Below are 120,023 nucleotides of genomic sequence, written 5' to 3'. Positions count from 1 at the left end.
GGAGAGAGGAGAGAGGAGAGGGAGAGGGAGAGCAGAGAGGAGGAGAGAGCAGAGAGGAGGAGAGAGCAGAGAGTAGGAGATGAGGAGAGAGCAGAGATCAGAGAGAAGGAGAGAGGAGAGCAGACAGGAGAGACGGGAGAGGAGAGAGCAGAGAGGAGAGAGGAGAGAGGAGGAGAGAAGAGAAGAGAGAGGAGAGAGCAGATAGGAGAGAGGAGGAGAGAGGAGAGAAGAGAGAGGACGAGAGAGCAGAGAGTAGAGAGGAGAGAGCAGAGAGCAGAGAGGAGGAGAGAGCAGAGAGCACAGAAGAGAGAGGAGAGAGGAGAGAGAGCAGAGAGAAGAGAGCAGAGAGCAGAGAGGAGAGAGCAGAGAGCAGAGAAGAGAGAGGAGAGAGGACAGAGGGAGAAGGAGGAGGAGAGGAGTAGAGAGCAGAGAGGAGGAGATGAGGAGAGAGCAGAGATCAGAGAGGAGGAGAGAGGAGAGCAGAGAGGAGAGAGGAGAGAGGAGGAGAGAGCAGAGAGTAGAGAGGAGAGAGCAGAGAGCAGAGAGGAGAGAGGAGAGAGGAGAGGAGAGAGGAGAGAGCAGAGACGAAAGAGGAGAGAGGAGAGGAGAGAGGAGGAGAGAGGAGAGAGGAGAAGAGAGAGAGCAGAGCAGAGAGAGGAGGAGAGAGGAGAGAGCAGAGAGCAGAGAGGAGAGAGGAGAGAGGAGAGAGCAGAGAGGAGAGAGGAGAGAGGAGAGGGAGAGCAGAGAGGAGGAGAGAGCAGAGAGGAGGAGAGAGCAGAGAGTAGGAGATGAGGAGAGAGCAGAGAGCAGAGAGGAGGAGAAAGGAGAGAGCAGAGAGTAGGAGAGAGGAGAGAGGAGAGAGCAGAGAGGAGTGAGGAGAGAGGAGAGAGGAGAGACGAGAAAGGAGGAGAGAGGACAGAGGAGAGAGGAGGAGAGAGGAGAGAGGAGGAGAGAGGAGAGAGGAGAGAGCAGACAGCAGAGAGGAGAGAGGAGAGAGGAGAAAGGAGAGAGAAGAGAGTAGGAGAGAGAAGAGAGGAGAGAGAGAGCAGAAAGGAGGAGAGAGCAGAGAGGAAAAGAGAGGTGAGAGGAGGGAGGAGAGAGCAGAGAAGAGAGAGGAGAGAGGAGAGAGGGAGAGGGAGGAGGAGAGGAGGAGAGAGCAGAGAGAAAGGAGGAGGAGAAAGGAGTGAGGAGAGAGGAGGAGAGAGCAGAGAGCAGAGAGGAGAGAGGAGAGAGAGAGCAGAGAGGAGGAGAGAGCAGAGAGGAAGACAGAGCAGAGAGCAGAGAGGAGAGAGGAGAGAGCAGAGAGGAGAGAGCTGAGAGGAGAGAGATAGCAGAGAGGAGGAGACAGCAGAGAGGAGGAGAGAGGTGAGAGGAGGAGATGAGTCGAGAGCAGAGAGGAGAGAGGAGAGAGGAGAGGAGAGAGGAGAAAACAGAGACGAAAGAGGAGAGAGGAGAGAGGAGAGAGGAGGAGAGAGGAGAGAGGAGAGAGGAGAGGAGAGGAGAGAGAGCAGAGAGGAGAGAGGAGGAGAGAGGAGAGAGGAGAGAGCTGAGAGGAAACAGGAGAGAGCAGAGAGCAGAGAGGAAAGAGGAGATAGGAGAGCGGAGAGAGAGAGGACAGAGGAGAGAGGAGAGAGCAGAAAGGAGAGAGGAGAGAGGAGAGAGAGAGCAGAGAGGAGGAGAGAGCAGAGAGGAGGAGAGAGCAGAGAGGAGGAGATGAGGAGAGAGCAGAGATCAGAGAGGAGGAGAGAGGAGAGCAGACAGGAGAGACGGGAGAGGAGAGAGCAGAGAGGAGAGAGGAGAGAGGAGAGAGGAGGAGAGAGGAGAGAGGAGAGAGGAGGAGAGAGGAGAGAAGAGAGAGGAGGAGAGAGCATAGAGTAGAGAGGAGAGAGCAGAGAGCAGAGAGGAGGAGAGAGCAGGGAGCACAGAAGAGAGAGGAGAGAGGAGAGAGAGAGCAGAGAGGAGGAGAGAGCAGAGAGGAGGAGAGAACAGAGAGGAGGAGAGGAGGAGAGAGCAGACAGAAGAGATCAGAGAGCAGAGAGGAGAGAGCATAGAGCAGAGAAGAGAGAGGAGAGAGGAGACAGGGAGAGGGAGGAGGAGAGGAGGAGAGAGCAGAGAGGAGGAGATGAGGAGAGAGCAGAGATCAGAGAGGAGGAGAGAGGAGAGCAGAGAGGAGAGAGGAGAGAGGAGGAGAGAGCAGAGAGTAGAGAGGAGAGAGCAGAGAGCAGAGAGGAGAGAGGATAGAGGAGAGGAGAGAGGAGAGACAGGGACGAAAGAGGAGAGAGGAGAGAGGAGAGAGGAGAGAGCAGAGAGGAAAGAGGAGATAGGAGAGAGGAGGAGAGAGGAGAGAGGAGAGAGGAGAGAGGAGGAGAGAGGAGAGAGGAGAGAGGAGAGAGGAGAGGAGAGAGAGCAGAGCGGAGAGAGGAGGAGAGAGGAGAGAGGAGAGAACAGAGAGGAGAGAGGAGAGAGAGAGAGAGCAGAGAGGAAAGAGGAGAGAGGAGAGAGGAGGAGAGAGGAGAGAGGAGAGAGGAGAGAGCAGAGAGGAGAGAGGAGAGAGAGAGCAGAGAGGAGGAGAGAGCAGAGAGGAGGAGAGAGCAGAGAGTATGAGAGGAGGAGAGAGCAGAGAGCAGAGAGGAGGAGAAAGGAGAGAGCAGAGAGTTGGAGAGAGGAGAGAGGAGAGAGGAGAGAGCAGAGAGCAGAGTGGAGAGAGGAGAGAGGATAGAGAGAGCAGAGAGGAGGAGAGAGCAGAGAGGAGGAGAGGAGAGAGGAGAGAGGAGAGGAGAGAGGAGAGAGCAGAGACGAAAGAGGAGAGAGGAGAGAGGAGAGAGTAGGAGAGAGGAGAGAGGAGAGAGGAGGAGAGAGGAGAGAAGAGAAAGGAGGAGAGAGCATAGAGTAGAGAGGAGAGAGCAGAGAGCAGAGAGGAGGAGAGAGCAGGGAGCACAGAAGAGAGAGGAGAGAGGAGAGAGAGAGCAGAGAGGAGGAGAGAGCAGAGAGGAGGAGAGAACAGAGAGGAGGAGAGGAGGAGAGAGCAGACAGAAGAGATCAGAGAGCAGAGAGGAGAGAGCATAGAGCAGAGAAGAGAGAGGAGAGAGGAGGCAGGGAGAGGGAGGAGGAGAGGAGGAGAGAGCAGAGAGGAGGAGATGAGGAGAGAGCAGAGATCAGAGAGGAGGAGAGAGGAGAGCAGAGAGGAGAGAGGAGAGAGGAGGAGAGAGCAGAGAGTAGAGAGGAGAGAGCAGAGAGCAGAGAGGAGAGAGGATAGAGGAGAGGAGAGAGGAGAGACAGGGACGAAAGAGGAGAGAGGAGAGAGGAGAGAGGAGAGAGCAGAGAGGAAAGAGGAGATAGGAGAGAGGAGGAGAGAGGAGAGAGGAGAGAGCAGAGAGGAGAGAGGAGAGAGGGGAGAGAGAGCAAAGAGGAATAGAGAGCAGAGAGGAGGAGAGAGCAGAGAGTAGGAGATGAGGAGAGAGCAGAGAGCAGAGAGGAGGAGAAAGGAGAGAGCAGAGAGTAGGAGAGAGCAGAGAGGAGAGAGCAGAGAGCAGAGAGGAGAGAGGAGAGAGGAGAGAGGAGAGAGGAGAGAGGAGGAGAGAGGACAGAGGAGAGAGGAGGAGAGAGGAGAGAGGAGAAGAGAGGAGAGAGGAGAGAGGAGAGAAGAGAGAGCAGACAGCAGAGAGGAGAGAGGAGAGAGGAGAGAGAGAGAGCAGAGAGGAGGAGGGAGCAGAGAGGAAGACAGAGCAGAGAGGAGAAAGGAGAAAGGAGACAGCAGAGAGCAGAGAGGAGAGAGCAGATAGGAGAAGAGGAGAGAGGAGAGAGGAGAGAGGAGAGAGGAGACAGCGATCAGAGAGGAGGAGAGAGCAAAGAGGAGAAGATGAGGAGAGAGCAGAGAGCAGAGATGAGGAGAGAGGAGAGCAGAGAGGAGAGAAGAGAGAGGAGAGAGCAGAGGGAGAGAGAGAGAGAGAGAGAGAGGAGGAGAGGGGAGAGAGGAGAGAGGAGAGAGGAGAGAGCAGACATGAGAGAGGAGGAGAGAGGAGAGAGGAGAGAGGAGGAGAGAGCAGAGAGGAGAGAGTAGAGAGAGAGCAGAGAGGAGGAGAGAGCAGAGTGGAGGAGATGAGCAGAGAGCAGAGATCAGAGAGGAGGAAAGAGGAGAGCAGACAGGAGAGAGGAGGAGAGAGCAGAGAGTAGAGAGGAGAGAGCAGAGAGAAGAGAGGAGAGAGGAGAGGAGAGAGGAGAGAGCAGAGACGAAAGAGGAGAGAGGAGAGAGGAGGAGAGAGGAGAGAGGAGAGAGAGAGAGGAGAGGAGAGAGAGCAGAGCGGAGAGAGGAGGAGAGAGGAGAGAGGAGAGAACAGAGAGGAGAGAGGAGAGAGGAGAGAGCAGAGAGGAAAGAGGAGATAGGAGAGAGGAGGAGAGAGGAGAGAGGAGAGAGGAGAGAGCAGAGAGAGAGAGAGAGAGCAGAGAGGAGGAGAGAGCAGAGAGGAGGAGAGAGCAGAGAGTAGGAGAGGAGGAGAGAGCAGAGAGCAGAGAGGAGGAGAAAGGAGAGAGCAGAGAGTTGGAGAGAGGAGAGAGGAGAGAGGAGAGAGCAGAGAGCAGAGTGGAGAGAGGAGAGAGGACAGCGGAGAGAGGAGAAAGGAGGAGAGAGGACAGAGGAGAGAGGAGGAGAGAGGAGAGAGGAGGAGAGAGGAGAGAGGAGAGAGGAGAGAGCAGACAGCAGAGAGGAGAGAGGAGAGAGGAGAGAGGAGAGAGAAGAGAGGAGGAGATAGTAGAGAGGAGAGAGAGAGCAGAGAGGAGGAGAGAGTAGAGAGGAAAAGAGAGGTGAGAGGAGAGAGGAGAGAGCAGAGAAGATAGAGGAGAGAGGAGAATGGGAGAGGGAGGAGGAGAGGAGGAGAGAGCAGAGAGAAGGGAGGACGAGAAAGGAGTGAGGAGAGAGGACGAGAGAGCAGAGAGCAGAGAGGAGAGAGGAGAGAGAGAGCAGAGAGGAGGAGAGAGCAGAGAGAAAGACAGAGCAGAGAGGAGAAAGGAGAGAGGAGAGAGCAGAGAGCAGAGAGGAGAGAGCAGAGAGGAGTAGAGGAGAGACGAGAGACGAGAGAGGAGAGAGGAGAGAGAGATCAGAGAGGAGGAGAGAGCAGAGAGGAGGAGATGAGGAGAGAGCAGAGAGCAGAGATGAGGAGAGAGGAGAGCAGAGAGGAGAGAGGAGAGAGGAGAGAGCAGAGAGGAGAGAGGAGGGAGGAGAGGAGGAGAGGGGAGAGAGGAGAGAGGAGAGAGGAGAGAGCAGAGATGAGAGAGGAGGAGAGAGGAGAGAGGAGAGAGGAGAGAGGAGGAGAGAGCAGAGAGGAGAGCGGAGAGAGGAGAGAGAGAGCAGAGAGGAGGAGAGAGACAGAGAGGAGGAGATGAGGATAGAGCAGAGATCAGAGAGGAGGAGAGAGGAGAGCAGACAGGAGAGAGGAGAGGGAGGAGAGAGCAGAGAGTAGAGAGGAAAGAGCAGAAGCAGAGAGGAGAGAGGAGAGAGGAGAGGAGAGAGGAGAGAGCAGAGACGAAAGAGGAGAGAGGAGAGAGGAGGAGAGAGGAGAGAGGAGAGAGGAGAGGAGAGACAGCAGAGCGGAGAGAGGAGGAGAGAGGAGAGAGGAGATTGCAGAGAGGAGAGAGGAGAGAGAGAGCAGAGAGGAGGAGAGAACAGAGAGGAGGAGATGAGGATAGAGCAGAGATCAGAGAGGAGGAGAGAGGAGAGCAGACAGGAGAGAGGAGAGAGGAGGAGAGAGCAGAGAGTAGAGAGGAAAGAGCAGAAGCAGAGAGGAGAGAGGAGAGAGGAGAGGAGAGAGGAGAGAGCAGAGAGGAGAGAGGAGATAGGAGAGAGGAGGAGAGAGGAGAGAGGAGAGAGCAGAGAGGAGAGAGGAGAGAGAGAGCAGATAGGAGGAGAGAGCAGTGAGGAGGAGAGAGGAGAGAGGAGAGAGGAGACAGGAGACAGGAGAGAGGAGGAGAGAGGACAGAGGAGAGAGGAGGAGAGAGGAGAGAGGAGAGAGGAGAGAGCAGAGAGCAGAGAGGAGAGAGGAGAGAGGAGAGAGAAGAGAGGAGGAGAGAGGAGAGAGAGCAGAGAGGAGGAGAGAGCAGAGAGGAGGAGAGAGGTGAGAGAGAGAGAGAGAGAGAGAGAGCAGAGAGGAGGAGAGAGGAGAGAGCAGAGAGGAGAGAGGAGAGAGGAGAGAGGAGAGAGGAGGAGAGATGAGAGAGGAGAGAGGAGAGAGCAGAGAGGAGAGAGGAGAGAGGAGAGAGGAGAGAGGAGAGAGCAGAGAGGAGAGAGGAGATAGGAGAGAGGAGGAGAGAGGAGAGAGGAGAGAGGAGAGGGCAGAGAGTAGGAGATGAGGAGAGAGCAGAAAGCAGAGAGGAGGAGAAAGGAGAGAGCAGAGAGTAGGAGAGAGGAGAGAGGAGAGAGCAGAGAGCAGAGAGGAGAGAGGAGAGAGAAGAGAGGAGAGAGGAGAGAGGAGCAGAGAGGACAGAGTAGAGAGGAGGAGAGAGGAGAGAGGAGGGAGAGGAGAGAGGAGAGAGCAGACAGCAGAGAGGAGAGAGGAGAGAGGAGAGAGAGAGAGAGGAGGAGAGAGGAGAGAGGAGAGAGAGCAGAGAGGAGGAGAGAGCAGAGAGGAAGAGAGAGCAGAGAGGAGAGAGCAGAGAGCAGAGAAGAGAGAGGAGAGAGGAGAGAGGGAGAGGGAGGAGGAGAGGAGGAGAGAGCAAAGAGAAGGAAGGGGGAGAAAGGAGTGAGGAGAGAGGAGGAGAGAGCAGAGAGCAGAGAGGAGAGCGGAGAGAGGAGAGAGACGAGCAGAGAGGAGGAGAGAGCAGAGAGGAAGACAGAGCAGAGAGGAGAAAGGAGAGAGGAGAGAGCAGAGAGCAGAGATGAGGAGAGAGGCGAGCAGAGAGGAGAGAGGAGAGAGGAGTGAGCAGAGAGGAGAGAGGAGAGAGGAGAGGAGGAGAGGGGAGAGAGGAGAGAGGAGAGAGCAGACATGAGAGAGAAGGAGAGAGGAGAGAGGAGAGAGGAGGAGAGAGCAGAGAGGAGAGCGGACAGAGGAGAGAGAGAGCAGAGAGGAGGAGAGAGCAGAGAGGAGGAGAGAGCAGAGTGGAGGAGATGAGGAGAGAGCAGAGATCAGAGAGGAGGAGAGAGGAGAGCAGACAGGAGAGAGGAGGAGAGAGCAGAGAGTAGAGAGGAGAGAGCAGAGAGCAGAGAGGAGAGAGGAGAGGAGAGAGAAGAGAGCAGAGACGAAAGAGGAGAGAGGAGGAGAGAGGAGAGAGGAAGGAGGAGAGGAGAGAGAGCAGAGCGGAGAGAGGAGGAGGAGAAAGGAGAGAGCAGAGAGGAGAGAGGAGAGAGGAGAGAGCAGAGAGGAGAGAGGAGACAGGAGAGAGGAGGAGAGAGGAGAGAGGAGAGAGCAGACAGGAGAGAGGACAGAGAGAGCAGAGAGGAGGAGAGAGCAGAGAGGAGGAGAGAGCAGAGAGTAGGAGATGAGGAGAGCAGAGAGCAGAGAGGAGGAGAAAGGAGAGAGAAGAGAGTAGGAGAGAGGAGAGAGGAGAGAGCAGAGAGCAGAGTGGATATAGGAGAGAGGAGAGAGGAGAGAGCAGAGAGAGAGAGAGGAGAGAGGAGAGAGGGAGAGGGAGGAGGAGAGGAGGAGAGAGCAGAGAGAAGGGAGGACGAGAAAGGAGTGAGGAGAGAAGACGAGAGAGCAGAGAGCAGAGAGGAGAGAGGAGAGAGAGAGCAGAGAGGAGGAGAGAGCAGAGAGAAAGACAGAGCAGAGAGGAGAAAGGAGAGAGGAGAGAGCAGAGAGCAGAGAGGAGAGAGCAGAGAGGAGAAGAGGAGAGAGGAGAGAGGAGAGAGAAAGCAGATAGGAGGAGAGTGCAGTGAGGAGGAGAGAGCAGAGAGTAGGAGATGAGGAGAGAGCAGAGAGCAGAGAGGAGGAGAAAGGAGAGAGCAGAGAGTAGGAGAGAGGAGAGAGGAGAGAGCAGAGAGCAGAGAGGAGAGAGGAGAGAGGAGAGAGTAGAGAGGAGAGAGGAGGAGAGTGGACAGAGGAGAGAGGAGGAGAGAGGAGAGAGCAGAGAGCAGAGAGGAGAGAGGAGAGAGGAGAGAGCAGACAGCAGAGAGGAGAGAGGAGAGAGGAGAGAGGAGAGAGGAGAGAGAGAGAGAGAGGAGAGAGGAGAGAGGAGAGAGAGAGCAGAGAGGAGGAGAGAGCAGAGAGGAAGAGAAAGGTGAGAGGAGAGAGGAGAGAGGAGAGAGAGAGCAGAGAAGAGAGAGAGAGGAGAGAGCAGAGAGGAGGAGAGAAAAGAGAGGAGAGACGAGAGAGGAGGAGAGAGGAGAGAGCTGAGAGCAGAGAGGGAGAGGAGAGAGGACACAGGAGACAGGAGACAGGAGAGAGGAGAGAGGAGAGAGGAGGAGAGAGGAGAGAGGAGAGAGCTGAGAGGAGAGAGAGAGCAGAGAGGAGGAGACAGCAGAGAGCACAGAAGAGAGAGGAGAGAGGAGAGAGAGAGCAGAGAGGAGGAGAGAGCAGAGAGGAGAGAGGAGAGAGGAGGAGAGAGCAGATAGCAGAGAGGAGAGAAGAGAGAGAAGAGAGCAGAGAGGAGAGTCGAGAGAGGAGAGAGAGAGCAGAGAGGAGGAGAGAGCAGAGAGGAGGTGAGAGCAGAGACGAGAGAGGAGAGAGGAGAGAGCAGAGAGCAGAGCGCAGAGAGCAGAGAGGAGGAGAGAGGATAGAGGAGAGAGGAGGAGAGAGCAGAGAGGAGAGCGGAGAGAGGAGAGGGAGAGCAGAGAGGAGGAGAGAGCAGAGAGGAAGACAGAGCAGAGAGGAGAAAGGAGAGAGGAGAGAGCAGATAGCAGAGAGGAGAGAGCGGAGAGGAGAAGAGGAGAGAGGAGAGAGGAGAGATGAGAGAGGAGAGAGAAAGCAGATAGGAGGAGAGAGCAGAGAGGAGGAGAGAGCAGAGAGTAGGAGATGAGGAGAGAGCAGAGAGCAGAGAGGAGGAGAAAGGAGAGAGCAGAGAGTAGGAGAGAGGAGAGAGGAGAGAGCAGAGAGCAGAGAGGAGAGAGGAGAGAGGAGAGAGTAGAGAGGAGAGAGGAGGTGAGTGGACAGAGGAGAGAGGAGGGGATAGGAGAGAGCAGAGAGCAGAGAGGAGAGAGGAGAGAGGAGACAGGAGAGAGGAGGAGAGAGGACAGAGGAGAGAGGAGGAGAGAGGAGAGAGGAGAGAGGAGAGAGGAGAGAGCAGACAGCAGAGAGGAGAGAGGAGAGAGGAGAGAGGAGAGAGAAGAGAGGAGGAGAGAGGAGAGAGGAGAGAGAGAGCAGAGAGGAGGAGAGAGCAGAGAGGAAGAGAGAGGAGAGAGGAGAGAGGAGAGAGGAGAGAGAGAGCAGAGAGGAATAGAGAGGAGAGAGCAGAGAGGAGAGAGGAGAGAGGAGAGAGGAGAGAGAGAGAGATGAGAGAGGAGAGAGCAGAGAGGAGGAGAGAAAGAGAGGAGAGACGAGAGAGGAGGAGAGAGGAGAGAGCAGAGAGCAGAGAGGGGAGAGGAGAGAGGACACAGGAGACAGGAGACAGGAGAGAGGAGAGAGGAGAGAGGAGGAGAGAGGAGAGAGGAGAGAGCAGAGAGGAGAGAGAGAGCAGAGAGGAGGAGAGAGCAGAGAGCAGAGAAGAGAGAGGAGAGAGGAGAGAGAGAGCAGAGAGGAGGAGAGAGCAGAGAGGAAGACAGAGCAGAGAGGAGAAAGGAGAGAGGAGAGAGCAGAGAGCAGAGAGGAGAGAGCAGAGAGGAGAAGAGGAGAGAGGATAGAGGAGAGAGCAGAGAGCAGAGATGACGAGAGAGGAGAGCAGAGAGGAGAGAGGAGAGAGGAGAGAGCAGAGAGGAGAGAGGAGAGAGGAGAGGAGGAGAGAGGAGAGAGGAGAGAGCAGAGATGAGAGAGGAGGAGAGAGGAGAGAGGAGAGAGGAGGAGAGAGCAGAGAGGAGAGCGGAGAGAGGAGAGAGAGAGCAGAGAGGAGGAGAGAGCAGAGAGGTGAGAGGAGAGAGGAGAGAGCAGAGAGCAGAGAGGAGAGAGGAGAGAGGAGGAGAAAGGAGAGAGGAGGAGAGAGGAGAGACTAGAGAGGAGAGAGGAGAGAGAGAGCAGAGAAGAGGAGAGAGCAGAGAGGAGGAGAGAGGAGAGAGAGAGCAGAGAGGAGGAGAGAGGAGAGAGCAGAGACAAAGAGCAGGGAGGAGAGAGCAGAGAGGAGGAGAGAACAGAGAGGAGGAGAGAGCAGAAAGGAGGAGAGGAGGAGAGAGCAGATAGGAGGAGAGAGGAGACGGGACAGAGGAGAGAGGAGGAGAGAGGAGAGAGGAGAGATGAGAGAGGAGAGAGGGGGAGAGAGGAGGCGAGGAGGAGAGAGCAGAGAGAAGAGAGGAGGAGAGAGGAGAGAGGAGGAGAGAGCAGAGAGCAGAGAGGACAGAGGAGACAACAGAGAGCAGAGAGGAGAGCGGAGAGAGGAGAGAGCGAGCAGAGAGGAGGAGAGAGCAGAGAGGAGGAGAGAGCATAGAGAGGAGAGGAGAGAGGAGAGAGCAGAGAGCAGAGAGCATAGAGCAGAGAGGAGAGAGTAGACAGGAGACAGAGAGCAGAGAGGAGGAGAGAGCAGAGAGGAGGAGAGAGTAGAGAGGAGGAGAGAATGAGAGAGGAGAGAGGAGAGAGGAGAGTGGAGAGAGGAGAGAGAAGGAGAGAGCAGAGAGGAGAGAAGGGGAGAGAGCAGAGAGCAGAGAGCAGAGAGGAGAGAGGAGAGCAGAGAGAGGAGAGAGAGAGCAGAGAGGGGAGAGAGCAGAGAGGAGGAGAGAGCAGAGAGGAGAGAGGAGAGAGGAGGAGAGAGCAGAGAGCAGAGAGGAGAGAAGAGAGAGAAGAGAGCAGAGAGGGAGAGTGAGCAGAGAGGAGAGAGAGAGCAGAGAGGAGGAGAGAGCAGAGAGGAGGAGAGAGTAGAGAGGAGAGAGGAGAGAGGAGAGAGCAGAGAGAGAGCAGAGAGCAGAGAGGAGAGAGGAGAGAGAAGAGAGCAGAGAGGAGAGTGGAGAGGAGATAGGAGGAGAGAGCTGAGAGCAGAGAGCAGAGAGGTGAGGAAAGAGCAGAGAGCAGAGAGGAGAGAGGAGAGAGCAGAGAGCAGAGAGGAGAGAGGAGAGAGGAGAGAGAGAGCAGAGAGGAGGAGAGAGCAGAGAGGAGGAGAGGGGAGAGAGGAGGAGAAGAGGGGAGAGCAGAGAGCAGAGAGGCGGAGAGAGGAGAGAGGAGAGAGCAGAGAGGATAAAGGAGAGAGGACAGAGGAGGAGAGAGGAGAGAGCAGAGAGCAGAGAAGAGAGAGTAGAGAGGAGGAGAGAGGAGAGAGGAGAGATGAGGAGATACAGAGAATAGAGAGGAGAGAGGAGAGAGAGAGCAGAGAAGAGGAGAGAGCAGAGAGGAGGAGAGAGGAGAGAGAGAGCAGAGAGGAAGAGAGGAGAGAGCAGAGAGCAAAGAGCAGAGAGCAGAGAGCAGAGAGGAGAGAGAGAGCAGAGAGGAGGAGAGAACAGAGAGGAGAAGAGAGCAGAAAGGAGGAGAGGAGGAGAGAGCACAGAGGAGGAGAAAGGAGAGTGAGAGAGGAGAGAACAGAGAGGAGGAGAGAGGAGAGAGGAGAGAGGAGAGAGCAGAGAGGGGGAGAGAGGAGGCGAGGAGGAGAGAGCAGATAGAAGAGAGCAGGAAAGAGGAGAGAGGAGGAGAGAGCAGACAGCAGAGAGCAGAGAGCAGAGAGGAGAGAGGAGAGAGCAGAGAGGAGAGCGGAGAGAGAGGAGAGAGCGAGCAGAGAGGAGGAGAGCGCAGACAGGAGGAGAGAGCAGAGAGGAGAGAGGACAGAGGAGAGAGCAGAGAGCAGAGAGCATAGAGCAGAGAGGAGCGAGTAGAGAGGGGAGAGTGAGCAGACAGGAGGAGAGAGCAGAGAGGAGGAGAGAGTAGAGAGGAGGAGAGAATGAGAGAGGAGAGAGGAGAGAGGAGAGAGTAGGAGAGAGCAGAGAGCAGAGAGGAGAGAGGAGAGAGAAGAGAGCAGAGAGGAGAGTGGAGAGGAGAGAGGAGGAGAGAGCTGAGAGCAGAGAGCAGAGAGGTGAGGAAAGAGCAGAGAGCAGAGAGAGAGAGAGGAGAGAGCAGAGAGCAGAGAGGAGAGCGGAGAGAGGAGAGAGAGAGCAGAGAGGAGGAGAGAGCAGAGAGGAGGAGAGGAGGTGAGAGTACAGAGCAGAGAGGAGGAGAAAGGAGAGACCAGAGAGGAGGAGAGAGGAGAGTGGAGAGAGCAGAGAGGAGAGCGGAGAGAGGAGAGAGGAGGAGAGAGGAGAGAGGAGAGAGGAGACAGGAGAGAGGAGAGAGGAGGAGAGAGCAGAGAGTAGAGAGGAGAGAGCAGAGAGCAGAGAGGAGGAGATAGCATAGAGCACAGAAGAGAGAGGAGAGAGGAAAGAGAGAGCAGAGAGGAGGAGAGAGCAGAGAGGAGGAGAGAACAGAGAGGAGGAGAGGAGGAGAGAGCAGAGAGAAGAGAGCAGAGAGCAGAGAGGAGAGAGCAGAGAGCAGAGAAGAGAGAGGAGAGAGGAGAGAGAGAGCAGAGAGGAGGAGGGACCAGAGAAGAGGAGAGAACAGAGAGGTGGAGAGGAGGAGAGAGCAGAGAGCAGAGACCAGAGACCAGAGAACAAAGAGCAGAGGGCAGAGAGGAGAGAGGAGAGAGACAGCAGAGAGGAGGAAAGAGCAGGAAGGAGGAGAGAGAAGGAAGGAGGAGAGAGTACAGAGGAGAGAGAGGAGGAGAGAGCAGAGAGAAGAGAGCAGAGAGCAGAGAGGATAGAGGAGAGAGGAGAGCGGAGAGAGGAGAGAGACAGCAGAGAGGAGTAGAGAGCAGAGAGGAGGAGGGGAGGAGAGAGCAGAGAGGAGGAGGGGAGGAGAGAGCAGAGAGAAGAGAGGAGGAGAGAGGAGAGAGGAGAGAGGAGTGAGGAGGAGAGCAGAGAGCAGTGAGCAGAGAGGAGAGAGCAGTGAGCAGAGAGGAGAGAGGAGAGAGCAGAGAGCAGAGAGGAGAGAGGAGAGAGAGAGCAGAGAGGAGTAGAGAGCAGAGAGGAGGAGAGAGCAGAGAGGAGGAGGGGAGGAGAGAGCAGAGAGCAGAGAGGAAGAGAAAGGAGAGAGCAGAGAGGAGGAGAGAGAGAGAGAGCACAGAGGAGAGCAGAGAGATGACAGAGGAAAGAGGAGGAGAGAGGAGAGAAGAGAGAGGAGAGAGAGAGCAGAGAGGAGGAGAGAATAGAGAGGAGGAGAGAGGTGAGCGTAGGTAGGAGAGAGGAGAGAGAGAGCAGAGAGTAGGAGAGAGGAGATAGCAGAGAGGAGAGAGGAGAGGAGGAGAGATGAGAGAGGAGAGAGGAGAGAGCAGAGAGGAGGAGAGACAAGAGAGGAGAGAGGAGAGAGGAGGAGAGAGGAGACAGGAGAGAGGAGAGAGCAGACAGCAAAGAGGAGAGAAGAGAGAGGAGAGAGGAGGAGAGAGGAGAGATGAGAGAGGAGAGAGAGAGCAGAGAGGAGGAGAGAATAGAGAGGAGGAGAGAGGAGAGAGAGAGCAGAGAGGAGGAGAGAGGAGAGAGCAGAGAGCAAAGAGCAGAGAGCAGAGAGCAGAGAGGATAGAGGAGAGAGAGAGCAGAGAGGAGGAGAGAGCAGAGAGGAGGAGAGAGCAGAAAGAAGGAGAGGAGGAGAGAGCAGAGAGGAGGAGAGAGCAGAGAGGAGGAGAGAGCAGAGAGGAGAGAGGAGAAAAGAGAGAGCAGAGAGCAGAGCGCATAGAGCAGAGAGGAGGAGAGAGGAGAGAGGAGAGTGGAGAGAGGGGAGAGAGGAGGAGAGGAGGAAGAGCAGAGAGAAGATAGGAGGAGAGAGGAGAGAGGAGAGAGGAGAGAGGAGAGAGGAGGAGAGAGCAGAGAGGAGGAGAGAGCAGAGAGGAAGAGAGGAGAGGAGTGCAGAGAGCAGTGAGGAGGAGAGAGCAGAGAGGAGGAGAGGAGGAGAGAGCAGAGAGCAGAGAGCAGAGAGGAGAGAGCAGAGAGCAGAGAGGAGAGAGGAGAGAGCAGAAACGAGATAGGAGAGAGGAGAGAGGAGAGAGGAGAAAGGAGAGAGGAGCAGAGAGGAGAGAGGAGAGAGGAGAGACGAGGAGAGAGGAGAGGGAAGAGAGGAGGAGAGAGGAGAGAGCAGAGAGCAGAGAGGAGTGAGGAGGGAGGAGAGAGCAGAGAGCAGAGAGGAAGGAGCAGAGAGCAGAGAGGAGAGAGGAGAGAGGAGAGAGGAGGGGAGAGGATAGAGGAGAGAGGAGAGAGCAGAGAGGACAGTGGAGAGAGGAGGAGAGAGCAGAGAGCAGAGAGCAGAGAGGAGAGAGCAGAGAGCAGAGAGGAGAGAGGAGAGAGAGAGCAGAGAGCAGAGAGAAAAGAGAGCAGAGAGCAGTGAGGAGAGAGGAGAGAGAGAGCAGAGAGGAGGAGAAAGCAGAGAGGAGGAGAGGAGGAGAGATCAGAGAGCAGAGAGGAGGAGAGAGGAGAGAGGAGAGAGGAGAGAGGAGAGAGGAGGAGAGAGCAGAGAGCAGAGAGGAGAGATCAGAGAGCAGAGAGGAGAGAGCAGAGAGGAGAGACGAGAGAGGAGAGAGCAGGAGAGAGGAGAGAGGAGAGAGGAGAGCGCAGAGAGCAGAGAGGAGAGAGGAGAGAGGAGAGAGGAGAGAGAGAGCAGATAGGAGGAGAGAGGAGAGAGGAGGAGAGAGGAGAGAAGAGAGAGGAGAGAGGAGAAAGGAGAGAGACAGCAGAGAGGTGGGGAGAGGAGAGAGCAGAGAGGAGAGAGCAGAGAGCAGAGAGGAGACAGGAGACAGGAGACAGGAGACAGGAGAGAAGAGGAGAGAGGAGAGAGGAGAGAGAGAGCAGAGTGGAAGAGAGAGGAGAGAAAAGAGAGAGAGCAGAGAGGAGGAGAGAGGAGAGAGCAGATAGCAGAGATGAGAGAGGAGAGAGGAGAAAGCAGAGAGGAGAGAGGAGAGAGAGAGCATAGAGGAGGAGAGAGGAGAGAGCAGAAAGCAGAGAGAAGAGAGCAGAGAGGAGAGAGGAGAGAGGAGAGAGGAGAGAGAGAGCAGAGAGGAGGAGAGAGCAGAGAGGAGAGAGCAGAGAGGAGAGAGCAGAGAGGAGAGAGGAGGAGATAGGAGAGAGGAGAGAGCAGAGAGGAGAGGAGAGAGGAGAGAGGGGGAGAGAGGAGGAGAGGAGGAGAGTAGGAGAGAGCATAGAGTAGAGAGGCGGAGAGAGGAGAGAGGAGAGGGGAGGAGAGAGGAGAGATGAGAGACGAGAGACGAGAGATGAGAGATGAGAGAGGAAGAGAGAGGACAGGGGAGAGAGGAGAGAGGAGAGTGGAGAGAGCAGAGAGGAGGAGAGAGGAGAGAGGAGAGAGGAGGAGAGAGGGAGAGGAGAGAAAAGAGTGCAGAGAGCAGAGAGGAGAGAGGAGAGAGGAGAGAGAGAGCAGAGAGGAGGGTAGAGGAGAGAGGAGAGAGGAGAGAAGAGAGAGGAGAGAGGAGAGAGAGAGCAGAGAGGAGGAGAGAGGAGAGAGCAGAGAGCACAGAGGAGTGAGGAGAGAGGAGAGAGTAGAGTGGAGAGAGGAGAGAGGAGAGAAGAGAGAGGAGGAGAGAGGAGAGAGGAGGAAAGAGGAGTACTTTCAGCAGAAAAAAATAATGGAATCATGAGATTCGCAGGCAAATGGATGACACTAGAAGAAACCATCCTGAGTGAGGTAACCCCGTCACAAAAAGAGAAACATGGCATGTACTCTCTCATATATCGATTTTAGACATAGATCTGGGGAGTGCCAGCCTACAACCCTGTGGCCAGAGAGTCTGGGAAACAGAAACTTCATTTAATGGCTGTCGAAGAAGAGGCATACTCCCTTGGTTAAGTACTGAGCTGAACTCAAGAAAGCCAGTAACAGAGAGGGAAGACTGATGATCAAAGGGATTAAGACTGGGCTGGTTTAACCCCCAGAAACAGCTGACCTGACAAAGGTTAGCTCTTGAATCCCAGGCATCAGCCTGGGAAGCCAGCATGGGACTGATCAAGACCCCCGGAATCTGGGTGTCAGTGAGGAGGCCTAGGGAATCTATTGAGCCTTGGGCAGCAGATCAGTACCCATCCCAAGTATACACACGGACTTTGGACTCCCAAAGAACAATGTGAGGTGCACTCTCACCCTGAACTCTTGGGGAAGGGTCTAGGCCCTGCCCTATATGAAATGACAGACTATGGACACCCCCATGTAGGGCCTTACCCTCCCTGGGGGAATGAGAGTATAACGGGGGGGGGGAATGGGGGAAGGGCACGGGAGGAGGGGAGGGAATGGGAGAGGGACCTGGAACTGAGTTGTGAAGCAACCTAGTTTCTTATCTAAATTTAAACTGGAAAAAAAAACAAACCACTATGTTTCTACATAAAGAAATAAAGCCACACTACAATTCCTAACAGAGTAGTCTCAGATCTGAACTGCTGTGTTTCAGGCGGTGTTTGCTGGTGACGCACAGTGCAGCAATTAAGTGCAATTCAAGCTGTGCATGACCTTGTTCAGAACCAAGGCTGCAGTGAAGATACAAGACGTGCCATGAACAAGCACTTCCAGGAACATCTTAAGATTCATGATGCTGTGAGAGTTAATTCTTCCTCATGCACTCAGGCATGTCTCCGTGGATGGCTGCCACTGTTGGCCGAGGAGTGGAGGTGCAGGGTGGTAGCTTCTTGCCTCCTGGTGGAGCTGGTGAGATGAACTGAGTCAAGGCCAGGGGTGTGCATATGTTGTTCAAGGTGTAAAGCCACCGTAGACGCAGCAGAGAACCTGCTTCCTCGGCTCTTTCTTGGCTTTTGGCTGTGTGGTCCTTCAGCTTCACCGGTAGAAGATAAGAATCTTGTGGTACAAGCCTGTAATCCCAGCTGCTCTGGAGGCTAGGGTGTGTGGTCAAGGCCAGCCTAGGCAACTTAGACTTCATCTAAGAAAAAGTTGAAAGAGGGCTGGTGATGTACTACAGATGGTTGAGTGTTTGTCAAGCATGCAGGAGGTTCTAGATTCCATCCCTGATAACACAACAACACAACAACAACAAAGCTAACCCCCTTTATTTCAACCACAAGTGCTACCCTCCCATTCTGCCATTCTTCTGAGAAAGTCATCTCATAATATTGGCTAGACCAATGTCAATAAAGGTAATTTACAGTTGAAAAAAAAAGCTATTTCTCACAGTGATTTGCTATGAGTTTATTATTGATGGTGTATTACAAGAAAACAGAGTCAGATACATTTGGTTTCCTGATATCTTTTATCAAATGATTTTGTGTTTTGAATGATTTTGTTGCTCAAGAGTGTATAGAGCAATATATTTTTATTTCTCGATGATTTGGTCCTTATGATCAATTCCTGAATATGTGTCTATAGAGTACCATGTAATAGGCATAGCTAAATAGATAACAATGTGGATACAGAATGGAAACAGACTCCATCACAAAGTATCTATCCAGCTCTAAGTTCTGCTATCCACACTCAAGGCCAACAATACCTATGTGGTCGATGCTGGTTGGGAACTCACTATGTAACCCATACTGCATGGAACGTGCAGAGATCCACCTATACATGTGGGCTGTGGGGATATAGGAGTGTGACACCAGACCTGAAGAAAAACCTGCGGTTATCTGTGAACAGTTGCAAATTGCTTTATTATTCATAAAAACAATGTTTTCAAAACGGGCTTTAAAATGGTAGTCAATACCAACAGGGAATAGCCTTAACAAATTATGAAAAACAATAAGAACAAAAAAACACCAAAATAGCAAAACTATAACAAAACAACCAAAAGCAAAAATGTAAACCAAAAAGCAAAGGAAAACTGAGATAAACAGCATTCTCTTGCCACATTTTGAAAGGTACAGATATACAGCCTGGAGTTGGCTTTGCAAGGAAGACATCAATTTTAACAGGTTTTTCAGGATGAGTGTAGGATTCCTCTCTTGCATCTGAGGAGTTCAGTACTTGCGGGTGATTAGGCTCAGCAGGAGGCTCTTGCTGTAGTAGATCCTTCTGCAAGTGGCTCTCATCCTGGGCAGTGTCCTGTTCCAGCTGAGATTGCAGTTCAGTGGACCTGGGAAAGGAAAGCAGTTAAAACACAGGCGAGGTGGGAACCTGTTGCATTAAGCTCCTCGCTCCTCCACCTCAGCTGTGCTGGACAGTCAACATTGATATTTTGACTGATATCATTGGTGGTACCCACATAGAACAAAGATAACAGAGTAGCTGAGCATGCAACTTTTCCTGGTCCTAAACTCATGTCATGACTTAAGCTAAGCACTATGTGTTCTACTTTCTAGTAGAAAGAATAGGACCTAATCCTACTTTTCAGGCACAACATTTTGCAAACAGCAACAGCATAATAATACAACAGACAGCAGCGTAGGGGCAATACACACGTTCAACATGATGAGTTATTGGTTGACTACATCATTTTATACATACACATGATACAGCCTTGCTCCACGAAAGCTGATCTAGTTCATGAGGCTAGCTCAATTCTCACATCGAGGAGGTACCTTGAACATGAACAGCACATAAGATGGAGAAGCATTTCCTGAGATTGACCCTCTGAACACTTGCCCTGCCTGGAACCTAACAGACACTTTTCATGGTCTTAGGACAAGAGCTAGAAATCCACATGCTCACTCACTCTGGGAAGCTGTGACAGAACACTCCCCAAAAGGATCTAATCTTGACTGCAGCTGAGGCATCTCTTGGTTTCCACTTAGAAAGTCCTTAACCTACTCTATCAAGAGAACAATTTGCACAGGAAATGGGTAAATGTCGCAGAGAGAATTGCTCACATTAGGAATCTCTTCTCTACAGCGGAGGTTCCTAAATAAATTTGCGATTTTAATCAGACCAGGTGATGCACATTCTCAAATCCCATCACTTGGAAGGCTGACGAAGACAAATCTCTGTCAGTTCAAGAAACTCCTGCTCAGAACATAGAGAGGTCAGAAGGCAGGAAGGGAGAGAGTTCTACAGACACACTGATATCAAACGTATAGTTTTCTGGATGGAAGTTCTTGTTGAGTGAACCAGTACGTTTCTCTGAGGTGGTCTTTGCCTGGTGGTGGCTGAGAGCCATGCATGTGAGAGGAAGCCCACAAATGATACAGATCCCAGGTTCAGGGGAAACACTTGGCTCTGCCTCTTCCCCCAAGCCTGGGCTCCTACCTCATCCAGGAGACATCAAAATGATGTTGCATCTTTTCTGCCAAATCCTTATGCTGAAAGAACATCTCCTTCTGTTCCAGTAGGACCTCGAGTCTTTCTTCCAATCTCTTGAGTTCCTGTTCATTAGAAGATTGTATTCTTAAGGAGGGTGACCACTGTCATAGAGATGGACCCCAATAGCTCAATGAGCAGGATGGCCAGTAAAACACTAAGCAACCAGGGTAGTAAGAAACCCTGACTCAATGTAGAGACTGACATCAAAGCCTGTGGTCTCCTAGGCCAATGCACACATGAATGATGGACCACCATACCCACATGATTAAACTACACAAAGATATAATCTCTCCCACACTCTTTTTTCTGTCTCTGTCTATTTCTCTCTCTCTCTCTCTCTCTCTCTCTCTCTCTCTCACACACACACACACACAGAGCACATACACACACAACACATACACACACACATGCACACAGAAAACACATACAAGAAGAGAGAGGGGGGGAGAGAGGGAAGAGATAGGGAAAAGGGGGTCTGGCAGAAAGAAACAACATGATAGATGAGCAGGTGAATTCAGACTAAACATTCCAACTCTTTCAGGGGAGCCTCACAACTCAGCCAGCATTCCATGGGGCCGAATACTACTGTGGATGATGTGGTATTTTCTCATATCCATTATATTCAGCTCATTAGAGAATTTTTCGCCTGAAGGCTCACATCTCCCAACTTCCACCATCAGCTTGTCAAAATCTCCCAGCTGATCATCCAATCAACCCAGACTAAATTGTGATGGATGGGGAAAATGTCTGTCACCAAACAGAGATGACAATCTGCTACTGATGACAATTTGTCACTATGTAGTCACAGCTGGGCAAATGAAGACAACACATTTGGAAGCAGGAAAGAGAAGAAAGTCACATGTCACCCAAGCCATTGACTATGAAGCAAACATTTGTCACTTGCATGGGCTTCTCCTCCTTGCAAACTGATTCCCACTGTGATGTCACAATAGCTCTGCCAAGAAATGAATCTAAGGAACCAGAGCTCACTCACTCCAAGTTCTGTGCATAGAATCCTAACTATTATCATGACACATACCTGTGTGATATGTTATTGACCTATCCCTGTCACTGGACTGCAGCTTCAAGCAGAGCAGGAGGGATGATATGCCAATTATCCAGTTTCTTAAGAGGCTAACTCGGCAGAAGTCTTGTACAAGGACACTGAGCTGAATACTCTGATGTCATGAGTAGTTGACTGGATGGGAGCATAGAGGAGTAACTGGTGTGAGAGCACAGATGGGTGGGTGGACAGACAGCAGTCAAATGGCCAAATGGAGGAGACCTCCATCTGCACCACATCCCTGCCCCTACCTGTTGCTGGATTTTCAGGTCACTGCTCTCTTCATCTTGGTCTTTAACATTCAAGTCCTCCAAGTGGTGCTTAAGCAGGACCCAATCATCGTGCAGTTTCCTTTTCTCCTGCCTCAGCATGTCCACCTTCTTGTGCAGCTGACTCTCTTCCATCAGGAGCCGGCTGTGCAAACCTCTGGAGACACTCTGCATGGTAAGGCCCTGCAACCTCCCTCTGCCACGCCTGCCTCCAGGAACCACCACCCCAAATGGCCTCATGCTTCCAGGAAGACACAGCCAAGAGTCTCATACAGCGGTGACAGCTGTACTCAGGAGGTCAAAATGAGGGAAAAGCTACTACCAGACATAATCAATCTACTACGGATAACCCCAACACCAAAAGGGATCCATGTCCCTTGAATAGAAAGTGGACTCCCCTACCTGTCCAGGATAAGAGGAAACATCAGCAAGTAGTGGGCAAATACCCTCCAAGTGAGGACAGGAGACCCAAGGTGAATATCTACAGGTTCCACAGCCACCAGACCTCTAAGGCCTTGGCCTGAACTCCAGAGGCCCAGGGCTTCCTGACATGCTCCTCACAGTGCAAATTGCATTTCTATCTAGAGGGTCCTGAGGCCCTAGGACAATGGTGGCAGGGGCTTTCAGTCTCTTTCACACTTAGCAAAACTGAGTCCAAGAGACACATATCCAAGAGTTACTTGCTAAGGAGCAGAAAGGCTAGAACCATAGCTGTGGGCTCTCCAGTCCAGAGAAAACAGAAGGCAGAGGTGGCCATTCCACAACTCATGGGGTCCAGGCCAAGATGGGCTCTTACCGATAGAAGACTGTCTCCTTGTTCAGCTCACTGAACTTTTCTGAGACCTCAGTTTTCTCCTTCTCAAAAACCTTTAGTTCCCACAGGACCTGTTTGTGCTCCAACTTCAGTTTCTCATAGAATGGATTTGGCTTGTGGTAGGGTCTAGAAACAGAAGGAAAGAATCCATGACCACAGGCCTCAAGTGTCATGTGAACTCAAGTTATATCCTGGTCTGCCACAGCCCAGTGGATGCCACATTCTGACTGCTAAGTACTGGAACCTCCTGGTGCTTTTAAAACTTGCTATCCTGCCCCTGAGACAGCAGTGGCTGGGTGTCCAGATGGAGGTTGCCCTGGATGCAGGAGCTCACAAAGGGTTTGTGGATCTAGCAACTATGTTACCAGGAGTCTATGACTGAGGGCTTCACACTCCAGATACTGCAATGAGGTCTCTCGTGATTAAGAACAGTGATTCTATGACACAGGTGACCATTGCCGATAAGTTACAGCACGTAATTCTCGGGTTGAGACCAAACACTAGGACAGCTATATAAACTTCCCAAGGGTTTGCTAGGTGCCCCCATGGTGAGACGTTAGGACAAGAATGTTGATGCTTAAGTGGGGTTCCCACACCTCAGCAGTATCATAGCCTGGAAACTGATACAGGAAAATCCTCAGGCCCCAACATTGTCCTGTTTCCCAGATTCTTTCAGTATACACAATCCTGCAAATGCATGTGTGAACACATGAGGGAGAGAGAGAAGGGGAAGGAGAGTGACAGGGAGATGGGGAGGGGGATGAGGAAGAGAGAGGGGGAGGGTGCAGAGGGAACAGAGAGAGCAAGGGAGAGGGGAGAAGACAGCAGGAGGGAGGGAGGGAGAGAGAGAGGGGGAGAGAAAGAGAGAGAGTGAGAGAGAGAGAGAGAGAGAGAGAGAGAGAGAGAGAGAGAGAGAGAGAGGAGAGAGGATGTGAGGAGACACAGAGAGGAGGAGCAACCATAATCAGCTGCTAAAGTACTGTGTGGAGCACTATTGTATTGTCTAAGAGTGTAATGCACAAAACCAGAGAGAAACAGTGATGAGTCCTAGGACTCCTGGTACCACACTGAGAAGGACCAAGTGGAACCGTGCCTGCCAAGCTGCTACCACCAAAACTCACAAATGCATGCTGGGAACTCACACGTTACCGACTCAATCCCTGAGTTATGTGACTGAGACCACAGGCTATGGTTTTCATTTGGAGAAGGCAGTGAAGTTGGAGTCCCCATCTCACTCCCTCCAAACCAAGAAATTAGGTCATGAGATGACTACAGAGTAACTATGGAGGTGCAGCCTTCTAGAACCTAAGTACTTTTTTTTAATCAAAAGTTTGGTTTTATTTAAACAGCATATTTTTATTAATTTTCAATACGACCCCCAGTTTGCCCTCTGTCCTACTCTCCAGGTCTCCCCACATAACCCTGCTTCCTATCTCCTCCTTCTGGTCCTCCATCATCTCCACTCAGAAGGGTGCCAGCCTCCAATGGTCTTGAGCAAAGGATTGAGCTCCTTGCTTTGCATCAAGGCTACGTAAGATAATCCAGCATGGGGAAGAGGTCCCAAAAGCCAGCTGAGCTCCAGGGACAGGTCTTGATCTCACCTCCAGGATCCTACATTGACACCAAGTTACACCACAGTCACACACATGGAGAGGGGCTAGGTGAGTTCCATGTAGGCTCCCTAACTGTTGTCCAGAATCCGTGAGCTCCCATGAACTAGTCAGCTGTCTCTGTGGAACACAAGACCTCAAAAGAAAGGAGGGGAGGGTGAGTGTGGACAGTTCTGTGCAGTATGAAACAACGGATACCTATTATCCACAGTTCCTTCACTGATGAAGAGCAGGCGATCTCGCAGCTCATTCCTTTGGTTGGTCATCAGCTGCAGCTCTGTGGTCATCCTCTCTATTTCCTTCTTCACTTGTTTCTTGGTGAGGAGCGCTGGCTGGGATGAAGGCTCCGTAGGAGCCTCTGTGGGTAGGTGAATACAAGTGAAATTGCCTGGTGACAATGCACAGAGAATGGATAGACCACCCTGAGGTTCAAACAGAAAGATCATGTCTGGACTCCAGGGACAATCCAATAATTTTAGGTCAGGTTTGGATGCCCCCTGTGTGGATCACAGCTCTCCCAACACTCTGTAGAGATGTGGTTATATAAGCGGTCAGGGGTTTACTCTATCTCCCTACACATGCCTCATGTGAACACAGAGACCACCTTTCAGGATTAATTACAGTGACACCGCATGCAGCATGGTCCAGAGCCCTGAAGCCTGCCTGTCTTTTCAAAAGCCAGGAGACATGGCAAAGTGCACACGCACTGAGGAACTTTGAGGAGCCGAGAACTCCTGCCCGTTCATTCCAGGTCCATGGATGAGGACTGGAAAGTCACGCAGGGACACAACATGGTCAAAAGATTCGCCAAGTCACCCCACACCACTGATGGCCCAAACCATGGAAGCTGGCATGAAGGAGACCATTGCTGCCCTGGAGGCATACTCTGACAGTTGTCTGACTACTTTAGAGTACTGACTATCACCCTCAACTGATGATTCAGTAGCCTAAGGGGGCTGCTGTCAGGTAGATGTGAATAGAGGAGTTCTGCTGTCTGAGGACATGAAGTCTTAGCCAGAAGTACTCTTCTCTCCATGTGACTGGTGTCAGACAGCCACTGCACCCAAAGGAAACTGCTGAGCATGAAGTGTAGTGATGCCTGCCCAAATCTGGGGACACATCAGTGCCTACTGACTCCAGGTGGTATCCCGTTGTCCCCACATTACACTACCGAGTGTGCTAAAGGTAAACGCTAGGTGACCCCACACAACACCCTTGTCCTTGCCCGGTCCTGCCATAGGGAACAGACAAACTCATGTTCTGGAATCATGGACTATCCGGAACTATGATAAATCCGTTTACTTCCCAGAGGGCACAGCTTCTCTGTCCCATTACTGGAAGTCCCAGCTCAAGACCACCTCCCCCAGGAACCTCCCCATCCCCTGCCCAGGACTCACTGTGCCTAAGCCAGGACCATTTCCTTCTTCCTGCTTTATTATGAGACCTAACAGCAGCTTCTTTCTGCCTCTCTCTAGTCTCTGGATGTTCTCCACGTTCTCTCACAAACGGAGACCTCAGTCTTGACAACATCTCTAAGGATAATCCAGAGTCACTGAAGTAATGTCCTAAATGCAGTTGGTGTTGCTACAACACTGGTGACATCACGGAATGCCAGGAGCTCTCCAAGATACAATAGAATGCCCAGGGAAGGGCCTGCTGATGTCATGGAGAACAGCCTTTGCCACCCTGCTGATTATCATTCCATGAATGAACCAAAATCCCAGAGTCACTTTCCAGGACCCTGCCTTGGAATATAGGGTAAGCCATCCAGCAGCTCCTCCTTCCAAATGCAGAGTTTCCTTAGCTTGCATGGAAGCCCCATAGTGCTTCCCATGTGGAGAACTTAGTAGACACAGTCCACCATGGTGGTCACTGGGAGCAAACCCCATAGGACCCCTTGGTTATCACAAGGAGCAGATGCCCAAGAGCCCATACGTCTCCACCTCATTAAGCTGAACACTGCTTGGGAATGACAATATGATACTTACTTGATTGGAGATGAGATAATCTGCATATTGACTCAGATCTGATAGCAGAATTTCAGCAACTCGCTTTTCATGTTTTAAAACTAAACTATGGACACGGACTCAGTGTGGGGAACTGGTGCCCACTCCCTTCCATGTCCCTGTGTAAAGCCCTCTCTCAGCTTTGGTGAGTTGCACTGAAGGATGGTGGTAGTCAATTTGAAATCACCTCATAGAGGCCTCTACAGGTACTGGGAGGGGTAAAAAGTCCCCAGTCTGTGTCCCCCAGGCAGCAAGGTCATGGCTGAGACCCCTGCAGACCACACATGGGGATGGGAACCACTGCAAGAACCAGAGCAGCACCCACCATTCCAAACCCAGCAGGACTCACAGACCAAGGCGCACTGGAGCCTGCCTGAGAGAGGGTACTGTGTCTGGGATCACCCAGAGAGACTTTCCTCCCTTCCTATAGATGGAACAAAATGACCTGGAACAGCTGCCTGTCCATCCTTTGGCATCAGAGCTCAGAGAGGGGTCTAAGATAAACTTCCCAGAGACCAGGTATCCTCATTCCCAATCACAGTTGTCTCACCATTTACACACTCATTGCGTCACTCACTATTCTTTTCCCTGCCCCCGTTGTGCCAGGTTCAAGACCAGGAGCTGGAGACAAAGTGGTGACCAAACTTCTTCTCCACGGAAAACAGGGACCAGTGGAGAGGGGTTGTTAGGGGGGATTCCTGGAGGAGGCAGCAAGGACCAACAAGAGAAGAGGCACCCTGCCAGTGGGGACAGGCAGAAGTAGTGGCTAAGCAGGACAGTGCACTCCAGGAAAAGTTGGAAAATGAGAGGCGGCCTCTTGGTGGAGGCTGGAGTACAGACAGCCATGTGGGACAAAGACTGGGAGCACAGCCTAAGGATATTGTTCACAACTGCTGTTCCTTGTAGGGCTGGGGAGGATCATCAGAAGAAACAGGAATGCCCCCACTTTGACTGGTATAGGACCTAGACGTCTCACTTCACTGGAATGGTTTGGCACTGCCAGGAGGGAGAACCTGGCCTCCAGCAGAACCCAGCTACCAGATAAGGCCCTGATGGCACAGGGAAAATAGCTATTCTCCAGACATGAAACATATCAGCAGGAGCAGTTTATGACCATAAAACCCTGCCATTAAGGCACTCCAGGACTTGTGCTCTAAAGGAGCTAGTCTCTACTTGCTAATGAATTTAGCTCATCTAATGAAAAAACATCTCAAGATGTCTACAGAAGTAACTGGAATAGTTTGTGAGCTCAGTTTCATAGCACTGAAACATTTACGAACATTTGTTTTTATCACTGGCATTTAATTTATCTATTTTGGGGCGGTCAGAATATAGGATGATGTGGAGTGTGTGGAAGTTGGAGGACAGCTTACAGGAGTTGGTTCCACTGTGTGATTCCTCGGGATACAATTCAAGTCACCAGACATGTATCATTATATCATGGCAGCCACAGTCACTCTCTGATAAAATTTGTTGTGGGCTTTTGAGTTTCAAGTACAGTTTGAAGCTGTGTTATTTACTCATGCCAGTAATCCCAGCACTTGGGAGACTAAGGCAGGAGGATCTCTATGAGTTTCAAGCCAGCCTTTCAATGTCATCCCTAGTTACGTGCTAAATAGCAAGTTTGAGACCAGCCTGGGCTACATGAGAAGTCTAGAATAAAAAGAAAAGGAATAATGAAGAAAAGAAAATTAACATTTTCCCCATTGCAGTCTCAGTGGGTATATCAATCACACTTTAAGGCTGACCCATTCTGGGGAGACACTGGACAACACAAAATTATCTTTTTGGACGTTTTGTTTCATATTGCTTTACTTTGCCTTTTTGGGGTGGGTTCTTCTTTGCGTTTTGATTGTTTGATTTCCAGTTTTAAGTTTCTTACTTTTGTTTTTGGATTTTTTTGAAAGAGAAAGAAGAGCATAATATTGGGTGGGGAGGGAGGTGGGGGAGATACAGGAGGAATTGGGAGAGAGGACACTGTGATTAAAATATATCGTGTGAAGTGTTTTTCCATTAAAAGAATTAAAAAAGGAATACCCGATACAATCATCGAGTACTCAAAATGCCCTCTGTTATGTATATCAGAGAGGTATGGTAGTGAGCTTACCTGAATTAAAACTTCCCAATGGTAGTGGTTTTCCTTTTTGCAGTTTTATGCAGGTCCATATCTTGTATTACTACTTTTTTATCCTTGACTAGATTATTTTATTCTTTTTTTGTTCCACTATATTTTTGAATTTAAATTAGGAACATGTTTGCTTCACATGTCAATCCCAGCTCCCTTGCCCACCCCTCCTCCCAGCCTCCCCATTCCTTCACCCAATCCCCATACCATTGCCCAGGGAGGGTGAGGACCTCTATGGGGGATCTCCAGAGTCTGTCATTTCATCCAGGGCAGGACCTAGGTCCTACCCCATGTGTCCAGGCTGAGAAAACATCCCTCCATGTGGAATGGGCTCCCAAAGTTCATTCATATGTCATGGTAAACACTGATCTACTACCCAAGGCCCCAGAGATTTCCAAGGCCGCCTCACTGACACAACATTCAGGGGGTCGAGATCAGTTCCTTGCTGGCCTCTCAGCCATCAGTCTTGGGGTCCAAGATCAGATCAGCTGTCTTTGTGAGTTTCACCAGCACAGTCTTGACCCTTTTGCTCATCAACCCTCCCTCTCTGTCATGGGGTTCCAGAAGTTCAGTTCAGTGTTTAGCTGTGGGTATCTGCCTCTGCTTCCATAAGTCATTAGATGAAGGTTCATGTTTGTCTTTTTGTGACTGGGTTACCTCACTCAGGATGGTTTCTTCTAGTGTCATCCATTTGCCTGCAAATTTCAAGATTCCATTGTTTTTTTCCATTGAGTAGTACTCCACTGTGTAAATGTGCCACATTTTTTCTATCCACTCTTCAGTTGAGGGGCATCTAGGTGGCTTCCAGGATCTAGCTGTTACAAATAATGCTGCTATGAACTTAGTGGAACAGACATCCTTGTTGTATGAATGTGCATCTTTTGGGTATATGCCTAAGAGAGGAATTGCTGGGTCTTGTGGTAGACTGAGTCCCATTTTCCTTAGGAATTTCCATACTGATTTCCAAAGTGGCTGTTCAAGTTGGCACTCCTACCAGCAGTGGAGGAGTGTTCCCCTTTCTCCACATCTTCTCCAGCATAAGCTGTCATTGGTGTTTTTTATTTTAGCCATTCTAACAGGAGTAAGATTGTATCTCAGAGTTGGTTTGATTTGCATTTCCCTAATGGCTAAGGATGTTGAGCACTTTCTTAAGTGTAACTCAGCCATTTTAGACTCCTCTATTGAGAATTCTCTATTTAGTTCTGTACCCTGCTTTTTAATTGGATCTTTTTGTGTTTTGGAGAATTGCTTCTTGAGTTCTTTGTAAATTTTGGAGATCAGCCCTCTGTCAGATGTAGGGTTAGTGAATATCTTTTCCCAATCTGTGGGTTGCCGTTTTGTCTTGCTGACTGTGTCCTTTGCCTTACAGAAGTTTCTCAGTTTGAACCAAGATAGTCAAAACGACCTGCTCAACAAAGCACTGTCCAGAGGCATCATCATCCCTTACTTCAAGCTCTATTATAGAGCTATAGTCCTGAAAACAGCTTGGTATTGGCATTCAAATAAACAGGTAGACCACCGGAATCTAACTGAACACCCTGACATTAACCCATACATGTACGAACACCTAAAGTTCTACAGAGAAGCTGACATTATACAATGGAAAAAAGAAAACATCTCCAACAAATGGTGCTGGCATAACTGGATGCTGACATGTAGAAGACTGCAGATAGATCCATGTTTATTGCCATGCACAAAATTTAAGTACAAATGGATCAAAGACCTCAACATAAATCGAGCCACACTAAACCTCTTAGAAGAGAAAATGGGAGGTACCGTTGAACAAATTGGTACAGAAGACAGCTTCCTGAACATAACCATAATAGCCAGCAATGTTTCAACATGGCTTCACCTTCAGTTACTAGCCTGAGGTTTTTCTTCCCCTTGAGGTCCCTCGATGATTGGATGTAGCCTGGCAGTGCCAGCCAAACAAGCCTATTCATCACATCAGTTGCTTTTGGTAGAAGAATTGAATCACAGTAACAGAAAATAAATTTAGAACAAAAAATGGTAGCCTTAAAATGAGGTTATTGCTGTAAAAATCTGCGAATGTTGTATTTTGTAGGAATGCAGAAGCCATGCAGAACTCTGGATATCAAAAGCCATTGTAAGCTCTACACAGATCTTAGTGGGCCATTCCCAGAGGAACTGGGAGATGAGAGTGCTGAGAGTAATTTAGATAGTAGAGATCAAGGTCATGAGGGGTCAGTGAGAAATACACTCCATAATCCACCATATAAACAAGCTGAAAAACAAAAATCACATGATCATCTCACTAGACGCTGAAAAAGCCTTTGACAAATCTAACACCCCTTCATGATAAAGGTCTTGGAGAGATCTGGGATAACAGGGACATACTTAAACATAATAAAAGCTATATACAGTAAACCAACAGCCAACATCAAACTAAATGGACAGAAACTCAACACAATTCCTCTAAAATCAGGAACAAAACAAGGCTGTCCACTCTCTCCATACCTTTTCAACATGGTACTTGAAGTTCTAGCTATTGCCATACCACAAAAAAGGGGGATCAAGGAGATACAAATTGGGAAGGAAGAGGTCAAACTTTCACTGTTTGCGGACGATATGATAGTTTACATCAACGACCCAAAGAACTCTACCAGGGAACTCTTACAGCTGATTAACACCTTCAGCAAAGTGGCAGGCTACAAGGTCAACTCAAGAAAATCAGTAGCCCTACTATATACAGATGATAAAAGGGCTGAAAAAGAAATCAGAGAAACATCACCCTTTACAATTGCCACAAACAACATACAATACCTTGGGTAACGCTAACCAAACAAGTGAAAGACCTGTATCGTAAGAACTTTGAATCTTTAAAGAAAGAAATTAAAGAAGCCCTCAGAAAATGGAAAGATCTCCCATGCTCTTGGATAGGTAGGATCAATGTAGTAAAAATGGCAATCCTGCCAAAAGCAATCTACAGATTCAATGCAATCACCATTAAAATCCCAGCACAATTCTTCACAGACCTTGAAAGAACAATAATCAATTTTGTATGGAAAAACAAAAGACCCAGGATAGCCAAAACAACCCTGTTCAACAAGGCAACGTCCAGAGGCATCACCATCCCTGACGTCAAGCTCTATTACAGAGCTAGAGTCCTGAAAACAGCTTGGTGTTGGCACAAAAATAGACAGGTAGTCCAATGGAATCGAATTGAAAACCCAGGTATTAACCCACACACGTACGAACATCTGATCTTTGACAAAGAAGCTAAAAATGTACAATGGAATAAAGAAACCATCTTCAACAAATGGTGCTGGCATAATTGGAGACTGGCATGTAGAAGAATGCGGATCGATCCATGTTTATCGCCATGCACAAAACTTAAGTCCAAATGGATCAAAGACCTCAACATAAATCCAGCCACACTGAATCTCTTAGAAGAGAAAGTGGGTGGTACCCTTGAACGAATTGGTACAGGAGACAGCTTCCTGAACATAACACCAGTAGCACAGACAGTGAGATCAACAATTAATAAATGGGACCTACTGAAACTGAGAAACTTCTGTAAGGCAAAGGACACAGTCAGCAAGACAAAAAGGCAGCCCATAGAATGGGAAAAAATATTCACTAATCCCACATCTGACAGAGGGTTGATCTCCAAAATTTACAAAGAACTCAAGAAGCAAGTCTCCAAAACACCAAAGGACCCTATTAAAAAGTGGGCTGCAGAACTAAATAGAGACTTTTCAATAGAGGAGTCTAAAATGGCTGAGAGGCACTTGAGAAAGTGCTCAACATCCTTAGCCATCCGGGAAATGCAAATCAAAACAACTCTGAGATACCATCTCACTCCTGTCAGAATGGCTAAAATCAAAAACACCAATGACAATTTATGCTGGAGAGGATGTGGCGAAAGGGGGACACTCCTCCATTGCTGGTGGGAATGCCAACTGGTCCAGCCACTTTGGAAATCAGTATGGAGATTCCTCAGAAAAATGGGAATAAACCTACCACAAGACCCAGCAACTCCACTCTTAGGCATACATCCAAAAGATGCCCATTCATACAACAAAGATGTCTGTTCCACTATGTTCATAGCAGCTCTATTTGTAATAGCCAGAACTTGGAAGCAACCTAGATGTCCCTCACACGAAGAGTGGATAGAGAAAATGTGGTACATCTACACAATGGAGTACTATTCAGCAGAAAAAAAACAATGGAATCCTGAGATTTGCAGGCAAATGGATGACACTAGAAGAAACCATCCTGAGTGAGGTAACCCAGTCACAAAGAGAGAAACATGGCATGTACTCTCTCATATATCGATTTTAGACATAGATCTGGGGAGTGCCAGCCTACAATCCTATGGCCAGAGAGTCTGGGAAACAGAAACTTCATTTAGTGGCTGATCAAAGAAGAGGCAGACTCCCTTGGTTAAGTACTGAGCTGAACTCAAGAAAGCCAGTAACAGAGAGGGAGGACTGATGATCAAAGGGATTAAGACTGGGCTGGTTGAACCCCCAGAAACAGCTGACCAGACAAAGGTTAACTCTTGAATCCCAGGCATCAGCCTGGGAATCCAGCATGGGACTGATCAATACCCCCTGAATTTGGGTGTCAGTGAGGAGGCCTAGGGAATCTATTGAGCCTTGGGCAGCAGATCAGTACCCATCCCAAGTATACACATGGACTTTGGACTCTCATAGAACAATGTGAGGTGCACTCTCACCCTGAACTCTTGGGGAAGGGTCTAGGCCCTGCCCTATATGAAATGGCAGACTATGGACACCCCCATGGAGGGCCTTACCCTCCCTGGGGGAATGAGGGGATAACGGGGGGGGGATGGGGGAGGGCACGGGAGGAGGAGAGGGAATGGGAGAGGGACCTGGAACTGACTTGTGAAGCAACCTAGTTTCTTATCTAAATTTAAACTGGAAAAAAAAAAGCTAGGATAGATGGCATGTGGTTTGAAAGAGAATGGTCCCCATACGGTTATATATTTGAATGCTTGCTCTCCAATTAGTGAAAGTGATTGGGAAACATTAGGGGACATGGCATGGTTGGAGGAGGTATGTCATTGGGAGTGGGCTCCCTTTCTTCTTGCTGCCTGCAGATCAGGGTATAAACTCTCAGCTCTGTGCTTGCTGGCTACCATCTTTCCCTCCATGACAATAATGGATTAATCATCGGAAAGAAGTAAGGAAGTCCTCAATTAAAGCCTTCCATGGTTTTATTTAAATTAGAAACAAGCTTGCTTTCCATGACAATCCCAGTTCCCTTTCCCTCCCCTCCTCCCCTGCCCCCCATCAACCCCATCCCATACCCCTTCTGCTCCTCAGGGAGGCCTTGGCCTTACATGGTGGATCTTCTAATTCTGTCATATCATTAGAAGCAGGGCTTGGACCTCCCCTGTGTGTCTAGGCTGAGAGAGTATCCCACTATGTGGAATGGGTTCCATTTGTACGCTAGTGATAAATACTGATCTACTATCAAAGGCCCCCTAGACTGCCCAGGCCTCCTCACTGACACCCACATTCCAGGGGTCTGGATCAGTCCCATGCTGGCCTCTCAGCCATCAGTCTAGAGTCCATGAGCTCCCACTTGCTCAGGTCAGCTGCTTCTGTGGGTTTCTCCAGCCCATTGCTCATCACTCCTCCGTCTCTGCAGCTGGGTTCCAGGAGTTCAGTTTGGTGTTTAGCTGTGGATGTCTGCCTCTGAAAAGCCTTCCATTATAAGAATTGATTTAGCAATTTTTACTTCACAGCAATAAACTTAGCCAGGGCATTTGTGTAATATTTTGGCAAAGAAATCTGCCTGCATTCTGCCCATGTCCTGAGAAACAGAGGCAGAATTAAAGAGTAATGACTTCTTTCACAAAATACTGAATACTTTGTATTTATTTTTCTATTTTATATATATATATATATATTATTTTTAAATTTAAATTAGAAACAAGGTTGCTTCACATGTCAATTCCAGGTCCCTCTCCATTTCCCTCCCCTCCTCCCATGCCCTCCCACCAACCACCCCCACTTCCCCAGGGAGGGTGAGGCCCTCCATGGGGGTGTCCATAGTCTGTCATTTCATGCAGGGCAGGGCCTAGACCCTCCCCAAGTGTTCAGGGTGAGAGTGCATCTCACATTGTTGGATGGGAGTCCAAAGTCCATTTGTATACCTGGGATAAATACTGATCTACTACCCAAGGCTCAATAGATGACCTAGGCCTCCTCACTGACACCCACATTCAGGGGATATTGATCAGTCCCATGCTGGATTCCCAGGCGTCTGTCTGGGATTCAGGAGCTAAACCTTGTCAGGTCAGCTGTTTCTGGGGGTTAAACCAGCCCAGTCATAATTCCTTTAGTCATCAGTCCTCGCTGTCTGTCACTGGATTTCTTGAGTTCAGCTCAGTGCTTAGCCGTGGGAGTCTGCCTCTTCTTCCATCAGCCACTGAATGAAGGTTCTGTTTCCCAGACTCTCTGGCCATGGGATTGTAGGCTGTCACTCCCCAGATCTATGTCTAAAATCGATATATGAGAGAGTACATGCCATGTTTCTCTCTTTGTGACTGGGTTACCTCACTCAGGATGGTTTCTTCTAGTGCCATCCATTTGCCTGCAAATCTCAGGATTCCATTGTTTTTTTCTGCTGAATAGTACTCCATTGTGTAAATTTACCACATTTTCTCTATCCACTCTTCGGTTGAGGGGCATCTAGGATGATTCCAAGTTCTGGCTACTACAAATAATGCTGCTATGAACATAGTGGAACAGACATCCTTGTTGTATGAATGGGCATCTTTTGGATATGTGCATAAGAGTGGAGTTGCTGGGTCTTGTGGTAGGTTTATTCCCATTTTTCTGAGGAATCTCCATACTGATTTCCAAAGTGGCTGAACAAGTTGGCACTCCCACCAGCAATGGAGGAGTGTCCCCCTTTCACCACATCCTCTACAGCATAAATTGTCATTGGTGTTTTTTTTTAGCCATTCTGACAGGAATGAGATGGTATCTCAGAGTTGTTTTATTTGCATTTCCCAGATGGCTAAGGATGTTGAGCACTTTCTCAAGTGCCTCTCAGCCATTTTAGACTCCTCTATTGAAAATTCTCTATTGAGTTCTGTAGACCACTTTTTAATTGGATCTTTTGGTGTTTTGGAAATTTGCTTCTTGAGTTCTTTGTAAATTTTGGAGATCAGCCCTCTGTCAGATGTGGGGTTAGTGAATATTTTTTCCAATTCTGTGGGCTGCCTTTTTGTCTTACTGACTGTGTCCTTTACCTAACAGAAGCTTCTCAGTTTCAGTAGGTCCCATTTATTAATTGTTGATCTCACTGTCTGTGCTACTGGTGTTATGTTCAGGAAGCTGTCTCCTGTACCAATTCGTTCAAGGGTACAACCCTCTTTCTCTTCTCTTCTAAGAGGTTCAGTGTGGCTGGATTTATGTTGAGGTCTTTGATCCATTTGGACTTAAGTTTTGTGCATGGCGACAGACATGGATCAATCCGCATTCTTCTACATGCCAGCCTCCAGTTATGCCAGCACCATTTGTTGAAGATGCTTTCTTTATTCCATTGTATATTTTTAGCTTCTTTGTCAAAGATCAGATGTTCATACATGTGTGGGTTAATATCAGGGTTTTCAATTCTATTCCATTGGTCTACCTGTCTATTTTGTACCAATACCAAGCTGTTTTCACGACTATAGCTCTATAAGAGAGCTTGAAGTCAGGGATGGTGATGCCTCCAGACGTTGCCTTGTTGAACAGGTTTGTTATGGCTAACCTAGGTCTTTTTTTTCTATACAAAATTGATTATTGTTCTTTCAAGGTTTGTGAAGAATTGTGCTTGGATTTTAATGGGGATTGCATTGAATCTGTAGATTGCTTTTGGCAGGATTGCCATTTTTACTGCATTGATCCTACCTATCCCTGAGCATGGGCAATTGTTCCATTTTCTGAAGGCTTCTTTAATTTCTTTCTTTAAAGATTCAAAGTTCTTGCGATACAGGTCTTTCACTTTTTGGTTAGCATTACTCCAAGGTATTTTATGTCGTTTGTGGCAATTGTAAAGGGTGATGTTTCTCTGATTTCTTTCTCAGCCCTTTTATCATCTGCATATAGTAGGGCTACTGATATTCTTGAGTTGATCTTGTAGCCTGACATTTTGCTGAAGGTGTTAATCAGCTGTAAGAGTTCCCTGGTAGAGTTCTTTGGGTCATTTATGTAAACTATCATATCATCTGCAAATAGTGAAGTTTGACCTCTTCCTTTCCAATTTGTATCCCCTTGATCGCCTTTTGTTGTCGTATGGCTCTGGCTAGAACACATACAATATTGAAAAGGTATGGAGAGAGTGGACAGCCTTCTCTTCTTCCTGATTTTAGAGGAATTGTGTTGAGTTTCTTTCTATCCATTTAGTTTGATGTTGTCTGTTGGTTTGCTGTATATAGCTTTTATTATGTTTAGGTATATTCCTGTTATCCCAGATCTCTCCAAGACCTTTATCATGAGGGGGTGTTGGATTGTATCAAAGGCTTTTTCAGCATCTAGTGAGATGATCATGTGATTTTTGTTTTTCAGCTTGTTTATATGGTGGACTACATTGATGGATTTTCATATGTTGTACCATCCCTGCATCCCTTCGATAAAACCTACTTGATCGTGGTGAATGATTGTTTTGATGTGTTCTTGGATCCGATTTGCTAGTATTTTATTGAGTATTTTTGCATCATTGTTCATGAGGGATATTGGTCTGAAGTTCTCTTTCTTAGTTGTGTCTTTGTGTGGCTTGGGCTTCAAGGTTATTGAAGCCTCGTAGAAAGAGTTTGGCAAAGACCCTTCTGCTTCTATTGTGTGGAATATTTTGAGAAGAAGTAGTATAAGCTGTTCTTTGAATTTCTGGTAAGATTCTGCACTGAGGCCATCTGGCCCTGGGCTTTTTTTGGTTGGGAGACTTTTGATGACTGCTTCTATTTCCATAGGTGTTATAGGTCTATTTAAATTGCTTATCTGTTCTTGATTTAATTTTGGCAAGTGAAAGCTATCTGGGAAGTCATCCATTTCCTTTAAATTTTGAAGTTTATGGAGTACAGGTTTTCAAAGTATGCCCTGATGATTCTCTGAATTTCCTAAGAGTCCGTTGTTATGTCCCCCTTTTCATTTCTGATTTTGTTAATTTGCATGTTCACACTCTGCCGTTTGGTAAGTTTGGACAAAGGTTTGTCTATCTTGTTGATTTTCTCAAAGAATCAACTCTTTGTTGCATTGATTCTTTGTATTGTTTTCCTAGTTTCTACCTTATTGATTTCAGTCCTCAATTTGATTACTTCCTGGTGTCTGCTCCTCCTGGGGGAGTTTGCTTCTTTGTGTTCTAGAGCTTTGAGCTGTGCTGTTAATCCTCTACTATAACTATTCTCCAGTTTCTTCATGTGGGCACTTACTGCTATGAACTTCCCCCGTAGCACTGCTTTCAAAGTGCCCCATCGGTTTGGGTATGTTGTGTCTTCATTCTCATTGAATTCTAGGAAGTCTTTAATTTCTTTTTTTACTTCTTCTTTGACCCAGGAATGGTGCAGTTGTGTATTATTCAATTTCCATGGGTTTGTAAGGTTTCTGCAATTTGTGTTATTGTTGAATTCTAATTTTAACGCATAGTGATCTGAAAAGATGCATGGAGTTATTCCAATTTTTTTGTAGCTGCTGAGGTTTGATATTTGCCAAGTATGTCATCGATTTTTGAGACAGTTCCATGTGGTGGTGAGAAGAAGGTATATTCTTTTTTATGTGGATGAAATGTTCTATAGATATCTGTTAATCCCAGTTGGGTCATTACTTCTATTAGACCCTTTGCTTCTTTGTTGAGTTTCTGTCTGGTATTCCTGTCTAGTGGTGAGAGTGGTGTGTTGAAATCTCCCACTATAAGTGTGTGGGGCTTTATATGTGATTTAAGTTTTAGTAATGTTTCTTTTACGAATGTGGATGCCTTTGTATTTGGGACATAGATATTCAGGATAGACACTTCATCTTGGTGGATTTCACCTGTGATGAGTATGTAATGACCTCCTTCATCTCTTTTGATTGATTTTATTTTAAAGTCTAATTTGTTAGATATTAGGATTGGTGCCCCTGCTTGTTTCTTGTGTCCATTTGATTGGAAAATCTTTTCCCAAACTTTAACTCTCAGGTAATGTCTGTCTTTGAGGGTGAGGTGTGTTTCTTGTATGCAGCAGAAGGATGGGTTCTGTCTTCAAATCCATTCTGTTAGCCTGTGTCTTTTTATGGGTGAGTTAAAGCCATTAATGTTGAGGGATATTAATGACCATTGATTGCTCATTCTTGTTTGTTTTGGAATGGTTGGTGGTGATGGATTTCCACCCCTTTGTTCTTTTGGCTGTTGGTAAAGTGGGATTATATAATGCCTATGTTTTTCTGGTTGTAGTTAACTTCCTTGGGTTGGAGTTTTCCTTCCAGAACTTTCTGTAGGGCTGGGATAGTGTATACGTATTGCTTGAATCTAGTTTTGTCTTGGAATATCTTGTTTTCTCCATCTATAGTGATTGAGAGCTTTGCCGGGTATAGTAGTCTAGGCTGGCATCCATCTACCCATCTACCCAGGACCTTCTGGCTTTCAGAGTTTCCATGGAGAAGTCAGGTGTAATTCTGATAGGTTTCCCTTTATATGTTAGTTGGCCTTTTTCCTTAGCTGCTCTTAATATTCTTTCTTTATTCTGTATATTTGTGGTCTTGATTATTATGTGGCAAGGGGACATCTTTTTGTGATCAACTCTATTTGGTGTTCTGTAAGCTTCTTGTACCTTCATTGGCATGTCTTTCTTTAGGTTGGGAAAGTTTTCTTCTATGATTTTGTTGAATATGCTTTCTGCCCTTTTGAGGTGGTTTTCTTCACCTTCTTATATACCTGTTATTCTTAGGTTTGGTCTTTTCATGGTGTCCCATATTTTCTGGATGTTTTGTGTTAAGGATTTGTTGGACTTAAGATTTTCTTGGGTTGATGAATCCATTTCTCCTAGTGTATTTTTAACATCTGAGATTCTCTCTTCCATCTCTTGTATTCTGTTGGTAATGCTTGTATCTGTAGTACTTGACCATTTGCCCAGCTTTTTTATTTCCAGCCTTTCTTCAGATTGTGTTTTTTTTACTGTCTCTATTTAAGTTTTCAACCCTTGCACTGTTTGCATTGTTTCTTGCAATTTTCGGTTTATCTTTTTGTCCATTTGTTGCATTTTATGAATTTTTTTGGCTTGTTCTTTCTTCCATTTCTTGCATTTTTTGGTTTGGTTTTTTCATCCATTTCTGTGAGGGATTTTCCTATATCCTCTTTTAGGGCCTCTATCATTTTCATGAAGTTGTTTGTAAGGTAATTCTCTTCTGCTTCATTTGCATTGGAATGTTGGAGTTTTGCTGGTATGGAGTATCTAGAATATGGCGGTGTCATATTTGTTTTTCTGTTGCTGATTGTGTTTTTGTATTGTCTCATTCCCATCTCTTTTTCTAGTGGGTGTAGAAAGAGCCCCTTACTGGTCTGGTGGTTAGGGCACCATAGTTCCCTTTTGGTGGGTGCTTGTAAGTCAAATAATCTGGTAGTTCTTCTATTCCTCATCCTCGTTCTGGCCCCATGGGTGGAGAAAAAGACCAGGAATCTGCGGTGCTTAGCCTACCACCTGGTCCCTGGATACCTTTGCTGGATCTGCTGGTTTCCCAGTTTTGCTTGTGGGAGAGAAGACCTGGAATCTGGGGCACCTGGCTCCCACTGGGATTGGAAGTTCTGTGCAGTTCCCAGGCCATCCCCAGGCACTGGAACACAGGTCCAGATGCAGGGCCTGTTGTACCTGGTCCCACCAGAACAGCTGGTGCCTGGTCTACCTGGAATTTTGGATTCCTGGTCTCATTGGTGGGAGAGAAGACCTGGAATCTGGGTTGCTTGGCTCCCACTGGGATTGGAAACTCTGTGCAGTTCCCAGGCAATCCCCAGGCACTGCAACACAGGCCCAGATGCAGGGCCTGTTTTACCTGGTCCCGCCAGAACAGCTGCCCTACCCAATTTCTTATTGGGTCATATGTTTTCTTACCTTTTTGTTTTTGGATTTATTTTTATTATTTTTATGATCTACATATTAATCTTGCATCAGATATAGAGTTGTGAATATTGTCTTCCATTCAGTATGTTTCTTTTTTATACAGTTCATTTTTCATTATTGGTAGAGGAGCATTTTAGTTTTAGGAAGTTCCTGTTTTCAGTTCTTGGTCTTAATTCCTGAGGACATAGAGTCCTGTTCAGAAAATCCTTTCATACACCCACTTTTGGGGTACTGTTTCTATTTTGTTGTAACAGGGTTAGTGCTTTAGGTTTCTGGTTATGATCTTTATTTTCTTTTGTGCAGCATTTTATCTATGCTTACTCATCAGTTTAATCTGAAGGGATACTTCCTGTGTTCTATTACAGGTGGCTGTGCTGCATGAGATTTCTGTTAGCCCAGTGGAAGCATTCAAAGGTTTCTTTCTCTCTCATCTCTGACAGAGATATTGCTAGGGGCAGAAGTCTAGTTTGGCGGTTGTGGTTGCTAGAACTTGAAGTACATTGCCCCTAACTCTTCTGGATCTGGAGGATTCCACTGTGACATGAAAAGTCACTTTTCCCTTATGTGTGTCTTGTGTTTTGTTTCTTGGAGTTTTCAAAAACCTTTCTTAATTCTGGACATTTAACATTTTAACTCTGTCAGTGGGAGTTTCTGAGGTGTTTTGTTGTTGGGTTGGTTTGGTTTGGTTTGGTTTGGTTTCTCTGTGCAGCATTTTGAGAGACTGGCCTGGATTTTGCCCTATAAACCAGGCTGGCATTGCCTCTCCCCTGGAGTGGTGGTATGAAAGGTATGTGTAATGACCACCCTGAAATGGTCTAATTGTTGTTCTAAAATATGTTTTTAAATTGTGTTTAAAGACAATTTATGCTTTGGTATGTCCCCTGCTTCCCTAATTTCTCCAGGCCTTTATCATGAAGGTGAGATAGATTTTAACTAAAGCCATCAGAGTATTGGACCTGCTTTCACCCACTGGAAGAGAACCATAGTCCTGTACCCACTAGGAGAGGGAGACCCCACTGGTACCCACTGGAAGAAGGGATAGGATGATGGCAGTATAAGAACAGAGTCAACAACAGAAAAATCAATGTGACATGACCAGAGTCTAGGGACTCCACAGTAGCAAGAGCAGAAGAGAACAACCCTAAAATCATCTTTATGTAGATGATAGACACCCTCAAAGAGGTAATGAGAAAATCCCTTAAAGAAATGGAAGAAAAAGAAAAACAAAAATTCAAGAAATGGAGGAAAAGACAAACCAAAAATTGCAAGAAATAATTCAAACAGTGCAAGGCTTGAAAGCTGAAATAGAAACAATAACAACAACAAAAACCACAGTCTGAGGGAATGTTGATAATAGAAAAGCTGGGTAAAAGATCAAGAACTACAGATGCAACCATAACCAACAGAATACAAGAGATGGAAGAGAGAATATCAGGTGTTGAAGATACACTAGGAGAAATACATCCATCGACCTAAGAAAATCTTAAGTCCAACAAATCCCTAACACAAAATATCCAGTAAATATGGGACATCATGAACAAACCAAAACAAAGAATAATAGGTATAGAAGAAGGTGAAAAAACCCAAGTCAGGGACTGCAGCCAGGTCGACTCACTCCCTGAGGACCAGTCAATCAGGAGCCTGCTGAGAGCACCAGTCTACTCCTACCCCCACTCAGGGCAGAGGAGAGGGAGTGCCTCATACCTGCCTGCACCAATCTTGAGACCCATCAGAGTATTGGACCTGCTTGCACCCACAGAAGAGAGCCTTGGACCCATGCGCACTAGGAAAGAATGAAACCATACTTATAGACACTGGAGGAAGAGACTGGGAAGTCTACAATGTAAGAACGCATTCAGCAACAGGAAAACTAATATAATGACACCAGAGTCAAGGGACTCCATCTACACCAGCAAGACCTGGACATCCCAACAGAGACAAAACATCAGAGAATGACTTCATGAAGATGGTTGAGATCCTCAAAGAGGAAATTAGGAAATCCCTTAAAGAAATGGAAGAAAAGACAAACCAAAAAAAATGCAAGAAACAATTCAAACATTGCAAGGTTTGAAAGTCAAAATACAGACAATTAAAAAAAAACACAGTCTGAAGGAATGCTGGGATTAGAAAAGGTGAGTAAATGATCAGGAACTGCAGATGCAAGCATAACCAACAGAATACAAGAGATGGAAAACAGAGTCTTAGGCACTGAAGATTCACTTGGAGAAATAGATTCATCGATCAAAGAAAATCTTTTTTCCTTCTTTTTTTTATTTAACTTAAATTAGAAACAAGTTTGCTTCACATGTCAATCCCAGATCCCTCTCCCTCACTTCCTTTCCCACCCCCTTCAACCCTTCCCCCAACCCCTCCCCCAATCCCCACTCTAATCTCCAAGGAGGGTGAGGCTCTTCATGGGGGATCTCGAATGTCTGTCATATGACCAGGGCAAGCCTAGTCCCTCCCCCATGTGTTCCAGAGGAGACAGCATCCCTCCATGTGGAATGGGCTCCCAAAGTCCATCTGGATGACAGGGCTACAAACTTAAGAAAATTGTAAGTCTAACAAATCCCTAACACAAAATAAAGCATTCTTTAGAAATCTTCCAAACACTCTCTCATTTTTCATTTGCAGTAGATGACCTAAATTATCAATCAGTCTAAAGTCATTTCACAACCATAAAGGTTTTGCCTTCTTAATAACTCATAAACACATCCCATTTTCTCTAGAGTTGGGTTTTGACAAGCATTCTGCCATACCCTTTCATAGTCCAAGCACTTGAAACCATCATATGGTCCTTGGAATGGTTCCAAACCTCAGTCATTTATCTGATTATCTGCTACTTAAATTGATTTCATTTTAAAAATCAGATGGAAAAACTTAATGAAGGAAGCATATGAAATATCAAAGACATAAAGGAAGGCACAAAGAACTCTGCAAAATGCCGATTTTAAAATGCCAATCCAGGTGTGAAAGCCACCATCAGTCACTCAGGAAGATGAGAGAAGATGAGCAACAGTGAGCAGAGTACAAACACCAAGGAGGAGACACAGCAAACAGAAGGGTGGAGTAAAGGCGTTCCTCTCCTTACATGGAGATCACTTACAGGCAAGAGCAAAGCCTTGGATGACAAGGGTAGAATGGATAACACCAGCTAAGCCAGAAAGCCAGAGCCAGCGCCTTTGCTCTCAGAAAAACAAGGAAGGAAATATAACCACATTGTAAACAGCGTGTCTCTCTTTTAAAAATAAATCTAGAATTCCACTGTCATGTACACCTCTTACACAATTCTTGCTCTATGCTAAGTCAGTGTTGCATGCGTGTAGCAACACAAAAGCATACTATCTAGGAAAGTTCACCCACAGTAGGTACATTTGGTAACATGTGGGACAGGTATGGATAATAGCACAATAATAAAAATACTATTGTATCTACCATGTCATCATAATTGATTTTTGACAAGCTGAGTGTTTAATTGTATGACAAGAACAGTTTGTGATATACACTATTTTATTATTATAGAGTATGTTAATGAAAACTGTAAAATGCATTGTAACCTACAGTGATAACAAACACAATAAAATAACATATTTCCTGAGGTGGTCAATAAGTTACTTGCATTCTCTTTATTCCTAATTAGTGACTAACATTGTATATTGCTTGCTTTACTCTTTGTCTAACTAAGTTGTACCTAACCTACTTTCTTTAAGAACACTTTCTGTGGGAACGCCAGACCTTGAGCAGAGACCCACTTCCCCTTCGGCCTGGGAGTAGGCAGCTGTAAGACAATGTTTACTAAAACATGTTTACTAAAAACAATACAATGCCCGGGGCAATAAGTTCCTGGAAAAGGCCTGCCCATGGAAACCGCCCTGACCTCGACCTTGTCCAAAGACTAACCGCCTCTTCTGACACGCCCAGATCAGTTTTTGGTGTCAGAGCAGAACCAGCCAGGGTAGAGGAGAGAGCAGAAGCTTCTCTGGAGGGAGTCTTTCTTAGGAAGTTTTCTTGAACCTTTTTGAGGCCTGCTTAAAGTTTTCTTTACATCGTTGAACGAGTCTCTGTGTTGTCAATCCCCGACACCCTCCACACGTTCTCGGACACAGGCCGCGCAGCAGATGCGACAATTGGAGGTCCTACCGAGATTGTGAAATCGAGGTAAGTGGATGGGGTTAAGAAACTATGGGGAATAGTTCCGGGAAGCTAGAATCATTACAGTATCAACTAAAAAAGTTACTTAAAGGGCATGGGACTGCAGTCAAGTCTAAAACCCTAGAAGGCTTTCTAAAATCGATCGAATGAGCCAGTCCATGGTTCATTACTGGGGGAAGCTTAAATATTCCAGATTGGGAGGAGGTTCGCCGTGATCTTCATAGACTTTTATGAAAAGAAGGATCAGAGTCCTTGCCCCCTACGACATTCTCCTTATGGAGATTAGTGAGGGGAGCACTTTTGACAGATAAGGTTCGTCACTGCCAGGTAGTTCAGGACACAAAAGAGGTTTTTTTTAGAGTTACAAGAGACAGAGACTCAAGCCTCCTTGAGTTCAAGGGTAGAGAGTGAGGATGAAGAAACCCTGGCTGAAACTAGAAGCTCCATTGTTAGTGAGGATGAGGAGGAGTCTCTTAGTAACAACAAAAAAATGGGTAGAGATCTCCGGGCGTGACCCAAACAGAAGGACTCTGGTCAGAGTTTTGTTGGCTTTGGGATGAAAACTCACGGGTCCAGGAGGTTGATGTAGCAAGCCTGATGAGAAACTGGAAATCTCGAACTGACTGTTTTATTTCTTTCTCGGGCTGTAGATTTGATGACATCAAGGGTCAGGAACACTGATTTAGGAGATCTCGAACTGGCTTGAGCAGGCTCCCACGGTCTCAGGTCCAGTTTTTTCTGCTCCATGCATCTCACCAGATGTTGTGACCGCTACTGAAGCTTTATTCTTTTCCTGTAAGAAAACACAAACATGCCCTCGACCCCAAATTAGGGTCTTCTCTACTGTCTAGTGTATGGATGTTTCCATTTGGCCTGAGTAATAGTTATTTAACTTTCATTATGTCAGAATCTGTCTGAAGCAGATTCCTCACTGGCATTTATATTTTATAAATATTTAAATGAGGAGTGGATTATTTAATGAATCATGTGGAGACTGGGGACATTACTCCCTTTTATTTTTAAATTTTGTTTGAACTGTTGAAGTTGGACCATAACAGTAGAAGGATTTGTCTACCCTCCTTAGTCAACTATCTAGGTGAATTGGGATCACTATTTAAAGTATTAGTAGATGTCCTTTAAAAGGGACATAACCATTAAGTACCTTTGAGAATCATTTAAGGATTGTAAACTATACTATGTCCCAAATAGTCCTTTTTTTTTCTCTAACCTGTAGCTCTCACTAGCTGACAAGGCCTAATTTGCATCTACACAGACACCTTTGGGGGTGGGGGCCTGCCAAAGCGGCAGGACAGTTCCCTGAAAAAACCTCTTTCTCTCTCTCTCTCTCTGACTGGCTCTGAGGGCTTAACTTGAATTTTTTGTTAAAATATTAACCGACTGACTGGATGTTTCTTTTGGCTATATCTAAATCGATTTAGGTAGTTTTTAACTGTTTGAAGGGATTTAAGTATCCCTTTAATCATATCCAAGGCAATTAGAACAGTTGCTTTTGTCAACATTCACGCATTTACATTTCACACTTCATACATATTGACGTGGCCACGTCCATACACACAGACCATGCATACATATCTCTCCTTGCCTAGGTTATGATTAGTTGAACTGAAACTTCTTTAACAGAACAACTCCAGTCAATCTTTTAATTAAAACTAAAGGTTGAAAAAGTCCTGTATGTCCCTCGTCATTTCTTCATTAGAGAAGTTTTGAGCTACACTCAGGGGCTACAGCCATACCCACTCCTTGTAATTCTGTAGATGCAAAGTGGAGAGGCCAGGCTTTTGTCAAAAGTTTTTAGAGATGACTCACAAAATTCAATAACCTACCCCATATAAATGTAACCAAACATTTTTATTTTATATACCTTTGCCTTTTTCTTTACTGAATGCTAATACCTCATTTATTAACTGTTACCAATTTTTTAAATTTACCCATCTTTAATCTATCCTCCCATTGAGGATGATCCTCCAATCTACCCTCCAACTGAGGGCAACTTCTTATCTTAGGTTCCCTTTCTTTTCTGACCTTTATTAGGTGAGGGCCTATACATTTAATCAAATCCACCCTTCAACTGAGGGTGATCTCTTAGGTTCCCTTTCCTTCCTGACCTTTGTCAGGCAAGGACCTAGACATTTAATCTGGTACCCCTAGTTTGGTACCCCCCTTTTTAATACATCCACATAGCCTTACTGGGAGCCTTTTAGATCTCTCAGTTCCCCTTTACTTTCCTGACCTCAGTGGGTCAGGCGAAAGACTGGAGATTTTTTATTTTATTTCTTATTTTACCCTTTTTTTTTTTCATTTCGTTTTTTTTTTCTTTTTTTTTTTTTTTTTTGAGACTGGGTTTCTCTCTATCCTTTTGGAGGCTGTCCTGGAACTTGCTCTATATACAAGGATGGCCTCCATTCTACCTACCTCTGTCTCTCGAGTGTTGGGATTAAAGGCATATGCCACCAACACCCGACTCTAAAGATCATAGCGAACATCCTTCCAATCTGGGACATTTAAGCCTTCCCCAGTAATGAACCATGGACTGGCATGTTCAATCCATTTTAAAAAGCCTTCCAAGGTTTTAGGCTTTACTGTAGTCCCATGTCCTTCAAGTAACTTTTTAACTTGATACTGTAATTTAAGCTTCCCAGAACTATTCCCCATGGTTTCTTTTCTTTTCTTTTCTTTTTTCCAATCTGTCCCTGGCCAGAAAAAGAGACGAACCCGCTCACTTACCTCGCTTTCACGATCTCGGTGGGATCTTCCAATTGTCGCACCTGCTGTGTGGCCTGCATCTGAGAATGTAGCGAGGTGGTCGGGATAGGTGACACAGAGACCGGTCGGTTGCTTTAAGAAAACTTTATCTTCCCAAGTCAGCTTAGGAGAGAGCTCTCAGAAGAAATCTCAGGAGAAGTCTCTCTAAGAAAAAGGAGCTTCCCTTTTTAAGGACTTTTGCCATCCATTTACATACCATTCTTTCCACTTCTCACCCTCCTGGCTGGTGGTTTAATCTCCGGCCCCAGAATCGGGGAGACACCACAGGGGGCAGGAAGAGGCATCTAGCCATAGGAGGTGTGGAAGGCATGGTATTTCAGTGAGCCAGCCCTTATCTGAGCCCTATCAAGCTTTAAAGCACTGAATTGTTTTCAGTAAACATTACATAGATGCCTGCTCCCAGGCCGAAGGGGAAGTGGGTTTCTGCTCAAGGTCTGGTGTCCCCACATGCTAATAATCAGGGAAACGGGAGGAGGGCCCCGCCCCAGGGCCCCAAAACCAATGTGTACGGGGCAATGACCCCTGCTCTGGGCAGTGGCAGGACTCATTTTCTCCCCCAGAGCAACCCCTTCATATCTCAGACCTCCTTAGAGCCACCTCAGGGAATGCAGGATTAGACCTCGCTCCCTCCACCCGGGCAATCCTAACACCAGAAATGGGGATCCAGGCCCTCCCTACTGGGGTGCATGGGCCATTGCCCCCAGGCACGGTCGGACTACTCTTGGGACTGTCCAGTACTATTCTTCGAGGCATCCAGGTACACCCCGGTGTTATAGACCAGGATAGTGAGGGGGAGATTAAAATAATGACATCAGTGGGCAGTGGGGTTGTTGCCATCCCTGCAGGAGAATGGATTGCTCAGTTACTCCTCCTCCCTACAGCTCCTTGTGAGGCTAGAAAAATTAAAGAGAAAAGGGGCAACCAAGGTTTTGGAAGTACCGGCCCAGCAGTATTTTGGGTAGCCACTATGGAGAACCGCCCCCAGCTTACATTAAAGACAGAAGGCAAGTCGTTTAGGGGCATCTTAGATTCTGGGGCAGATTTTTCTGTCCTCTCAGATAAATTCTGGCCCCCCGCCTGGCAGAAAGAGGAAGGGACAGTGACCCTCCAGGGAATAGGACAGGCTGTGCCCCAAAAGAGCCTCAGAATCCTAAAGTGGCAAGACTCTGAGGGCCACACAGGGCTTTTCCAGTCATATGTTTTGCCTGGCCTCCCTATTAACCTCTGGGGACGGGACCTCATGCAAGAAATGGGAGTGGTCCTTACCACCCAGGCACCCAAGTCCAAAAGCAGGGGCCCCCAGATGATGCAAGGGAGAGGCTGGAGCCCGGGGAGGGAACTAGGTAAACTAGAACAGGGAGAGGTTTGCCCTGTGGCATCCCTCCCTTTGGAGACCAGGGCCCCAGGGGATAGGAAGGGTTTTGGTCATTTTTGATGAGGGTCACTGTTGCGCCGCCAGCACCCATACCCATCACATGGCTATCAGATGATCCGGTATGGGTGGAACAGTGGCCCTTACCAGCGGAGAAACTAAGGGCGGCTCACCAGCTAGTTCAAGAACAATTGGAGGCAGGTCATTTGGTTCCTTCCACGTCCCCTTGGAATACCCCTATATTTGTAATAAAAAAATCTTCAGGGAAATGGAGGTTACTACAAAACTTGAGGGCCGTGAATGCGACCATGCAGCCTATGGGGGCTCTGCAGCCTGGCTTGCCCGTGCCTGTGGCCATTCCTAAAGACTGGCATTTGATTGTCATTGATTTGAAGGATTGCTTCTTTTCTATTCCCTTGCATTTAGCCTTCCTACGATTAACTATAGGGAGCCTGCCCTTCGCTTCCAATGGGTGGTGCTCCCCCAAGGGATGGCAAATAGTCCAACTATATGCCAGATTTATGTAGCTGCCTGTTTAGATCCCCTCAGACGTAAGTTCCCTGATCTTTACATTATCCACTACATGGATGATATTCTTTTGGCCGTGGCCGAAGAAAGACAATGTTACATAGCCTTTGCAGAGCTACAGGAGCTTCTGGAGGCCCGAGGATTTATTTTGGCTCCTGAAAAGATCCAAAAGAGACCCCCTTATACTTATTTGGGTCATCAAATTCAACAAACTGGCCTCCGGCCACAAAGACTCCAGATCAATTGTTCAAATTTAAAAACACTTCATGATTGGCAGAGATTTTTGGGAGAGGTGCAGTGGTTTCACCCTTCTCTTTCTATTAAAACAGGGGCTCTTAAAGCCCTTTATGATATTCTTCCTGGGGATCCTGCTCCAACTTCCCCTAGACAGATTACCCCAGAGGCCAGGGAAGCCCTACAATTGTTGTTAAGAAGTATAGAGCAAGCCCACCTTCGGCGTATAGATTATGGGCAGCCCCTTGTTCTGGTTGTACTTTCATCTAGCTTTTCGCCCACTGCCGTGTTTTGGCAGACTGGTCCTATTTATTGGATACATTTGTCAGCCTCCCCTAAGGAGGTAGTGACCCCTTACTATGATCTCATTTTACAATTGTTGTGGAAGGCACACAAGTTTAGCATTCAAACCTTTGGAAAGAGTCCTGATAAAATTATCCTTCCTTATGGTAAGGAGGAGGTGGAACATCTACAGATCTTCCATGATGGGTGGACCCTGTTTATTACATCTACAGGCACCCAGTTTGATAACCATTATCCCAATAGCCCCTTGATGTCTTTTTTTAAACAACACCCTGTGATCTTTCCCAAGATTTTAAAGGAGAACCCTCTAGTTGGAGCTCACTCAGTCTTTACAGACGGCTCCTCCAAGGGTTTCGCGGTGGTGGTTTCTTCTCAGGTGCAGAAGAGGGTACCCATAGGGCAGATGTCAGCACAAGCTGCCGAGTTGTTTGCTTGCTTGATGGCTTTCCAAATGTTTGAGGGAGAGCCCTTTAATTTATATACTGATAGTGTTTATGTTGCCAACATTGTTAGACCTTTAGAAACTTCTCCATATGTTCTTCCAACCTCCCAGGTTCGTTCCTTATTAGTTCAGCTCCAACATCTTATTTGGCAGCGCATCCACCCTGCTTATGTGGGATTTATTCATGCACATACTAACCTTCCAGGACCCCTTGCCCAGGGCAATCAAATTGCTGACTCCTTGACCCGCCCTAGGGTCTTATTTACTCAGGAGCAGCTGGCCCACCAGCTCCATGAGAGGTATCATCTAAATGCCCGCTCCATTAAATTTCACACTAGGTGCCCCTTACCCATAGCTACACAGATTACCTCTCAGTGCCCTGATTGTGCCCCTTATCATAATTCTCCCAATGAGGGGGTAAATCCCCGGGGCCTCAGGGCCAACCATCTCTGGCAAATGGATGTCACTCACCTGCCGCAGGCAGGGAAATTAAAATGCATGCATGTCTCGGTGGATACATATTCTAAACTGATTTTTGCCTCTCTCCACTCAGGAGAGAAGATTAAAGATGTTATTTCTCATTGCCTGCAGGCCTTTGCCTACATGGGCGTACCCGATGCCCTAAAAACAGACAATGGCCCTGCCTATGCCAGCAATCGCTTTGCGGCCTTTTGCAGGGAACATCACATTGTCCATTCTTTTGGTATTCCTCACAACCCCACGGGACAGGCGATTGTGGAGCGTACCCATGCCACTCTCAAACAATATTTTAAGAAAATAAAAAAGGGGGAGTATGTTACCTCCCCCAATATTCAGTTATCCACCATACTTTACATTTTAAATTTTTTGACCATAGACCGTAATAATTTGTCTGCTATGGAGAGACATTGGAACAAACCCTCCCAGTCCTTGGGATGGGTCAGATGGAAGGATTTGATTACAGGAAAATGGCAGCCACCCACTCCCCTACTAGCTAGGGTCCGAGGGGCTGTTTGTGTTTTCCCTCCAGGAAGTGAGAAGCCCATTTGGGTCCCCGAACGGTGCATCAGGCATGTCGACCCCAATACTACTCCGGATACTAGGAATGCTCACCATGCTAAAGATGATCCAACCATTGCTGAACACTCAGGTAAGGGAAATATGGGTGTTGGTGAGGATTTCCCCCCCCCCCCCCCATGTTGATGCCAGTTAGTCATTCCAGCTCCCTGCTCATCGATTTTTATAACACCAGTAATACATTGGGAGCGGCTGCTGCCAATGAGATTAAAAAGTCAGAAACTAGACAATCTGAGTTTCCCTCTCCTAAGCCTGATACCAGGGTCAGGAAGTAGGGGAACCCAAGAGATTGCCAGCGGCATACGCCTTTAATCTCAGCAGCATATGCCTTTAATCCCAACACACCTTTATGAGGGAACATCCTAGGTTGAAAGTTGGATTGAAAATGGGTGAATAGCCGGGCGTTGGCGGCACACGCCTTTAATCCCAGTACTCGGGAGACACAGGCAGGCAGATCTCTTGAGTTCAAGGCCAGCCTGGTCTACAGAGCAAGTTCCAGGACAGCCTCCAAATAGTACAGAGAAACCCTGTCTCGGAAAAAAAAAAATTGGTAACAAGCTGGGCGGTGGTGGCACATGCCTTTAATCCCAGCACTTGGGAGGCAGAGGCAGGCGGATCTCTGTGAGTTCGAGGCCAGGCTGGACTGACAGCCTCAAAAAATACAGAGAAACCCTGACTCAAAAAAATTGGTAACAGAAAAGAGGTACTGGTATTAAGTAAAGAAAAAGACAAAGGCATATGGAATGGAAAATTTTGTTTACATTTAAGTTCTATTTTGTGAGTCATCTCTAAAAACTTTTGGCCAAAAGCCTGGCCTCTCCACCTTGCATCAACAGAGTTAAAAGGAGTAGGTACGGCTGTACCCCATGACTGTAGCTCAAATGGAGGAATGATAAAGAACATACAGGACTTTTTAACCCTTTTAGTTCAAGGATTGGCTGGAGTTGTTCTTTTACATAGATTTCAATTAAGGAAGCTTCATTGCAACAGACTAATCATGACCTAGGGAAAAAGGATGACTGAAAGATGCATGTATGTTCTGAATGTATGGTGTGGCCACACCGGTATGTATGAAATGTGATTGTGAATGCGTGAGTGTGAACTGCTTATATGATTAAAAGGATACTTAAATCCCTTCAAAAATAGTTAAGAAGCTACCTAGATTGCTTTAAATATAGCCAAAAGGAACATCCAGCCAGTCTGTTAATGTTTTAACAGAAAAATTTAAGATGCAAATGAGGCCTTGTCAGCTAGTGAGAGCTCTACAGGTTAGATTGGGAAAGACTGCTCGCAGACTTTAAATAATTTTCAAAAGTTATTTGGACACAGTATAGTTTACAGTCTTTGATTTTCACAAGTTTTGGGGAAATATTTAAAGGATATGTCCTTTTTAATGGGCATCTACAAATAATCTAAGTAGTAAGCCCAATTTACCTAGATAGTTAACCAAGGAGGGTAGACAAATCCTTCTACTGTTATGGTCCAGCTTCAACAGTTCAAAAAAATTTTTTTAGAAAATAAAAAAGGGGGAATAATGTCCCCAGTCCCCACATGACTCATCAAATAATACACTCCTCATGTAAATTTTTTATAATGTGAATGCCAGTGAGCTTCTGACAGATTCTGGCATGATGGAACTTGAGCAACCATTGCTCAGGTCAAATGGAGACATCCACGCACTAGACAGTGGAGAAGACCCTAATTTGGGGTCTAGGGCATGTTTGTGTTTTCTTGCAGGAAAAGAATAAAGCTTCGGGAGATGTCAGACCATTTAGTGAGATGCATGGAGCAGAGAAAAACTAGACCTGAGACCATGGGAGCCTACCTAAGCCAGTAGTGAGATCTCCTAAATCAGTGTTCCTGACCCTTGATGTCATCGAATCTAGAGCCCAAGAAAGAAAGAAAACAGTCGGTTCGAGATTTCCAGTTTCTCAACAGACCTGCTGCATCAACCTTCCGGACCCATGAGTTTTCATCGTGAAGCCAACAGAGAAAAAAGGACCCATTTAAAATATTTGGACATTGGTATGGACTATGATGAGTGGCAAAAGCCTCTTTTCAGTATTTGAACAGGACATGGTCACTTGAAATATCAGACTTGGTGGTTCCTGTTTCTGGAATCGCGCCTATGCCAGTGTATTTTTCTGGAGAAATGCAACTTGTCCTAATGTGACAAAAAGGAGACTTTGACTCAAGTCGCATAATCAGCTGATGTTAAATCAACAAACTGCATCACCACAGGAACAAATTGGTGTTCTGTGGATAGTGCAACAAGCCTATTGTTCATATTTTTCATAATGCTACATGTGTAACATCAATGATTGTACCTAATGTATCTGTGCAAGTGCACTTTCTAAATGCTTTCCTGAGCAGATCTTGGAACGATTGTAAACTTTATCAAATTGTAAATGTAAATCACATGTGGGTTACCCTTGTAACAGAATGTAAATCACGTGCAGGTTACCCTTGTAACAGACGAAGGCTGGTAGAATGTTATGGCCCAGATCTGGTGATGGGTACGGTGATGGAGAGGCGCTATGTCAATGGGGGTCCTGGGAATGGTGGCAGTGGCGGTAGGCATTCTGGCTTTATGCCGAGCTCAAACGTGCCTTGTTCCAGAGACAAGAGATCCGTAACCAAGTATTGCTTAGCTTAGCCCATGGCAATCCCGATAGCCATAAAGCCTTACTACAGATGATTCTAAGGTTGGGGCGCTCTGTTGACGTGCAACCTGTGGGGAAGACCCCTCCCACCTAAGACAGGGGTTCAATGTCCCCCAAGGACGGGAAAGGGAGGGTGACCCTACTTGACCTAAGCCAGGAGTGCCTCATTTAAAAATAAAAAGGGGTGAATTGTGGGAACACCAGACCTTGAGCAGAGACCCACTTCCCCTTCGGCCTGGGAGTAGGCAGCTGTAAGACAATGTTTACTAAAACATGTTTACTAAAAACAATACAATGCCCGGGGCAATAAGTTCCTGGAAAAGGCCTGCCCATGGAAACTGCCCTGACCTCGACCTTGTCCAAAGACTAACCGCCTCTTCTGACACGCCCAGATCAGTTTTTGGTGTCAGAGCAGAACCAGCCAGGGTAGAGGAGAGAGCAGAAGCTTCTCTGGTGGGAGCCTTCCTTAGGAAGTTTTCTTGAACCTTTTTGGGGCCTGCTTAAAATTTTCTTTACATCGTTGAACGAGTCTCTGTGTTGTCAATCCCCGACACCCTCCACACGTTCTCGGACACAGGCCACGCAGCAGACGCGACAACTTTCCCCTCCACCTTTGGCAATCTCATCCTTTCAAATTTTCAAATCGCAAGAATTACAAAGTGGCCACATAAACTGAGGGTTCTTAATATTCTCTTTCAGCTTCCCCAGAGCCCCCACTACAGGAATAGAGGCTTCCATATCAGAATCATAGTATTTCAATATGCAGATGGTGTTAAAATTACCAAGAAAGGCCAAATCATAGCCTACTGGACCTGACTTCAGGTTAAAGCCTTGTAGAAGCAACACAATTATAGCATGGAGGTTGGCATAAAAAAAGAAACAGGCAACAGAGGAAATGGGGTGGACCAAATGTTAATTCAATTTGAAAATACAACCCGCCTGTATATAAGTGATCTTTACAAACTAAAATGTTTGAAAGAAGGATTCTTACTTAATTTCTTCCCAAATAACTTCTTCATTGTCATAGTCTTCAATTTCAACTGAGCTATGAAATTCTAAGTTATCAGGTAATGAAATAGATTACCCAGATGCCATGTAAGCTTTGAGTCATAGACCAATGCTGTGTTCTACTTTTCAAAGCTGTGGGATTTATTCAAGCAGTATGTATCTAAAACAAAAGAGTACCTGATGACTGCTCAAAAAGTACACAATTTTTTATCTTTCCACAGATAATATAGCATAAATGTGACTTGTTGAATCACCCTATACTTTCAGAATATAATCTACCCTGTAAAATGTTCCATATATATATAAATGTATATACATAGATACTCATAGGCAAATATATTATGTCTTCAGCTTTGTATTTTGAATTTCCTAATAGTAGGCATGGATTATATGTCAATAGGAAAGGACTCCCACTTTAACAAATTTGTTTCTGCCTTTATCACCTAGGGTGGTTTGAATGAAAATGGGCCTGTCAGCTCCTAAGTTTGAATTCTTGGTCCCATTTGGAGGGGTGGCTTTGTTGGAGGAAGTGTGGTCTTGTTGGATAAGGTATGCCACTGGTACTGAGATTTGAGGTTTAAAAGCCCACACGAGGCCCTGTCTTTCTGCCTGCAACTTACAGATCTCACATGCGTTCTCAGCAAGTGCTCTAGCACCAATCTTGCCTGCTGCCAAACTCGCCAACATAATGATTATAGAGCAGCACTCTGAAAATGCAAGCAATCCCACAATTAAGTACTTCTTTTTGTTAAGTTTCCTTTGGCCTGATGTTTCATTACACAGTAGGAGACTAATTAGACACTACTTTCACAGCCTGACTAGTAAATTAAAACCGGAATAGCCCAATCAGAAGAATAGTACACTTCACGAGTAGTTATCATGGAGCTATGACACCAGTATCTCAGAAAGTGCTAATGTGTTCCAGAACTATCAAGGCAGAAACCATGGCAAAGCAGTATAGAAATGGGATGGGTTCAATACAATATTACTTTTGAGATTGTTGAGTTCAGAGTGAAGGCTCCCTTCTTGGTCTATAGATCCAATCTCTATGTTCCTGAGACAGATACACATAATTTAAGCAGAGTTTTCTGGGGATCTAACATTACAACTTCTAACCTTAATAACTACAAGATACTTTATGTGTAGATCCACCACCAATGGCAAGACTGAACTCATGGGTGTCTGTAGACCGTCTCGCTTCTCCTTCACATTGAAGGAACTGGTCCTGCTCCAACAGCCAGATAACCAGATGCCTGTGATAAAAGCAAGTCAAAATTAATATTGTCTGTGGCCACATCTCACCAACACATCAGGAGATGCTGATTTGCAAAAGCAAGTCTCAGCTTTGCATTTACTCTGGCCAGTAGGTTCCCAAAACCAAGACAATGCCTTCTGCAATGATGGCAGCTGAGCAAGGACTCACGCAATTTTTCCTCTGGGAGATAAGCAAGGACTCATGCAATGCTGCCCTTGGGGGTGAGTAATGTCTCCTGCAATGTTGCCCTGGGAGGTGAGTAATGTCTCATGCAATGCTGCCCCTGGGAGGTGAGTAATGTTTCCTGCAATGTTGCCCTGGGAGATGAATAATGTCTCATGCAATATTGTCATGGGAGGTGAGTAATGTCTCATGCAATGTTGCCCCTGGGAGGTGAGTAATGTCTCATGAAATTTTGCCCCTGAGAGGTGAGTAATGCCTCCTGCAATGTTGCACTGGGAGAAGAACAGTGCCCCCCCCCCCCAGTGCTTCCCCTGTGAATGCTGCTGCCTGGAGTTTTCTGAGCAGTGCCTGGGTCTAATTATTTTTTAATTTAAACTATTCTGATGATATGAAAGGGGCAAGTCTGAATATTTTATTAGCATACATTAGTTGTAACAAAATAATGGGCTTCACATTGAAATCTTGAATGCTTTTCACATTCTATTTTCACATTCACCCCATCATTACATTTTTTATCCCTATCTCTGGCTGTCTCACTCTTCACAAATAACCATCTTCTACTTTCCTTCTCCTTTACTCCCTAGGATTTCTTCATGAGAGAGAACATGCGGTGTTTGCCTTTCTGAACCTTGCTTATTTACTTATTTACCTAACATGCAGATCTGCAATCACTTCTCTACAACATGATTTTGCCCTTTAAGCATAAATTCTCTCTCTCTCCCACCCGTGTGTGTGTGTGTGTATGTGTGTGTGTGTGTGTGTGTTGAGCTGTTTAGGTTATGACAACTTCACACAAGCCAGAGTCATCTGGGAAATAGCCACCTCACATGAAAAAAATGCCAGTAACAGACTGACCTGTGTAGTCAAACCTTGGAAGCATGTTCTCAGATAATGTGTAAGGAGGGACAGCCTTGGCCATTGTGAACAGCATCCTGTGTGGGTAAATCTGGGCAGTTTTTAAAGGGCAGTGTGAGTAAGTCATGGAGAGCTGTCAGTAATCACCTGTGTCCCACTGTGCTGGTGTGTTTGCTGCTGCTGCTGCTGTGGTTGCTGATAATTTGCCACAAGCTAGATCATCTGAGAAGGAGCCTCAGTTGAGAAAACGGCCCCATAAGATTAGGCTTAGCAAATTTGCATAGCACATTCTTGATTGGTGGTTGATGTAGAAGAACCCACCCACTGCAGACAGTGCCATCCCCCTGCAGCAGGTCCCGGGCTGCAGAACAAAGTAAGCTGTGCAAGGCAGGAAAAGCAAGACAGGAAGCAGCACTCCTCCATGGCCTCTGCTTCACTTCCTGTTTAAATATTCCTGCCCTGACTCCCCACCCTGACTTTCCTCAAAGACAGAACTGACATCTGCCCTATGAAATGAACCCTTTCTTCCCCAAGTTTCCTTTGGTCATAGTGTGTTCATCACATAACAGACAGCAAGACAGAATATATCATACATATATGTGCTATATGTGTGTATATATAAAAGGCATGTATTTTATGTATATAGCTCCATATAGGTCCTGATTTTATGCATTCCTCCATTGTAGATTGTATAACTTAGCTATTGAAAAATATCACAATCAACAAGAATATTCAAGCATTCCTACTGTGTGAGAATGCTCATTTCTTCGATTATTCACCCAGAGGTATTATATCTGGATCATATTATAGTTCAATTTTTAGTTTTTGAAGAGCCTCCATACTAGTTTCTGTGGTAGCTTCTTTCGTTACATTGCCACCAGCAATGTGGAAAGTTCGGTCCCATCCTCCTGTCTCCACTCGCCACCCCTACCACACCAGTCTTTCCCCACCATTCCAACACAAGAGCATCCTATGCCAAGGCCTGCTAGGAGTTGCTGCTGTTTGTTTTCCTAACACAGCCTCACTAACCTGGGCAGATGGAATTTCAGTGTAGATTTTATTTTGATTTTCCTGGGACCTAAAGGTGCTAATCATTTTTTCATGCATTTATTTCCTATAGTGTATATTTTGGAAATTTATTTGACCAGCTAACAAAACCCATAATACCATGCATGAGGAATCTTATTTTGAGTTGTTGGTCAGAGTCCTCCAAGACACTCAAAACAATAGCCTTTTCTATTTGCCCCCGAAGACATGGGAGGCAGATGACTGTTGCTGAAGACACCAAGCACATCAGACACAGGGACAAAGGACCTCTGAACAAGGTTATTTTCAAAATCTATAAACAAATACAATGGTAGCAGATAGTAATGCACAGTGATGAACCCATAAACAAACACAATGAGAACAAGGAGCTGGAGAGATCGCTCAGTGGTTACGTGCTCACATGGGTGTAGGCAATTGTATGTGAAATGCAAGGAATCTGTGGACACACATATGGAGGCCTGAGGCTGCCACAAGGAGTCTCAATCACTATCTACCTTATTCACTGAGACAGAGTCTTGTGGGGAGCCGCCCCCACATTCTCCGTTACAAGATGGTGCCGACACCCATTGTCAGTTGGAGTAAACAACCTTGGTGCGCATGTGCCTGCTACTTTTCCATCCCTTACTCTCTGCCTCTCCCGTGGCGTCATATGGGCTGACGAGCAGGAGCCAGTCAGGAGATGTCACGTCCGAGGCGGGGACTGCTGAGCTATATAAGGGTTGGGCTTTTCGCTCCCCGGGTCTCTGCTCTGTAAGCTTATGCTCTCCCTCTCAAGACGCATTAAAGCTGTTCTGCAGAAGGATCCTAAGTGTGCCGCGTCGTTCTTGCTGGCAAGACGGTAGCGCGGGACATCTGGTGCCGAAACCCGGGAACTTGAGACCTCATCATCGTCAGCACCATCGGAGACCCCTTGGATTCAAGGAGGATTCAGAACTGCAGGTAACTACTCTCGGAGAGGTATGTTATTCTGGGACTTTGGATTGGAGCCTCTGTTACAATTGTTACATAGTTACAATTGTTAGGATAAGCAGCAGTGCCTGACTGTGTGCTTTAGTCTCTTGTAGATAAAAGAGCTGTGCGCGGTCGTTACTTTTGTTTCATTCGAGCCGCAGGTGCTTATTTTTATCATGGCTCCTCTCAATCTGTCTAGCATGTCATAAACCGAGCGTAGTGAGAGGTTAGGTGCACTTAAAAAGAAACCGGTTGTAACTAAGAAAGATAACCCCCCCCGGTAAATCTAAGGATAAGGGGGAGCCCTTACAGTCCCCAAGAGGGACATTAGAAGATAAACAAAAAAGGGGAGAAGGCTTATACCCTTTTCAGGAACTGGAAGCTTGCACAAATGCAAGTCACACATACTACAGGCCTGCCCTACAATCCTCAGGGACAAGGCATCGTGGAGCGAGCACATCGCACACTTAAGTCTTACCTAATAAAACAAAAAAGGGGGAATTATGAAGGAGTTGCCCCCAACACCAAGAGTGGCTATTGCCATGGCATTGTTTACTATGAATTTTTAAAATCTGGATGATAAGGGTCAAAATGAAGCAACAAGGCATTGCTCGGATCCGCAAAGACCCAAAGAATTTGTAAAATGGAAAGATGTGCTAACTAATGAATGGAAAGGCCCAGATCCTATTCTAATAAGATCCTGGGGAGCTGTTTGTGTTTTTCCACAGAATGAAGAAAATCCCTTTTGGGTCCCAGAACGACTCACCAGAACCGTTATGGAGCAAAAGGATGGCGAGACATTCCCATGACAAAGAGGAACAACTTGACATTGATGGCACTAATTGCAATGAATTGGACCTATGAATTTGAGCAGATGCTTCGCGAATTGAGGGTCGCCATTGTTCAGATTAATTCTACCCGCCTTGACCTGTCCTTCATGGAGAGACTGTCTTCGTGGATTTCTTCAGCTGTTTCATATTTCAAAGAATGGGTGGGGGTGGGATTGTTTGGAGCAGTCCTATGCTGCGGAATAGTGTTTATTCTCTGGCTGGTCTGCAAGCTCAGAACCCAAAACAAAAGAGATAAGATGGTCATAGCACAAGCACTGGCTGCGCTCGAGCAAGGGGCGTCAACCGATATCTGGTTGACTATGCTTAAGCAATAGGCTGCCGACTGAACAGCTCCTGCACACCTGGAACTTAGGTTCATTGCACAGGGTAGAGTGTTTAGTCTGGCCTCCCAAGAGGGGTGTTGAGCAAAGGCATCGCACAGAGAGATATTTTCCTCTGAGAGACATGTTGTCCTGCATAAGGGTTACCTGCTGTATTTTTCCCTTTTCCCAAAAAAAGGCAGAGGACAGGTCGGAAGCATCCCGGATTTTGATGAATCTAGGGATAGGTTTCATACACGTCTCACTAATTTTGTTCTTTGGGAAGTTCAACCACTGTCTCTACCCTCTAATGTCCTGGGAGAGCCTGTTTGCTATTAAAACAAAAACGGGGACATGTGGGGAGCCGCCCCCACATTCTCCGTTACAAGATGGCGCCGACACCCATTGTCAGTTGGAGTAAACAACCTTGGTGCGCATGTGCCTGCTACTTTTCCATCCCTTACTCTCTGCCTCTCCCGTGGCGTCATATGGGCTGACGAGCAGGAGCCAGTCAGGAGATGTCACGTTCGAGGCGGGGACTGCTGAGCTATATAAGGGTTGGGCTTTTCGCTCCCCGGGTCTCCGCTCTGTAAGCTTATGCTCTCCCTCTCAAGACGCATTAAAGCTGTTCTGCAGAAGGATCCTAAGTGTTCCGCGTCGTTCTTGCTGGCAAGATGGTAGCACGGGACAGAGTCTCTCAGTTAAAGCCTGAGCTCATTGATAAGACTATTCAGATAGCCAGTTTGCACCAGACATCCCACACCTCCATCTTCTGGGCACTGGAATAACAGGCAGGCTGCCATACCCACCAGGCATTTACATGGGTCCAGGAGATTAAACTTGTCCTCATACTTGCTACTTACACAGCAAGTACTGTAACTGTGAGCCCATATCCCCAGCGCCATATGCAATTGGTTTTAACCATTTTCAGAGAGAAACAGCTGTATCACACACAAAACTAGTGTGTCAGCAGAGAAAGCCGCGTGAGCCAAGTAGATCCTGAAATCCGCACATCTCCTTTTCCTCCAAGTAGCATGTCACCCTTCACCTTTGTACAGTTATATCTTCAATCTTTGTTATCGCTTTACTAAGGTGTCCTTACTGCCTATCTTTTGTTTTCATGTACCATCTATGCCCATTTCCCATGAGGAAAACAGAAAGAAAAAATGCAAATTAAAAGTGTTCTTTTACAAGTGTAATAAAATGGACCATATGAAACTGACAGTTAGTATGGGGAATACACATATTTGTTTATATTTAGATATAGTGTGTATGACATATATTATTTATAGTATATTTCTGTTTATTTTAAAATACTGTAAATATTTTTACCCTTATGTAGTTTTGACCTTTGGAACCTCTTTTTTGCATAGTTGGAAAGCTTTGTTCAAAGCTTGGAGATTTCTTAAAGAACCATAAAATTGAATGGATATGTAGATGTGTGGTTAGTTCTTCAGCTGAAATCACGGGAAAAAGCTCCAGCAACCCTAAGCACAACAGATAAAGTATTGGAACTGCAGAGCATTACTGTGTTTGCAGTACAAACACATGGAGCAGAGTTCCAATCCCTGACACCCATGTCTGAGACCCAGCACTTGGTAACATGGTGTAGAGGACATCCTGTTCACACATACTCACAAGAAGAAACAATTTATCTAAAGATAACTTTTTAAAATTCTGAGCAATTAGATCTTAGAAAAATAGGTAAGACAACTAGAAAATCTCATGACTGAAGTGGCATTTCTAGAGGGCCCCCAGAGCATCGTAACCCCACATTCCTCTTTGAGATTTGAAGTTCAGACAATCTGACTGGTCTAGCCTAATTTGGCTTGAGATTCCACAAAACACCATGCTCTTCAACTCAACATAATAAATACCCATTTGATCTATTGCTGAACCAATGTGAATGACGCCCTGGTGTTGAAAACTGTGATCTGACATTGGAGCCTGTTGCCTATTCCAGTCAGAAGAAAGGATGAGATGAGGGTTGCCTCCAAAAACTGGAGGGAGAAACAGGAGAGCACCTCAGAGTGTGCATCTTCACCTCGTGTTTGGGTGTTCCTGTGGAGATTGAGTAAAAATAACCAGGGAGACACCTATGCTCTTCACACTTAACACTTTATTTTCTGTGAGCTCCACAAGAGAACGTGCTCATAAGCTCACTTCAGAGACCATTCTTCCAACTGTTGCTCAGCTTCAGTATGGTGTGAATACTGTAGACAGCTCACAGAGGTGTTGACTATTCCTAGGAAGAATGACTCTCAGTGCTGAAAGGTGGGCCAGATGCTGGTGTAGACAAGCCCTGGTCATATCCTCCTCTTTACCTCATCCACTCATCAGTTACCAAGCTCTCTCAGTCATAAATGTTGAACACAGCCAGGTAGTGGTGGCGCACGCCTTTAATCCCAGCACTCGGGAGGCAGAGGCAGGCGGATCTCTGTGAGTTCGAGGCTGGGCTGGACCGACAGCCTCCAAAACAATACAGAGAAACCCTGTCTCATAAAAACAAAAAAAATGTAGAACATGTACCCTGTAGACCAAAACTACACAGAAAATCAACATTTCAGGTCCATGGTGCTTGCAAGGGTACAGTAACTTTTGTGAAACTTCCATGCCTCCAAGTCCACATGTGTCATCCAACCACTTGACAATGATAAGGGACTTGGTTTCCTGAACTTTCAGGTCTGCCAATCCCTACCACACAGTTTGTGAGTACAGCTAAATTGACATAAACGTCTTAGGTTCAGAGTATGGTTTTGCCTCTGCCATTTACTAGTTTTATGACCCTAACTATGTTATTTTTCCTTTGTATATAGAAATTCTCTTTTATGAAAAAGGGATGGGAATAATGTTCTTATCTCTCAGATCCATATGATTAAACAAGTTAATATATACATACAATAGTAAAAATCAGCTAGATATTCTCCCTGAGGCTCTGATAGACAACTATGATGCATTTTACCATTATAGTCTTCACTCTTATTGCATGTATACATATGCATGTGTGTATTATATGCACATTAGCTTCTCAGGACTTGGTTTGTCTCTCCCTCAAAATTGTATGTCTTGCTGTCTTCTCCCACACAACACACTCTTGTTTACATTCTCTCTTACTCTTCCACACTAACTTGTTTCACAGTTACTCTGATCTTTTATAGGCATAAATATGTGAACAATCTGACCTGAGGCTCTCAAGACATAACGCTTACATTGCAGCAAAGGGACATCAAAGCATTAGGAGCATATTAAGTTGGTGCTGAACTCATTCCCCCATTTGAAGCTATATATAACTAACTTGGATTTTTTAAAAATCCCTTATTCTGGAAAAATGATTTATCTATGCTAAAATTACCTTATATGCATTCTTCTATGCTTACATCATATTATACAATTACCACCAAGAAAGTTACAGAAAAGATGTCATTGATGTCAAGAGCTCTTCAGCGCATTTAGATGGGGACAGTGTCATAAAAGGCCATTGAAGCAGAAAAAGAGCAGTGCCATGTTGAGGTCATATACAAGTGATGGGGGAAGTCCTGTGTATATGTCAATAAAGCACTGTTGGCCAATAGGGAGCCAAGATAGGTGGGACTAGGAGTCCAGGAGGACTCTGGGAAGGAGAAACACAGGGAGTCGAGATGTAACTGCCATGGGGTAGGAAGCCCGGAAATTTCTCCGGTAGGAGAAATACTTAGATTAACAATTATGGGATAAATACTTAAGTCAGAGCTAGCCAGTAAGAAACAAGCAAGGCCAACAGCTTCATAATTAATATAGCCTCCTGTGTTTTTATTTGGGACTGATGCGGCTCTGGAACCAGGCTGGTGGGAAGGCTTTCCCATTACATACAAGTCATAGTGTTGAGGTCATACACAAGTCATAATGAACTTGTACAAGATGTAAAAATATAGACTTAAATAAGCTAAAATGTGATCAGTGTGGCAGTAAGGTTTAAACTTGTATGAATAAAGCAAAAGAACTGTTTAATGATAACAAATTAATGAGATAACAGTGACATGAAGGTGGACAGTATCACATTTTGATTATCTACTTGCTAGAGATGTCCCTGCATCCTCATCACAAAGAACATATGAACTCATTAAACAAAAGCTAGTTTTGTTTCAACAATATAAATGAGACGAGATTGTCATAGGTTAAAAGGTATGTAACAACAAAAATATTGCATTAACTGTCTTTGTTACTGTCCTATGGATGTAAAGGGACTCCATGATAAAGGAACTTGTGAAAAGAATCATATATGTCAGGAGTTGCTTACAGTTTCAGGGGGTAAGTTGATGTCATCATGGCAGGGAGGTTGGCAGGTGTGGTACTGGAGCAGTAGCTGAGAGCTTACATCCTGATATACAGGAAGAGAGGGAGAGAGGGAGAGAGAGAGAGAGAGAGAGAGAGAGAGAGAGAGAGAGAGAGAGAGAGAGAGAGAGAGAGAGAGAGAGAGAGAGACTGGGCCTGACATGGGCAAAAGATCCTCCCACACCATGCTCCCCACACTGTGACACATCTACTCCAATAAGGTCACACCCCCTATTCCTTCCCAAACAGTTCCACTAACTAGAGACCAAGCATTCAAACGTATGAGCTGATGGGGTCATTCTCCTCATCCAAACCACCACAGAATGAAATATTTTCCTTTAGCTAGTTAAGAAATATTGTGCAAGGCTCCTTCATAAGTCTAAGAAACTGCATTTGACAGATGATAATAATAGTGTAGCTTTCCTTAGACGACAAACAGCCAGCTTCAATATTATAAAATATGATGCCTGCTTTAAGAGCCCCCTAGATGGTTTATGTGTAAGGACTTCTTAGTGAGTTTATGTAATGATCTCTATTTTTACCATCATATGGGACAAGGAATTTTGTTCTCCTTTTACCTTTATTTCTCCAGACACTCAGTAAACACTCATTTGTAGGTGATGTTGATGTTGATAATAACAGCTGGACTCACCGCAACTTTTCCTAACTGAACTCAAACTAAACTCCAGGTCTGCAAATATTTTACCTTCCACACCCCCACAGAAAACTACCAATGGAGCACCACCAAGGATACCACAGGGGCATGCAAATGGCAAGCATGGAAGCTGAAGGGACTGACATTCTGAAGACATTCTGAAGACATTCTCCAGCGAGGAAAACAGTCAACCCTGAGAACATGTGAACAGCGGGGCACAGGAAAGAGGATTCCATCTTCACATTTCAAGTCATTGGGCAGGGATTGGCAGAGTTACTTATGAAACTTACTAAAGAGAAATCTGCAGTAAGTAACTGTTGAGCCATCCATAGAGCTGCATTTGGTGAGGAGAGAGGGCATATGTGCCCATCTGCTCAGGATCTAGCTACCTTCCCAACCTTGCTTCTCTTGTCATTTTTAGAATGCAAACATTTTGAATGTGGGGAGGAACCAGGTTCTGTACTGTGTTCGGAACAGATTCCAGCACTTTGAGCCCTTAGAACATTTTAAAGGAAAAACAAGATTTTGCATTGGACTGGAGGGAATAGAACTTCCCCTTCATTTGCTAAAATTAGAGTATCTCTTATTCACCAAAAGCTATTCTTTGGCTGACCAATTTAGCAAAAGAATAAAGAACTTCCCCCACCCGTGATTAGAAGGGACCTGTAATTAAACAATGGAAAAAAGAAGACATGTAGTAACAGTGAGCCAGTTTGTAAAAGTAATGTTCAGGACAGAAAGGTGATTTCAGAATGTAGGACCTTGACTGGAAGCAGACCTGCCCACATTCAGTAGGAAATATTTGCAGTTGGACCAGGCACATATAAAAGGAACAGAAATTTTTCTGATTCCATATGCCTAAGTCTCCTGGTTGGTACTGTCTCCTGGATTCTTTAACAGCTAGAGTCTACCTCATTAAAAGAAAATCAAAGTTTGTAAATTTTTACTTGGCTTTGATACAATAGTTCTTGACATTCAGATGTAATGCAGATATAACCGATACAGTCAGCTGTATGTGGTAACAAGGAAAGACTGCAAACAAAACAACTCAAGTATCCCCCAAAAGGGGGACAACATAAGAGTCACCTCATCGGAGCAGCAGAGTAGCACGCAGTGGGTAAAGAAGGGGTGGTCTCTTCATCATCCTAGGACAAGTCAAGTGTGCAGTATTCTCACAACATGGTAAGTGTGGTGGGATGCTGGCTTCCCGGTGAAGCACTGTAAATACAGTTGCACATTTTAAAGTAACTAGATAGACAGAGGGAACAATATTGGGACAGGAGAAACCGAATGAGGCAGCACCTAACCTCCTGAGATGGAGCAAGTGTCTCTGCTCACTCTGGGTCTTGGAAATCAGACTACAAGGTTGTTGGCATCAAGACATACCCCGAAGGAAGTCCTAGCTGTAGGAGAAGCTGGAATGTGTCAACACACCAGGATCCAGACTATTGCGCCTACAGGATGGGCCCTGGGCCACGCAGAGAGGGGCAGGGTACTGAACTTCACGTCCTCTCAGTAAATGGGTTACATGTCATGCAGTGTGCACAGAGTTGCCAAGTTTCCGTGTGTGTGTGTGTGTGTGTGTGTGTGTGTGTGTGTATGTGAGAGAGAGAATGTATTTGTGTGTGAGTGTGTGTGTGAATGTGAGAGAGAGAATATATTTGTGTGAGTGTGTGTATGTGTGAGTGTGTGTGTGAATGTGAGAGAGAATGTATATGTGTGTGTGTGTGTGTGTGTTTTGTAGTTTTGTTAACTTGGCTCTGAACTGCAGTGCAATGATCACTCCATTTACTATTCTGCATCTCTCCACCTTCTCAAAACTTCGTTTGCCTCTGGTACAAACAAATGGAACAGAAAGTGTGTACCCAGCATCTCTTAATTTTCTTGCTTTCTCCTTTAGCTGCTCAGGATGAAGCCTGCGTGTGGTCATAGCCTTGACAGAGCAGAATATGTTGAAACAATAACTGCTGTTGTTTCCAGGTGAGGTATGCGTGTGTGTGTGTGTGTGTGTGTGTGTGTGTGTGTGTGTGTAGACATGCAGATGCTTAAAAAGAACTAAAAGCAACTTGGAAAAAAAACTTGAAAGCAAAGAAAGATGCACCAGATTCACACAACTTAATGAACTTCGTGCTATTTTTACTATAAGTTGTACACCTCTATAAGCTACATTCGAATGATTTGAAATACTTTGTCTATCTACCGCTACTGCAGAATCTAGTCTACATTCCCATCTTTTATTTAGTTGACTGAAGTGATTTATTTGTGCAAAATATTTTCACATTCTAATATCTTTATGAAATTTCTAATTATTTTTCATCTGATTATTTGGGGACTTTCCAATTTCTATGAGTGTGCATCTCTCTGTGTGTAAAGATGTGAGTGCACTTTTGTGGGTGTACATGAGTGTCTGTGTGTGTATGAAGATGTGTGTGTACTTCTGCATGTGTAGATGGGTGTCTATGTGTGCGTGTGTTTGTCTGTGTGTATGAAGATGTGGGTGTAGTTATGAGTGTGTAGATGAGGTCTATGCATGTGTGAGTGTGTGTCTGTGAGTGTTTGAAGATGTGTATGCACTTCTGGGTGTGTAGATGAGTGTGTGTGTGTGTGTGTGTGTGTGTGTGTGTGTGTGTGTGTGTACAGATGGAGACCAGAAACCAACCACAGGAGTCACTCCTCAGGATCTTTCCTTCTTTCTTTCTTAGTTTTCTTTTTACATTTTTTGTGGGGACAGAGGCAGGGAAATGGATGACAAGATCTCTCACTGACCTAAAATGGAACTCGCCAAGTCACCTAAGCTGGTTGTCCTGCAAACCTCACACTTCCTCCTGTCCCCTGCGTCTCCGTCCCCACCTCACCCGCAGGTAACCACACCAGGCTGTTGTGAATGCTTAAGGAAATCTAGTTCAGTTCTTCAAGCTAGAAATGTAAGTATTTTCCTTACTGAGCCATCTCCCTAGCCAAGAACTTTCTGGGTATTCAGTCTTTTCTGTTTGTAGTCTTACAATTTTAAATGGTTTAGTTTATCTTGTCTAAGTGTTCTAATGGTGCCAATGTAAATGCTACTGCTGAAAAGGGTATCACTGTAATTTTATTCCTGGCTCTAGTGAGAAAATGTACTTCAATTGTAAAACCTCATTTGGGTGATTGTGACACACAAATGTATACATATCTGTGAGTACATGTGTAAATATTTGTACATACACATTTCTACACATAAATACAACACAGAGTGTATTAATTTCCCCTTTGTGATCTCTTAAAAATGGAGATAAGATTTTGTCAAATGTTCCTCCAGTACCTATAGACATGGTGTAAATTTTCTCCTTAAATCTATATAAAATTTTACATATCATCATATGTGTATACTAAGAATATCAGAACATCTTAAGGTAATAAAACACATTTGATTATGATGTTACTCTTTTACTATGTGACAGGACCCCCAGACATTAGTAGGCCCCCAGATCTTAGCACAACTAACTCCATGATGAAAGTACTATTCAGTCCATAAAACTCAACACCTAGAGAGCCAAGCAGCCAAAAATGGAAAACAAAAACTTACTGTCCTCACTGTCCATAGTGCTGGGAAAGTCTCTGGATGCACTAACCTGGCTTTTTGGCTTCTGTAGCCCCATTTCTGGGTGACTTCTCTTCCTACTGAGCAATCTCAACCCAGAATATGCTTTTGTGTTCAAAAGTTCACTCTGAGAAAGGCTCAGTGCTAAGCTGGGAACCTGAACATCCAGTGTAGTTGCTGGGCAGCTAGTAAAGACTTTCTCTTGGCTTAAATCCTTGTCTTCTCTGGTAGATGTCTCACAACACTATACTGCTAAATCTTCTTTGCTTATATTTCATATCATATGACTGTGTCATTATTTAGTAATGTGATTGGTCTGCAGTTTTCTCAGTTTTTATTGTTTTGATATTGATAATGTACCCAATTCATAAAATAAATCTGAACATATTATTAGGTTTCTTATACTGAATTGTAATAGTTAAACATTGCCAAATAGATTCTATACAAATGTTCATTTTTAAAGCCAGGCCCGGGTGACAGGTTAAGGGATATCTCATTTTGAGAAATTTGTTCTATTTCTTAGCAATTCCTCTTGTTGACCCCATTTTCTCCCCATCTGATTCTATTCAATCATTCATTATTTTGATAGTGCTTACATTTGGAATCATAGGCAGGATTATTTGCCATCTTAAATGTTACTATATTACATTTTGACTACGTAAAACACACCAACAAGATTATTTAACATTCTTGCATCTTCCCTCTGCTCCAGCCCATCATCTTTCAGGTGTTCAATGACAAACATTAACAATCACACATGTCTCACACACTGCTGCACTCTTGTCTCTTTACCCTGTTCTCTGAGCTGTAGTCAACCTGTGCACTGCTTGTCTGCTGTTTGCTTCCCGCCACTTCTTTCATCATCTTCTGCTAGAAGCGCATCTTCAAGACTAGAGATTCTCTGTCTCTCATCTGAAAGTTCTGCCCAATTAAGAGGCTCCCTGACTCTACTCTTAGGAGTACAAAGGGACACAGTACCCCACTCTAAGACTACCAACTGCATAGCACCCTACAGGCATTGACTACTTCTATTTAGAAGGTTTGTTAGTAGTTTATTTCCTGACTTTGGTTTGTTTGGGGGAATGGGTGTTTGGTTTTCCCAGTCTAACCAGACAGTCTCACTTTAGTCTTAAAAGTTTGTTTTATTGGATTCTTTGTTTATGACTTTAGCATAGCGTTTACTGACTCTTTGGGAGTTACACACCATGCACTCCAATCCCACTCATTTCCCAGTCCCTCCATGTCCACCTTTCACCCTTGCAGCATACCCACCGGCTCCACCAAAGTAAAATTATAAAAGAAATAAAGATACAAATAAACACATTGACGAAAAGCAAACAAAACAACAATAAAAAGAAAAACAGACAAACCAAACACAGTGCTCCTCCCACTTTTCCATCTGTCCATCACCTCTACATTAGGATTAATGGCACTGGGAGCTGCAGTGTGTCACATGTACCCTTTTGTGCAATCAGCTTTACTTGAAATTGCTCAATGCAATGTGTCATTGGTCAGGCCCATGGTTCTCTTCTACCCACCCAGGCCGAGTGACAATGCTCAGGCATGTGGGTGTCCTCCATCTGCCCACTTTCCTTATGATTTTTAAAAAATGGATTGATTTCCTAAGGTGAACCATACTCTATTTCCATCTTACTAATTTTCATAACATCTACTGTTTCCTTTTTTAATTTAACATCATTTCTCAACAGGATGTGGTGATACTGATGTACTACACTGGAGAAAGGAAGAGAATAAAGGGTTCAAGGACAGCCTTGGCCACACAGCCACTCTGAGGTCAGCCTAAGTTATATAAAGCTTTACCTCAAAAAGCTAAAACAAAAACTATATTACTGATGGAACTTAGTATCTTTTCTGAGCTCTGAAGAGAGACGGTAGAGGGAGACAAGGCCTCCTATACAGCATATCTGATGCTTTGTTGTCATTTGATTTGGCTCATCTATTGGCTGCTTTGGTTGTGTTTTCTTATTGTGAAAACACATTTTTCAGGGAATTTTCTTCCTTCTTTATACTCTTCTTATACTGTCTTTCTTGAGTGCTCATCAGTGCTTGTCTATAATTAAGTGGGCTTCTTTCCTTCACGAGACTCACTTTCTATAAGGACAATCTGGTAACTGGGAGAGAAGACAAATCAGTTCTTGGTGTATTTGTGCTGCAGTAACAGGGTACCAGAGGCTGGCATTATAGAAAGAATGTGATCCTCACAGCTCTGCAGACTGCATCCAGGACTAAGATGCTGTCAAGTTTGGCTCTTGAGGCAAGACTGTCCCCCATGCCCCAATACTACCTTGAACACCAGAAGGAAAGAGAATCGCAGCCTATAGTAGACAAAGTCAGAGAGCAGAGGTACATTCCCTGTTGCAAACTTTTTTGTAAGGGAACTTAACCTCGGTTTTGAGTCTTGACTCAATCAGTTCCCAAAGGCTATATTCTGTTACATTAGGGACTGTGTTCAAGCATGAATTTTGATAGAGCCAGCAACATTCCAATGCAGTCATCCACTGCCAATGTCTTAGTTCAAGGGATCTGCCTTCTGTTGTAAGTGGGGCTGGTCTACTTTTACCTCACACTTCTGAACCAAACACATGGAGCTTTTCCTCACACCAACTAAAATCCAACTCTCAAGACACCAACCTACAATTTAACTCATCTATGACACAAACTACCCATTTTAGCATAGACCTCCAAGGTAAAGGAGCCCAGTGTCACTAAGACTGCCCACCTCACAAAAATTCTACATTCCCACGATCCCATATCAACCTTATTAATTTACCAGGATTGTTCACAGAACTCAGAAAAAAATCCTCTTGTTCACATTTATTGCTTCTTTATAAAGAATACAACTTCAGATGAGCAGAATGGAAAGGATGCATGGAGCCTGGAATGAGGGTTGAATACCACACAGTCCTTCCATGCCCTTTCTGAGCAGCCCACCACACAGAACTTTAAAATGTTCACCAGAAGAGGATCTACGGTGCTACCTACAACACTGTATGATAGTCTCCTTAGGTAGACATGAGTACTCTAGCAACTAGCTCACAGAAATTAGCTCACACTCCAGCTCCTGTCCCCACCTCAGAGACTGGTTAGTGGTTGGAGTTAAAACGTCCCAACCACTATTTATGTCTTTGGCATTCTGCTAGCTACCTACAATCTCTCTGGCTAGAAAAGACAGTCTTACTAATCAAGATAATCAAAATACATTAGGAAAAAAACATGACAGCAATCGGGAAAACCAATATGTATTTTTATGGAAGCGCACTGTGACTGGTTTTATTTCTGGTAATCTCTGACCACTTAGGAGAGACGCTCTCCCTTTTGTATGTTCTTGGACACCCCCAAATTTCTCTCAGGATGCTTCCTCTACAAGGTTAAATGTTTACTGACTGTTCTTTGTGTCCCACCAGTTCTGGCAAACCTCACCCCTACTTCATCCCTGTGCCTGCCACCCTGCACACTGACATGCCATGCTGTCCTTCGCAAGCTCGGATTTCATTGCATGTGCAGATTGTGATCAGTCTCCTCTTTATCGAAGGCAATGGGAAGTTGTCATTTTGTAATTGCTTTTGTTGTTTCTTTTGGAACCTAGAATTCCTTTAGTACTAATATCAAGTTGTTGCCCTTGTTCTTGGTTTGCATTATTCACAAGGCTCCACTATAGTTTAATTGAACAAATACATCTTTGGCAGTTATAAAAAATTAAAAAGGCCTCTATGACCACCCATTGATCCTGCAGAAGATGTTGAGGGATCATGCCTCCTCTGTGAACACCCTTGGATCCTATGGGAGATGTGTAGAGCCTAGAGCTCCTAGATCTATTATTCATATTTCATAATTTATTATTCATATATTATTGTACATACTTAATGATCAAAATTTCAAATTTCATAAATTACCTTTCATGATCCATTATTTACATGTCATAATTCAAATTTCATGATCCAAAATTCATATTTCACACTCCATATTTAACAATGCATATTTCATATCGCATAATTAGCATTTAATGATCCAAAATTTACATTTCACAATTGATATTTCACTGGCCTGCAGGTACACATTCAGACAGAACACTGTATACATAATCACTCAATAAATCTTAATATAAATAAATATTTCATGAATCATAATGCTGTAACCATAATTCATAGATCATAATTCATATTTCACAAAACATGATTCACATTTCTTAATTCATATTTCAAAGACACCACTCATATTTCATAATTCATATTCCACAAATCATAATTCATATTTATAATTCATAATCCACTGTCCATTATTCATATTTCAGAATTCATAATCCTTGATCCACGATTCATATTTCATAATTCACATTTCAAGATTTGTGATTCATGCTTCATAATTCATACTCCTTGATTCATGCTTCCTACTTCAAAATTTATAGTTCATGATACATGATTCATATTTCCTACCTTATGTTTTATAATCAATGATTCATATTACATAATTCACAATTCTTGATCCATATTTCCTAATTCATATTTCAGGATCCATCTTTCATGTCTCACAGTTCAAACTTCATGACCCATAACTTTCATTTCATAATTCGTATTCTTCAATCCGTCATTCATATTTTACACTTCATATTTCATGATACTTAATTCGTATTTTATAATTCATATTTCCCGATCCATGAAATATATTTCATAATTCATATTTCAGTATCTATAATTAAGATTTCATAATTCAAAATCCCAGATCCACATTTCTTTTTTCATAATGCAAATACTGCATCCATAAATCATATTTAAAAATTTAAAAATCCATGATTTCATAAATCATATTAAATGATTCATAATACAACTCATATTTCATAATGTATATTTTACAGTCCATACCTGATATTTCAAAATTCATGTTTCAAGTTCCATAGTTCATATTTCATAATTAATATTTCACATTCCATAATTCATATATCTTCAGATTTGCGATCCTCAATTCAAATTCAAACATTAATAATTCACGATCTGCCAGGCAGATTTTGAAAATCTATACTTGTTATTACATAATTCATATGTCAGGATCCATATTTAATATTCCATTATTCATAATCTTTAATACATAATTTATGTTTCATAACTCATAATCCTTGATCCCCAATTCAAATTTTATAATTCATAATTCTCATTCAATAATTCATATATCTTAATTCATTTTTCATCTTCTATGATTCATTTCTCATGATCCAAATTCATGTTCCATAATTGATAATCCACAATCCAATATCATTTAACTGCATTTTTCACTATCCATAGTTGATATTTCATAATTCATATTTCAGGATAACTAATTCATATTTCATAATTTGGAATCCTAGATCCATATTTTACAGTTTGTGATTTTTAATTTTATAATTCACAGCAATCGATTCATAATTCACATTTCATACTTCTTTTTTCACAATTCCTATTTTGTACCCCATAATTTATGATATATAACACATAATTCATGTTTTATGCTTCATATGCCAAGATCTATATTTTATATTCCATTATTCAAACTACAGCCCTTGACAGTACTGGGCAGTGCAGCGGTGCCCTGCGCAGAGCAGCTGGTGCACCAGTCGCTGAATCTCTTCCCGAGCAATGGTGCTACGTTCCAGCGAGGACTCAACGCCAAGCGCACAAAGACGAAGGAGGGTGAAGCCAGCTCCTGGACACACTGAACTGCCTCCTTCACGTCTCTGAGATGGAAATTCTCCTCAAACGATGGCCTTAGATTTCCTCTCCACATCATGCCCAGAGAGTGCAGCCTCACTGGAGGTAGAGTGGCTTCTGGCTTCACAGGATCCCGACCTTGCTCTTCTGTGAGGCTGGCTGCCATGTGCACTCCCTCCGGCTGGGAAGGCCGCTCTCCACTGGGCTCCTCCACTTCCTTGCTAAAACTTCTCTCTCTTGGTGGCTGGTGTTCTGGCACGATCAAGTCGGTCACCATGGTCACCTCCCCGGCTCACTCCTCTCTAGTAGGTCTCCAGGTCCCTGGCTATCTCACCTCGGTCCAGGCTTAAGCTACTCCTCTGTACAGCACGCCTGCTGTCTGTGTTCTCTGTGGGTAATGCTTGCTGAAGAGCAGAAAAGCGATTCAAGGTGTGGACGAGCAGCATCTGACGCTGTGTCTGAGGGCTTAGCTCCTGAGCCCCCACCGCTGCCCTTGCCCCAACACATCGCCCTCCCGGTGCAGAGAGCTGGTTGTTGGAATCCATGGAACCTGCTTGGTGACCTTGATGAGCCGTGAGGCGTCAATGGGGCGGCTGCCTTTGCTAATGGGGACAGTATTCCAGCCACCATCACCCACAAGCAGAAGGCCACGGATGATGGGCGGGTCTGGAGGGCCGCCCTGACACTCGTTGCTGCCCTTGGCCATGAGCTGCTGCACTTTGATGTGTTCTCGGGGCTCTTCCATCTCAGCCCCCTTGTGGATCTCATCAATAGTCTTGGGACCCTGATCCCCTCGGCGAGGCACCCAATTGCTCTGCCACAGATCCAGTACATCCTGCAACATGAAACGGATTCGAGATGATGTCTTCCTTTCTTTAATGATATTTTTCCATTGGGTGGAAATACTGCTCCATTCAAACTTGGCTTTTGCAAAGTTCAGGTCTTTGCCAATAGTGGTGAGGAGGCGACAGAGGCACTCCAGGGACTCTTCATCATGGTTCCTAACAGGTTTGACTACACAGTCATGCATTATTGCTTCTGCTAACATCTTCAGCTTGAATAACTAACTCTCCAGTGACTGTGATGTTCCCTAAAGAGCCCCGTCGAGCTGTGTCAGGCCTCTCCCAGCTCTTCCTTCAGGCGTCCCCGTTCTTCTACCTCAACGGCTTCGTCCATCTCGTTTTGCTTTTTCTCAGAAACTTTGTCCTCATCTTTGTCTTTCTCAGACTCCTTCTGGCATCGATTTAACAACGGTTTTGGAAAACTCACAGTCACTGTTGGCTTTTCTGTAGTGGGCACGTTCAGCGCCATGAGGCAACCGCACATGTTGGCATAAGCCACAGAGAAACTGGGCTCTGAAATGGCTTTCTCAAAGATGAGGGCAGTAACTCCTGTGGGGCGTCCTCGGTGTCCGTGGCCAGCTGTGTCACCTGCTTCATCAGCTGCCGGAGCATCTGGGGTGTCAGCTTGTTCAGGATGGAGCATACTCTGCGGAACAGGTCCTGGGTTTTGCTTCCATCGGCATCCTCTTCCCCGCCATTCTCATCAGCAGGGGTCCGTTTGCTACTGGGTTTCCAAGTCTTCTCGGCCTTGTTCAGTTTTATGTCTTCCGTCATTATCACGGAGGAAATGATCTTGTGCTTTTCCTTTCGTGGGCCCTGCTGAGAGCTCCTGTGTCCCAGGCCAGCCTGCAGCCCTCGGGGCAGCTCCGCACCTGGTGCACCCCTTGGGGGCCCAAGGCTGTTAAGGGTTGGTCGGCCAAGGTTGGCAAAGGATGGGGTGAAATCTGGGCCACAGTTTATGCCAGGTAGTCTGGAGGGATCCAGTTGCCGAAGTGGTGTTTTATTGGCCTTGTCCAGGACCACATTGGGGATGTGGGGCAGTGCTTCTGGTTTCTGCACCTGGCAAAGATAAACCAAGAGCCCAGCAAGAAGTCCCTGTCACAGGCTTCTTCTCCTCAAGGTTCAGAGGCTTCCCCTGATCTGACTTGTATTCGTGCTTCTCTTCCCCAGGCTGGATGTAACCAGTACTGTCAATTTTGTCTTCCTTAGACTCCCTCAGGCTATGAGGGTGCAGTGCTGCCCTCTGACTGGGTTTGGGTTGCTGCCTGTGGGAGGCTGATTCTCTGCCTCTGGTACTGCTGGGTCACCCTCCATGAGGGCATCCAGAGGTCACCCACAGCCTCCTTCTTATTTGGCTCTTTAACTTTCTGCCTCTTTGGCACAGACACTGCCACTTGGGTGGCTGCGGCCACCTCTAAATTCTGAGACAATTGGGCTGGGAAACGGGGGCTGTCAAGGGGGAGGTCCTCGGCCCCCTTTCACTCTCGGCTTCCCTGCCTTCTTCCTCTGTTTCTTCCTCTTGAGAAGGAGAAGTCTCTGAAGGAGACACACGTGTTGTGGCACAAAGAATGGTGCCTTGTGCCGTGGACGAAGAAACCTCCTTGGCCAGTTCCTCTGGCTCCCTGACTGGGCTTCAGTCCACGGGTGGTGGGGGGGGGGCTTCATTAAGAGTTCCTCAGGTTGAGCAGTTGGAGCAATGGGCACAGGCAACTCAGAAGCACAAGCTAAAGAGGAGGAGAAGCTGGCTCTATGCTCGACTCCACCTCTGGCTACAGATCCTCGGATGGGACCATGCCATTGGGCTCCTGAGTTTCTGCTCGATGAGGCGCCAGGGCCGCGGAAACCTGGAGAGGACTGGGAGAGAACTCAGATTCTGGAATGGGTCTGCTGAGTGTCACTTCTGATTCCAGTATGGGTTCAGCAAGAGTGGGATCTGGAGACAGGCAATATGGCTCTCCAGTTTCACAAGGGTTGGCAGTGGATCCTTCTACAGAAATTTGTATCATTCCCGCTCTCATAGTGTCCCCAGGAATAGAGAGGACTCAAGATTAGACTCAGAGCCGCGTTCCAAAATTGAGGGTGGTGATGGGGTTGGAGAAGACGATGAAGGCTGAGATTCTGTGCCATGGCTGTGCTCTGGGCCAGACAATCCTCGCTGACACCCAATGGCTGCTCCCTGTGTCCGGTCATCTGGCCAGATAATGACAGCAACCTGAGGCGACTCTCCATTAGGCTGAGGTTCCAGACCGCCTCCTGTCTGAGGAGGAGTGGGAGTAGAGGCAGTGCGAGCCCCAGACATGATCTCTTCTGTGATATCCTTCCCTCCTTGGTTTGGGTCTTGGATTCGGATAGTTTTGCACTCCCTCTTAGGAGCAATCGGGGTGGTTGTTCATCAGAACTGGGGCAGGAGCCACACTAGCAGGAAACTGCTGCACACTTTGGGCTGGATGATAGGCACCAGTGTAGGTCCCAACTCGGTAGGGCTTGCAACCGGGGCTCCCGGCTGCACAGGGTACTGCAGTGTTGGGACAACATAGGTAGAACGCCCCTGTCCAGGGTTATACTAGGCTCCTTGGGAGGCTGAATAGGAGATCTGGGAAGGGATCATCATTACTTGGGATCCAGAAGGGTAGACATGGGCAGCTGGGCCAGTAGGGGCAGGGACTGCACTGTGCACTCAGGAGGCTGCACTGCTCAGGGGCGGGGCCCGACTAGGGTAGAGGCGCTGGCCGGGCTGAGAAGGCCTGTTCATTTGTGCTGCTTGTGGCTTGCTAAACACCACCTGTGCAATCTGCCCCGAGGGAAACGCTGGCTGTGGGAGTCCAGGGGACCAGGCGGGTGGGAGGCCTGGGGCTGAGGGATCCAAGTCTATTTCATGACTTACAGGAAACCCTGGAAGGGAATAGGAGCAGGGAGATACGTGCTGACCGGGAATGTCCTTGCACAAACGGCACAGAGCAAGCAAAGCCTTCTGCTCTAAGCCTGATCTCACGGGCCCGTACCTGCTGTCCACATCGGTAGGCACGTGCTAGATCACTTTAGAGCTGACACAAGTCACTGTGACTTCACGTTAACCAATGAGGGTGTCTTGATTGGTGTCTCAATCTGATTGGCTCAGATGTGTAACTGTCACCAATCAGGTCGCAGATCAGGATGCACACACAGCACGAGCTGAGTGGACAAGAGGCAGTTGGTGCCAGTCTTGCGAGTGAAGGCAGAGCGTTCACTTCGCTGACACCAGTGCCAGTGGCAGTGTGCACAGACAGTGCTTGAAGCCGCAAATTGGAAGACGATTTTATGATCATCCGAAGCAACACCAGGTACAGCCTCATTGGCTACTGTCTTCCAAGGCTATTTTGTTTTCATGGGACCCAGAATGTTCTCTTTGTCAAAAACACTTTGGAGTGTGGATCGGGCCACTGGACATTGTTCCTATTGGCTGAGTCATCAGGAACCCCAGCCTGGATTCTAAACCACCCAGTTCTCTGTCTGTTTTGTCTAAAGCATCTGTGGTGGCTGAGACACTCAGGCTCCTTCTCAGAATATTGTGGACCATCCCAGGGAGACTGCTGTTCTGTTCCTTGTCCTCAGTGACATATGTTAAGTTCCCTCCCTCAATATTTGTGGTGTTGTTAGGTTTTTGGGTTTTTTTTATTTTGATACCAGGTTTCTTTGTGCAGCTTTGGAATCTGTCTTGACATTACCTCTGTAGACCAGGCTGTCCTCAAACACACAGAGACCTGCCTGCCTCTGCCTTCCAAGTACTGGGTTAAAGACATTCATCACCACCACCAACAGTTATGTTCCCTCAAAATTTATATTTTGAGACTGACATGTCCCACATAACAAAGTCATCTTCATGTGTAACTGTTTTCTGGAAATAACTGAATTACATTCTTGGAGCTACAGGCTTTTTACCCTGCATCTTCATTTTTGCTTTTTTTTTAATGAGGTTTTTTGTTTTGTTTCTTTCTTTGGTTGGGATTTTTTTCTTTTTTCTTTTTTTTTTCTTTTTTTGAGACAGGATTTCTCTGTGAGCTTTAGATCCTTGCCTGTGGAACTTGCTCTATCAACCAGTCTGGCATAGAATTCACAGAGATCTGCCTGCCTCTGCCTCCTGAGTGTTGGGATTAAAGGCCTCTGGCCCCACTGCCTGGCCCCTTCTCTTCATATGCTTTATTTGCCAATATTTAGATTAGTATGCCCTTCGATCCCTCAGTCGTGAACTCATCTTGAGCATGAACATGACTTCCTTTATGTTCTGTCGGACTTGCTGACAGTTTCAAGGGATTTCAATTAGGATGGTCATATTTAGGTATATAAAATCTTGGCGTATAGTCTCTGCTTATTTTGCATTTAGGGTTATTTTGTTCTATTTATTTATTTTGATGTGTGTTATCTTTCTGTCAGTGCCACAACACACACATTGGCAAATAAGATGAAAACTGGGGGGTTGGAGGTCACTGCTCTTTTCCCAACACATGGGATGGAGAGGAAAGAAAGCTTAGAACCATTGCAGAGGCTCAGATTTCTGTTCTGTTGAATTTACTGAAAGTTTCAAGTGATTTCAATAAAGATTGTCATGTTTAGGTGCATAAACTGATGGCTTATAATCTGCTTATTTTAGAGTTAGGGTTATTTTGTTCAGTTTGTTTATTTTTGTTCTGTGTTATTTATCTGCAGGTGCCACAACACACACTTGGGGAACTCAGGGGAAACTGAGGGGTGGATGTCAGTGTTCTTATTTTTTTTCAGCATGTGGAATCAAGGAAGGAAAGCTCATGTTACCAGGTCTGGAGAAGGCTACTATAGGTTTTGTAGAAGATACAGGAAAGTGTCTCTTTCCTTTTCCCTTATTGAATAGTTGGAAAATATTAATGTCAATTATCTTAAAACTTGGGTAGAATGCACATATGAATATATCATCCAGTCTTTTATTCCTTTTGTCATTTCATCGTTGAAGATCTTTTAAAATAAATTTGTATTTATTATACACAATCTTATTTTACAAACCAATCCCAGTTCCCTCTCCCTCCCATCCTCTCATGCCCACCATAAATCCCCCATCCGCACCCCAGGAAGGGTGAGACCTCCATTGGTGGATCATCAAAGTCTGTCACATCATTTGGGGCAGGACCTAGGTCCTCCCCCATATATCTACATTGGTTCCACTGCCAGAAGTCCCATAGACTGCCCTGGGCCCCCACTGACACCCACATTCAGAGGGCCTGTTTCAGTCCTATGCTGGTTCCCCAGCTGTCACACTGTGGTCTGTGAGCGCCAACGTGTCAGGTCAGCTGTTTCTGTGGGTTTTGCCAGCATGGTCCTGACCCCTCTGCTCATCACTCCTCCCTCTCTACAACTGGATTCCAGGAGTTCTGCTCAGTGCTTGGTTGTTAATCTCTGCTTCTGCTTCCATCAGCTACTGGAAGAAGGCTCTATGATGGCAATTAAGGTAGTCATCAATCTCATTATAGTGCACAGATATTGCCTGATGGCCCTTTCACACAGGACAGACTAGAAACAGTGCAAACACAAATCAGATCCCCTGAAACCATCTATTTTCACAACCATGGCAGAGAAGAAGTGTGGAAAGATGCATTCTGTCTGTGATCTCAGTGCACAAAAGGCGCAGAACAACCAATGACTTCTCTGTCCCTGCAAAGAAACACAGGGCCATATGCTGTGTGTCAGATCCTGACTTTTCCCCTTCAAATGCAAAGTCTCACACACACATGGGTAAGTATCAGATTCAGCAAGATGTAGCCTCCCCTACAGCCAAATCATAACACGCAAATATCAGAACCTGCGGCATTGTAAATCCTGCATAACCAAGTTATATTCACACAAACACAGAGGAGAGATGGGGGAGAGGGAGAGGGAGAGCGAGGAGAGGTAGAAACAGAAGAGCCTGAGGGCAAGAAAGAAAAAAGATGGGTGTTGGATCCAGTAGATATCACATCACTCATAGTCAAAGCCCCCCAAGCCATACACTCACGCTAGATCATGATGCCAGGTTCTGATATATTTCCCATTGCCTTGCAACCAAATCCCTCTATATATGGCAAGGTGTCATGTCCTTCAATGTGTCCCCAGTTTTACAACCACAACCTCCCAATGCAGAATTTGGAGTCAGGTACTGCTCACAATCCCTTCTTCTATAGCCAATGACACACATATGAACATACGCACATGGGAGCTCACAGGTCCTTTGAGGTTAGCCCTACCTAGAAAATAAAATACCTATAAACACACACACACACACACACACACACAGAGTAAGTTTTCTTGTCCTGTGATGTATAAATGGCTATGAAAATAAAATTCTCTCTCTCTCTCTCTCTCTCTCTCTCTCTCTCCCTATCTATCTTTCTCACTCTCAAATACAAACACTCGCAAACATACACACAAACACACACACACTCATCCATAATGAAGTGTCAGTTACTTACTGCTAGATATCATTCCATCCAAACAAAGCCCCCTCTTACAACCAAATGCAGGTCCTTCTGTCTGTCTCCTCTTCTGTAACTAAGCCCTCACACAGTACATTGCTCTACCTGTAGCTACCAGGTATTTTCTCCTGCACAGCCAATGTCAACATATAGCAGGATTAAGGTTCTGCTAAGTACCCCTGCTCTAGAGACAAAAGTCCCAATACAAATAGAAGCCAGGTATCAGACATTTAGGGTAGCCTTTTCCCTACTGTAAAAATTCCAATAAAAGCATACGTGTATGCATAAGATCAAACCATGCCTCCTGAACATGGCTGCTAATTTTGGAGGCCTGGGTAGGCTATGGGGCCACTGGCAGTGGAACCAGTATTTATTCTTGTGCATGAATGGGCTTTGGGAGATCATTCCATAAGGGGGATATTCTCTCAGCCTAGATACATAGGGGTACATTATAAAAGATAACCATTGTTTAATAATACTCACTATTCAAGTATATAAATTTAATGAGTGTGTACTAAATACTAGGTACTAAATTTACCCAAATTAATCACTGTTGATAACCTTGCTTTTCCCTCTCCCTGGGTCCTGGGAACCTGCCCTGCTCCTGCTCCCAATTCCAATCCTTCTCCCCATTGCTTCTCCTCAGCACCCACTCTGCACCACCCTTTATTGAGCCTGAACCTTCTGCCACCTGCCTGTCACTCCCTGCCAGCCTTCTGCTGGGCCCAAGCCTTCTCCTTAGGGAAGATTTCTTGGTTGCTTGGACACTCTAATCCTCTGGCTCTCTCCCTACCTCAGAATAGCTCTTCTCCAAGCCTATCTTTTCGCCCCTGGATCCATTTTTGACAAGTGTCAAAGGTTGCAAGACTGCATAGTGCAGGTTTAGGTGGCTGCATAAGGACTCTGCATGCAGAAACCAGCAATCACCACATGAAAGCCTCACTTAATGGACCATTATCCAGCTATTACCACTCCTGGATGCTGTGAAATCTAAGCTGGTATCTCATTCATAGAAGGTAGGAGCTCTGTTTGACACTTCAGATAATGGTATTCATACCTATCAGACCCAGTTGCCCTCCATGATTTTACATGTTTGCATGAGTACATTTATTTAGAGACAGGGTTTCCTGTTTCACAGGCTGACCTCAAGCTCTCTAGGTTGCTGAGGATGACCTTGAACTTCTGTTCCTTCTAACTCCCATGAGACCTGGGAAAACAGGCATATGCCACTAACCCTGAGGCATGTGGTCCGCGCAATTGAAACCACGGCTGCTTGTGTTCTCACCAATCAGCTCATTCTTTGGAAGTGTTCCATGTGCCCAGGATGGTGTTCTATTCTTGTTTCATCCAAGTCACAAGTCTAAGGAAGTATCCATTCATCTTTAATGGTAGATCTGCTGACTTCATGTATGCAAAAAATGAAAACCCTACATTTAATTAGAAGCACTTGTTCTCACTGCATATCTATCTATGGAAATACATGTTTGGCATTATAAACTAGACAACTAACCTTGGCTGGAGAAGTCATGGACTAGAGAACAGAAGAAAACTACTACTTCCATCATATTAAACAAATGTAACATTTAACTGTATTCCAAAAGTAAATTGTTGTACCCACATATAAATATAGCAGCTGATCCTCATCAAAGCACCTTCCTTTTGACACACCAGACTATTGCAGAGACCCACAACTGGTCAAAATGCAGGCAAGTGATTATGCCATGCTAAATCTAGATTGATAAAGGTGCAATTGGGTCTTTTATGGGAGAGGTTAGCTCTGCCTCTCAATAATGTGGGTACAAATACAAGACAAATATGAAACAGCAGTTCACATGCAAATGCAGACAGGGTCAATTCCACATGGAACACCATGACGAGTGTTACAGCTTATCAGTACCTGTGGAGACAGAATCAGTCTCCTTCAGGAACAAGCTCCCACTGAGGTTATTCAATCCCCAGTGGTCTGCTCTGCACACCCATACAAATGAACAAAGATAAATGTCCTCAGTAGGTTAGAAATTCCTGTGTCTATGTATGAGCACAAAACCATACACATACATGCATTTAACATGTTAAAGGGTTCGTGTTTGGCGCTTACATGGGATGCATGAGCTGAGGCACAAGAAGGAAGGAAGGTGGCCGGAGGGATTAGATGCAGAGTGAGGAAGTGGAAAGTTCCAAATCCTGAATAGCCAAGTTATACACACACAGACACACACAGGGGAGTGAGAAGGAGAGGAGGAGGAGGAGGGGAAGGGAGAGGAGGTAAAAACAGTGTAGCATGAGAGCAAGAGAGAAAGATAGGTGTTGGGCCAGAAGGTATCCCCTCAGCCGTAGTCCAAGCCCCCAGGTCCCATACATACACAACAGATCATGATGCCAGGTGCTGATAAATTCTCATTCCCTTACATTCAAAGCCCTCTATACATGGCTAGGAGTCATATCCTTCAAGGTGTCCTCAACTGAGAGCCATGACCTCGGCATGCAGATTTTGGAGTCAGTTACTGCTCAGAATCCCCTCTTCTATAGCCACTGAAACACATATACATATACACACATGGGAGATCACAGGTTGTGTGAGGTTAATCCAAGCTAACAACTAAAGTATCTATGAAAACACACACACACACACACACACACACACACACACGGAGTTAGTTTTCTGGTTCTGCTATGTATGAATGTCTATGAAATACAAAAGACTCTCTTGCCTTTCATCTTTTCTGAAAAAGGTGTTAGTTACTTACTGCTTTATATTCTTCCATTCAACCAAAGCCCCACTCTGACAACCAAATGCTCATCCTTCCTGCTCTACACTCTTCTGTAACTAAAGCCCTCACACAATACATTGCTATGTTTGTTTCTACCAGGTATTTTCCCTGGCATAGCCAAAGCCCCACATATAGCAGGATTCAGCTCCTCCTAATTGCCCCCTCCCCTAGAGGCAAAAGTCCCAATATGAATACAAGCCAGGTACCAGTCCTTCTTAGGAACCTCTTCCCTACAGTAAAAGCTTCCAATAAAAGCATAGGTGTCTGCCTAAGACAGAACCAGGGCCCCTGAACGTGGGTGTCAATGGGGGAGGCCTGGGCATTCTATGGTTGCCCTGGGAGTGGAATCAGTGTTTATCCATAGTTCATGAATGGCTTTGGGAGCCCATTAGCTATGGAGGGATACACTTTTCTAAAATTATTTCTATCATTTTTGTGCCTTTCCCAATCACTCCTCCCTCCCTACCCATGTAGTGTTATGGTCTTCATCTCTTTCTATTAAAAAAAACACAAAAGAAAAATCAACACAAGCAATCAATACCTGTAAAATGTCCTCAAGAAAGAAAATGAGCCGAAATGTCTATGACATTTCTATTGAGCTGGTTCATGTGTTTGACAATGATTCCCCCACATGGATCCTATCAAGAGGAGTGGTTAAGGTACCCAGTGAGAATTCATTGAAGGAAACTGATTCTTCCTTTGCCATCAGGAAACAGTTGCAAAAGTGTCCTTGGTTAGACATGGAAACTTGCTTCCCCTTCCACCTTTCATTGCTAGAACCCCAACTGGCTTGAACCTTTTTATGCTTGTGTGTACGTGAGTTCATGTGTTCATCTGTACTGTGATTATCTTCTTCCTTGGAAACATCTATTGCCTCTGCCTCCTTATGTATTTCTGTCTCCACTTCTCAATTGCTCTATGAACCTTGAGGAATGATTTTCAAGAAACCATCCCATCTAGAATGAAGTATTACAAAGTCTCACACTCTCTCCACATTGTTATGAGTCTCTGTTAGTTCCATCTCCTGCAAGAGAGTTTCACTGGTGTGGGATGTTTGAAACACTAATCTCTCACTATAGCACTATGTCATCAAGAGTTGTTTTATCACTGTGTTCCTTTAGCAGGATAATAGCATCAGGTTTTCCCATAGGCCCATGACAACCAGTTTTTTGGCCACATTAGGAGTGTCAGTTACAGATTCCATCTCCTGGAGTGGGCCTGAAAAACCAATCAAATAGTGACTGATAATTGACAGAGTGTTTATGCCATTATTGTTTCAGTCTATTTTGCATATGGGTCATTGTTGTTCTAGGGTTTGTAGTGCATGATATTGAAGATTGTCTTTCTCTTTCACTACACTGCAGAGTATATTCCTGTGTCATGACTGTCAGTCAGTAGTGGTGAAGCTTCTAGGTATGCACCGACTCAACTTCTCCATGTTGACTAACATACACTTGTGTTATCTTCAGCAATAAGGCATAACAACAAGGTTGTGGAGAAGAAACAGTCTTAGCAGTCTATGTGACCTTTGCGAGTTTTCATGGGTCCCATGTTCAGCTATTCAGTAAGGTAGAACCTAAAAATTTTTACAGAGATGTTTTTCTTCAATAAATATTGAACTATGTTTCTCTTTACTGATCTGCTTTGGTTTTTATATGCTATCTTTTCAGTTTTGGTAGTTCACACAAGTTTAGAAGTTTGCCATTTGCTCCAGTTTTCCATTTCATGCAAGTATACATTTTAAAAATACTTGTAAATGAAGAATCAGAGGAACCAGAGGGGTCAGGGACAGCACAGAATCATTGCCCACAGAGAAATTGTCTGGCACTCATAGGGGCTCACAGAGATCAGGGAGCCTGTAGTGGGTCTTAACCAGTTCCTATGCATATATGATATTGCTAAGTAGCCTATGGTATTGTGGGATTCCTAACAGTGGGAGGCGGATGGTCACTCATTCTTTGGCCCGTTTATGCTACCCTTTTCCTCCTGCTGCTGTATTTCCCAGTCTTACAGTAGCATATTATGCCATGTTTGGTTGATGATCCTGAGAAGCCTGACCTTTTCTGAGTAGATAGGTAGAGAGGGTAAATCTGGGGAACACAGGGGGAGAGTCTGGGGGATGGCAAAGAAGGAAAATATGGCCAGGGTATAATATATGAGAATAGGATAAAAATACTGGGAAACTTGAGCAATTTGAATGAGAAACGTGTTGACATCATTGACTCCTAGAAAGCCTTTTTTGGTTTAATTAATTTTTAGTTAAATTAAAAGCAATCATATTTTACATACCAACCCCAGTTCCCACTCCCTCTCTTCCTTCCATTCTCCCCACCAACCCCCATCCCATCCCTCCATCCACTCCTAAAGGAGTGTGAGGCCTCCCATGGGGGATCATCAAAATCTATCATATCATTTAGGGCAGAACCTAGGAACTCCCCCTTGTATTGAGGCTGAGGTGTCTCTTAAGATGCTGAATTTGTGATGTTCTGTAATGATATGAGAAAGATAATACAATGTCAGAAAGGGAAATGAACATTAGAAAGACAAAGATACCTCTGGTCAAAGAAAATATAAAGGAAGGAAGGAAGGAAAATATGGAAAGGAAGAAAGAAAGGAAGGAAGGAAGAAAGAAAGAAAGAAAGAAAGAAAGAAAGGATGGAAAGAAAGAAAGAAAGAAAAGATGGAAAGAAAGAAAGAAAGTCAGGGCTATTGATAGTACTCTGGAAATAAAATGTGCCACTCATGTGAGCATCCAGCCTAAATTAGCACAACTAAGTGAGTCTAGGTTCTTTGCTTAGAAAGCCTTTTATTTTATCACTATATAGAGACCAGAGAACCATTGGAACATTCTCATTATTCATACTTAAGAAGTCAGGAAACAACAAACCTGTAATATCTTCCCTCATAGAAACATTATCATATCTGAAAACAAAGAAGTAGAATTAAAATGTAAATTGAATAATTATGTGCAAATTTATCAAAACTATTGAAAGAATAAAAAATTCAAAATAAGTTGTAAATGTACATATGGTTTAAATATGTGATAGATACCATGGATTTCTGAGAAATGTCTCATGAATTGAGTTTTCATGACAGCAAATGGCTATTAATTAACGCACAATGATTTTCTACATTACTAAAAGACAAATATGATATCATCATATTCACCCAACTTATGTCAGAGTAAAATGCGCTATTCGGGAACAGGAAACATAGGTAAATTTGATGGCTGTTAAAAGATTAACTTAGAATTTGAATGGAAATCTTTTCCTTAAAAAACTGCATTTCTTTCTCCCAGCAGGAGAGCATCTGTTAAACTGTGTACCATGATCATTTGTAGTCCCTCTGATTTAGTTATTTCTTCAGAAATGTTGATTCTGTGTTACTATTTGTACTCTATACTTTCATTAAGAAAGTATTTCAAGTGTTTATGACTATATGATTTCCATTGTTTAGGTTATTGAAAACTCAGTAGTGAAGAAAAATTTATTCCCATGAATGGTCATGTTAGTTGTCAAAAGAAATACTTCCAAATGATTCTTTACATTCCAGCCACGTTGGCTGTAACAGCACCAAAATTTGGCTATAGATTTAAACTGTGTTTTCTCCTACATAACCACTTTTGGTAAGGTTGTGTCTGTTTTGTTTGCCCTTTTTAATAATCAATGTTTTATGCTTTTGCAATGTTCATTATTGTCTATTTCCTTAGATTCAGTTCTCATCTTCAGTACATTTTCCAAAATCCTTTATGGAGTTAAGTTTATTCTCATTTTTATTTGTGTGACTCACAGGTTCATTGTAAGTTTGCATTTGTGACACTTCTCCAAGTATAAACTGAAAGCTATAGACTTTCCCTAAGACCTACTTCTCTTTGTTTTTGATCTGGTTTTCTCAGTTGGTGTTGTCATGGATATTACCAAGAACCTCACTAACAAGACCAGTGAGAAGGTGACGATGCAGCTGGACCTGAAGGCCAGCACCTCTGAAAAGGAGACACTATCCGATCATTATGTCATCCTCAGGACCCTTGGCAAAGGGAACTTTGCTGAGGTGAAGCTTGCCTGCCACCTTCAAACAGAGGAGCAAGTTGCCATCAAGGTCCTGCAAAATAGAACAAGGAATGACTTCAGCATTCAAACCGAACTTGACATCTTGAAAATGTTGGACCACCCATATATTATCAAGCTGTTCCATGTCATCAACACCGAAGATTACACCTATATGGTGTTGGAACATGCTGCTGGTGGAGATCTGGTGAGCCACATTGAGAGGGTGGGCTCTCTGCAGGAGGAGGAGGCCCAGCACATTTTTACACAGCTAGTGTGTGCAGTTCACTACTGCCATAAGAATGACATTGCACACCGAGACATCAAGCTGGATAATATGCTGCTTGATGACAAAGGCAACATCAAGCTGTGCGACTTTGGCCTGGCCACCCGTGTCACCCCTGGCCAAGGTACCAAGGGGTTCTGCGGAACCATTGGATATTGTGCTCCAGAGCTGTTCTATGACAAAGAATACGATGCAAAGGCAGCGGACATCTGGAGCATGGGAGTGGTTTTATATGCAATGGTGATGGCAGACTTTCCATTCAAGGGCTGTACCTACTCAGAGATGGAGGAGGAGATGCAGGATCCCAAGTACCACCTCCCTTACAGACTTTCAGAAAACATAGCAGACATCATTGAGCAGTTGTTCACTGTGAAGCCTGAGCAGAGGCCCAAGATATATGACATTAGGCAGCACCAGTGGGTCAAGGCAAAGGAAGAAATATGCAAAATCACACCATACTTAGAGGCACTCTGCAACAACCCAAATCCCAGCATTTTGGTGGCTATGTGGAGGATGGGCTACGACCCAAAGGCCATTAGTGCTTGTCTACGTGAGAAAAAAATTCAATAGCATAATGGCCACATACCTAATTTTAAACCACAAGTCACTCCGCAACGACTCTAAATATGCTGAGAAGTTTTTGCAGGCCTGTGTTGCTATGTTCCAAGCAGATGCTCTCACTGGTATTACTTCTCAGAGGGGACTGAGTGAGCTTGCTCTCTCCCCCCTTGCTGGAGGAACACTGGGTGCATGATGAGAAGGGATCAAAGAAGAAGACCACGAGAAGCCTGAGCATGCCTGCCACCTTGTGCTGCCAGCAGAAGGGAAACAAACGTTCACACCCAGCCCCCAAATTGGCTCGTCATAAGATCACTTATGTCAAGAGTAGATGTTTGGCAGTGGATAGCATGATTTGCTATTCGTCATCCTCAAGATCCCTGTCCTCTGAGAGCATTACTTCTTCAAAATATTTGTCCTGCAAGACATCCCAGGAAGTGAACACCCCCAACAACAGCTCATGCACTCAGAGTTCAGGAAGTTACAGGGAGGTACCTCACATTGTGAATACCACTGGCACATATGACATCCAGAAAGATTCTCTTCGGGAAACATCTGAGAACACCTTTGGCGATGTCACCCCTGAAGGCATTCCTGAAATCCAGATTTCTTCCCTTCAGGACACATCCAAGAACAGCTTTGATGATGTCACTCCTGCAGACATTCCTGAAATCCAGAAATCTTCCCTTCAGACATCATCTAAGAACAACTTTGATGATGTCCCTACTGAAGGCAGACCTGAAATCCAAAGATCTTCCCTTCAGCCATCATCTAAGAACACCTTTGATGATGTCCCTACTGAAGGCAGACCTGAAATCCAGAGATATTCCCTTCAGCCATCATCTAAGAACACCTTTGATGATGTCCCTAATGAAGGCAGACCTGAAATCCAGAGATCTTCCCTTAAGGAAACATCCACAAACAGGATTTTTGATGCTGTCACTCCTGAAGACATAATTGAAGTCCAGAGGTCTTCCCTTCATGAAACATATGACAATGTCTCTCATGAAGACATAATTGAAGCCCAGAGATCTTCCCTTCATGAAACATATGACAATGTCTCTCCTGAAGACATAATTGAAGTCCAGAGATCTTCCCTTCATGAAACGTATGACAATGTCTCTCCTGAAGACATAAGTTATGAAGACATAACTGAAATCCAGAAATCATCCCCTCAGTCAACATCCAACAACATCTCTGATGATGTCCCTCCTGAAGATGTAACTACAGCCTCTGCCAGCTGTCTATCCCGAGGCTGGAAGAGGGTTAAGAAGAGAATTGGAAATTGTCTGAGACGGCTATGCTGCTGCATGCCAGCCTGCAAGAGAAGTCATGTTTCTCAGGAGGAAGTGGTACCAGTGGAAGTGGAGAGTGGTGCGGTGGCACACACGCAGCTGCATGGGGTGCCCAAGACGCACTCCTGTGTTTCTCAATCTGTATGTTTTCTAATGTCCGCTGCAAACAACACATGACAGTCATGAATATGAAAACTAGCAAATCTGATTTCTAAAGGAACAGTCCTATAGCACCACCATACCCATCAGCATGAAATTGTTTAGCTGAAGGTAAACAACAGAGGATGAGAAGCAGTGGTTTCAGAGGCAGAAAAAATTAGTTAAAATAGGAAAGGATAGGAGAGGATCAAAGGTTTGAGGTAATAAAACTCCAAATGCTAGGGAAGAGTATGAGGGGAGAAACCACTTGAAAATGGATGGCCCAGAATAGAATAAGAGTCAAGAATCTGAACTGTATATTTCAAAGTTCTGTTTTTTGTTTTTTTGTTTTTTGTTTTGGTTTTACAAGACATGGTTTCTCTGTATTGTTTTGGAGGCTGTTGGTCCAGCCTGGCCTTGAACTCACAGAGATCCACCTGCCTCTGCCTCCTGAGTGCTGGGATTAAAGGTGTGTGCCACCACCGCCCGGCTCAAAGTTCTTAAGTCTGTGTCATGCATACATCATTATCATCTGAAGTGATATGTATCTATGGAGGTTGAGACATGGGTAGGAATTTTCCTGGTGTGACTGAGACAGCCGAAGTGGGAGCCCTGCAGGAAATCCAGATGGCCATAAGTCCCCTAACCCAGGAGAGAAGTCCACCTCAGGAGGAGGTAAGCCATCATCTACCACAGGATTCTCCATAGAAAACTATGGGTAACAAGGCTAAGTCCTAAAGATGGCCTTCCATAGCATTCTCCTCAGAGGGAAGCCTTGTGCCAAAATTCACCTCCAAACTGTCCGTGAATTAAAAGTCCTGTAGGGACAGTCTTCATGGATAGACCACAGCAATGCTCTTTTGTCTTTCTTTACAAAGGTAAGGTCAAAGGGAGATGTTTTGTCACACTGAGGGAGAGGTGGCCCTTCTCTTCCCTCTTCCTCCTTTCGCTGCTGTTGTGTTTGCAGCCTGCCTACATCCCATTGTCCCTCTTATCGCAGGAGTCACAGTCCTACTGCATGATGCTGGACCAGTCTAGCTGTTGGTGAAGGGGCCTTACTGTGGGGCTTTTGTCAGAAGCATAATTGTCTCCTAACAGGACGGTGACAGCAGCTGGAAGGAAATGGGTACCACTGTGGATGGAATGCCGGGATATGACTCCACTGTGGAAGGTGGGTGTTACTTGCCTGTCTTGGAGCACAGTAAACTCATGACTTAGTCCAGTCTTGGGAATCCTTTAATTTAGATCCCACATCAGAGGTTAGACATAGACAGAACCTTGTGACCATAGAGTTGAGGCATTTGGCCAGGCTGTCTGCCTGTGTGTCCTCCTGTGAAAGTTGTCTTTGGAGATGTCATAGACACACTTGACACAGATCACTGCTGTCTGCAATGAAAAGTGGCCACTCAGAAGGGACTGAATGCCAGGGCTCATCTGTGGGCCTCAGGGGGCTAAAGACAATATTGAAACTACCTATCTAGTCCTGTTGTATGAGAGATGTGTCTGTGATCTGGTCTATCCTTGGCACTGGTCTACAGACAAATAAGAATGAGGCTGCCAAAGCCAGACATGTTCAATTCCAAGGAAAATGGTCATTGAGCTCACGACGCAGAGGGACAAAATCATGAGACAACACAGCCATGCACTGAGAGGGATCTTGGCATAACTTGGGGCTAGTAGAGCTTCTTTCCCCTCTGACCCACTATGCCCTAACCTTTATGGAGGAACAGTTTTTGTAGAAAGGGTGAACATCTTCTTACCCCTGTATGGTAGGACAGTCTCTCTGAAACTGAGCAGTTACTGTCTCTGTACTGCCCGGAGGAAAAACAAACATGTGGGTGGACATGACCTCACAGAGCTACAGAGCTTCTTGCTCCTGTGGGCGATGCTGCTCTGCCTACCTGGTGATGACTAAAGCTAGTTTCTGTCCTGATGTGCTTTCCTGAAGCCAGCACAGGGGGAAAGGGAAACTTGAGTGCTGTGGCCTGGTCAGTCTAACCCAGGACAGACAAAATAAGAAAATCACTGGCTTCTTAAGATGGTGCTTAAGAAGTTAAACCTCACTATGAACAGATGTGAGGTTTATTTCTGTTTACTAACACTTACCTGGAGCCTGATGTGATCACACGGAGTCTCATAGATAAACCCAGATCGCTTATTGGCCATTTTTTTCTCTCCTAATTTTTGCAGGGTCTTTTGGACAGGATCTTTGTGGAGGCTCATTTTTACCAAGTATGTATCCTGTGTAATATAGACAGAGGACGTGAGATGGGGTGCAAGAAGCAGAATGCCTATGTGTAGACATGCTTATGGGACAATACTTTTCCTCCTCTGCTCCTAGAGCCTGATTCCTGCAAAGTACCAGGGCAACCATGAGAAATTATTCCATGAAATCAGACATCACTGAGGAGACCCTAATGATGTTGGCCTAGGGAAGGTCACATTGGAAGACAATGAGCATTATACCTGCCTCTTTAGTCCCTGAATTGCACTAAAAGAAAACCTGCCAAGAACACAGGTCTTCTGTTTGGGGAAAGTGGAACTATCATTCAGCTTTTACATTCCTTATCTTGTAGGTGCTCGGCCACATCCTGAAGCCCATCTCCAGGGGATTCCTGAGCAGAGGATCTGAACACTTAGTTCAGATGATGGTGATAAAAATCCACCAGGTAATTTCCTGAGCTCCTGAGGATCCCAGGAGCTCCACACACAGGTCATACTGTGAAGAGGAATGAAATGGCTTCAGTTTCTGCATGCCACCACAGAAGGCCCCTGCCCAATTCTTGTCAAGATGTGCAGACGATGGGTGGATCCCCTTTAATGAAAGTTTCCAAGTGGATGTTTTAGTGTGGAATCTCCACCACACTGTGGAGCTGTGTCTATTTTGACAGTGCAAAAAGGTTACTTATGCCTTTCTTTCCTCACAGATGACCCAGGAGACCTGCCCGAACAGATAAAAGCATGCCTCAGCAGTGAATTGTGAAGCCAGTGTGCATTTCTACATGACAACTAGACTGGAATGCATGAAAAGCACAGTGTCCATGGATCCTGTTGGCCAGGCCACCAATAACATGGAAATGGCTCACTTGAGGTCATCTACTTGTGCTGTTTCTCACTGGTGTTGAATAGAGGCTGTGAGCAGGTAAAGCAGTTACTGAAGTATTCAAGGAGAACTCTAAGAGAATTTATACTAATTGGCGTTCAAGCACTTATGATTTCCAAGGAATCCAAAGGAATATAAACTCTCAGACCCCTGTTCTCAGCAGCAGTCACTGTTGTTAATGTGACAGACCTTTCTTCAGACAGACTCAGAAAATGACCATCTGATGCCCAAACATTCAATCCAACAATCCACTGGGTCTAATTCTAGAAGAGTTGGCAGAGTCTGCACTTCTGGTTCCACAACATCATATAAACCCTCAGATGTCCATAAAGTTTGACAGGGGAGGAACAGAGACTGGACACATGGATCCAAATCCCAGTAACAGACCCACCTAGATCATGTAAGATAAATTTTGGCAGAAGCACCCAGGAAGTCAAGGCAGAGAAAATGGTCTTTCCTATAGGATGGCAGGACAAGTATGCAAAAGCAAACAACAAGGAACCTGTTAGAAGAAAGAAAAGACTCTCAAATATTACAGCTGACTCCAGATCCCAACACTGCAATGTTCATGGAAGAGCTACAGAAGAGACCTGCAAAAGTTCTGCTTTGTATGGAGGAAGACCAGAAACAACAGAGAAGATGAAATATGATCAGATGAGCTCTGATGCCATGAGTCAAGAAAAGACAGAAGCCGGAGAATGGCTGGAGGACCACTGCAACCTACGACATCTAGAGGAAGCCTGGACACTGTCACACCCCAGAAGACAACAAGATGGTGGTTCAGTGCTAGGCAGCATGTAGTGAATGCTAGGCAGACAGGCTGATGGGCTCTGCTCTCCTCTCTTTTACACACATTCGCAGCTCAAGATTACTGCATGAAGATATGGACCACAAGCAGAGTGATCACTATTCAGAGCTGGGGGCCACTTCCAGCTGGTCTGCTTTGCTTTTGGCTCTCAAATACCTCAGCCCAGTATAAGAGGGGGATTGAGCATAGGAAACACATAGGACTTCTGGAGCCGATGAGTCTCCATGCTGCTGCTCCTGGAGCCCAGAAAGCCTAGAGTTGCACACTCCCCATGCCTGTTCCACACACACTACTAGATGTCTACCACACAGAACACATCACCCTCCTGCTCCCCTGCAATGAATTCATCACACCCAGACTGTGATGAACACTCCACATTTCCCAAAACTATAGATGCCAGGGCCTGACAGCCCACAAGCCACACATACATTTGTAATCAGGCCTTACATGATACTTTTCTTTACCGCACACACTCATGCATCAAAGTCTTCACACATTATTAAATATCAGTTCAGGATGCCCCTTCCCAACCACCTCACACCAGTAAGAATCAAGACCTGATGTGGCCCCATTCACCTGCTGTGCTCAAACATCCTTGTTAGTAATTGTCACCTGTTGATGTGGCATCTCCTTACACCCCCCCAGATACGTTGTGTCATATTAGAATCAGCTCCCCATCAGCCCCATGTGATTTTCTCCATGTCAGGCCTCACTGGACACCAACTATGAATCCCTCCACATAAACCGTATCAAATCCTATTAGAACGCCCTCAACCATTCCTCCTGCAGAGCCACTTCTTAGGACCCACTGGACACAAACTGCACCTCATTGATGCTCAGTGCCTACTGATGTTTCATGGGTCCCACAGTTCTGTTCCCTACTACAGTCGTGCACTGCATGTGTGATGGAAGCCGTGTCAGTGTATGTGAGCCTATAACAGTCAGGGAGGGGATATCAAGCAGGCCTGATGCCTAGAAATGAATTTAGTTATCATCAATTGTATGTGTTTTAGGGCCTTACACTAAAAGTTTAGAAGAGGGCATGCTAGACGTAATTCCCAGCCCACTTCTACACTTGTAGGAATAAGGCCCTGATACACACACCATTGATGCCACCCGTATTCACCGCTAGTTATCAGGTCTTTTTGATGGAAATGGGACTTAGGCCATGTCCTGCAAAGCTTGACAGACTGCACAATATGTGGGCTGGTGCTGACCAGAGATACAGGCACACCAACATGCACTGTTAGGTCTCAGGCTCTGCTGACACCCTAACTGCCTCACCCACACTCAGAAGGGTCTAACACTCCCAGACATCACATTACACATGCCCAGCCTGCTACTATATGCTTATCAGATCTTGATGGACACCAGTTCATCCATAAGCTAACATTGGGGCCCAACTGGACATCCCCTTCTTCCACTGCAACCCTCTGACAGTCAGTGTTATTCATCAAACACATTGAAGAGACCACCACCCCTGTCACCACTCATCCACTTCTAGGTGTCCAGTTCTGTTTGACCTCCTACTGCACATTAATGGATAACTAGCACACCATTCTGGAACCTTAACCCCCTATCAGGCCTTGCACACTTGGGAGGAATTACCATTGCTGGACACTATTCTTCTGAAGACACAGCTACAATGCCAGGCATCAAGTTCTGCTGAAACCCTATAACACACAATGTGCTGGGTTTCAGGTTGTACTGTTTGTTATTGGGCCATGTTGGACATTGACCCCATTCCTAAACCAGAATGGCACATTACAGTCTGGAGAGTGATGGGTAATGTGAGGTTATCCCTACCTAACAACTAAAGTACCCATAATCACACACACACACACACACACAAATATAGTTATCCTTTGTGGCATCCCTCTAGTACAGACAAATCCCACACACATAAGGAGCCAACAAGACCAGACACACACACACACACACACACACACACACACACACACACACACACACTCATCTAGGTATTCTTTTATGCACCACCATTCTACAGACAGATCCCCACTAGCTGTCAAGACTAGTAATATAACACACACATACACAAACAAAAACCTCGCTTCCCTTTTTAGGTACCCCACCTACAGACAAATGCCACACACACAACTACCTGTCCAGAAAAACATAATTATACACAAACAGACACACATGAACACACACACACACACACACACGAACACACCTTGGTTCATACCTTAGGCACCCTCCCTCCTACAGACTAATGCCATATACATAACTAGCTGTCAAGACCAGTATAAGTACACACACACACACACACACACACACACACACACACACACACACACCTAAATATCCTTTTAGGCACCCATCTACTGAAATATCCCACATTCATAACAAGCTGTCAAGACCAGTAATGTAAGTATACTTGTCCCACATACACACATCTAGGTATCCTTTTGGTCACCCAGTTCCTACAGACAAATCCCACACACATGACTAACTCTCAAGACAAGCTATGTGATTACACACACACACTAACACACACATCTAATTATAATTTTAATCACTGCCTCTCCCACACACATAATCAGCTTTCAAGACGATCTATATAAACACACACACACACGTATCCTTTTAGGCACCACTTCTCCTACAGTCAAATCCCAAACACATAACTAGCTGTCAAGACCAGCTGTGTAAGTATACACCCACACCCACCCACCACCATACCACACCCTGAAATCCTTATAGGCATCCCCTCTCCTACGATAAATCCCCACACATGAGTAGGTGTTAAGACCAGTTATATTAGTACACACACACACACACTTCTATGTATCCTTTTAGAAACTCTCTTTTAGATACCCCCTCTATTCCAGACAGATCCCACACACATAACTAATTGTAAGGACCAGCTGTGTAAGTATACACACACATACACATCTAAATATCCTTTTAGGTATACCCTCTCTTACAGACAAATTCCACACATAATGAGTGGTCAAGACTAGCTATGTAAATACACACACACAAACACACACATTTAGGTATCCTTTTAGGCACTTACTCTCCTACAGACAGATCCCACACACATATCTCGCTGTCGCCACCAGCTATATAAGTATACACATACAAGTATCATGTAAGTATCCTTTTTGGTACCTCCTTTCCTAAAGACATCCCTCACACATAACACACACACATACACACAAATATCTAGGTATCTTTTTATTCACCCCCTATCCACAGACAGATCTCACACATATAACTAGCTCTCAAGACCAGCTATATAAGTATTTACACACACACACACACACAATCACACAGATAGATAGATTGGTGTCAGGTTCTATTTAGGTATCCTGTGTGATCTGTTTAAGAGAGGAGATGCCTAGCACTACATGGAACATAGGACTGAGTGTGGGGCTTCAGTCATAAGGGAAGGGACAAATAATGTAACCTAAAACTTATCCCTGTTTCTGTGTGCATGTGTGAATGTGTGCATGTGCTTTATGTGTGCATGTGTGTGTGCTTGTGTGTGCATGTGTGTGTGTTTTGTGTGCATGTGTGTTTGTGGCTGTTTGTATGTATGTCAGATCCTACTGTACACCAGCTAAAGTTACAAACTTCACTATAGCACAACCCCACATACACACATGTTTACTCACACACAAACATAAAGCCATGTATGTACATGGCAAGATGTCAGATCCTGCAAGATACTACTTCCCCTGTAGTAGAACACTAGCATGCATGCATGCATTCATACATACATACATGCATGAATGCATGCATATATGCATTTACATACACAAATGGATAAGTGTAGGGTTGTATTTTGTATCACCTCCATTATAGTTGAAGCCCCATAGTCAGGCCTATGTTTCAGGTTCTGTTCAGCACTTCGTCTCTTAAACAGATCACATACACAGGACTAGGCAGCAGGCCATGATAGGTACGTCCTGCCCTAATCTCAAGGTTCAATACACAAACACGGGTACTTGATCAGTACTGTTAGATTCCCCACACTAGTGACAAAATGCTCAGTGGTCTGCTAGGGACAAACTCACCCACACCTCCTTCCACCAACCACTGTATAACTTGAATTTGTACAGGAATCTAGTCGCAGGTACTAGTAGATGTCACCTCTCCTGTAGTCAAAGCCTCATACAAAAACATGGCTTTGACAGGATCTACCACATAGTTCCTCCTACACATCCAAAACCCCACAGATACATAAGACTTAGGTTTCAGCTCCTGGTTAGTACCCTATCCCCCGCAATAAAAGTACCACTTACACATATAGATCAAGATAGCCATTCATGCTAGGAAGCTCCTCCCCTTCTGGTCCTCTGTGTTTTATACTCACATCTGAATGAGAGCTAAGAACAGATGTATAGAACCTGCAACTGGTTTACTAGTATTCATATACACTCTTCCCTATAGCCAAACGCCAGGTACACAGCCACACACACATGCTAGTATGAAACCATGCACATACTCAACAATACAATCAAAGCCCTGTTTACACACAACCATGTCCCTCTCCTAGGTGTTCATCTCCCTACAACAAACATATACATACACACACATATGGAGAAAAAGAGGAGAGAAAGAGAGATAAAGGCAATGACAAAAATAGAGACTGAAGTCAAAGAGACAGAGATATGAGGCAGATGATAGACGGACAGACAGACAGACAGACAGACAGACAGACAGACAGACAGACACAGGGGGAAGGGAAGGTGTTCTGTGTCGGGTCCATTATTATTACTCCATATAGTTAAAGCTGTCTACTCAGGGCTAGGTGTCAGGTTCTGCTTGACACAGATGCCCCTATACCCAAAGTTCCTATACACAGCTAGTTTACCAGAATGCACACCCTGCCCTATAATAAATGTCAGGTGCATAGCCACACACCCAGAAAGACATTCAGGCACACCTACTCCAACAAACCCATGTACATACTCAATGAACTTACAACTTGCCATCAGGTCCTGAAAGGTAGCTCCCATGCAATTAATGCCCCACATCCACATCTAGTTGTCAAGTCCTGTGTGGTAAAGACATCCCCTGTATAACAAAAACCCACATACAGCTCTAGGTATTAGGTTCAGGGATGTATCCAAAATAAAGGCCAAAAATCATACACACAGCCACACGTGCACACACACACACATATCACAAACATGCACATAAATGTACACACATGCACATGTACAGAAACACACACATGCACACACCTGAAAAACACACATGCACGCACACACAAATGAACACATGCATGCACACACATACATGCACACACGTACATGTGTAGACACCCATGAATGCACAAAAAAACATTCACACTTGCATACACACACTTGTACACATACATGGCTGCACCCACGCTTGCGCACACATACACATATGTACGCACCCACGCGTACACACACACATACATACACAGACATGCACACAAGCATGCCTGCACACACGCATGCACACACACATATGCCCGCACCCATACATGCATGCACACTCCTGCATGCACTCATACACATACGCACACATGCACACATGGAACACACACACACAAATGCACACACATAAACACATACACACTTCAATTTGTAATCCTCCTTCACCTTTTTAGTGCCAGCCGTAAGTAGGCAACATACACTTACATGGATGAATAGAAGATTTATCATTGGAAAGATGTCATGAAGACAACAGATCGAGATCCAGGACAATACGATTCCAAAGTGTGAGGTTAATTTAAAGAAGTTAATCATAGAAAGTATCTCAAGAATTTGGATTTGAGGAGTCTGGCTACTCTCATCTAAGCAACTCCAAGATTACTATGCAGGTTTCTGATACATATTATGATGTCTTCTCTGAGAAACCATGACAGCACCCGTGTTTGTGCATTTGCCTTCATACAAAGTAAGAATTCCTTCTATTATTACATACAACTGTTGAATTTTGACAAAATCCATTCATGGAAAAATTCTTTGCTTGAGAAAAATTTCAAAAGCATTGGGACTGGAGAGATGGGTAAGCAGTTAAGAGCGCTTGTCCCACTGCCAGGGGCCTCCCAACAGATCAAGCCACATAACTGCCACCCACATTCAGAGGGCCTAGTTAGGTCTCATACAGGTTCCTCAGCTACAGTCCAGAGCTCATGAGCTCCTATTCTCTGGGTTCTTCACTCTCTTCAACTGAACTCATGGAGCCCAGTCTGGCCCTTGGTAGTGGGTCACTGCTTCCCAAAGTTACTGGATGTAGACTCTGTCATATGCTGGACTCCCAAGGGAGGCTTTATCATAGGAATGGGTGGGCTGGGGGTAAGAAGGGAGGAGGAAGGGGGTTGGGGGAAGGGGAGGGAGGGAGGGGGAACTGGGGTTGGTATATACAATAAAAATAGAAAAAATAGTAGAGTTTAAAAATGAAAGAGTACTTGTTGTTCTTGAAGAGGTCCGGAAGTCATTTACCACCACCCGGGACAGGCAATACACAATCTCACATAACTCCAGCTCCAGGAGAGCTGACACCTTCTTCTAGTCTTTGTGAGCACTTTAGCACATACACACATACACACGTACACAATATATATACATGATATATACATATAAGGCTTACATACATACATTTATGTACATAATTTAAAACATATGTATAAAATCAATTTAAGAAAAGAATTTCTCTGGTTTAAGGATCTAGCAATAGTCTGTAACACCAAAAGTAAAACCCCAGAAACAAATATTGGGGTTCAACCTCATGATCAGAGAAGCAAAGCAGGCAAGCCACCAGAGTGTTCTCACTTCAGACAATGGTCAGACAGAAGAGGCGATCCACTGAACCAGAGATTGCATCTACAGACTACACTGCTCCTCACCAAATCTCAGACTGCTACTGAGACAGCACTGAACTCCTTATATGTTCTCTAGAGCTGGGATTAAAAACATAAACCCTGTTTCTCTAATAGACTGGTTCACTCTCATGTAGCCCAGGATGGTCTTGAACTCACAGAGATCCATCTTCCTTTGTCTCCTGAGTCTTGGGATTAAAGGAGTGTGCCATCACTGCCAGGCTTCTATAACTAGCTACTGTAGCTGGCTTTGCAGTATGATCTTCACAGTGGCTTAGATCGTAAACAATGTATCACCACAATAGTCAAACCATTAGCATCTCAATCCTCTATGGAGTCATTAAAATGAACGCAATATAATACAAATTGTATTAAGACAAATGTTCATATCTCAGTTCTCTGAATTAAGATTCATATTTAAACAAGCTACCAGTAAAATATATTATCACCATTTTAAATTGCAATAGAAATGCTTCAAAAACACAGGTAGGATATAGGAATTCAAGTTCCTTTGCTGCCAACTCTAACATGTCTTTATATATAATGAGTAATGTAAATAAATAGTCACTTAGTAAGTAAAGTTAAAATTCATTAATTCTTACTCACACTGAGACCATTGTTATTAATGAGGTGGGACAGAGAAAATACAAAATGTAAAACAATCTTAGCATATTTAAATCAACTCCTGCAGACAATATAGGTGCCAAGGAAACAATAGGATATCTTAAGAAAGGATTTTTTGAATATATCTATTTAAATAAGAAACAATTTTAGAGGGACTAGGAGGCAGAAGAAAGCAGCCAGCATCATGGGCCATCCTTCTGGTCTCACCCATCCTCCATCCAGGAGAAAGTGAGATAGTGGGGGGGGGGAGAGGGAGAGAGAAAGAGGAAAGGAGAGGACAGATCCTTGACTCCATATGCACCAGGAGGGGAGAGACTCCCCCTATACCCATTGGAAGAAGAGGTGGGAAGAAGACAGTGTAAGAACACATCCAACATCAGAAAAACTTACATGACACCACCAGAGTCTTGGAACTCTACACCAGCAAGACCTGATCATCCCAAACAGATGAAGGAAACAATTCAAACAGTTCAAGGCCTGACAAGAGAAATGGAGACAATAAAAAAACACAAACTGAGGTAATACTGGAAATAGAAAAGTTAAATAAACAACCAGGAAAACATAAACAGGTAATGCTGGAAATAGAAAAGTTGAATAAACAATCAGGAACCACAGATGCAAGATAACTAACAGAATACAAGAGATGGAAGACAGAATCCCATGCACTGAAGATAAACTAGAGGAAATTGACAAAAGAAAGTCTTAAATCCTACAAATCACCCTGCCCTGTGCTTGAGGTGAGTGGGGGCGCTGCTCTGAGCCCCAAATCCCTACATCCCCTGCTACCCTCACCCTGGGCTTTCTCTGCACCTAGAGAGGACCTGCTCCGCCCAGAAGGATCACCTGAATCTGACCACACCTCTGTCTTCAGCATCCTCCAGCCACTGCCCAGTGTTTGAGGTGAGTGTGGGCTCTGCTCTGGGCCCCAACAACCAACAACCCCCTGCTTCCATCTCCCTGGGCATTCTCTGCACCTAGAGAGGACCCGCCCCTCCTGGAAGGATCAACCTGAGACTGGCCACACCTCAGTCTTCAGTGGCCTCCATTCTCTGCCCTGAGCATGAGCCCTGTTGAACACTTCCCCCATGGGGGTCTGTTGACTACTTGTTACTAAGGGCTTTTAGCAAAACACTTCTCATCCCCTCTGCCCAGTAAGGCCTGCATGCAAGTTCCTGTTTGTTGTCTAAATGCTAATTCCTGTTTTTGGCCCACCCTTTGCTGGAGGGCCCTAGGAACTTAGGCTTCTGACCTTGGTGTATTTCCACCATGCCTGCCTTTGGTATATAAGGCTCTACCCTTGGAATAATAAATGCCATTCTCCTTGTAAGAAGAGTGGCTGTCTTTGTCTTTATTTTCATCCTTAGCCCTTAGCCTCAGGTCATTGTGAAGTATGGTAGCTCTATAGCTCCGAACACTCTGGCAGCTCGTTACAGTTGGAGGTTGCACCGAGACTGGAAAAGAAGAAAACTGCTAAAGAATTACATTCAAATGCTGGCCAGCAAGTAAGGTAGGCGGGTGTATTTGAATAGGAGTACCAAGGTTAGAGTACAGAGTTAGGCCCCAGAGGGTAGGTCAGCCCCCATAGAGGGGTGATTTAAAAAGTTAAGCCCTAGAAGGTGGGTCAGCCCCCATAGAGACGTGGTTTAGTGTAGGCTCCAGCCCTGACTTGACCCATTGGTGTCAAAATTGTCAGGGAATTCCTGAGAGCCCACCCCCACAGAAAGCCAACCAGCATTCTTCTTAAAGTTAGGAGCAAATATATTAGGTATGGGTGCTGCTAGTTTCTACCTTGTTTTGGAGGACCATTTGATACAGTTGTTACAATGCCAGGGCACAAATTACAGCGAAGAACTTCTTAAAAACTATACATGAAGTCAGCCCTTGGTTTTTTGGTCTCTGGTGATCTTAATTCCCTTGGATTGGAACCAGGTTAGAGTGGACCTACAAAGAACTTTACATAACGAAAGGCCAAATGCCATCTCAATTGTTGTCTTTTCTCTGTGGTGCCTGTTAAGGGCTTGCTTATTAGTGGTAATACAGTAATGAAGGAGCAGGTGGGAAAAACTAGGGATACCTTCACAGAGGCTCAAGACCTTGAGTGTACTAGATTAATTCAAGCTTCCAATGTTTACAAATTTTAAAAAATGCTCCCTTGATCCGCGTCCCCCTACCTGTAATTCTGAACATTCCAGTTCTCTCTGTCTTCCTTCAGCCCCTCCTGAAATGCAGAAGGGTGGAGTGATGTTTCCAGTTGTAGAGACAGTTAATCCTCAAGGCCAGAATCAGAGAGAACACTCCCCTTTTAACTTTAAGGATAAAAAAAAGTTAAAGGAGGCAGTTATTGCATATAGGCCTCATGCCCCTTTCACTCTGGCTGTCTTTGAATCCTTTTCAGCCTTAAATTGTACCCCCAGTGATTGGCAACAATTATGTCGTACTACATTGTTCGGGGGGGGGGGGGGAATTATTTGATCTGGAGGGATGCATACCAAGGAACTGTGCAATGAGGCTGCCGGTTTTCCTGATAGTGAAAGACCCCAGGCGGGGGACTTTCACGGGAGGGAGACCCGAACCCAAGGAACAACGAGACCACGAGCTTGGATGCAACAGCAAGAGGCTTTATTTACACACGGGTACCCGGGCGTCTCAGTCTTGGGGGGGGGGGGGCTGAGCGCGCCGAGCTGGGGACTCAGGGGTCCTTTTATAGCAAAAAGCGCAGTACAGAAGCGAGAAGCCTAGTAACAGGACCCTGATTGGGCAATTTAAATGAGGCTAGGGCTCAGAGCACAGGCAGATAGAGATTTTTCTTGGAACTCAAGTTCCGGCCTTGGCCCTATCTGAAGAACAATTGGTCTCTGTGCTTGCTCAGCCCTGCTGGGCTGGTTATGCAGACATCTGTGTCCCTGGGCAGAGTTCCCTTCTGATAGCAGTGACTATTCAGCCATGAGGACCTTGAGCTGAGCTCCTTTCTGATAACAATGACTATTCAGCTGGGAGGGAAAACGGAATTTTCCATAAGCCTCGGCTGCCTCTTTTAGACTGGGCCGGGGTCTTTCAATAGGAATTTAGAAATGCTTACCGGCACAGGAGCCTAACAACTCTAGGCCAGCAAATTCTTTATGACCTGTAGGAGGAAGCCTGTATGCCACCACTAACCATGTGACTTACTAGAGGTGCATACAGATGAGGTAAGAGCGGTTTACCACACCACTAACCACACCCACTTTAGGCATGACTAAAGACGTATACGTACGTAGGCAGTGAACTACGTCACTAGCCATGCCCAAGGGCATGATTTAAAACACCTGAAAATGGCTTTAAAAGAAGATAAAGACCTAAACAGCCCACGAGTACTATCAGCTGAGGCTAAAAAAGAATTAGAATGGGTAGAAAAGAGAATATTAGAAGCACATGTGGACCATGTGGATCCAAAGCTGGACTGTATTCTGGTTATTTTACCATCTAGAGAATACCCCTCAGGAATATTAATGCAGAGGGAAGACACCATTCTAGAATGGGTATTTCTGCCACATAAACAGAATAAAAAATTGAAAACATATATAGAAAAGATCTCCGATTTGATATTAAAAGGTAAGTTAAGGCTTCGTCAACTGACTGGGAAAGACCCAGTGTAGGGAAAAGGCACCAGTCAAAGAAACACACCCTGAGCAGAGCCAAAGAAACACACTTTGGCCCTGCAACCAGAACCAAAGAAATGAACCCTGACCCTTGGAAACCAGTGCCAAAGGAACACTCTTTGTCCCTGGAATCAGAGTCAGTGAAAGAAATGTACCCTGGCCCTAAAATTGGAGGCAAAAGGCTAAAAAGGACCAGAGAAAGAAACACACTTTGGCCCTGAAACCAGAGCCAAATCTGACCCTAATCCTGTGTAAAAAAGTAACCAATCCCGGAGCAGAGCTCTAGCCAATCTGAGCTCAGCACTGAAATCGGACCAATCCCTACTCTGGAAAAACTTCCCCAATCCCTATATAAACCCTGTGTATGTTCAGCTTGGCTGGTCCAGCTGCCTTCCAATAAACCCCTTTGGATGAGCTTCGGGTGAAGATCTTCTATTGTGGTGGAGACAGAGCAGAGGCGACCCTGGGCAGAGCAGAGCAGAGCAGAGCGAGCAGCGCTGTAACGCTTGCCCGGGAAACCTTCCTTGGCAGAGCAGAGTTGTTACACTCTGCTCCCAGCTCCCTGCTCTCCGGGAGCAGAGCTGAACTGTAGCAACTTCGCTGAGAAACCTCCTGCAGAGCAAAACTGCTACACTAGGCGAACATCCCCAGCTGGAAGACCCTGTCGTGCGGGAGTGGAGCTGATACACCGGAGAAGTCTTTCTCTGAGGCAAGGCTGTAAGCTGCCAAGCTTACTACAACCTGTGGTGGTCCTTGGCTCCCGAGCTCCAGGATACCTTTCTACCTGAGCTATGTAACACTCAGTATCCTTGGCTCCCGAGCTCCAGGATACCTTTCCACCTGAGCTGTGTAACACTGAGTATTCTGTGACTCCCGAGTGCCAGAATACCTGACCCACTCCTGTTCCATCCTGTCCTGACTCATCCCGACAAAACGCTTACACCCAGCTGAAATTATTGTACCTTTAACGAATGAGGAAATTTCCTCTTTATGGAAGGATAATGAGTATTGGCAAATAGCTTGCAGTGACTTTTTGGGAAGTATTAGTAATAACTATCCCAAAACAGAGAGAATCAAATTCATAAAGAAAACAATTTGGATTCTTCCACATATTGTGAGGCAAACACCTATTTCTGGAGTTCTTACCTTCTACACAGATGCAAACAAATCAGGTAAAGCAGGGTATAAATCAGGAAATATAAGTAAAGTAGTTCAAAGCCCTTACAACTCCGTACAAAAGGCAGAGTTATATGCCATTCTCATGGTACTTAAAGACTTTACAGAGCCTCTCAATATAGTCACAGATTCTCAGTATGCAGAAATAGTTGTCTTGCACATTGAGACTGCAGAATTTGTTCCTGATAATACAGAATTAACCTCATTGCTTTTACAATTGCAGGAAATCATCAGAAACAGGACTCATCCTATATATATAACACACATCAGATCCCATACAGGTCTGCCAGGTACTCTGGCACAAGGCAATGATGAAATTGATCGTTTATTAGTAGGTAATGTGTTGGAAGCTTCAGAATTTCATAAGAAACCCCATGTTTACAGCAAAGGTTTAAAGGATTCTTCTATCACCTGGCAACAAGCCAAAGAAATAGTAAGAAATTGTCCCAGTTGCTCATTCTACAATCAAACTCCATTACCAGCAGGTAGTAATCCTAAAGGTATTCACAGAAATGAACTTTTGCAAATGGATGTATTTCACTTCCCAGAATTTGGCAGTTTGAAATATGTACACCATACCATAGACACATTCTCAGGCTTCCAATGGGCTACTGCCCTCAGCTCTGAAAAAGCTGATTCTGTTACTACACACCTCTTAGAGGTGATGGCTGTTATGGGTATACCTAAAACAATAAAAACTGACAATGCTCCAGCATATGTCTCCAGTAAATTGGAACAATTTTTCAAATATTATAATATAAAACATGTAACTGGTATACCTTACAATCCCACAGGACAAGCAGTAATTGAAAGATCTAACCGAACCTTAAAAGAGATGCTTCATAAACAGCCAGGGAAAACAAAGATACCTAAACACAGGTTACATAATGCTTTACTAACGTTGAATTTTCTTAATGCTGATGAAAAAGGACAAACTGCAGCAGAAAGACACTGGACTACAGAGAAGACTTCTGAACTAAACCAACCGGTATATTTTAAGGATGTTATGACCTCAGTCTGGAAACCAGGATATATGTTACGTTGGGGAAGGGGTTATGCTTTTGTTTCCACAGGAGAAGAAAAGGTTTGGGTTCCATCAAAATTAATTAAAATTCGATCAGAACAGAAGACGTCTCAGGAGGAGGAAGATAAAAGCTCATCTACAAATTCATATTCCACCATGGGTAAAGTGACCTCCTAAAAGGAAAGAGAAGTGTTTTGTTTTTTGTCTTCACAGGTAAACTCAGCAAAGAATACTGAACATATGGATTCCTGAAGAAGAATGAATAGCTACCCTGAGGACCATCAAACAAACAGTAACTCACTGTGTGATATCAAAGTCTAAATCTCTCTATATTGTTTTTTCATAGTACCCTTTTATCTTTATTTCTTCACATACCTCAGTCCCCATTCATTTAACTTGAAGCTGGCTTTGGAGTTGGATTGGCTCTCCTACTCTAAATTCAAGCATATTATTTAAATAAAATTCAGAATTTCTGTATTATATCAAAGAGCCATTGATATAAGACAGAAGAAAATAAAATTAGGAACTGTTTTCTGTGGATTTCTTTTTCTGAAAAGTCTAATTTCATTCAGGTTTACCATCTTCCCTATTGTCACCTCTTCCAGTATGCATACATATAAAAGTTAAAATATTTCTTTGTTAACATTAATGTTTGAGTTTTCCAGAGAACAAGGGATTTCCTGACAGCAATCTTCAACTGCTTCAGAAAGAGAATGAGGATCCACTTCCTTGACTTCACCTGATTCGACTGGAGGCATCTGAACTGCCCCACATCATTGACTCCACCTGACAAGCACTATCCTGAAACTGGCTTGAAACTACATCACTCTACACAACTCCGGACCAAGAAACTGAAACAGCACATCTTCTACAATCTGTCCAGAGCTTCAGATGAGAGCTTCAATCAACACTAGAACCCCAGTCAGGAACTTCAGTCAAGCATTTCCTGCCATACAGAGACTGTCTGATCTACTGAGATTTTGTTATACTAACATTTTTCTTCTCACAGGTCCCCATGAGATTATCATCGCCCCATCTCAGCAGGAAGTAGTTTTGAGAATTCCACGCCCCCTCTCCCTACTATTGATATTACAGGATAGTTTACACCTGTTAGTGTTAGTTTTCAATTATTTTAGAGTTGGGATTGGAAGGAGGTGTTCAGATTTGGGTGTTGGGGAAGTCTTATGCCAATAAAGCACTGTCTGGCCAATAGGAAACCTAGATAGGAGGGACTAGGAGTCGAGGAGGATTCTGGGAAGGAGAAACACAGAGAGTCAAGATGTAACGCCATTGGGGTAGGAAGCCCGGAAACCTCTCCGGTAAGAGACATACTTAGATTAACAATTAAGGGGTAATTACTTAAGTCAGAGCTAGCCAGTGAGAAACAAGCAAGACCAACAGTTTCATAATGAATACAGCGTCTTGTGTGTTTATTTGGGGACTACAAAGCTGCAGAGCCCAGGTGACTGGCGGGGGATAAACCAAAGCGGCTAGCAAAGAAAAAGCTTCTCTTAACATTTGGGTGTTTCTTTCAGATAAGTTTAGGTTTGGATAGAATAGATGTTTGATACATTTTGTTCATGGACACAAGTTAGTTGTCCTTTTTAGACTAAAATGGAAATTGTAGGAGGAAGCCTGTATGCCGCCATTAACCATGTGACTTACTAGAGGCGCATACAGATGAGGTAAGAGCGGTTTAAAACACCGCTAACCACACCCACTTTAGGCATGATTAAGACGTATACGGACGGACATAAAGACATATACGTACGTAGGCGGTGAACTACGTCAATGACCCAACTGTTTACACACAGATCTCAGATGCCCATTCATATAACAAGGATGTCTGTTCCATTATGTTCATAGCATTATTTGTAATAGCCAGAACCTGGAAGCAACGTAGATGCCCCTAAACTGAAGAGTGGAGATAAAGTGTGGTACATTTACACAATGGAGTACTATTCAGCAGAAAAAAAACAATGGAATCTTGAAATTTGCAGGCAAATGGATGGCACTAGAAGAAACCATCCTGAGAGAGATAACCCAGTCACAAAAAGAGAAACATGGTATGTACTCACTCATTTATGGATTTTAGACATGAGTCAGTGGAGTGCCAGCTTACAATCCCACTGCCAGAGAGTCTAGGAAACAAAACATTCATCCAGTGACTGATGAAAGCAGAGGCAGATACCCACAGACAAACACTGAGCTAAACTGCTGGAATCCAGTGTCAGAAAGAGAGAACTGATGGGCAAAGGAGTCAAGAGTGGGCTGGTTTAACCCACAGAAACAGTTGACCTGAACAAGGGGGAGCTGTTGATGGCTGTGTGGAAAGCATGGGACTGACCCAGACCCCCTGAATGTGGGTGTCAGTGAGGAGGCCTAGGTAATCTATGGGGCCTTGGGTAGTATTTAGCCCTGGCGTACAAATAGACTTTGAGTGCCCATGCCACAATATGGGAGGCTCTCTCAGCCCGGATTCTTGGGTGAGGGCCTAGGCCCTCCCCAGGATGAAATAACAGTTACTGGAGAGCCACCATGGAGGGCCTCACCCTCTTTGGAGATCAGAGTGGAGATTGGGTGGGGGGCTGGGGGTCCTGGTGGGGAGGGCGGGGGAGGAGGGGAGGGAGAGAGAGCTGGGATTGACATGTGAAACAAGATTGTTTCTAACCTAAATTAAAAAATGAAAAAGAAAAAGAACCTGAAGAAGAAGATGCCTATGAAAGTACAAACAGACTGGACTGAACGACCTGAAGTAAGCGGGCTTCAGGCTAAATAACCAGACCGTTAGATGCAACCGCAAAAGGTTTTTAATTTTTACACAGGCATCTGTGGGCGATTCAGCAGCTCAGGTAACTGAACGCACGCAGGCCCTAGGACAGCTTTCTTTTTATATACATAATTTTGGCAAACAAATAATAGGGTATTGTAAGGAGTGGAGCTACTGCAGGTGCAGATCTGGGCAAGCAATAGGGTTATTGTCAGAAGCGCAGGCAGAACTCATCCTCCCTGGAGAAACCACAAGGTCAGATGTACACTTATCTCTACAGCCTGCCGGATTCCTTCCTTAGCACTCTGGACACGATGTTCTTTCTAATCAGACCTGGTTCGCTGCCTAGGGGAAAGGACCTTGGGTAATTTGCTACTGAGGCGACCTTCCTAACAAAAAACGGGGGGGGTTATTGAGGTTTATCAGGACCACAAATTCCCCTTGCCACATAATAATCAAAACACCAAACATACAGAATGAAGAAATAATATTAAAAGCAGCAAAGGAAAAATACCAAGTAAAATATAAAGGCAAACCTACGAGAATTACACCCGAATTCTCCATGGAAACTATGAAAGCCAGAAGGTCCTGGATAGATGTTCTACTGAAAGACCCCCTGCGGGGGACTTTCACAGGAGGGAGACCCGAACCCAAGGAACAACGAGACCACGAGCTTGGATGCAACAGCAAGAGGCTTTATTTACACACGGGTACCCGGGCGTCTCAGTCTCGGGGGGGCTGAGCGCCCCGAGCTGGGGACTCGGGGGTTCTTTTATAGCAAAAAGCGCAGTACAGAAGCAAGAAGCCTAGTTACAGGACCCTGATTGGGCAATTTAAATGAGGCTGGGGCTCAGAACGAGGGCAATTGAGGTTTTGCTTGGAACTCAAGTCTCGGCCTTGGCCCTATCTGAAGAACAATAGGTCTCTGTGCCTGCCCAATCTTGCTGGGCTGGCTATGCAGACAGCAGACACCTGTGTCCCTGCCTGGGCAGAGTTCCCTTCTGATAGTAGTGACTATTCAGCCATGAGGACCTTGAGCTGAGCTCCCTTCTGATAAAAAAATGACTATTCAGCTGAGCTGTGGGGGAAACGGAATTTTCCATAAGCCTCAGCTGCCTCTGTATAGGCTGGGCCGGGGTCTTTCACTACAAACCCTAAGAGACCACAGATTCCACCCCAGACTAATATTCCCAGATGGAAGAAAACAAGATATTCCATGACAAAATCAGAATATAATAAATAGGTTCAGTAATTTTTATATTAAATTCTGCTGCAGTTTGGGAATCAACTGAAAAGAGCTAAGAATGAAGCCATTATTTTCCAACAATTAGGAACTGAGCACTGCTCTAGGCTTCCAGAGAGCAGAGAAAAAGGCTCCAAGATAAACTCCCACTGCATGGTGGCAAGGAAGCCAGTATCCCCCTTTGCAAAGCAAGGATTCTGCCTTCCCCCGCCCCGGACAGTTGTAACATTGTTACGAAAGGAAAACAACCACAGCAAGCAAGGCAGAGGGGTGGCTTCTCTTACCAAGGGATGTTCTTGGCATTATATTGAAGTCTGAAAGATTATAATTTAGGAAGACGGCAGCTGGCAGGCTCACTCCAGCCTGAAAAAATATTAGGAAACATTTTCAAGGTGAGAGTTCTCACATCTGAACTATAACTAAGGCTTACAAGGGAAAGGAGAGATGGAATGGTGTTCTTAGCTACTGGGGCGGGGCTGATGTTTTTCTTCTTGCTTTTAGTTTTGGTTTTGTTTTTAACAAGACTTACTTTTTTCAGTATATGTTTTTATTTAAATTAGAAACATGCATGCTTCACATGTCCATCCCAGCTTCCTCTCCCACCCCTCCTCCCTTGTCCCTCCACAAGCCTTCCAGTCCCCCAGCCCCCCACCCAATCCCCACATCATTCCCCAGGGAGGGTAAGGCCCTCCTTGGGGGGATCTCCAGAGTCTGTCATTTCACCTAGGACAGGATCTAGGCCCTTTCCCATGTGTCCAGGCTGAGAGAGCATCGCTCCATGTGGAACAGGTTCCCAAAGTTCATTCATAAGCCATGGTAAACACTGGTCTACTACCCAAGGCCCCAGTTTAAACTCATCTGTCACCTAAACAAGCATTTGGTATCGTTTTTTCTACCTACATTGTAACTGCTCTATTGTGAGTATTTTGTTAATCCATGCAAAAATTTTGTTGGGTTTAAATTATATAACAAGACTTTGTAATAATAACCTTAATTGATAGTTAATCATAAAAATACTAATAAAATGAACTGAGAATATCCAAAATGGAAGGAATCCCTCACAGTTGAGTTTAGGTCTGCAGGGCATCTAAGTGTGCATGGGGCAGTGTCGCCCTGCCTGGTGCCCCCTGCCAGCACCTCTCTGAATGCCTCACGGGTACCCCCTTGGCTCAGTCCTGGGAGATGGAGAGGCAGCTGAACATGGTCAGGCCAGGACTATTGAGGCTGCCTGAGCTCAGGGAGCTGTTCCAATCAAACACGGTGTCCTGGGGCTGGGGATAGCATGGAACCGATGTGACTTGGACATCATGACATCAGCTGTAAGCCACATGGTGACAAGAGATGTGCAGGAGCCTAGTGGGGGTTCCACAGGGAGCAGCATGGGGCCCACCAGGAACTGTGCAGGCTGTGGTAGCAGGTGGAGTCCTTGTCCCATGCAATGTTGTGGAAGGAGATGGCCAATGGCTTGATGAGAGTGCTCTGCTCCAGAGTCAATGACAAAGACATTGTAACCACAGTAGGCTAGCCAGCAGGCAAAGCATGGGTCTCCAGGGACCAGAATATCTTCCAAGCTCCGGGGCATAGAGCAGAGTGGCTGCTACAGCAGCAGCAACCTAAGTGCAGCATCCTAGGGTCAGCTGAGGGTACTGCCGTGCACTAAGTTGGAGGGGCAGGAACACGCAGATGAGGAACACGTAAATACAAAGAGAGGCAGGACATTGGCAGCATGTGGGAAGTGGGACTGTCAAGCCCAATTGTTCTATGGCAGTGTCACCCCATCTGGAGGGCTCTGCACACCTCTACTCACCCCTGGCAGGTACTCTCTTGCTTCAGTCCATGGAGATGGGGAGGTGTCTGGAGATGGGTGGGATTTGGGAGGGTTTCATTCTGGGGAACATGGAGCCACTGAGACCCCCAGACCTCAGCAAGCAGCTCAGGTAGCTGTAGTGGTCTCACAGTGACTACAGGGGTGGGGTGGGGGACAGAATGTGAGTGAATGGAACATGGCGACTCTGCCAGAGGCTCGGTGGCTGAAATCCCAAGGGCTGCCAGGGCAGTAAGAGGCCCCAGGCCCTGCCTCTGGCTGAGGTTGTGGGAGACGCTGTGCCCCGGGATGGAGTGCTGTTTGATTAGGCTGCTCAGATCCAGGCCCCAAGCTAAGGCTTTGTTGGACCAAGAGGCCATCAAGCAGGCAACACACTGAGCTTGTGGTGTCAGCAGCCCCTCCTCTCTCCCAGGGACCTAGACAAACACAGCTCCCACTGCAGCTGCTGCAAAGGAACCTCAGGTCAGGGTGCCTAAGACCATGAAGCCTCTGAGGTGAAGGAGCAGGAGCTTAGGTCTGCTTGAGAAAAGTGGGGCTGTGGGACAGCAAATGCTACTCCAGACACACCATCACCTCCACCACCACCACCACCACCATCTCCTCCAGCACCACCACCATCTCCTCCAGCACCACCACCATCTCCTCCACCACCACCACCACCTCCACCACCACCACCTCCACCACCACCACCACCACCACCACCTCCACCACCACCTCCACCACCACCACCTCCACCACCACCACCACCACCTCCACCACTACCACCATCACCTCCACCTCCACCATCACCACCACCATCTCCTCCACCACCACCACCACCTCCACCACCTCCACCACCACCACCACCACCACCACCACCACCACCTCCACCACCACCACCTCCACCACCACCACCACCTCCACCACCACCACCATCACCTCCACCTCCACCATCACCACCACCATCTCCTCCACCACCATCTCCTCCACCACCACCATAACCTCCACCACCAGCACCACCACCACCACCATCACCACCTCCACCATCTCCACCACCAGGCATCAGGTAGTGGCCAGATCGGATGCCCAAGCCTGAGCCTGAGGTACAGCTTTGTCATCGCTGCTGAACTAGCTCAGGTGCCCTGGGTCACTTGTGCGAACTCTGGCTGAGCCCGGAGCTGCACAAGCAAACACCAGGCATGGCGCTTTGGCCCTTTATAGAAGTTGTGGATAAAATGGCAGTAAGGGTTGACCAATGGTGGAAAGTTTGGTACATTTCTAGATTGTTCTTGGTGTCATAAGAAATCTTGTTCATATCATGGAAGCCAGGGGAAACTGTCACTTCTCCCTTTACTTGAAAGTGTGAAGGTTGGGAGCATCCTGTGTACAGCAAGGCCTGGCTCAAGCCAACACAAATAACATTCCATGCCTCTGAGCAAGGGGCAGCCAGGGCTGCACTCATTGCTTGCAGAGTCAGGAGAAAGAAGGAATTAGCCACTCTGAGTGGGGGCAGAGGAGACACTAGACTGCGCCTGTGAGCTTGAACACAGCGAGATAACAATGGGGGAGGTCTACCATTTGTACATTACACATGTTGATTCCGTTCATTCCAACGGTAACTACTCTAGCACCATCATCATCTTCATCACCATCACGTTTTCTGTATTCTTATAAAAACTGCCCACATCTGTGATCCAAATTAGTCCAGGTAGCTGGAGATGTGACTCAGCATTAAGAGCCCTGGCTATTCTTCCCAAGACCCCTGTGTGAATCCCATCACAAACATAACAGCCAAAACCACCTGTAAGCATAGATGCAGGGAGTCCATCGCCTTGTTACGACTTCTGTGGATACCACTTGCACACGGTGCACAGACATACAAGCTGTTAAAACTCTCTTAAACTTCAAACAATGAACAATTTTGAAAATTCTATTAAGGTAATTCTCATTCTGGTTTGTTGTGGTCCTAGATTAATTCGTCTTTGCCTCATATCTGTGAAGATATAATATAAAAGAACATATACTAGGGGCATTATTGCTCAATTCCAGTGAAAAGGTGAAAATTTATAACTTGCAGCATGAATAGGCCAGATAGAGAAAGTGGTTGTTGAGGTTAGGGAAGTGTAGACTAAAGCAAAGAGTTACAACAGTCTGTAATGAGCTGTCATGCATAGCTATGTAACGAATCCTGCATAGTGAACTCCCGTGTGATTCAATGCAGTGACGACACTGGGGCCAGTGTTTGCAATATTAAGCTGAGCTGAAGCTCAGAAGTTTTGTGATGGGATTTTAGGTGAGGGAATGAACTTCTCTGTAATCCCTGTCTTAAAAATTGCAAAGTATAGAAAGGTATCATGTTATATTGTCTGGGAATAAATCATTCCTCATATTTATTAAAGTATTGGACTATGATTGGAACTTTGAGAGCAAAGTCCTAGACTGTTTTGGTCAGATTTGGCAGAGTAGCTCTTGAAATCACCAACAGAACTTGCCAAACAGGTTCCTGTTGTAATCCTATTCATTGTGTTGTCTGTAGAAATGAGCTCCTCATTTTAAGTGGTACTTTTTTAATTGTGAGATGTAGAGTGATTTTGTGACTCTGCACTAAGGTAAGTCTCTGCCTGCCATATGTAACGTGACATTTTCTGATTTAAACCACCACAATACCACTGTTCAGAATGCAGGCCAGATCTAATCCACAACAGAAACATCGAGGCACAGTGGCATGGGCCTTTTCCTTATCTTTAAAATGGAAAGATGATTCTGAGCATAAATCTTGTAAGAGAAGGATGCCTTGGAACTATGTGTGTTGCACCCTTCCCCCAGAGGGGTCTGTTGACTGCTTGTTACTAGGAGTTTTAGCAAAATATTTCCCATTCCCTCCTCCCAGTAAGGCCTGCATGCAAGTTCCTGTTTATTGTCTAAATTCTAATTACTGGTTTTGGCCCACCCCTTTGCGGGAGGACCCTGGGAACATAGGCTTCTGACCTTGGTGTTTTTCTACCATACCTGACTTTGGTATATAAGGCTTCACTCGTGTAATAATAAATGCATTTCTCCTTGCAAGAATGAGCCGCTGTCTTTGTTTTTATTTTCATCCTTAGCCCTTAGCCTCGAAGCATTGTGAAGTATGGAAGCCCTGTAGCTGTGAACACACCTGTAGCTTGCTACATATGTGGAGCTACCTGATGCTTCTCCACTCCTTGGTACCCTGTAAGCTCAGTTTGGCTACCATGTAACACAAGTTCTCTTATTCTTAGTATACCTGGGACTCTCTCTTATTTTTTATTCCATCATGGAGCCTGGCATCCATGCAGAAAATAAGTTTTCTTAACGCAGGTGGACTTCTGCAGATGTCTCTAAGCAAGCAGACTATTCCTTAAAATAGAAAAACAAGGGCCTCATCCAAGTTCTTTTTTAAACCAATGTTACCCTGAGAGACAGACATATAGACAGATGGACAGACACACACAACAACAACAACAATACACACAGAGAAAGAGAGAAACAGAGAGACAGACTGAGAGAGAGAGAGACACAGAGACAGAGAATTGTAGACCAATTACACTGATGAACACATACACACAAATTCTCTATAAATACTTGCAAACCAAATTCAGGATCACATCAAAATAATCATCCACCATGACTGAATAGTCTTCATCTGAGACCTGCAAGAACATACATACATGAGCAAATATATTCCATTTACAAAATGAATGAAGTACAGAAACCAGAGGGCCAGCTTATTAGATGTAAAAAGAAAATGAAAAGGCCTTCGTAATAATCCGGACAAAATACTGGTGAATCTAAGGATACAAAGGCAGACTCCAATAAAATACAGTCATTTTACAAATCCAAAGCAAGACCATGTTAAATAGAGAAAAACTCAAAGCAATTCCAAGAAAATCAGGAACTGACAATGATATCCACTCTTCATTTCTATGCAATATAGTAAATGGATTCTTAGCTAGAGCAATAAGACAACAGAAGGGAAAAGGGGGACACGAATAGAAAAGTGAGAATGCAAAATTTCCTTATTGCAGATGATGTGTTTCTTAACAAAAGTGAATATTTATCAGAAGTTCCTTAAAGCTGAAAAATACACTCACAAAGGATGCAAAACTAGCACACAAAATTCAGTATTCTTCCTCTATACAAGGCCAGACATACTGAGAAAGTAATCAGGGAACATTCCACTCACAATAGCCATAAAAATACATAAGACATTTTGGAGTACCGTTGTTTAAAAACAGGTATGAATTACACAAGAGCAATACTATATACAAGACTGAGCATCTCAAAGACTTTCAAGACAAATAAAGGGAAATTCTTAAACTCTTGTGGATAAGTAGGTAATGTGAAGTGGTTATTTTACTAAATTAATAATGCAATAAATATTTAAATGGGAAATGTGAACTCAAGAAATCACCCATCAGAGTGAAGCTTATTAATCTAACCATAAATGTTCAATGATGTGACAAAGGATAATTGTCCAAGAGGGTTATGTTGTCTGCATTGCCATTAACACTAGCGCTACCTTTCAAGGTAAAGAAAAGCAGATAGCTGCCGGGCAGTGGTAGCACTCTGGAGGCAGAGGCAGGTGGATCTCTGTGAGTTATAGGCCGGGCTGGACCGATAGCCTCCAAAACAATACAGAGAAACCCTGTCTCGTAAAAACAAACAAAAACAAAAAAAAAAGAAAAGAAAGCAGATAGCAATGGGTTTCCGGTTTTCTTTTATACATATCTCTTAATGCAAGTTTGCATTTCCTGAGATGCAATAGAATACACAGGCATGTTCTCTCCCACTGCCCCCTCCACTCTGTCTCCTCCCCTTCGCTGATTCTTTCTCTCTCTCCCCCCTTTAATAAACTCCACGTGGTTAATGAAAATACAAACAAAACAAACAGAAAAATAATACACAGGTGTATTTCTATATGATAGTATATGCATGATCATGTCAGAAACATATATGCATGTCGACAGCATTTATTTGGAGTAGCTAACATGTGATATGACTTGTCAAATATGGATCTTTTGCATCATGGAGTAGGTATCCATGGAGTAGGCTAAACCCTCCACCACTCAGTTACCATCTGTCTCTGGCTGGGAGCTTACAATGTAGCCAAACCCATGTTGAAGTTGCAGAGCTCCATTGTATCTGCTGCATTTAGCAGTTCTGGACTCTGACCACACACCTGACTAAAAATCAAGTTTCATAATGAAGAGTTCAGCTGTCTCATAGTCAAGATTGGGCCCCTTGCCTGCAGGAAGATTCCCAGTTCCTGAAGCACCACTGTATACGAGCCCCTCAGCACTGTGATGGGATCGATGCCTGTGGCAATGGCTCTGATGAGGCAGGTTACAGCTCAGACCCATTCCTAACCTGACCCTAGTCCCTGTCCCCACTCCACCATGCAATCTCACCTCGGAGGACTTGCATGGGGTCTTCTCCTCTCCTGGATATTCAAACCTGGCCAAGTCTCCCACCCAGTGTCCTGCTTGGGGCTGCTGGACACCCGTACTGACAGTAGGCTGACAGTGTGTTTCCCAACCCTGATATAGGTTATAGAGATACAGTGCATGCATATGACGGTGCTGGCCCTCCTGAGACCCCTTGAATGCTACATAGACTCACCCGCTTCAGCAATGGCAATGATGCCACTTTGGATGCCTGCATGGGCAGAATGTGTGTCCTACCTCACGGTAGCTTGGGGTAATGGCCTGGGCTTTAATGCTACCTACCATGTTTGGGAATACTGTTTATCGTGGGAAAGACCCTGTGACTTCGGCTCAGGACTGGGGGTGAGTGAAAATCTAGGTGAGCGCTACTACAGTGAGGTTCAGTCCCCTAATGTTTGGTGGGACTGTGCCAATGGCACACATGAGGAGCGTGGCCATGGCTGCCCACCTGGGCATTTCCTATGTGGAGCTGCTGTCTACCCTGGTGCCACAGCCTGCTAGCTACCTGCCTGCCAACTGTTACACCAACCAGACATTCTGTGCTGATGGAGCAGATGAAAAGCGTGGCCGTCATTATTAGCCTGCAGCTTCCAAAGCCGGGATTACAAGCCTGTGTATGAGACATGGGTGTGTGATGGACAGCCAGACTGTACTGATGTACTGATGATTGTGACTCCTCCTACACACTGCCCTGAAAGTTCATTACAGCAGCAGTCATGGGCATCCTAGTGTGTTGGCTGTTGCTGACCATCGCTCAGGGCTGCAAGTCAAACTCTATGCCATCTGCACTCAGGAGTACAGCATCTTTGCCCCCTTCACCTGGATGTTGGCTGTGATCGTGCAGCAGCAAGCACCTCCGTCCTATGGGAAGCTTATTGCCCAGGGTGCCACTCCACCTGTAGAAGACTTCCCTACAGAAAGCTCTAACGCTAACTTTGTTGGGGAACCTGCCTACTCTGCTCCACATCTTGTGCCAATATATGACTCCTGGGGGTTCTCAGGGGGCTTCTTTCACAAGCACGGTTGTTCAGTGCATCCTCAGATTGGCTGTCTCCATCTTTGGGTATTGCTTACTCAAACCTATAAATCAGCTTGCATCCCTGAGACCAGATCCCAGGTCACTGCATCTACTGCTCCCTCAGAGGCCTTGGATAACAGCACAGGTCAAAACATGAGGGTAGGGCATACAAGAGCAGGATGGGGACCCGGCTCCTCCACTACCCATTAAGGCCCCGATCCCAATACCAAGCATAATTCTGGCCTTTCCTATTGTTTCAGAGCACCAGATCCACTACCTTCAGTGCCTCTAGATGCCTCACTGGTGTCTGGAGTGTTAAGGTGCACCGAGGCCACCTCCTACATAGTCTGTGATCCCCATGACCTACTTGGACTCCAACTGGACATCACAAAAGAGTCCTGTCCCCAGAGGATCAGGATGATATATTGATAATGCCACTGGTTGAGCAGAAGTCTGGGTATTTAAAGCAGAGAAGGAGCTCCTGCAGGTCTGAGCAAAGCCAGCCACCATAGAGTTCAAGACACAATGCTATGATCCTGGGGAAGTGGTTAGGCTTCTCCAGTGTGCTTTCTGGTGCAGAAAGTTAGGTGTTTTTCAGGCAGGGAGAGCCCCTTCTCTGTATGACTAGAGGCTGGAACACCATCCTCTGGTCCAGGTGGCTGTATTAAGGTTCCCCCAAACTCATAGCCTTGGACAACCCA

At 45.4% G+C, this 120,023-nt stretch overlaps 1 protein-coding gene and 2 pseudogenes across 1 annotated transcript; 1 reads left to right on the top strand and 2 right to left on the bottom strand.

Annotated features, from left to right (window-relative positions):
- Window positions 1-17,643: 17,643 nt before the first annotated feature.
- LOC121135853 (disks large homolog 5-like) lies at window positions 17,644-24,699 on the bottom strand. The gene is made up of 6 exons (XM_040735201.1): window positions 24,404-24,699; window positions 23,205-23,364; window positions 21,379-21,522; window positions 20,565-20,739; window positions 19,197-19,312; window positions 17,644-18,087 (listed from the first exon to the last, which is right to left on the bottom strand). Exons 1-6 carry the CDS (start codon window positions 24,534-24,536, stop codon window positions 17,742-17,744), a joined length of 1,074 nt encoding a protein of 357 aa, XP_040591135.1. The 5' UTR covers window positions 24,537-24,699; the 3' UTR covers window positions 17,644-17,741.
- Window positions 24,700-73,275: 48,576 nt separating this feature from the next.
- LOC101830543 lies at window positions 73,276-77,041 on the bottom strand (annotated as a pseudogene).
- Window positions 77,042-88,740: 11,699 nt separating this feature from the next.
- Window positions 88,741-119,815, top strand: LOC121135837 (annotated as a pseudogene).
- Window positions 119,816-120,023: the final 208 nt, after the last annotated feature.

The sequence above is a fragment of the Mesocricetus auratus genome, unplaced genomic scaffold (assembly GCF_017639785.1).
Source record: "Mesocricetus auratus isolate SY011 unplaced genomic scaffold, BCM_Maur_2.0 Super-Scaffold_100043, whole genome shotgun sequence".
NCBI lineage: Eukaryota > Metazoa > Chordata > Mammalia > Rodentia > Cricetidae > Mesocricetus > Mesocricetus auratus.
Note: the sequence above shows the minus strand (reverse complement) of the source record. Positions and strands in the feature narration are given on the sequence as shown.

Excerpts from the sequence above, each read along its gene's own strand:
- LOC121135853 (XM_040735201.1), bottom strand. The coding sequence starts at position 24,536 with ATGTTGTCAAGACTGAGGTCTCCGTTTGTGAGAGAACGTGGAGAACAT. Across the intron at positions 21,523-23,204 it reads GAAGGAACTGTGGATAATAG|ACCCTACCACAAGCCAAATC; the intron begins GTATCCGTTGTT and ends TTCTGTTTCTAG. Across the intron at positions 20,740-21,378 it reads AAGGAGACAGTCTTCTATCG|AGGTTTGCACAGCCGGCTCC; the intron begins GTAAGAGCCCAT and ends GAGTGTCTCCAG.